The 144,179-nt window shown below is 34.0% G+C and overlaps 8 protein-coding genes across 11 annotated transcripts in view; 2 read left to right on the top strand and 6 right to left on the bottom strand.

Annotated features, from left to right (window-relative positions):
• LOC134273172 (ABC transporter G family member 20-like) overlaps positions 1 to 9,495 on the bottom strand; it is a 15,557-nt gene extending 6,062 nt beyond the window's left edge. Inside the window, exons 1-10 of one of the 2 annotated variants that reach the window (XM_062755346.1) lie at positions 9,094 to 9,495; positions 8,654 to 8,768; positions 5,650 to 5,809; positions 4,091 to 4,245; positions 3,488 to 3,595; positions 3,187 to 3,286; positions 2,725 to 2,799; positions 1,719 to 1,790; positions 1,469 to 1,568; positions 1,172 to 1,283 (exon numbers count right to left, since the gene is read on the bottom strand). In XM_062755346.1, coding sequence (XP_062611330.1) covers positions 1,172 to 1,283; positions 1,469 to 1,568; positions 1,719 to 1,790; positions 2,725 to 2,799; positions 3,187 to 3,286; positions 3,488 to 3,595; positions 4,091 to 4,245; positions 5,650 to 5,809; positions 8,654 to 8,763 — 992 coding nt within the window. In that variant the 5' untranslated portion in view covers positions 8,764 to 8,768; positions 9,094 to 9,495. The remainder of the gene's footprint in view (positions 1 to 1,171; positions 1,284 to 1,468; positions 1,569 to 1,718; positions 1,791 to 2,724; positions 2,800 to 3,186; positions 3,287 to 3,487; positions 3,596 to 4,090; positions 4,246 to 5,649; positions 5,810 to 8,653; positions 8,769 to 9,093) is intronic. The other variant, XM_062755345.1, reaches the window with a different exon arrangement.
• Positions 9,496 to 14,758: 5,263 nt separating this feature from the next.
• Positions 14,759 to 28,212, bottom strand: LOC134273170 (monocarboxylate transporter 4-like). 2 transcript variants are annotated; one of them, XM_062755343.1, is made up of 7 exons: positions 28,055 to 28,212; positions 19,576 to 19,894; positions 19,318 to 19,461; positions 18,176 to 19,225; positions 17,715 to 18,005; positions 17,427 to 17,552; positions 14,759 to 17,332 (listed from the first exon to the last, which is right to left on the bottom strand). In XM_062755343.1, the coding sequence occupies exons 2-7, from the start codon at positions 19,838 to 19,840 to the stop codon at positions 17,121 to 17,123; spliced, it is 2,088 nt and encodes a 695-aa protein (XP_062611327.1). In that variant the 5' UTR covers positions 19,841 to 19,894; positions 28,055 to 28,212; the 3' UTR covers positions 14,759 to 17,120. The 2 variants fall into 2 exon arrangements, with proteins under 2 accessions (XP_062611327.1, XP_062611328.1); XM_062755344.1 differs by lacking the exon at positions 28,055 to 28,212 and adding an exon at positions 23,420 to 23,644.
• Positions 28,213 to 62,903: 34,691 nt separating this feature from the next.
• On the bottom strand, positions 62,904 to 66,586 carry LOC134273163 (archaemetzincin-2-like). Its single transcript, XM_062755336.1, has 4 exons — positions 66,414 to 66,586; positions 65,576 to 65,660; positions 64,305 to 64,815; positions 62,904 to 64,063 (listed from the first exon to the last, which is right to left on the bottom strand). The coding sequence occupies exons 1-4, from the start codon at positions 66,477 to 66,479 to the stop codon at positions 63,754 to 63,756; spliced, it is 972 nt and encodes a 323-aa protein (XP_062611320.1). The 5' UTR covers positions 66,480 to 66,586; the 3' UTR covers positions 62,904 to 63,753.
• Positions 66,587 to 69,741: 3,155 nt separating this feature from the next.
• Positions 69,742 to 79,058, bottom strand: LOC134273168 (vang-like protein 2). The gene is made up of 5 exons (XM_062755340.1): positions 78,885 to 79,058; positions 75,036 to 75,344; positions 73,926 to 74,778; positions 73,532 to 73,641; positions 69,742 to 70,432 (listed from the first exon to the last, which is right to left on the bottom strand). Exons 2-5 carry the CDS (start codon positions 75,328 to 75,330, stop codon positions 70,002 to 70,004), a joined length of 1,689 nt encoding a protein of 562 aa, XP_062611324.1. The 5' UTR covers positions 75,331 to 75,344; positions 78,885 to 79,058; the 3' UTR covers positions 69,742 to 70,001.
• A 227-nt stretch (positions 79,059 to 79,285) lies between these two features.
• On the top strand, positions 79,286 to 94,147 carry LOC134273169 (phytanoyl-CoA dioxygenase domain-containing protein 1-like). 2 transcript variants are annotated; one of them, XM_062755341.1, is made up of 11 exons: positions 79,286 to 79,353; positions 81,808 to 81,916; positions 82,847 to 82,984; positions 83,212 to 83,358; positions 83,768 to 83,871; positions 86,637 to 86,688; positions 86,812 to 86,879; positions 87,243 to 87,309; positions 87,421 to 87,533; positions 89,071 to 89,170; positions 93,261 to 94,147. In XM_062755341.1, the coding sequence occupies exons 2-11, from the start codon at positions 81,824 to 81,826 to the stop codon at positions 93,318 to 93,320; spliced, it is 942 nt and encodes a 313-aa protein (XP_062611325.1). In that variant the 5' UTR covers positions 79,286 to 79,353; positions 81,808 to 81,823; the 3' UTR covers positions 93,321 to 94,147. The 2 variants fall into 2 exon arrangements, with proteins under 2 accessions (XP_062611325.1, XP_062611326.1); XM_062755342.1 differs by having other exon boundaries at positions 79,311 to 79,332.
• A 959-nt stretch (positions 94,148 to 95,106) lies between these two features.
• Positions 95,107 to 126,423, bottom strand: LOC134273167 (microtubule-associated protein futsch-like). Its single transcript, XM_062755339.1, is given in 22 exon segments — positions 95,107 to 101,427; positions 101,599 to 101,732; positions 102,838 to 103,042; positions 103,165 to 103,295; positions 103,492 to 103,684; positions 103,819 to 103,961; positions 104,071 to 104,178; positions 104,316 to 104,392; positions 104,616 to 104,760; positions 105,035 to 105,137; positions 105,304 to 105,453; positions 105,734 to 105,821; positions 105,983 to 106,060; positions 106,284 to 106,406; positions 106,781 to 106,873; positions 107,124 to 107,348; positions 107,541 to 107,625; positions 108,404 to 108,501; positions 109,143 to 109,239; positions 112,657 to 112,794; positions 123,836 to 123,911; positions 126,378 to 126,423. Coding segments are annotated over 20 exon segments (7,554 nt in total). The 5' UTR covers positions 112,752 to 112,794; positions 123,836 to 123,911; positions 126,378 to 126,423; the 3' UTR covers positions 95,107 to 96,244.
• A 2,715-nt stretch (positions 126,424 to 129,138) lies between these two features.
• Positions 129,139 to 130,013, top strand: LOC134273162 (uncharacterized). The gene is made up of 2 exons (XM_062755335.1): positions 129,139 to 129,194; positions 129,492 to 130,013. The coding sequence occupies exon 2, from the start codon at positions 129,503 to 129,505 to the stop codon at positions 129,908 to 129,910; it is 408 nt and encodes a 135-aa protein (XP_062611319.1). The 5' UTR covers positions 129,139 to 129,194; positions 129,492 to 129,502; the 3' UTR covers positions 129,911 to 130,013.
• A 2,231-nt stretch (positions 130,014 to 132,244) lies between these two features.
• LOC134273166 (coatomer subunit delta-like) lies at positions 132,245 to 138,760 on the bottom strand. The gene is made up of 12 exons (XM_062755338.1): positions 138,620 to 138,760; positions 137,277 to 137,316; positions 136,867 to 137,090; positions 136,556 to 136,735; positions 136,176 to 136,375; positions 135,468 to 135,559; positions 135,292 to 135,364; positions 134,567 to 134,732; positions 134,294 to 134,441; positions 133,854 to 133,962; positions 133,230 to 133,434; positions 132,245 to 132,884 (listed from the first exon to the last, which is right to left on the bottom strand). The coding sequence occupies exons 1-12, from the start codon at positions 138,620 to 138,622 to the stop codon at positions 132,795 to 132,797; spliced, it is 1,530 nt and encodes a 509-aa protein (XP_062611322.1). The 5' UTR covers positions 138,623 to 138,760; the 3' UTR covers positions 132,245 to 132,794.
• Positions 138,761 to 144,179: the final 5,419 nt, after the last annotated feature.

Here is a 144,179-nt window from a genome sequence, read left to right as displayed (position 1 = left end):
TGAAGGTGGAGTACCCAGACAAAAAGTGATGGTGTAGAACCCAGACAAAAGGTTTAGGTGGAGTAACTAGACAAAAGGTTTAGGCAAAGTAACAAGACAAAAGGTTTAATTGGAGTAACAGGACAGAATTTGAAGGTGGAGTATATGCAAACAAAAGGTGTAAGTGGAGTACCCAGACAAAAGGTGTAGGTAAAGTACCAAGACAAAAGGTGAGGGTGGAGTGCCCATACAAAAGGTGTAGGAGGAATACTAAACAAAAGGTTTAGGTGGAGTACCCACACAAAAAGTGATGGTGGAGAACCCAGACAAAAGATGTAGGTGGAGAACCCAGACAAAGATGTAGGTGGAGTACCCAGACAATAGGTGTAGGTGGAGTACCCAGACAAAAGGTTTAGGTGGAGTAACAAGACAAAAGGTTTAGTTGGAGTAACAGGACAGAAATTGAAGGTGGAGTATATGCAAACAAAAGGTGTAAGTGGAGTACCCAGACAAAAGGTATAGGTGGAGTACCCAGAAGTACCCAGACAAAAGGTATAGGTGGAGTACCCAGAAAAAGGGTGTAAGTGGAGTACCCAGACAAAAGGTATAGGTGGAGTACCCAGACAAAAGGTATAGGTGGAGCACCCAGACAAAGGGTGTAAGTGGAGTACCCAGACAAAAGGTGAAGGTGGAGTACCCAGACAAAAGGTATAGGTGGAGCACCCAGACAAAGGGTGTAAGTGGAGTACCCAGACAAAGGGTGTAAGTGGAGTACCCAGACAAAAGGTGAAGGTGGAGTACCCAGACAAAAGGTGTAGGTGGAGTACCAAGACAAAAAGTGTAGGTGGAGTACCCAGACAAAAGGTGTAGGTGGAGTACCAAGACAAAAAGTGTAGGTGGAGTACCAAGACAAAAGGTGTAGGTGGAGTACCAAGACAAAAAGTGTAGGTGGAGTACCAAGACAAAAGGTGCAGGTGGAGTACCAAGACAAAAAGTGTAGGTGGAGTACCAAGACAAAAAGTGTAGGTGGAGTACCCAGACAAAAGGTGTAGGTGGAGTACCAAGACAAAAAGTGTAGGTTGATAAGAAATTGAACTATTCAATCAATTTTTCTCAGCAGATTGATTGTGAGATGAATTATTTGATTAGAAATCATTAAAATAAAATTATCACCAAGTATATTGAATCCTACCCTATATTTCTCTTCATAAATATGATATTCTTCAGGAACTGGGTAAATATATTTCTAGGTGATGGTAACCCTACTGGGCAGTGCCATTCATCTGTAACCTGTACCAGGGCATCTGAAAAAAAGAAGAATCCATTCTACAAAACTACAAAATGTTTACACAATTTTAAATTACCCTGTAACTTTGATATGGCAAAGTTGTCTCAAAGTGACGATAAAACCTACAAATTCTTTCTAGTTTGTACAAATTAAGGCTAAAGATTATTTTTAATTAGTTATATATCAAATATTTCTAAAAACCAAAATTCTGGGTGTCATGCAGGAGTAGTGGAGTAGTTTCCCCTGCCACCTCATGTCCAGTGTTTACCATTTTCATAACTGGCTTACTTGGTTGGTAACTCTGTAAAAAAATGAATAATAAATGACATGAAAGTTAGTATCTACATTTGGGCATACATGTAAAAATCAAGCAGCTGACACTTTATTTAATTTACCAAATACAAACATGTTATTTTATCAAATAGGAAGTTTGAGAAATTTTTTGCCATACCTCCTTGACAAGATTCATACTGAGAGTGTTTTGATCTGCATGACACAATTTCAGGAATATTGTTTCCAAACTCTAAAAAAAATTAAAATTGATATTAACGCAGGAAAATAAAAATACATTTGAGAATTAACGAGTGGTTCAACACAATATGTCTGATCAGTCCAACATCTCAAAAACTCATCCAACATCATATTTTTTAATCGCTCAGCAAAAACATTGGGTCACTAATTCTAAACAGCAGCGGTAGAAAGGTATATGGATTCATAAAAGTAATATGCCTATAAAGTATTAAAGAGAAATTAAGATTTTTTTCTTTCATTAGATTTAAATAGTTTTTTAGTCCCACCCTCAAGACCCATGGTTTAGCATTATGAAGTTCAAAGTTTCTTTTCTCTTTTACACCAAGATGATTTTTACCAAATTAGGTGAAATTATGGAATCCGGATAGGGCCATGTAATTTACTATCACATCATCGCACCATCATTGTTTAGGTTGATAGTGCGATGACGCGATGACGATGATAAAGCGATGGTGCGATAACAATGATGTGATGGTGCGACAGGCGATACGATGATGTGATGGCTCGACAATGTGATGAAGATGATGCGATAGCACAATGAATAGATAGTGTGATGACGGGACAGTGCGATAGCGATGACACCATGGTGTGATGACAATGGCGCAATGGTACGATGACGATGAAGTGATATCCATTATCACTTCATCATGCTATTGCACCACCGTTATTGTATTGTCCCACCATCGCTTCATCGTTATCGTGCCATCACATTATCGAGCCATCAACCTTTAAGTGGATGCTCGATGGTGCGATAGTGAACTGCATGGCCCTATCCGGATTCCATATGAAATACTAACTGTGCACAATGCCTGTTGGGTCAAAACAGAATGCATTATGTCCCCTGAGTGACTCAGGTACCTTAAATGCAACAATGTAAGAAATTCTCTTAAGACAAACAAAACACATATCTAATTATATATACTTACATCTTCTTTGTAAAGATTGATTAAAGTATTAGGTGAATCTTCAGCAAGAAGTTTTCCATTCCTCATCAAACCAACCTAAAAGGCAAGACCAGAGTAAAATATGCAGTACAAAACATGGACTTGTTTCTCAAAATACTGTGGATTTTGTTAGTCCAAAGAGGCAAGTTACACCATTATTTAGACTGATCTAAACTGTATTCCAACAAAGAGACGTAAGTCTGGACCTAATGTCCAAAAGGGACTTGATTCTCTCTGCTGAATACTAAGCAAGCAATGTTTGTTTGGTCTTAAAATGCACTCTTAGCCACTCTAAACCACTAGTAAATACTTATTTCAATAGTAGTTGTTATATAGTGGTTGCAACAAAGCATCCACAGATCAAATTTTATTTTGCTTACAATACTATGCACTTCAAAAAATTTGGTTAACATTACCTTGAACATTACAGTCCCATTAACTGACCTTGTCTGCTTGCCTTGCCTCCTCTATGTAGTGTGTGGTTATTATGATGGCTGTCTTGGAATTGAATTGTCTTGTTATATTCAGTAAATGTCCCCATATTCTGCAATTATTTATTAAATACATACATGTATAAGCATTTTGATGCAAGAAGTATTTACTGACAGATATAATGCTTCAGTTAATAGAATACTCATACCTATTGGTCATTGTTAGTTCTCTCTCTCACACTATGTTTCTCTTGTTGATTTTTGTCTATTCCCATGTTACCCCCCCCCCCCCCTTTCTCCCTGGACTGACTTACTTTTCTCTGAGTATTGGATCCACCCCTACTGTAGGTTCGTCCAGAATCAGTAACTCTGGCTCCTGCAGTAAAGCAACAGCTAAAGACACCCGTCTCCTCTGTCCACCACTAATAATTAACAAATCTTGCAGTTACTGCCCTTGTTTTATTGTCACATGATTCTGTGGGTTACATGTAAATTTCATAAGGAGTACAAGCAAAGGAAGTGCTTCAAATTAAGCTTATAAATGACCTCAGATTATCACTGTGTGTGTGTGGAATGCAAAGCTTTAGACATCTTCCCAGATATTTAACGGAGGTGCTGATTAAATATAGAGCTATGGTACAATGATCATTCTACATATAGGAAAGATGCAAATTTTAAACACAATTTTAAGCACATAACCTGTTTTTCAACTAGCATGCATAAATAGATATTTTTATACAACAAAAGAAATAAAACATACCCTGTTCAGTCTATTGAATGAAATTAAATAGCATAATAGTAAACAAGATTAAAACTCTAATATGTATTTAATTTCCTTTTCCCTCATCATTTATTTAGAAACTGTCCCCTTACATCAAATATAGGAAGCTAAAATTGTTACTATTTATAAGCTTCACCTTAAATTTTCAATGAGTCTGTTTGCTTCTGGTAAAGTCAGGAACTGGAGGAGGAATTCCGTTCTACTGTCTCTGTCCTCTCTTGACATCCTGTGAATTCTTCCAAAGTAGGACAAGGTCTCCCCGATTGTCATTTTGTAAAATAAGGCTATTTCCTTAAAAATATAATTGTCAATAAATAGCAGGTTCAAAGTGGGGTCAAGGAGTCAAGGTCAAAAATAATCAAAGGGATGAATCCACAAAGTGCCATTCTGTTTTGTCATCATAAATATACAGCTGTAAGAGCTGTCATTAGAACATTTAAAAAAAAATTCTCAAATAGTCAATCCACTCTATTGTTCATAAGTATCTTTTCTGGTATAACATTTCAATACCTGTAAACCATAATGGTAAAAACTGACAGTCATGTATGCACTTCATTGTTTAACTCTAAAGATATTTAAAGATGTTGAACTTTAGACCTGTACTTGGACATGTGCAGGATACATTCATTCAAAGTTGGGTAACTTTAAGACATAAATACTAGATAGACAGGTACATGCACTTAACAAGGAAATTATTCAACACACCTATCTCATACTGATACAATATAGGTCACAGCAACAGCTGATTTATATATTCCTAGATAAAAACTTGTTCAATGTTGAACATATGGGGATGTTGAAATAGATCTTCAAATTAATTTTTCCTTTCCTAAACTCATACTCATCTGCAAAATTTTAATCTGATGCAATATCCGTATGTTAATATCAATGTAAAAAAACTTGTTCAATGTTCAACATATGGTTACTTTGAAATAGATTTTTGCAATTTTTCCTGTCCTAAATTGATACTTATCTGCATAATTTTAATCCGATGCTATATGTTAATATCTTATATGTATATCTATGTCTTGTTCAATGTTGAACATATGGTTACTTTGAAATAAATCTATTATTTTTCCTTTCCTGAATTTATACTCATCTGCAAAATTTTAATCTGATGCAATATGTTAAGCATCTCTTTTCTTGGCAATAAATACTGGTAATATTGATATCAATTGCTATATAAGTAGATAAAAACACCATTCACATGATGTATACCAAAAAAAACCCCATGCTAATCACAAATTTTGCTTATAATTAATTTTTGAAAAGGGATTTTTGTTGATGTAGTCTAGAAGCAGTAGATGTTACTGTCCATTCAACAGATGTCAAATACATGTATAGCAACTGAGTGATGTCATATGAAAACATTGCGATGCATGCATAAGAATACTTTGACAATTTTTATGCTTTCATTCTTCATATGAAATACTGTCAGATGAAATTACCAAGATCTAGCTATCTCTCTCTCCTCTCACAAAATGCAATGTTTGATAGAGAAAAGATCTAAAGAACATATTTTTCTGTACTGAACATAAACTTGAATCCTGATCCAAAAGAAATCAATGAACACTTAATGCAATTTTTTTCTCAAACTTTATGAAACATCTTCTTTTTTGTTTGCTTTTGGTATGTGAATATATCTATAAACAAAAGGGAAAAAAATACAGTGTTATATTAAAAAAAATTTCTCACTTGAGGCATGTACCCCACTAGATGTCCTGGGACCCCATGTCCTCTGGCACCTGGTCTGTTGCCAAGAACGATGACATTTCCAGAATCAACCTGTAGTCTTCCCACAATGCATCTCAGCAGAGTTGTCTTCCCACAACCACTTGGACCAAGAAGTCCATATCTAAATCCAAATGAACACTAATGTTACTTCTAAGGCCAAAAAAAATATATATAAATTTACATTACCATATAAAAAAAAATAGGGTAGGTAGGTGAACACATTTTATTTTATTTTTTTTATTTTATTTTTTTCCGACGGCATTTTTTGGATATGAATGTACATGATCAAATTAACATATCACAAGTGTTCAATATATAATCTTTTACAATTAAATTTCATATCTTGATGCACAACAACTCAAGTGGTATTTTAGTAATATACAACACTGTGTAAAAAATCTTTTAGTTTTCTCAGAATTTTTTTTTTTCAGTTATGGAACATGAAGGTATTTGTAAAGTAGATAATCAAACAATCATTCCTTTAAAAACTCAGCAAAGGACCATATGTGTTACAGAAACCATGAAATTTTTTTTACACTGTATTTGATTTCTGAGCAGGTTAATTTTATCGCTATATATATAAAATGTAAAAAAAAAAAAAAAAAAACAAAGAATGATGAATCTGTTACATGTACATTTGTAATTTAAGTGAAATATTTTAGTGAACAGGAACTAAATCAAAAACAAATGCTTGTTTTTGCCTTTTCCAAGACCTTCTATACTGTTGGTAAAGATTATTATTCTTTTTTTTCTTCTGTCAAAACAGCAACTTTGAGGCCTCATATCTGCTATTTCTCAGAAAATTTTCAGACGTTATAGACGTTAATAAACTCTATCAGAATAATGTCTAAAATTTCAAAAAGCCACTTCCGGTTTTGAATTTCCCTTTAAAAAAATTTATAGGCTTTCGTTTCAGAACTTTAGTAAAGCTGACAAGGAAATTCTACTGATTTTAGATAATAGAAGAATTGAAGTTGTGCACATCGGTTTTTGTTTTTCGATTTCTGTATTCAAAATGGCGCTATATAGGGGTCAAAAATTAAAACGCTTAAAAGAACCAAAAATTACATATTTTTCTTTTTATCTTTAAACTAAAAATATTTTGATAAAATATATAGAACATAATTTGTGTTCATATTAGAAGATCTTTTAAATGATATGTCAGAATAAAGGGTTGAAAATTCAAAGGGATATAACAGGGGCAAATTTTTTCCAATCTTTTATTGAGAATTTGTTAATCAAACAAAGTTGTCAAAATATCAAGGTTTATCTAATGCTCTCAAAATACGTTTTTGTGAATATGGTTACCTTAAGTAAAAAATGCATATTTTTGCCGTTTTTGACAGGTTTTTGGGTAACATGTCTCACTAGAAGCTTAAATATTAATTTTCCTTCCATTGTCGTCACTTCCGGTCAAACCGGAAGTACCAAAGAATGGCTTAATTTTGCTATACTTAACATAGATTTGGAGGATTAACATTTTTGGACTTCATTACTCTTGTTTTTTTGAAAGTTACTTCCGGTCAAAAGACACACTTTTTTTCGCAACGAGCTCGGCTCTAGAAATTTCCTAGAAAACAATATATTTTGCGAATTAATTTTTTTTGAAATTCCATGCAATGGGTATTTTACTGATATTAGTCCCACCTTTCATTTAATATATGTATGTATTTATTTCTTAAAATTAGTTTAAGTAAGTTAAAATTGCAAGTTGTAAAAGTAATTATCCAGAAGTTAGACATGTATTTATGGTGATAATTACGTTTTAAGATTAACTAGACTAATTATGTTTTCCTTTACTTGCAATATTTTTCCTGGTCTTAGTGTAACCCCATATTTAATCATGGCGGTAAAAGTATCTACAATCACGAGATCCTTCATGTTTTCAACATTCATCACAAAACTTGGATTTGGTAAAAAATTAAAGTATGACAATTTTATTTTTTGTTAGCGATGTCGGCGACATTTATATAATCGATGAGTAGCATCGAAGAAAAACTGACAATCGAAACATCTCCAAAAAAGGTTTCTATATTGCAATATTATATTTTGTATTGCAATATATAAAAAAAAATTTTTAATAAATTTTGCTTTTCATCAAAAAAAAACAAAAACTCAATTTTTTTTCTCGAGTTGATATTACAACTGCCCCGTTGTGTGTACGCTAGTGGCAAGCTTGTGGCACAACTTTAAAAAAAAATGTAATATTCAGATTCTGCTTTAACAGAGAGGGCTTTCAGAGAGAGTCGTCTTTTCGTTTCTGATAGACATGTCTCTGGTTTCCGATCAAACTTCACGTTGCTTGCCGCCATATTTTACCTTGAAAGGGGCAAATAACTATTTTTGTAACAATTTATAGGATATCGAACCCGAACCGGTATTCACAAAATAATACCGCGATACGTATTTAAGAACAAAATCGCATGATTAACCGGTTAATACAATCGATCACTAGCAAAGATATCATTTAAAGTGGTAGTACTTTGTTATTACGCTTGTTTTTGTGTCCTTGTAGCGACACCGTTCCAAAATAACAGAGAGCACATGAGGGTGGCCTCTTCCCAATGGCCGCCGCCATTTTGTTTTGTATTTCTAACAGGGGAACTGAAAATGGTGACAGAACGACAAAATCCGGAAATATTTCGATTGTTTTTCCGAATCGAAAAAAAAAACTTTAGGGTCGGCCCCCAAAAATAGGGTCGGTCGGGTAGCAGGAAACAAGACTATTTTTTTTTTTGGCCTAATACCCTGTATATATAAATTTACATTAGATATAAGAATAAGTGGGATAGAAGAACACATTTATAGATGCTTACTAAATTACATAAATGTAGTAAAACTTGTACAATTCATCTGACTGATTTCTATGGAATGTATGGTGTCTGGATAAAACAATTTTTTTTTGGTATTTGCACAGTATTTGGCTATATATATAGTATGTCATAAGAACACAGTAATGACTTGCATTGTTCCTCGTGCCACAGTCATGTCAAGATCCCGTAGGACTTCCAGCTTGTTTTTGCCTTTTCCATAGCTCTTATACAGGTGCCTTGTCAAAACAGCAATGTCCCCCATATCTGCTATAGAAAATTGACATGATTAATGACAGATTTAAGTGAGAATGTTTCCTGTATAAAACCCTAAAATTAGGTAAGACTATTTCAGAACTTTAGTACATGACAAGGAATAAAAAAGGAAAATAACGGTGCATATGTCAAAATGATTTTCCGTACATTCTTTAATTCATACTGCAGTTTTATGTTCATATTCTTTTTTACAACAGAATAGGGTGAAATTCAAAGTATGTTGGGGGTATAACAGCAAATTTTAATCTTTTTATTAACAATTTAAACAAACATAATATCATTTAAATTTGTATGCTCTTGTTTTTGTGAATATGGTTACCTTAAAAATGAGACCTTCTTTTCAGGACTGGGTTAGGTCTAGACAGTTAGATTAAAGTAGGGCCTTTACAAACGATTGTCATTATACATATTGAACATATATGGTTTATTTGTGTGCTTGTTCGAAAAGACACACTTTTTTTCTAGAAGAAATCCACTAATTTTGCGATTACATTTGTTTTGAACATTCAGAAGATTGACGAGTCGAAGTCCGAGTTGATAAACTTGCTAAAGTTGGTTGCCACACACTCCCACATCAAACCGGAAGTAAAGCAATGTCTGTAATAAGTAGAGTTAAACCGAAAGCGTAAATTTTCCGGAAGTGTACTTCAATTTGGTGACGTCACAATCAGAGCACTTGCATAAACAAACAAACAAAAATTGAAAACAAACACTTGACCTTTCTTTAAACTAACAGACATCAAAATATATGAGGAAGAAAAAAAACATCACAAACACCTCCAAAAAAGGTTTCTTTACAAAATAATATTATTAATAATAAAAAAAATAAATACGAACAGGAAAAAAATAACAAAATCAATTTTTTTTAATGATAAGGAACCCCCCCCCCCCACCAAAAAAAAAAAAGAAAAAAAGAAGAGAGAGGGAGAGAGAGCGAGTTAAAGCATTGAAGAAGAGGGAATTTGGCCAAAACACCCGAATAGGAAATTTATTACCCTTGTGTAGATAGATTCTTCCTGAGGATTAAAATTACCGGCTATTTAGTACATTGCATGATTATTAATTATCCTGTGTTATTCCGTCAGAATTTTTTTTTCTGTTTTCTCCTCTCCCTTTGGAAGGGTGGTTCAAATATTGATTATGCATTTCTAAGGGATGGTTTGAATATGATTATTATCAGTAACACCCCTCCCCCTGTTCATGAGAAGAAATATTTTAAAAGATAATTCCCTATATACATCTGTGTATAATGTATATACCCTATCCATTTATGTAATCACCCATCCCTCCTTTGTGAACATGCTATCTACACTATCCACTGGGCCTTGATTTGAAGCAATCGGCACTGGACGTAGTAAGCAGTTGGACCTTTTGGGAAGGAAGAGAGAGAGAGGGGGGGGTCATCAGGTACATGTACTATAGTAGTGAAGGGTTTTTCAGGCTTTAGTGTAATGCTTTTATTTTATAAATTAAGGTAGTCCGATCCTTAGGTTTATGAAATTAGCAGTTACCTAATCAAAACTACTCATAAAAGTATCTCTTAATCCACAAACTTACGTAAATTTATCCACAGTATTTCTTTAAAGTTAAAGATTAAAGTTAATCATCTTATATTGGGAAAATTATCAAATCTCCAACATTTTTGTAGAAAAGGCGAATTGGAATATCAGCAATGCATTTTCTAATTGCAAATTGATCAACAAATATATTTTAGGTTAAAAAACGATAGGTTCCAGGCATGAGAAATGTCATGATTTTCAAATTTTTTGCCTTATATTTCCGTCGTGTATTACATAATACGTAGTGAAGAAGGCTATTGCTATCATTGCAAGACATCACTTCTTATTTAATATCATGCTAATAAACATTGGTATCTAAGGCTGGATTCAAGAAAATCTTAGTTCTCTTAAACTGTTTTTTTATAGGGTACAAATGTCAATTTTTATAAGACCTTTTCTAAGACTTCCAAAAACCCTGAATCTTATAAAGATGAATAATATGAAAATTGTTGCATGAAAAAAAAATCATTTCAAATAAAATATTAATTTTTGGAGTTTTCCTTCCTGGCTGAGGATCGGATATCCTTAAGAGAGCTATTTGCAGAGCATATCTTCATGTTCCGAGAGAAGACTTCATTTAATGTTATAGATCTTCCTTTTTATTTTAATCAATAATCTATATCATTTTTTAGTCTGTACTTCTTCATCATCTTTGTAAATCAAGCAAAAGTAACTTTGAATTGAAGAAGAGCCTTTGGATCATGCAGACGTGTTTTTAGACATTCGTTTTCAGACGTTTGTTTGAGGAAAGATAATCTTTTCTGACAGGTATAATTATGCAGTTGTGGACTCTTTATTTTCAACTTGAACAGGAAGTAAGTGATGTTAGGAATAAGATTACTCCTTAATTTCGTAATTTGCATTAACTTCGCACTAAACAACCCTAGCACCGAGTACGCTTTAATGTGCAGCTCTATGCAGCAACGTGATTTTTGTATTGTCTCGTACTTTTGGAGGTCGTTGACTCGTATCGAGCTAGAAACTTACGTGAATAAAGACATTAATTTAATTCACATGAAAAATCGTTGTTTTTTTAAATTATCCCAATGCTCTAGGAACGGGGCATGATAGAGAGAAAGTTGGGTACATTTACTCCATCTACCACAGTAGCTTAAAATTCCTTCTGGCCTGAGTAAATATTCAGAAACAGGTACAAAAGCAATACTGACTGAATTGGTCAGGGTACTGAAAATTTCCAGTATACATATGTATAGAGTGAAAAAGTACAGATGATGTCAAACTATGAATTATATTTTGCAGTATGTTATGCTCTAAAATCATCTCTGGTAAGGGTTGGTATGAAATATTCCAAAAATTGTTTTGCCCTATTTCCTTTAATTACTAAACTAAGAAAAAATATATCTTCTTGGGGTCAAATTTTCAACGTTTGTTCGTGGTTAGAGAAGTGTTTGTTACATGTATGCACATAATATTTCGTAGTGGACATAAGATCATTGGTCTCTTCAATGTACCTCGACATGATTTTTGATAATTTACCCTCCAAACAAGAGGTTGTGGTCTCGCAACAGTTTCCTTTCATTTAAATAAACCATGCAGTTATATAAAAGACTTTTAGAAGATGTTCAAGTTTTTATTGTTTGTCATGGAATTTAGTTCATAAATGGGACAAGATTTTTTTCTTCACGTGTGCGTTCTTCCATTGTGACAATCATTAACTATCTGTATTTTGAAATTCAATCTAACAATATGAACGATAACAAAATATTTAGCTGGAAGAATGTTTGAATTATGTATTTTTTTTATGTTTTTTTTTTAAATTATGAAACAACTGATATACAGGTAACATGATAGAGAGAAAAGTAAATCTATAGTTGTAATCTGCTTTACACTTTGAAAATAACAAATGAAAATTGCACGCGCGAAAAGAATATCAAGTTACTACGCATTCAATATTTAACGGATATAACACAGTTACAATATCTCTGTGTTGATAACATTTACTCATTTGTCACAATGTGACATCCTGACCCATCTACGCTAGCCAAGGGTTTGTGATATGCTACTCTCCTCAACTTCGCTAGCCAAGGGTTTTTGATACACTACTCTCCCCATCTTCGCTAGCCAAGGATTTCTGATACGCTACTCTCCTCATCTACGCTAGCCAATGGTTTCTGATACGCTACTCTCCTCATCTACGCTAACCAAGGATTTCTGATACGCTACTCTCCTCATCTACGCTAGCCAAAAGTAGACAGACAGACTGACAGACGAATGAGAATCAGTGTCCCCTCGACTTCTATCCCTAAACAAATTAGTGATTTACGTCACTTCCGTTCCGCTCAGGACACAACAAACCCACAATCAAACACACGCATATATATGATTACGTGACTATATATTCCCCCAAACTCTGTTGAATAAGTTTTGAGTATTACAAGTATTTATATGCTCTCTTGAATTTCAATTTATCGCTATATTTGTACTTCCGACTATCCGAAAGAGTTTGATATATTCTAACCCCAGTATACGGTACATTTTACCATTGTAGATATTACTTTCTACAGAGAAAATAGTTTGATCAGGCCTTGAAATGTTTTTAACATTACAAAGAAGTGACCAGGTCACGAGGACCCGGCTTGTACGAGCTGTTTGGCATGGCATCAATGTCCACAATCTAGAAGTGTTTACGATCGCCATACTTAAACTTACAGTTCACCGATATCTGATAAACCGATTATTTGTGTAAATCTCCTATATGCTTTTTAATTGAATTGGACCTTTGGAAAAACTCTTTTCCAAAACAAAAACAGATCTTGGGACCAATGCACGGATTGCACCCCAGTGAACATGAATAGAGGAAATAGAAAGTAAATATTTTTTAAGTCGAGCATCGGATGATTTTCTAAATGATGAACTGTGAACTCACTGCACCGTGGCGACCCTCGGTATATTTATGTGTGGTTAAATATCTCAACATCGCTGGAACAAACACAGTATTGACATCGTATGATGTTAAGTGCATCAAGGGGAAACCCGTACTCTAAAATGGGATGTATAATCCTTTTAAAAATGCTTAATTTTCTAAATAGAAGTAGACAGCACACATTTCACATGTTAGATATGTTGTACTTGCAGTTTCCTTATTTTTATGAGTTTGAAGGATGGCTTTTTAAGTCTAATAAAGTGCTTTCAAACACTCGTTTAATACAGTTTCTCTTTTCAAGGACGGGGAAATATTGTTCATGTTTCATAACGTCCAGATACATCACACAGTGACTGGTTGATAATTTAGTTGCAAGTGCCTTTATAAAGTTTATCATTAATTTTACACAAGTTAAATCACTATTAAGGCGAACTGCCGGTGATAAAATGAGTTTATCAGCAACTGATACATTGTATATATTTAGTAAATGTCATAAAAGCCTAACATAACTCTACGCCAAAGACACTGTTGCTGAAGATACTAAGTTCAGAGTGAACCAGTGCCGAGAATTGTTACTAATAAAACAAAAGACAATGTGTCTGATGAAAAGATTACATGTGTATTATTTCTTTATTATTACTGACTTCTCTCTAATTTCATCTGTGTATCATTCAGCACACCTCAAGTGGCGGATTCGTACCTCATCTAAATCATCTGTGATCTGCAACAAAATCATCCGAGGTTTACCGACTCATCTTCCGAGGAAAGGAACTACTTTTTTAGATACATGTATTCTCTCTGGAGCAGTGGACAGGCTTGACCTTTACATTCTGTCAACTTCTATTACGAGAATACCACTCTCTACCATCGGCTCATACATTCGTGTCTGAGAGAGGAACGAACGACAACTCTGCTTGGGAGATTGTACTTTTCCATGTAAATATCTGTACAATGATTGGGACAAGATGTCAATATGGTGACCTTTATGTACCTTTACATGTGTTACACCGCGGATCAAGTCAGTAACAGTTTCCCTATTAATGAACAGATGCCAATTGGTCAGTGCTTAGTGGTCAGCACACAGAGGTGAAATATTATAGGAACAGCTGATATAAATCTAATATCTACTCTACTCAAAATTCTTCAAACGAATATTTATGGAAAATATTAATTCGATTGAAATTATTTTCCTCTTTCATAGTGGAAGTCTTTGGAAAGACATCGCGGAAAATCAAGCATTTGGAAACATATGTTGCCAAGTTCTGTTCGTAGTTTGTATACTTAACATTTTATTTCAATTTGAATTGTCTTGATATGTGTAGCGCACGTGTAATGAATTGCTTTGCAGTAAGACACTACAAGTTTGCTTTATAATGCAATTGTATACAGTGTAAAGAAGTAAGTCAAAAGTACATACACTGTAATGTACCCACGCACCAAGCTTTCAACACTTGGCCTGCTCTGACCTTCCACTATTCAGGATCTCTTGCCATTTTAGTACCAATTTCTGGTTAATCTTTGAAGGAAAACAAAACCCTTGATTTTCTTTGTAGAACTTTTAATATATATGGCAACGGATATGATGTACACAATAACCAAGTTCAAATTGCATCACAAAGTGACATCATATTATACAAAACACAGAAACTAAAATCGCCATATGCCTTTCATCTTCCACATTATATTTTTTTTCAAAGTGCACCAAATGTGGAATAATTCTATAAATTCATTTCTTACATATACCCTACTCAAGTATCATTTGAATTTAAGCACATATGTCTCTGTAATAGTCTACAACTTCTGAGAGATCAACAATTCCACAGTTAAAACTCTTCATTCACTTGTCAAGACAGTAATATTGATAAAAATAAGTATTTCAAACAGCAAATACGGGCGGACCGGATTAAAAATCAATATCAATTTATCATTTTTGAAAAATCTATCACTTAAAATAAATTTACAAAATCTTGGATCCGCCCCTGAATGCTTGTGAACCCTTCGTGTTGTGCGCGACACATCTGTAAAATGAAACTATGTTATCAAAGTTGATATATCGATTTTATGATTTTATTATAACACAAGTACAATAAAACAATTCATAAATGCCCTATATATTGTTTGACTTTAACGTCAGCTATATACACCTATATAACTGAGGGGACAATTTTTTTTTCTCTCTTGTATGCCATTTAAAACACCAATCTTCCACTCTAGAGAATAAAAACTATTAACAAATTTGAACCACATACTCATGATACAGGGTTATGGGAAAGGAGTTACAAAATGAAATTTATGTTCACACACACACACACAATTTAGATTCAGCACGCACAATCTGTCGTTCACAACCGTCAAGGTCACCAAAGCTCTTTTTTAAATGTGATACTGACCAGCAAATGTATGAACAAGGATAGTTCCTGAACAGGGTGACAAAGCTAAAATATGAAGCAGCTGTTAAAATCAATCCTAGCAATAACATCATTTAATACTTATGTAAAATCACCCTGACAAGCGAATCTAGTGCATAATACATAACAGTAATATCATTTTTTTTCTACAGGCTTAACAGGAGACAAAACAAATGAAGTCTCTGTGCCCTTCATTATCCAATTTTTAAGGTACATTGTACGTAATTATATATAATATGGATTATATAAAGAAAACAAGGTAGTATAATGCATTTTATACAATGATGCACCATAACGCAAAACAAAAATGAAGATAAAACATTCACAAAACATACATAAACATGTGTGATAGAAACAACTGGCGTTAAATGTCGAGTTTAGTAGAAACTCTCCAGATTTTTTTAGTATGACATATAAGCTTTTAGTTAGAGATATACTTGACTAATTATGCAAAAAAATTAAAAAATGAAAATCTTTTCCAACATGACATTGTACATTATTTGAAAAAGCCCTGAAGTATCCCCCTATAACATCGTTGATGATGAGAAGATTCATGTAAACCCTAGTTGAGATACTGATGTGTATTGCACATGATTATATGCAAAGGCACTTAAACTCGTCAAATCCAGTCTTATTTTCTTGCCCACTGCTAAACACGTCTTTGGAATATGAGACAAAAATACTAAAGTAACAAAACAAAAAGAAAATAGCACTTGGCCATGATAGCATTATGCAAATACTTAAAATGTAGCACTGCGGATAATAAGCAGATAATTTGTATATAAATAGAAATTGATATAAACATTATCATTAGCCATTCATTGTTATTAACTTCTAAAAATTATAACAAGATTTCAAAATACACAACTGGATGTAACGAATGAAAATATAACATAGATAATAATATATATCTACCAAATGATTAAAATCTGCCATTATCAGTTTTCAAGTAAGAATAACATTCAAATCCAGCATTACATAAAAACTTTGATCATAACAAAATTCATCAACGCAAAGAACTTGTTTATACAGCATTCTGCGAATTAAGTTAAAAAACAAGCACGGGGTACCTTTTAAGGTACTTTACACACTCCAAACCAGACTATAGCCCACTAACAGTCAGTCCTTCTGAGATCCTTAATAAGCAGTGACATCACACTCCTTCCGTGGCAAATCTAGTCTTCACACTTGAAAGACTGATCAACTTTGTTGATGTGGCACTTTATATAATTGTTTTATTAACGTCGGGTTCCTCTTTCACACATCAAAATTACCGCATGGACATGAACAACACAAAAACTGTACAACGTCAACGCACAACATTCAAAAATCGCTTTTTACATGAAAAAGTCAAATTTTTGACCATGGAGTCAAATTCTTTTTAAAAAGCAGACAGTCTGTCCTGCAGTCAGTCTAACGATCAACAGCACCAAAAATCCCTGCACAAGAAGTCCGTGTAAATTATAGTTTTGTTTTAAAAACTAAACTCGTCTGCTTACAATCTGGAGTCCGGAAGTTTGACCTGTTCGATCATTTCTAATTCCGAATCCATCGGATAATCCACCATTTCTTCCTCCTCGTAATGCGCATGCACATCACGTGGCTTTAGCGTCCTCAAAAAACAGCCGAAAATACCCGCCATTATTAATAAGGATCCCGACAAGTAAAATACGTTGTCAATACTACCAGTTAACTCCTTCACTTGACCTAAAATAAAGGCATAAAGTTGTGATGCATTTGCAAAACAAAACAAACGAAATGAGAAAACAGAAGTGGAAAAACTTGTGTCAAGACTTCTTACCAGCTAATGGTGAACCTGCAATTGTTGCAATTCCCTGAAACAAGAGGAGTAGTCCAAATGATGACGTCAAACGGTCTAATCCAATCAAATCTACCAAGACTATGGAGCGAAGAGAAAGGAATCCGGCTGAAAAAAGAAAGACACAATTATAAATACGACACCTTTATTCAAGCATTTAAAATTTCTTTTCATTTGAAGTTTGTTCAATGTATATGATTTGTCGAAAACTTAAAAAAAACTTGTACAGGACAATGCAATTCTAGTTTTTGAATGTTTATAAATTCTCACCAGTAAAAAAGCCGAATCCTATAGCAAATATTGTCATCTGCGCACTTCCGTCTAGGAAGGGACAGAGAACGGTGACAATTCCGGCTAGAACCAGTGAGCCGTTGTTGATTAGATAGGTGTTTGACCAGGGTCGATCAGCCACCCATCCAATCAAAACACGACCTATTGTTGTAGCAATGCCAAGGATAGAGAAAATAAACATGGTTCCATCATCGTCCGTAACCCTGGCACCCTTTCCTTTACTCATGCTCTCCATTTTCAAAGGAATGAAGAAATAAGGAATAAAAAATCCTAAAATAGAAAAATAAAAATTTGTCACACTCTCCACGATGTTCAAAAGTTTAATTAGATTCTAGATCATCAATATGTTCTATTATCCGTCACTTTTTGAACATTTTTCGGGGGGGGGGGGGATAGGAGATTTTCAAAAAAAGTGGAGGAGTAGTGAACACAAAACTTACCTAGCATGCTGAGAAAGCTGGTAAATGCGTAGAGAACAAACGCTTTTTCTTTCAGTAAACTGAGATCAAAGAGGTTGGAGATGTAGAGGCACCATCCGGGGATTTCCCGCTGAGAGGAGTATTCCTCAATTTCATCAATAGTAACCTCGCCAGCAAATCTGACACTAGAAGAGTTCAATGACGTCATCAAACTTTCCGGGGACAGATAAGTATTGGCAGAACTCCTCACACTTCCTGAGCTTCGCCCCAAATAATGAGTTTGCTTTATAGAGTTAGGGTCCAACAGGTTGCTACTTTCTTCATTCGTTCTACTGACGAAACTCGATTGTCTGGATAACCCAGCCTCGTCCTTTTCCAGCATGTCCATCAAATTCTCCGGATTATCTGGCAAGCAAGCCACGCTGCCGTTCCCGCTGTCTCTCCTTCTCTCGTAGTCACGTTTCCTACGGGTGGACCTAATAGGAGTGGGGGTCAGATCTTTCTTTTCCTGTACTGGCGTTGACGGAACACTCTCCACAATATTTATAATCATGTTGTTGTTATATCCTACTGGAGTTATTATCAGACTATTTTTACTGCGATTTAAGCTTCCAGAACTGAATCCGAGTTCCTTTTTCAGACGATTAATGTACGAAACACTTTTATTTCTCAAGTCAATTTTATCAATTTTAATAAGTCTATTGTCTTTTGTTATAATACAATTGTCCAACGACCCATTTGAAATCGTCCTTTGGCGTTCCTTTTCTGCAATGAGTGCTTTCATGATAGATCCGCGAGTGACAATACCCCTTTTCATTCTTTTCTTGGAAACTGAGGCTATTGGTCTGAAGAGAGCTCCACACACTGCGCAGTTTAGAACAAGACCCGCCACTATGACCAGACTCTGTTTCCAATCGTATTCCTCCAACAGGTTTCTGTTGATCGGAGCGAAGATCAATGCCCCAATACCAGATCCACAAACGGCAATGCCAGTGGCGAAAGCCCTCTTCCGTTCAAACCAGTAGCCGATGATGACAATTGACGGCAGGTATATCAGCCCCATACCGATTCCTTCAATAAAACAACGTGGCATGTTAAATGATGTAACAATTAAACAAAAACATGATTTAAATGTAACAAGTTTTTAATATTTCTGCACAAACCTCCGACGACTCCATATAAGAACATCAGAACCTCTATTGATGGAGCGCAAGTGCTCACAAGGAACGCAATGCATGTCAAAAGACTGCCAAAAATGCAAATCTTCCTGCAGCCGAACTTGTTTGCTAGGGCACTCACGAGAGGTCCTGAAAAAAATTGAAAGAAGTATTATACATAGATATAAATCCTAAATATCCGTCACCGTATTAACATAAAAGTCCACAATTTCCATCATCGAATGTAAACACTTAGTAACTTACCCGCCATTAGGTAACACCCCACCAATAAGGAGCCCACCAACACACTTTTAGAGTCGTCTGCTCCATAATAGTCAATAATGTCCTGCACATATATGCCGAATGTGAAGCAGATTCCATCCACGATCACATTACAGACAAATGCTCCAAACACAATGACCCAGCCCCACCCTCCGTCTGGGCATCTGGACTTGGCCCGGGGCTCGGGCTCTGGCTCAATTTCAATGTCTTTTTCGCTGACATTATCTAGAAATGTTTTACCCGTCATTTTTCCAGTCGCGTTGACACTGCCCACCAGTTGTCAAATCACATCGTCCAGATCCTAGAAAGAAAAGAGAGGGGAGATGAGTGACATTGCTGGTAAAGTGAGTTATTTCTGTATGCAGATCTTTTGGTGCACTGTCCTTGTTCCCATTTTCTGATCTAACTTCGGCTTCACAATGAAACATAAGATTTCTATGTTATGATGATGATAATGATATTGTTGGTAAATGTAAACACAGATTACAGGCACAAATACTTTAACATATGTCGGATAATCTAAAGTGTTATTAAAATTGCCAACAATTAATTGCTGTTCTTTGAAATTAAATGTTACGCGTTTTCTTTTTAAAACAATAAAGGACCAAAGAAATCTTTGAACGAAATCGTCCCATTTAACTTTTTAAAAGTATTTTAGTTTCGTTGGTTTGCTCGTTTGTCTGTGTGGGTGTACAACATAAGTACAAAACGGCTTACGACTCCGACCTTACTACAGCATATATGACTCTAACAACTCCCTTTGTTTAAAGTCTATTTGTGTACAAATATCTAGGGCGCATTATTTCTGACAGAAATGAATACTCGAGCTCATTATTAAATGTTTCAGTGTCTCGGCATTGACCTAATGCAGAGAGAGGTTCCGCATGATGAACGCGTGATCGTCTTTTGCCACATTTGTATATAATACCTGGTCGTACGGTTTTTAACATGTAGTGAACAGCCAAAACTAATTGTTCTTTAATATGCAGAAAGTCGAGTGGAAATAAACAAAAAGGATTGCATTGTTTTCCAGTCTAGGTATATTGTAAGGTATCCAAGAGACTGTCCGACAATGTATATATTTAAAACACATCATTCGTAAGCTTGTTCAGAAAAAAACAAAGGGATTTAATAAATTGCTTCCTTGAGTCATTCTTATTGTTCGACACACTGCATTTTCACAAGATTTTAAGGTTTCAAATAATTATATCTATGTCCTATGTCAGTGATGTTTTAGGCAATTTGGAGGCCTACGGGTTCATGGCGCGCTGGCCGAGGACATTTTGGTAACAATGTGCATATCCCATGAAGCAAAAGTGCACCCTACCTCATCCGCATTGATTGCAGATGGATGAGAACAATTCCCGTTACTTGTCTTCCCTAATAAACGGAGGCTAGTCGTGCCATACTGATATGGTACTCTGGGATATCTATCTTTACATGAGAAATTCCTTTCTTAATGTTTCATAGCATATTCCCACAGAAATACACATTTACTTGCATATAGTTTCAGAATTAGTTGTGTAAATGTTGAAAAATTTGTCCACAGATGTTATGTAGTCGATTAAAATTTATTTCTATCGAATTTGCAGTATTCATTAGAAAAATCTAAGCACTGCATCTGGCACTTAATACAATGTTACGTATCAATATTGATTTAAGCCGGTGGTCATTCATAGAAATGTGGTTATGGCAACCTCATCTGTGTCTTTGTCGACAATCGACGCTTTCGCCTTTTCCATCCAATCTGTCAGGAATCAAGATCCAATTCATCTTCAATGACCAACCATGATTCTAATGAACAGATTCCTTAATATTCAGAATTCGGCAGAGAGGTAAAATTCAAAGAAAAACCAATATTTTAAAGCATTTCACGAGGAAAGAAAGTCAATAAAAAAAAAATCACAAAAAATTGAAGACATAAGAATGAACAATTACACGTAGTCAATTAGTGGATTAATTTTTTTCTTTATTTTTGGTGATCAAATTATTTCAGTAACTCCGTTTGTATGTACTGGACATGGTCACTACTGGTATAGCATAAATACGAACAACTGGGTGATTTATTTCCACTTACTTACGTCATTTTCCTCGTGGCAAGTAACCGGTCAGTGGGTTTAACTAAGTAAATATAAAAGCGGTCATCGAAGGTTGCTTATCAAAAATTAAACAAATTTGTATAGATGTCTGTTAAGACTGAGCGAAGAACAGAAGGGTCAGATACCTTCTCTGTTTAATCTACAGTGAATAGCAGAGGCTTGTGTGGAGTGAACGTCCGATAATATATGTAGTTTTTTATCCTGGCAAAAAAGTCAGGACATCAACCATCGTTTTGGCGCCAGGTTGCGCGGTCTTCGTATGAGATGTGTTGACAGCAATTGGGTCGGTACACAGGTTTTGATGAAAATAATGTAGTGTGTAACGAGATGGCCGAGACTCTAGTCTCCAGTCCTGACAACGTTAGTCAATACAGTGCTCCATAGTCCGTACATCTATTTTATTTATAAATGTAGACTGTTCTTCAAGTGATGTTGAATGGCGAGAAACAACCTGTTGTTTGTATTTAAATGTGACCTAAAAAGTGACTTCGAATAAATCAAATTACGCACAAATACTGACCTAGAATTGATAACAACCGTGTCAAGGCTCATTTTGAAAACTAACACTTGAAAACGGTTTCCACATTTCATTTTAAATTTATTCTGCAAGACCACCAAGTCATGAAAAAGGAGGATCCGCCCAGCAGTAAACGTCGAGTGCTTTGATCGATAACTAATGGACTATTGACATTAACAGCTGTTCAAAACCAAAAAGTCGGTCATATCTCAGTAAATGACCAGTCATTAAACAACTTCTGACCACAAGTCACATTATAAGCGGTTTCCTGGTATTTGCTGATGTTCTAAGAGGAAAACAAATCGATTAACCTATCCCACAGAATCCGCGTCACTGGACATCATATTTACCGGCTGTATACTGTTTAGCCGTATTTCCAGTAAATAGCCAGTATCTTCATTTCAAATTACTAGTATCTATATCAGATACCACAAAAGAAAAAGAAAACTGGAAATGGGAAAAGCCATTAACGTAGATTAAAAATAATACTGATATCCCCGGCCAAAGTTCTAAAACATATCATATATACATTTAATATTTAGATAATATAACTAAAAACATACCTGGTATATAATGTAATTTTTTTTAATCATTGTTTTCATACAGTTCATTAAAAATACATTTCCTAATATGAATCGATTCTTGCGTAATACTATTCATAAATATTCTATTCATAAATGGTACTTTTGCTTTCAAACAAAGTGGATTCCTCTTTAATCTTGAATTTAATATTTATTCAAAAGTCACCTACGCAAAATTTATATCATAATTCAACTTTGAATTATGATTGATAACTTTGTTGCGAAGTCCCCGGCTCGTTATTTATGTACAGCAATGGGCGATATCCCTTCTTGGCCTCATTATCAATCTCTTGTACGATGTCACCTCATAGCTAAAGCATATTTGGGAACGAAAACGCCATCAATATACTTTACAGTCTGTGAAGAGAGATTTACTGTGAAATCTTTTTTGTCTGGCCAGTGCGAGCTGGTCATTAAAAACGGACACGTAAGAAGGTCGTACTGATCTACATTTTAAGAGGCCCCCTTAAGGGACATGCCCGACAAAATGACAAAAATCTACACCTGCTTAATTCTTACCAAAATTTACAGACAGGAGAAATAACTTATTTCCTTTCCCCTCATTAACATCAAATAAATAGTCAATTCGGAACAAAAATCCTATTTTATTTTAGAAGAAAAAAACTTACTCTAAGTACGAAGTGGCAAGCACGTTGTTATCCATTATCCAGTACTTCTGTCATAGTTTATGATTCCAGTTTACATACTTTTTTCTCAATTTTTAATCTATCACATATTGAAACAGATCTAGTTAACGTAACGATCATTTAACAGGTCCCTATCTGCCCATGTTCCCACTACACATCATAAGTCGCTGTTTCTCGTTAGGCATCCATCTTGAAAATGTTTATCGTTTCGTAAATCGGGTCACTGCTTCAACGAAGGGCAAGGTCTTATGCTAACAAAAAAGCAGATATGCTGAATTGTTCGAGTTAACGGACCAAGCAGAAAGTATTAGCATTTATACAACAGGGTTTTTGAAACTTTTTTTTTATTACATTATGCTTTTAGTTTTCAGTTACAAACTTTAAGTGTACATTATGATCAGAACTACAAGTGCTCAAAAAGGTTCTGGTTTGAGAATCTTTATAAATATGTTAGATAAGGTATCGTAATACTCATACGGGATGCCATTACAGATTTTGAACATTTAATCAACTGTCTATCCAAAATATTTAATTAAGATAATTAATTGAAAAATATGGAGAGAGAGAGAGAGAGAAGGATAAGTGTATCTGAAGTTTTTCTTTTACCATTTCTAAATTAGACCCTATAACATTTTTACTAATGTGATCTCATAATATAATTTAGGTGTCAATCAGCCAGAATAATTTAAAACATGTACATATTTTATCATTCTCTCTCTCTCGATCTCTCTCTCCATATTTTTCATTTAATTATCACGGTGAAACTGTCACATCAATCTGATATTTATGATAAAGAATTGTCTTTGCCGAAGACAATACTCCGACTATATCTTAAAATACACAGGTCATGAATATTATATCCGGAAGACCACTTAAAGCAAGTTAAAGCCGGGGGTTATTTTTAGTTGCTGATGTTAGCAAAATGAGCGAGTTGCTATTCAAACCTTTATATATTTCACGCTATGGTAAACCTGTATATACTTATTATCAGCTGTTCAATAAGTAAAACCACACTGCTTTTCAGCCAGAACAAAATGCTTTGTGTTCCCTTTAAATTTCTGTGCAATACTTTTAACACTCCGTCCCCTTAGGAGCCTCTACAGGCGCTTTGATCCGTGAGTCAGAATCAAAGACCTTGACCCTTTTTCTGCAGCGGTGCATTTATATATCAGTATGAGGCACGGCAGGGGAAAGACCATTTGATGAAAAGAGTTGTTAACAAGGCATTGTACTTCATGTGAATAAAGAAATAAAAATGTACTTAAAGAAATAAAAATGTACTTTTCATTATATTAACCACAAAACATATCAAACTATAGAATAAAAGTATATTTTTTCGATCTGGAATAAATATTTATGATTTATAAATAATATATAGGCCTGTTATAAAAACAGATGTGAATTCACCCTTTTTAATACAATATAATTTTCTAAATGATAAGAAAACATTTTTAATACGAGCATTTTTCTTTTTTACAAAACTAGCATCAACTGATAGTCATTTACAAAAGCGCGCAGAATCAATCTCGACCCTTTGCCCCAATTCAAGGCCAGCAAGTGCCCGTCTCAGAACCTGGTTATATTTAAAAGATGGCAGGTGACATGAAAACTCAACCTTTCATGACACAAGGGGTAATCCATACGATACTGAATAGTTCAAAAAATGGCCGAAATTTGAGTCAAAGCTCCGCGGATTATGTTTTTAAAATAATTCAGTCATACTAGACCGCGGTCACGAGGGTTCAAGGGATAAAAAAAAAATGCTGAATCGATGATTTCACAAAAAAGACTAAAAGTTTAACATGTCATGGCAAAACGTGTTCATAGAAAGAGCAACAAATCAAAACAGAAATAAACTGACTATAACGGAACAATAAACTATATCCTCGGCTAATTTCAGTCAATCCGGAAGAGTGATAAATATTGGCCACCAAAAAACCATTGCCAAAAAATTATAAGACAAATGTGCGAATTCTTGAAACGAGATATACCAAGAAGAGAACAACAATTCAGTTGAGAGAGTTCAGAGTCTATGGAAACACAAGGTATAATTGGAGCTACAGGGTGCAGGGGTATAGGTGGGTGGGTGGATTGGTTGTGTTGTGAATCTTCGTATTCTCTCTGTAAAAACTCAGTAAAAAGACAACAAGGAATATGGAAGTGGTGCTTTTAATTGCTTAGAATATAACTACAAAGTGAAATTTCTACAATACATATTACGAATTGAGGACAAGTTTTATGGCGTGTTTCTAGAACCGTTTACGTTCTCTCCCATATAATTTCAATGGGGTATAGAATCACGATTCAAGAACAACCATTGACACTCGCCAAAATCACCATTAAACCTATTACTGACAATTATTCTCAATTAATTTCAGGTGTAGGATAATAAATATAAATCAAACAGACAAAATTTATATTCGTTATAATCCTGTATATATAACTTTCGTCAAGACCACATCTACAGCAATTAGCATGGCGAGTACCACCTTATACATGTCAATATGGCAATGAATTGGTCAGGTAGCTATGACAAGACGAGGTTATGCTCACAGAACGAATGTATGCAGGCCGACTGGTCGTCGCAAATGCCTTCCTTGAACTATCTTCAGAATTATATCTTATAGATGACCGATGTTTATATACTTCATCTGAGTTGATTTTGTAAAGGAAAAATTCTTTCTTTTTTTTTTTCAAGACACCAACTACACGATACTTTGGCATGTTGTAAATTTAAATTTATTACGGGAGGTAAACTTTAAAAATTTTTACGTCATCATGCTATAAATTTTGCATTTACTTCCACTAGTAAATTCCAAATTTACTACATGACTGACAAAATGGTCAAGTAATTAAATTAGCTTCAAAATAAGATTCAAAAAAGCTACGGTGTCTGAATGTTTTTGGAAGCCGGATACATATGTAAATATGACAATTTGTATATTATATTATCTGACAAAATATCATAAATATGCGTAAAAATTCTTCGTAAATACATTTGATGTACATGTGATTTAGTGCATGCCATCACAAGTTTTTAATCTCGATGAAGTATAAAATTAAAGTGTGGTTGTACAAAATATAAAATTTTTATTTCTATAACATTACACTAACCGTATACTATTGATTTTGATTGCCACGCAATACGAAGTCGCATACCATGTATTTAGGTAAGGAAAATGGGATAACATGTCCCATATTAATTTTTTTTCAAATAATTTTTTAAATGGTTTCAAATATTTTAAATTCGCATATTATGAATCAGAAAGCAATAACTTTTGGCAAGCGAGTTTTTTCTATACTCATACAATTTGTGAGATTGATTCCCAAAAATCCAAGGGATCATTCACCTAAACAACAGGAATACAGAAAAACCTGTTATCCCAAATATATTGCTTTTTAAGGTTCATAAACCCTTTGCTCACTCATATGAAATTTTTCTTTTACTTTTATGATTTTCCAAAGCAAATGTATATGCTGAATAAAATACAAACAATTATAGCATGGCTTGCGGGGCAAAATTTGATTTTAAAAAAAAGGCACTTAAACTTGACAAATTTATAAAGGAATAATAGACATTTGTGTCATTAAGAGTTATCTCTCTTATCAGAGTATCAATGTACCTTTTGTATTTTGATGTAGAATTATAATAATAGCTAAATCTTAATGAAATATCTTTAATTTTTTTAAACTCTAAGTTAAAATCTTTTTGGGTGTATTATATTCTAAATAGGCCAATATATCCTATTTAGGTGATTAGTCCCATCATTTTTTTTTTAAATTCGTTTCAACAAAGTTATTTCCAATCAAAAAATAAATGAATTAATGATTTTGTGAACAAGTGAATGATGAACAGAGATTTTAACGTGATAAATAATGTTAGAATGGTTAGTAATTAACTTAAAAGTATCAACTGAAAATTGAAAATGAACAGAGTTACCAATTTTACCCCATGACACATCTGTATAAGTAATGAATTTGAATCTTAAATCATTATATAGATAAATAACGCACAGTAATATTTCTCAAATTCTTAATATAGCTTTAAAACGTACAAAAATTATAAAGGTACGATTTCAATAAATCGATAGTATTCGCTCATTCTCTTATAGCATGAATTATGATAATCAGATATCACAATCATTGATCATGGAATTTTCAGCTTTTCCTTTTACGATTTCTCCATTGAATGTCAACTCCTTTGCAATTGACAAACATTTTGCAGAGTTGAAATTATTTCAATTTACATTAAAAACTTTTCAGTTCTTCAAAGCATTAAGATATTGGAATTTAAAAAAATGCAGATCACAGCACATTTCCTATTCGGATCATTATAATATTTTAAACAGTGAATAAATTAATATGAAGACCTTTCATTTCGCGTTATTTCGCTTTCACATTTGAAACTAAGCATGACAGCTCTAAATTTCAATAAAATATCAAAGTAAGATTAATAAATTTCTTTAACGTTGAAATATTGAAGCATATTACCGGTTAAACTTCCCTTAGCATTCAATATGAAAACGTATCTGCGGTCGACTATCAGCTGAGTGGAGCGAACAAAGGCACTACCTAGAAACTACTTTCAGACACAGAACTTGACAGAAAATAACCTACCTTTTACAGAAGAATCTTTTAAGGTGTTCTGTTTTGATCATAACACATCCTTTCAGTCATTTCAGTTTTCATTTTGGTGAAATATTCCCGACCAACACTCTGAACAACCCTCACCGATCAGCTGTTAGAGCTCCGGTAAATCTGGAGGGCTTGAGTTGAAATCAGCAATCTGATTGGCTGACGCCACTACGTAATGTGGCCTATTTATTTATAGTACCTGTGAAAGTATGTTGATAGATATAAAAATTCTGCAAAAATTGAATATTTCATTTCTACTCATAAATAGCACTTGTATTGTAAAAGCACATAAAAGTTGTTGCAAAAAGCTTGCAGGTCTGACATTTTTCTGAAATGCATGCCAGATCTATGCATCTTTCTGCAAGAGCCGGTGTTCTGGTTTCATTAGCTATAAATAGCACCTGCTTATAATATATTGTAATGCGTAGTATCTGCAATGAGTGTCCGTGCTGGACAAAATTAATATGAACTATGCTCCATTTGATAAATGATAAATCTTAACCTTGTATTTATTCTTTTAATCTTTCATTAACAGTTTTAATGGTCGTTACGAAGGAGTTATAAACAAGCAAACAATAAGAGGCCCCAAAGAGGGGCTTTCATATATTTTATTTTTTACATAGCAAATTTATTCTAATGATTTTATACAAAGGAAAGAAAATTCTTATGGACAGATAATACAAACAACAAAATGGATGCAGAGATTGGAATATTTTTGGACTTATTTTGGTTGCAAATGATGCGAATAATACATTTCAAAATATTCAGACACTTTCAACTTTCCATGGTCCATATATATAGTAATCTACACAACTTCTTGTCTCTTGAAATCCCCCTATTTTAATACATTGAATAAAAAATGATAATATATCGGGGATTAAAGTTATTCATTTTTGCTTCTTTTACTAAAACTGGATAAATTTTCAAGACTTTTGACAAGTATTTTTTATCATATGTCTTTAACATGCAACCTTGCACTAAATGCTGGATGCAATTGTACTTTCACCTTATTATTAAAAACAAGAAAAGCACATTTTTTCATAACATATTCCATGTATTATTTTTACAAGGACTGAGCAAATTTGTCATAGACTGTGCTGATGTGAATAGCTTAATTGAAATTATATTGCAGGAATGCAAAGTTGCTAAGAAATCCAAATAAATGATACAATATCTTGATAATGTGTATAATATAATCTGAAAATTTTAAATTACTTATATGTATAATTGGTTGTTAAGGTCGTGTATAAAAAATGTATTAAAAATCCTTGAATCAATTCATTTTTTAAAAATAAAAAATACATTTTTCGATAAATATTTAAATAGCGAATCTGAAAGTAACTCAAAATCAGTCATACAATCACTAAATTTTGTTTAATGCAAAAAAGTGAACACTAATATTTTTTTAAGAAATACATCTTTCATTAGTTTTTTAAGTGAAAAGTACATTTAAAAATCAATTTTCATATTTATTCTGGTGTGTTCTTCGTCTTGCAAAGATTGAAAATTCTGTAACAAAGATTTTTCGAAAATATTTAGAATTCGGGATTTAGATTAACTCAAATCCTTTGAAAAATTAGGCCCATTTGCATTTGCCTATATGTGTATGGCCGTAGAAATCCGGAGGGGGTGTCCTAATATTTTTGCCGATACATGTAGAAGACATAGCAATAATATGCTTGTGCCCCCTCAATTTTAATGTCTGTCAACCCCTATTTTGTTTGCACGTTTGTTTTTGTTGTTGCTTGTCAAGGAATTTTTGGTTGGTGGTGGAGAGTGCCCCCTCCCTAACTGAAATTGCTTTCTACGGGTCTGATATTTGTTGACATTTGGGCTTAATATTTTACGTTAATTAAAAAAAAAATCATTGGGTAAAATTGCTGACTATTTCACAGTAAATACAATTCGTACAAGATAATAATTGAAAAAAGTGCTTTTGTTGTTAATACCTTGACCTTGTGACCACGTACCCTTAAAGATGGCTGAAAAATGTTTAATGGCAGAGTATGATTAGCGTTTCATGTAATACCGGTTGCAGATCCTTCATTTACAAGGAAATGCAACTTTGATTTTTTTTTAATTTTTTTTTATTTTTATTTTTATTTATTTATTTATTTATTTTTGATTTATAGGCTAAGCTAATAAATTATTTCTAAATGTTCATATTACATATTTCTATTCATTTTCTTATTTCTTAAAAAAAATTAAGAAAGCATGCATCTTCAAACACATACGAATTGCTCGACTCTATAGATTGTTTTCAATGAAGAAATATAAGAAAATAAAACACATGTAAATAAATTTAATTTGTTATAGTATTACTCACATTTCATTTTGAGACGTATGATACTATGTTTTCATAATCCTTTGTTTAGTACTTTATGACGGGGAAGATATATCGATTTTATAGATTCTGTGTGAGGACGATAGACATATCGATATCTATGTAGCAATATTACCCCAAAAATCTGGCTTTTTCTGTCTTTGCTTACTAAACATTTTGGTTAAATATACATGAATAAGAAAATATAGTTAAGATAGATACATGTATAAATATGAAAATTATTAATAAATAAAACGGCATGTGAAATTATTTTTTGGCAGCTTCTTTTAATTGTGATAGTTCATTTCAGTGCAAAAAAAAGGTTTATGACTAATTCAAAATATCGTAATCAATATATTATCACGTAGCTCAAATATAATATGATGGTAAAATATCGATATAAAAAGCTGTATCGCCACAGTTCTCTTATTTAGAACCTTTAAAAAATTAAAATACATATACCTAAAAACCCCTTAATTTGAACAAAAAAAAATACACCATTTTCTATTTCAATAATCAAAGAAAAATCTCTATATTGCCAAACAGTAGACTTTATAACATATAATATTAGTTAATCCATATACATGTATTTATATATATATTTCTAGTTTGAACGACCTACCAACATGACCAAAGGCTTGCAATCTCTAGCTCCTTTCAGTATTGGATTTGATGTAGAAAGCTAAACAGGATAAATTTCGTGCTGACTTCAGCATATAGAAGGTCATATATTCGCCCCTATGCATGATGCAATATTTCATTATGAATTTTTTTTCTTTACTCAGTTACACATATCCGCTTGTTAGTCAAAAGACTTAAGAAACCTTTGAGGTGTTCATGAATACCTGTTGTAGCATACTTAGTATAGATCTTCGTGTGCATTAAGGCATTGGTATATCGTTAAATCAGTTATGATAATTTTTCTGTCCATTATATGCCTGTAAATTTGACAGAATATAAACAAACAATGATTATATAGAAAATTTACTGTGAACTGCATAAATAGAAACTGATATTTAAATGATTAGTAATATTATACAGTTCAAGTCGGCATGCTTACAGATCACAAGTCATTCAACAAAATGACAAAAGTCATTCAATTCATCCGCCCTATTTGCGATATTGCTCTCACATATTATACATTGCGGCTCTACAATCTATTTTTAAAGAAAAATGTATCAATATTTTAATCAAAGATAGGTAATTCTATCGAGCAATATCGATATTGGCAACTATTACTGCAATAGCAGATGTACGATCCAAAAAGTGTTTTTTCCTTTTTTAGATGTCAAAAACCTACATTTATATTTGATAAACTCTAGAAAATGGTTTAAACTACAAAAAATGTGTGGTATTTTTCAAAACTTTCTGCATCTGCAATTTTGGTTTCAAATTATTTTTTTCTTGCATCTTTTGTCAGGGGACATTGAAATAAATCCGGGACCTACAAATGATCAGATACACACATTGGACATCTTTCATTTAAACATCAGAAGTTTACGACATAAGATTGAAAATGTAACAGCATTAATCACGGATTTTGATATTTTATGTTTCACGGAAACACACTTGGACTCAAGTATTTGTAATAGTGACATTATGATTGAAAATGATACAATTTTTCGCAAAGATAGAAATTCTAATGGTGGAATATCATTATTATGTTTCTTCATGTTTTCGTGCTATTCGTCGCATTGACCTTGAACCCATATCAATCGAATGCGTCTGGATAGAAATAAGTGAACCTACCTGTAATCTTTTTCTTTGTTGTATATATCGTCCACCCAGTAGCGAAAAATCCTTTTGGGACAAATTTTTATGGTCAGTTAAAAAGTATCAGATATATCCAACAAATTTATAATTGTAGGTGACTTAAACGTTGATTTCCTTGACAATACTCGCACACTTCCTATTAAAGACATCATGCTGAATTATCACTTGACAAACACAATCAGCGAAACGAACTACATACACTTCGAATACTCTTATTGACCCAGTTTTGATCAGCTCAGACCTTGTAGCACTCCACTCAGGCGTGATAAACACAGACAGTACACTAACTGATCATAAAGCAACTTATGTTTTTTTAAAATCTAGTATCATCAAAAGTCAACCTTATGTTAGGAAAATATGGGATTACAAAAATGCTAATATAGAAAAACTTAATAACCTTATAGAAAATGCTGACTGGGAAAATCTTATTTGTAATGCAGAATCAACTGACGAAGCTACCGAAAATTTTTCAACCAAATATCTAGATTTCGTTAGGGAATGTGTACCGGAAAAATCAGTATTAATAAGACCCAAAGACAAACCTTGGTTTGATTCACTTTTAAGGAAAACCCATCGGGAAAAAAATAGATTGAGACGAAAAGCACAAAAAAGTGATAAACAGAGTGATTGGGATAATCTTAAGCATATAAGAAATAAATTTAATAACATGAAAAAACATGCTATTGAAAATTATCAAAATACTCTTGAATTACAACTAATTGATTCAAGTAAAAACAACTCTAAGCTTTACTGGAAACTTCTAAGAGACACTTTTAAAAGTAAGTCAACCAAACATCCCCCCTTTACAGTACACATCTGCATCAGGTGATGTTAAGTTTGCTTTTTCTGAGGAAGATAAGATACATGTACTCAACACTTATTTTGCTTCAATTACATGTGTTGATGATGAAATGTCTGAATTACCTAAAGAAAACATTGAGTGCAATAGTGTTTTTGACAATATCTTTATTTGTGAACAAGAAATTACTGACATTTTATCTATATTACCTGTCAATAAAGCCATTGGAGAAGACTGTATTAGCCATAAAATGTTAAAATCAACAAAATTATCTGTTGTTAAACCTCTGTGCTTATTGTTTAACCGTTCATTGAAAGACTGTGTTTTTCCAAAAAAATGGAAATTAGCTAATGTAATCCCTTTGTTTAAAAAAGATGATCCTGCAGTTTTATCTAACTATAGACCTGTTTCATTGTTAAGCTGTGTCAGTAAAGTGATGGAGCGTATTGTATTTAAACACTTGTACAACTATTTTCACTCTAACAATATTTTTTATAAATACCAGGCTGGTTTCTTACCTGGTCACTCTACTGTATATCAGTTATTAGAAACATATGATAACATTGTTAGAAATATTGATGAAGGCAAATCCTGCTGTATGATTTTTTGTGACTTATCTAAGGCCTTTGACCGTGTATGGCACAAAGGACTCTTATTTAAATTAAAAATGTATGGTGTAAAGAAAGATATGTATAGTTGGTTAAAAAGCTATTTAGAGAATAGAACGCAAAGAGTGATATACAAAAACCTGGTATCAATTCTGAATCCCTTTATGCGGGTGTTCCACAAGGCTCTGTATTAGGTCCATTGTTATTTTTAATTTATGTGAACGATGTAGCTGACAAGATGTCAAGCTTTTGTAGACTTTTTGCTGATGATAACAGTTTGCAGAATGCATCTAAATGTGTCAAATCTATAGAAGGTCATCTGAATAATGATCTTTTATCTCTGGAAGAGTGGTCTAAAAAGTGGTTGCTAAAATTTAATCCCTCTAAAACTAAGGTTGTATTTTTTAACACAAGAAAAAACAAAGAATTTCCAAAACTCCTTTTCCAGGATAGCCAATTAGAATATGTTCAAACTCATAAGCATCTAGGGTTAACGTTTTCATACAACTTAAGTTGGTCATCTCACATTGAAATCTTACTGTCTAATGCATACAAAAAATTAGGTCTTTTGAAAAAATTTAAGTTTAAAATAAATCGAAAAAGCCTTTCACTTATGTATACTTCATTTATCCGTCCCCAACTTGAGTACGCTTCAGTTGTATGGGGTGGTTGTCTATCCATCGATTCTGAAAAATTAGAAAAATTGCAACTACACGCAGCTCGGATTGTTACTGGACTAACTATGATTGCCTCTAGAGACTCTTTGTATTTTGAAACAGGCTGGGAACCACTCAGCGACAGACGTAAGATCCAAAGATTAAATATCATGTACAAAATTCACAATGATTTAGTACCAGATTACCTATCTGAGATTATACCTGATATGCGATGTAATGCTTCTGCATATACAACAAGAAACCCACAAAATTATAGTATACCTGTATGTAAATTGCAAACCTACAAATCATCATTTGTACCAACTGTAATAAATGAGTGGAATTCCTTACCGCTAAATACCAGACTTTCGAGCTCTTTGTCTGTTTTCAAAAGTAAAATTAAACAAAAAATAACAGAAGCTCCGCCATATTTTAATTTTGGTAAAAGACGCAACAATATACTGCATACACGGCTTCGGCACAATTGCGTGCTAAACGTGATCTTTATAGATGTAATATAATATCTAGTCCACTATGTTCCTGCGGTAAGGTAGAAAATACGCATCATTATTTTTTCTCGTGCCCTAACTACAACGAGGCCAGGAAAGAGTTTTTCGATAAGTTTTTGAGATTTAATAAAGTCCATATTGTTGACATTCAGACTTTACTTTGGGGGATACTTCACTCAGTATTGCTGAAAATGAATATCTATTTTCTATTGTACATTCTTATATTCAGCATTCTGGTAGATTTAACTGATTGTACACATTTTTTAAAACTATTTGTATACACAATAATGTAGCAGTCTATATATGTCCACAATGAGAGTTTATTTAATTTACTTGTTATTTATTTTGTACAAACTGTTGAACACTTCTAATTCATCCTGTTATAATATCTCATGTAGGGAGAGGGCGATTTAAGTTTTTAGAACTTGTGCCCAATCCCATTGTATATATTTTGTGCAATAAAATATGTTCAAACCAAACCAGTCATTCAACACTCCATCGTTTATAAGATATCATTTAAATATGAAATTTAAAAAAAAATTCCTCACCTAGCTGGATGTGTTCTGTTTTGTCTAACAACAGTTTACACGAGAAAGTGAAGTACATGTATTTAATTAAATATAATGTGATTAAATTAAATTAAATGAAAAAAATTCTATTATACCGAGTTTGACTGGTTTTGGGTTTCTTTATTCGAGAGTTGATTTCTTGTGTCCAGTAAAACCACAAAATAAAAATCCGAATCAGCTTTCAAATATCCAGTGGTCGTGTAAAAAGAAAAAATGAGTACAAAGGACTGAGCATCTAATTGTACTAAACTTCAATAGTTAGTAACAGTTGAAGAAGCCTCAATAATTATGTTTTTTTACAAAAAGTTATTTTTTGACCCTCAACCGCTCCTAAGGTGAAAACCGAACTTTCAAAAGTAAAATGCATATAAACCCTGCAAAACCAGATTTCTTCCAAAATATGATTGGATTACTGAGACAAAATAAAAGATATTCAGGGAACTAGGGTTGTTTTTTTTAATCTAATAAAAGACAGAATTCATCATTTTTGGACCCTCACCCCCACCCCCCACCCCGGACACTCATAATTACATACTAAAATATGAATGAATTACTGTGAAAATTGTAAAAACGGGTTTGGGATGAGGATTTTTGTATAGAGGAAAACCTTTTGTTCCCATTTGGCTCCTACGGTGAAAATGCAATGTTCAAAACTTTTTGCACATGTTCAAGACATCATCTAACATATTTCAAAATATGAGTTAGCCACTGCTTAAAATGTAATCTAGTAGAGTGAAAAAAAGGAAGAAAGTGGGACAGGCGAACAGAGGGAGGGACGAAGATAAAAATATACCCGAACTTTCTTTAGAGAGTGCAAGTACACTAAATAATAAATAACTGGAAATAAAAATTCCATTTCATGTTCCATTAACAATAAAAACTATTCATTTTTTCAAATGTATTTGAAGCTGTAGAATTCGATTTCCCACACTATATATATATCTTTTCAGATTCACTTTAATATTTTATCGAATGAATATGTCAATCACTTAACTTTAGTAAAGCACATTAATAAAATATCGAGGTTAAATAAATGAAATTATAATTGTATAATTTTACCCGTGAATAATTTATGAAAAATAATGTGTTTACTTGGTTTATCAACGATTAATACATACATAATATATGATTATACACAAAAATATACTACCTACGGTCTGTAGCCCCTTTCAATATTGGATTTGGTGGAGAGAGATGAACAGTATAAAATGTGTGCTGACCTCAGCGTATTAGTATTTCAGATATTAGATCCAATGCATGATGCAATATTTCATTATGAATTTATTTTCTATAATAAAAGAACTTGTAATTGCCAAACATATATCGGCCTGTTAGTCAAACGTAAGGAACATTTGAAGTGTTCAAACCTGTTTGGAGCTTTCCATCGTCGGGTACACATAAAAGGGCATTGGTGTATGGTAATGATTAATCAATTATGATGATTTTTCTGTTCATTAAATCCCTGTGGTTATGCCGAAATGTACATATATAATGGTTATAAAGAAAATATATAATAATAAATTGTTTTAAAAAGAGACTAACTTTAAAATTGCTATGCTTACACACTACAATTAAGGTATAGGAACTAGTACTGCATATTTACAGATCACAAGTCATTCAAATAGTATCGTTAATAAAAATTAAAAGGTTAATTTGTTTCACAATGGTCATTTTGTACATGAAAGTGTAGTATATTAAAACAAAATATGTTAGATAAATGAAGAGAATTCATTATTCCGAGTTTTTGTATTTGCTTCCATATTTCAGAGACGAAACCCCTTGTGTTCATGCACTATTTAAAATACTACGAAATAAAAAATCGAAGAAGATTTCAAATAAATATATTTATATATTTGTTCAATTTCAAAAGTAAACAAATATAGATGCTGCCATAAGAAAGAAAATAGGCACTCAGGAGTTTGCCTTTCATTGTACTCTACATCAAACTTTGGAAACAATTGAAGAAGCCTCAGTTATCATATAATTTTACAAATCAACTTCCAAAACCTAAATGCATATACAGGAAGAAATCAGATCTCTCCCAAAATACATGTATGATTGAACTACTGTGAAAATGAATTAATTCAAGGGACCTTGTTTTGTAAACTTGGGAAAAAATTTTTTTATTCCTATTTTGTCCTTACGGTGAAAATCAAAGTTTCGAAACCTTCGTTAAGGGAACCAGGTTTTTGTAGATCAATATAGTTTTCTATACCCTTTCATCTCTTAGGGTGCAAATTCAAAATTCAAAAACCTTATAGCACATCTTTATTACCCCAAAATAAAATTTCATATTCTAATATGAATTGGCTAGGACATAGCTGTAAGATGAGTTCAGAGAACCAACTGTCTTTTCTCCTCCCGATTATTCAAAGGTAAAATTTTATCTGTGTTCAACAGGATTTACATATTTGGTAGTACACACATGTATTTTTTTCCCTAGTTGAAGCACTTACCAACAGGCTTGCAATTTCTAACTCATTTCAGTATTGGATTTGATGTAGAATTAGCTAAACAGAATAAATTTTGTGCTGTATTCAGCGTCTTAGAAGGTAAGATATTCGACCCAATGCATGACGCAATATTTCATTATAATATTTTTTACTAAGTAACACATATCCGCTTGATAGTCAAAAGACCTAAGGAACCTTTTAAGTGTTCATATACCTGTTTGTAGCTTATTATCGTCGTGTGATTATATAAAGGAATTTGTGTAATGATAAATCAATTATGTAATTTGTCTTTCCATGATATGCCTGTATTGACGGAATGTACAAATAACAATATATAATAAACTTTTCAATAAAGAAAGTTAGTTTAGTGGTTACGCTTACATATTACAAGATTGGAACCACTGAATGCTTACAGATCACAGTTTATACTTTACATCATTTATAAAATATGATTTTTCTGTATACATGTACATGTATTTGGAAATAAAGGTAATATGCGTTCTGTTTTGTTTTACAATAGTCACTTTTTATTAGAAAATGAAGCATTGTAACAAAATAGGATTTTAGTTAAAAGATGAGAATCCATCATTCCAAGTTTGACTGGTATTAGTTTCTTCATTTCAAAGAAAACACCTGCTGGTGTCCAGCAAAAACACTACAAAGTAAAAGCTCAAAAAGCTTCCAAATACTGTAAAATCACATATTTTCGTGGGGTCAAATTTTCGTGGTTTCAGTAAAAACTCTTGGTTCATGGGGATTTGAATTCGGGGATGAAGAATTGCTTAATAGTTTTGAATGTAACATTTTACATTTCGTGGTGGACATGAATTCGTGGGTCTATTCGTGCCTCGAAAACAACGAAAATTAAACCCCAACGAAAATGTGTGATTTCACAGTAGCCTCCTTAATTAAATTTCATCAGTTTTGTGAGTAAAAACTATGCACATTCAACTTTTTACTTTGAAAACAACTTAAGAAACTTTGGTAATATATCGTTCACCAAAAAAGTTATTTTTCGACCCTCAACTGCTCCTTACATGACACAAAGAAAATTCTTTCAAAATATGATAGGGCTACTGTGAAAGAAAAAATAAAGGAGTTAACTCAGGGAACCAGGATCTTGAAAAGAAAAGATAAAAGGATACATAGAAATTGTCATTTTTTTAAACCCCCTTTGTCCCACACAGTGAAATCAAATTCATAAAGCCTTAGTTAATGGACCCAAAATATTTTGAAAATCATACTTTTTCAACTCCTAATAATCCTCATGGATAAAAATTATAAATTCAAAACATTACAATTACTAAAAAATAAACTGCTGCAAAAAATGTAAGAGAGGTTTAGGAAAACTTTTTTTTGTGAACAAATTACGCCCACTTGCCCCATGATAAAAATTAATTCCTAAACCTTGATGTGCTTTTGGTTGGCTACTGCAAAAAATGAAAAGAGGAAATCAGAGAACCTATTTTTCAGAATAACCCCCAATTACCCAAAGATGAAATACAGAATTCTTAAACTGCCAAATAAGTTACAGAAAATCGGGGAACCTTTTTTTTTCTTTAGAATAACCCCAATTATCCAAGGCTGAAATATGAAATTCCTAAACTGCGAAAAAAGTTACAGAAAATCGGGCAACCTTTTTTTTCCCAGAATAACCCCCAATTATCCAAGGATGAAATATGAAATTCCTGAACGGCCAAAAAAGTTACAGAAAATCGGAGAACCTTTTTTCCTCCGGAAAAATATGGTCGTTGACTAAAAATTGCTTATTGTTTACCTTGGGAAAATAAAATTTCGAAGCCTCATTGCAGATCTACAAAACGCCACCAATCATATTTAAAAAAAAAAAAAAAAAAGGTTGGCTACTACAAAAAAAATGTACGACAAAAATCATGGAACTCGATTTTTAGTAGAAAATTCGTAAAAATTAAAATAACTTGACAAGATCGAATATATATTAAACAGTTTAAACCGAGGCCCCGTGTCATGGCTATCGTTGACACGATAAAGATCCCTCACTGCTCAATGGCCCTGAATGCAGAGTAATGGTCAAATTTGAAGCTAATCACCAGTATATGGTGACGTCTCTATATATGAGCGAAAAATTCTCGAATAGGACGTAAACAACATACAATCAATTATAACGGAATGTGATGAATGCTTGGAGATGGTGATCACAAGTGTTAGCCAGCGCTACTCACTTACAGTTGTAGCCAGAAGTTATTATATTATGCAAACAAAAGGGGAAGTACCAATTATTTGGTGAACTATATGCACTGGTTCTGTCCTAAATTCAGAGGTCAAGTGTTACATTGTTATACGTTGGATAATACGAGAAAAATAATGCGTTAAGTAGTACAAACTGCACTCTCTGGCCAAATAATTCGATACTTATGACCGATTATATCACATAGTTTTTACAGCTGGAATACATTTTTCTGCCTTATCCTATTTTGTATAATTAACATAAAGAAAGCAGATTAAGAAAGTACAGTATATTATTGAAAAAGTTATAGTATTTTTTTTATTTAAAATTTATTTTTTATAACGAAAATTTGGCATCTAGGAATTGACATAAACTTATTGGAAAGAAAAATTATCATTACGTACCGTAGTGTGTTCTTAAAGCTCAGACTACAAAAATACTAATCTGTCACTTGATCTAATCCGACTTCATTAATTCTGTATGGTGGCGGGGGAGGGAGGCTCATATAGTATGCACTCAATAGGAAATGTGTTTGCATTTACATATAAATTAAGGGAATGATTTGAAGATTTCTTTTCCACAGTATGTTAGGGAAGTCTCAAAAGTAGAAGAAAAAGAAATAACGAGGGGTGGGGTCAATCAATCTAGTTTCTTGGCATCCGTCTTTCATCAGACCGGCTCAATTCCTTCTTGATCAATCCATTGTACATGTGCTAGAGATAAAATATGCTGTCATTTCTACATATCTGACCTCAAGATCTCCATGTGAAAGATTGGTCGAACATTGACCAAGAGTCGGAGAATACCTTTGCTACTACTTTCCTGACAAATACCGTATAACCGCAATCTAATAATACTGATAATGTTAATAAACTTTAAAATTAGTTCTAATGAAATCGAGAAAGTTATGGTGACTATGTTCAATTTCAATTAATATTTAGGATCTATGATAATATACTGTTAAAGTATATCATTCGAATGCGTCAGCAAGACTCTAGTTTTTCAGTTTCTCAAGAGCAAGCCAATTTCCCGAGACGGAGCGAAGGTGTGTGTATATAAGTTCATTAAACTGACGCACCTTTTTGCAAAGAATCAGTTTTTAAGAGAATCAGCAAAATATCAATTTACTCTCATTTAGTGAAGAACCGATAAAGTTATAATAATATAGTCTGAAACGCTCTCGGTTGACCGACGAGCTATTTTCAGTTGTTCTTTTAATCCACATCCTTACATGTATCTGTATTCCGCGTTTGGGGGCGTCTTTTTATTAATGAAAATCTTAGTACTTGCTGTGGCCTTCAACTCAACATCAAGATATATATCGATGATGTATTATCAATTAACAATAGTTTCTTTCATATGTCGATTTAAATATAAATCCCAGTTTAATTGAAATAAAAGACACGGCAGAAACTGCAACACATGTTTCATATTTGGATGATTAACTGACAAAAGATGATAAGAGGTAAACTAACAACTAAACTCCGTGCAAACGAGATGACTTCAACTTTCCACAGTCAACTTTTCTTATCTATGTTAGTTATTTACCACTACCATATACCAATGGTGTTTACATCTCCAAATTTAGTCGATACTCAAAAGCATGTTCCGAGTGCGATCCATTTTTAAACCGAGGCAGCTTTGTCCTACTAAACAATAAAATGACGTTACAGGGATTTCGACAACCTCGTTAAAAGTTGTTTCGTTATTCAAATGGTCGTTATAATGTCTTGTTAAGAAATATCACCTATCAGTTGGTCTTATTTGGGCTAACGTGTTTCATACCAATTGTTAGGTCTTCGTTTTTATACTGACTTTGACTGTGGAAAGTTCTGTCTACCTGGTCAATACATAGGACTCACGGCGGGTGTGACTGGTCAACAGGGGATGCTTACTCCTTAATGACACCGACTCTGATCCTATTTCTGGAATTTCCATGGGTCCGTGTTTTATGCGTTCTTTATAGATTTGTATTTCAATGGATTTTTGGGATAGACCACTGTTCGTTATCTTCACCTTTTCACTATGTCATTGTGTCAAAAATAAATCTGTTCACGTCTCAAGGACAAAGGACTCCTATTATGACATCATTGCAGATATAAACACAACAAGCAAATTCAAAGAATTGTGGTCCCCCGCTTTCGGTGTCTTTGTTGGTTAGATGTTATTTCTATGACAAATTGTGTCTAATATGAACATCCTAACATATGTCATTTCTTAGAAATTATCACTGAAGTTGATTTTTTGAAGGATAAAAACCATTATTCTGACCGTTAAAAAGTTATGGCCAAAGTTATCGTTTTTTAAAAGTAGGTCAACTCCAAGGTCAAGATCAAAGGATCAAAGTTGTTGATGAAAGGTTTTCTCGCAAGGATTACATATGTGATGTATGAAAGCCCTAGCCCTTACCGTTCAAAAGTTGTGGTCAAGGTTAAAGTTTTTACATAAGTACGTAAATCTTTAAGGTCAAGGTCAAAAGGTCAAAGTCGTTGATATCCAATGAAAGGACTTGCCACAAAGAATACATATGTGAAATATAAAAGTCCTAGTATCTACCGTTCAAAAGTTGTGACCAAAGTTAAAGTTTTTGTTAAAAGCAGTTAAAACTCCAAGGTCAAGGTCAAAGGGTAAAAGTTGTTGGTATCCAATGAAAGGTCTTCTCAAAAAGATTACATATGTGAAGTACGAAAGCCCTAGCCCTCACCGTTCAAAAGTTATGGTCATGGTTAAAGTTTTTTCATAAGTATGTAAATCTCCAAGGTCAAGGTCAAAAGGTCAAGGTTATTGGTATCCAATGAAATGTCTTGCAACAAGGAATACATATGTGAAATATAAAAGTCCTAGTATCTACTGTTTAAAAGTTGTGACCAAGGTTAAAGTTTTTGAAAAGTAGTTAAAACTCCAAGGTCAAAGTCAAAGGGTAAAAGTTGTTGGTATCCAATAAAAGGTCTTCTCACAAGGATTACATATGTGAAGTACAAAAGCCTTACTCCTCACTGTTCAAAACTTATGGTGAAGGTTAAGGTTTTTTCATAAGTATGTAAATTTCCAAGGTCAAGGTCAAAAGGTCAAGGTTGTTGGTATCCAATGAAAGGTCTTGCCACAAACAATACATTCGTGAAATATGAAAGTCCTAGTACCTTCCATTCAAAAGTTATGGCCAAAATAAAAGTTTGAAATTTCTGTGTAAAAGTGGGTCAAACTCCAAGGTCAAGGTCAAAAAGTCAAATTTTGTGGTACCCAAAGAAAGGTCTTGTCACAAGGAATACACATGTGAAATATGAAAGTCATAGCTCCACTAAATCAAAAGTTATGGGCAAGGTTAAAGTTTTTGTGACGGACAGACTGACAGACTGACAGACGGACAGACTGACAGACTGACAGACTGACGGACAGACGAATGAGATTTAATGTCCCCTCGCTTTCGCGAAAGCGGGGGACAAAAATATGCAATAGGACGAAATGGTCAAGGATAAAACAGGACAGTGTAAAGCTGAGTGTATTAGCCTAAACTGTCGCTAAATATCGGGATAAGTAAACATCGGTATCTCCTTTTTGTCCCCCGCTTTCGCGAAAGCGAGGGGACATTAAATCTCATTCGTCTGTCCGTCTATCCGTCTGTCCGTCTGTCTGTCCGTCCGTCTGTCAGTCTGTCCGTCCGTCACAAAAACTATAACCTTGCCCATAACTTTTGATTTAGTGGAGCTATGACTTTCATATTTCATATGTGTATTCCTTGTGACAAGACCTTTCTTTGGGTACCACCAAATTTGACCTTTTGACCTTGACCTTGGAGTTTGACGCACTTTTACACAAAAATTCCAAACTTTTACTTTGGTCATAACTTTTGAATGGTAGGTACTAGGACTTTCATATTTCACATATGTATTCTTTGTAGCAAGACCTTTTATTGGGTACCAACAACTTTGACCTTTTGACCTTGACCTTGGAGATTTCAGTACTTATGAAAAAATTTAACCTTGACCATAAGTTTTGAATGGTAAGGGCTAGGGCTTTCATACTTCATATATATAATTCTTGTGAAAAGACCTTTCATAGAATACCATGAACTTGGACCTTGACCTTGGAGTTTGACCTACTTTGCAAAAAGTTTTACCTTGGCCACAACTTTTGAACAGTAGATACCAGGACTTTCATATTTCATATTATGTATTTTTTGTGGCAACCCCTTTCATTTGATGCCAACAACCTTGACCTTTTGACCTTGACCTTGGAGATTTTTTGTACTTATGAGAAAACTTTAATCTTGACAGTAACACTTGAATGGTAAGAGCTAGAGCGTTCATACTTCACACATGTAATTCTTTTGAGAAAACTATTCATTGGATACCAAGAACATTAACCCTTTGACCTTGACCTTGGACTTCAGTAATAATTTCTAAATAGATGACTCATGCTAGGGTGTTCATATTAGACACAAAATGTCATAAAAAATGACATCTCACCCAAAAAGGCACCGAAAGCGGGGGACCACAATTCTTTGAATTTGCTTGTTATTATTTCGTGTTCGTTCCAGTAAAGGGAACATAGCAACATCTAAGGTAATACTAGTAGAAATGGGCTGTGGGTTCGGCAGCTATTTAGATTGCTGTGTCCATTGTCACTTTTATATACTGATACCTTAAAAGTTCAAATAAATTAATAATTGCAAAGTTGCCAAATGCAACATGATGAAATGTAGAGGTATGGATTTCAAGTTGCCATGGTTCAAAACGTGTGAGTGCAAACAAGAATTTTATTTATACACTAACATAAGAAGCCACAATATTTTCATATCGATGATGAATCACACATCATTGTACATGCACTTTGCGACAGAGGTCTTAGGTTTTATCCTGCACTAAAAGTCTAACCGGAAATTAATGTATCTTTTGTGAAGTCTTTAACTGTGTTGAGACAATTTTCAGAGAAAAAAATAAGTGGTTTACAATAAAGAGGCTGGACAAACGACAGCTGGAACCACAGGCACCTGACGTTATTTATTTCTCTTTTTATAAACAAATGTATTCCCTAATTATATGAAGAACTTTATATAGTTAGGGGTTTTATTTTAATTAGAAAATAAATAAATAACGTCAGATGTCTGTGCCTGGTAGTGGTACTATTCATAAGAAAAGGTTAAATTACTAGGTTTATGATTGCTAAATTAATAAGTGGGGGTGTATCTTATGAAAGGTGTCACAAAGAATACACAGGTAAATTATGAAAGTCCTAGCACTAACCTTTTAGAGGCTATGTCCAAGGCTAAGGATTTCATTTGGTTTTCCGAAAAGTCATCTAAAAATTCAAGGTTATGAGGTAAAAAAAAAATTACCCCGCCCCTTCTCCCACCCCCTTTAAAAAGGAATACCGAAGTGTTGCTGAAGTATATGAAAGCTCTGTTCAAAAGTAATGAGTCAATATTAACCTTAAATTGTGTACAAACAGATGAACAGTTAGAGAGAGAGAGAGGGGGGGCTATACCAAAAACTAAATGTTTCCATATCATTTGTTACGGGAAAAGTACCTGCAAATGGAGGGAACGCTACTAATTTGTATAGGACACGTTGTAGCTTGCAAATCGTAAGATGAAAAAGATGATGGAACACAGTCCAAGCAATACATAAAGGACGCGAAGAAATAACAGCATATACAATGTGGGTAGTCAGTAAAAGTTATACAAGCTTACAATCATGACAACAGTACTCTCTGCACTTGTGATGGAGGATTGGACTGTAAACACAGTATACAAATATACATATGATTATTAATTTCATAACAATTTTCCGTTTTAAATGGAACTACAACTTGCATAAAGACTAAAAAAACGTTTTCAAAAATGTGGACCTTTTGTACAGAGAATAAGCATAGAAACCATCGTGATTATAAAAATAAGAAAACTTGGACAAATCTGCGCTGTCATCTCAAGCCACTGCCGTACGGAGTCCACTTAGAACAGATCCCAGAATAGAAGACCGTACATCTTGGCCGTGGTTCAGTGCGATAAGGAGTATTCCAACAGACCCTTGGCTTATGGTAATATTAAAATACAAATGAATCACCCCTCTAAACTTCCCCCAAAATGTTTCATATAAGCATTTATTTTTTAAACTTATAATTTTTTTCCTTATTTAAAGCTAATAGTTTTTGTGTGATTAAAAAAATAATTTAAATTGATTTGATCATTATTTTTGAGTAATTGGAGGTAAAGTTTTTTTTTTTTTTGGTACTTAAAAAAAAATTAAAATAAAATTATTTTTATTAAAACAACGACAACAACAACAACAACATACATTTCGGGGAAAAAATCATTAAAAATGACCTATCAATAGAGTGCAAATAGGCATCTCTAAGAGTAGGAGTTATCTTTCTTATCAGAATGTAAATGAACCTTAAAAATAAAAAATAAAATTCGGTCATCATAAATTGACTTTTTTAGAAACAAAATGTCGTTGTGAAACACTAATGCCCCCATATGGCAGCTAATGGCAAGGGTTGATGTTTCTCAAATGCAAGTCAAACTCCAAGATCAAGGTCAAAAGGTCAACATTGGTGGCATCCAAAGGAAGGTCTTGTCATAGTGAAATATGAAGCCCTGTTACTGTGCAAAGTTAGGTCAAGGTCACAGTTGTAAAGTGCGTCAAACTTCAAGGTCAAGGTCAAATATATTAATACTTAAGTAGAGGTCTTGTCACATGTTTGAAGTATGAAAGCCCCAGTCACACTGTTGAAAAGTTATGGCCAAGGTTAAAGTGTGATATTTTTGCTTGTAAAAGAGGGTCAAACTCCAAGGTCAAGATCAAGAGGTCAAATTTGGTGGTACCCAAAGAAAAGTCTTATTGTAAGGAATACTCTACACCTGTGAATTATGAATGCCAAAGCTCTACCCACTCAAAAGTTATGTAAGTTTTTGTAGACAAACAGATAGACAGACAAACGGACAGGGCAAAAGCTATATACCCCTGTATCTTTGATTAGGGGGCATAAATAGGTTTTCTACCATTGGACAGTTTAGAGAATTTCCGGGTATGTATATACGTCGTAAATCATTTTAAGAATCCTCCTACAAATAAACTTCTCTAGAGAGAATAGCAGATAAACATAAAACGTACATGTAGGTATTTGAGAAATATCGCGACCTGGCAAATGGATTTTTTTCTGCTTACGTCTTTTTCTGTTATTTCTTGGAAAATATAAAATGAGCAGGTGCAAAATGATAATTATTAACACAATATAACAGACCTATATCATTTATTTGTGAGCCCAATGCATGTATTCCGTGTGACTTTTCTGTGCTCCTGCGTAGAAGTTTAGTAAAGACAATAGAAACGAAGATATCGACTTTCGGGCTTTATGTAAGTGCACTTTTCAATTAAAACAAAAAAAAATATACTACTAACAGTACAAATAAAGACTATAGGCAGATATAATACAGTTAATTACATCTTTAAAGAAGTTCTAAAATTTTTTAGAATAAAAATAAAAGAAATTTAACATGGCTTTACTTGCTTAAAGCATATTATGGGAGTTTCACGATTTTAATACAATTCTCTGTCACCCCCGTGGTACTGTTGTTTCTGTATAATTAAGAAAAATTATATTCGGAAAAGGATTTTTCAATTTTTTTTTTGAAAGGCAATCGTCAACTTCCCTCATTTTTGCAGTAATATACCTTCTTCACCTGCAAACGGAGTTTATGTACATGTACATGTATATATCTCAGTTGATTCCGATATGCAAGAGCATGCTCTACGTATGTACAATTTCTAAAACGAGGTAAATTGTTGACAAACAAGTTGATGAAACAAGAATCTTTGGTAGATACCATGACCTTGTCAGCGAATACAATTTATCATTGAGTCAAATGGTGACTGACATGTTTCATACTAATTGTTAGTCCATTATTTATACACTGAATTGACAACGGATCTTCCCGTTATTTCCCGATCATGACAAGGAGCACACGGTGGTTGTAACCGGTCGTCAGGGATGACCACTCCTTCATGGCACCTGATCCCTCCTCTGATGTTCTGGAGGCCCGTGTTTGCTCTGCTCCTATTTTGTATTGTTTTATAGACTTTTGATCTTGAATACTGTTCGTTATTTCCATATGTTTCATACATGTATTTTGCAAATTAATCAAAGAGGAATATTTTCTATTTTCCAATTAAACCAAAAAAAAAAATAATATTGAAATTCTTCACTGAAAGGTTGGCTGTCTCTTTCCCCCTTTTCGTTGCAGCATAGTACATGTAGAACTTATAACTCCAACCACCCCGAAATAGAATTTTCGAGTTTTAGAAAAGATGCTTGCACGGTCCTATATATGTTACAAAATAAAGAGAAACCACGAGCGTAGAATTCAAAGAAAACTGAAACCGCAAATGTCTTTAATCATGCTTTATTGACTTTGAAGAAAGAATATTTGTTTCTTATACATGAATATTACGAACTTCCCAATATATCAGGGTACGAGGCAAACATGAAGCCCATTTCTATCATAATTTTAGAAAGTGCTGCGAATGAACAGCCAGACAACAAGAGTTGCATGACATATCTTCAAAAATATTTCAATGCATATAATATAGTAAAATTTGTTATTGCTTATGTACTTAAAAAAGTAAGACTTACCCTCGATTTTATTAATTAAAAAACTTAAAGTCGAAAAGTAACTATGAAAATGTGAAATTAGTTTCTCAGTTTCAAGAACATTCCTCCGACCTGCGGCCTGGCCGTCCTTTCTCTTGCACGCGGTGTATTAATTAATCTTTACATGAAGGTGCAGCAGGTGTTGATTGAGAGTAGGACAGGGAGAACTAAGACCAGGGTGATCACGACCAGACCTGGTTACGATACCTCGTACAAGTTCACTGAAGTCACGTCTCAAAGGTGAACGAGTCCGGAGGACCAGGAAGAATAATTAACAGAAAACAAGCCCGGGGAAACAGGACTGCTAGGTTAAGTGTGAAATTGTCATGCATCAAAGAATGTTCTTTAAATCATTTAATCAAATTATAAATACTTCGTTACCCCCACTGAATACTATATTATTCGTATACCTATATGTATTCAAAGCAGCACTGGCAAAAATGAAAACACACATGAAATGTTCTTAAATTCTCTTGTGGTTAATCTCACATTGGTTGACAATATCCAGCCGAAATTCCAAGTTTTCATTTCAGGGTTATTTTACGGATTATCTTTCAGAAAAAAAGAGCAAATTAAAATGAATTTAAAACAAGGGACTTGAAAACTGCGCATCCCCTCGCAAAGAGGTTATCTCTTAATCAAGGTAGCATTTGGTATCTATCACGATATGCAAATTACGTCACTTCCGTTTCGCACAAAGGACGAACTAACCCATCCACCCAAAACATAGAACTAACCCATCCATACAAAACATAGAACTAACCCATCCACACAATACATAGCTATATTCCTCCAACTCTGTAGCAAATGTATCTTGATAATATGTCTATATAATCAGTATTATCTAATTACTTTATTTTTTCTTCCTTTGTGTTGAAGGAACCCTTAAGATAATAAGTTACAAAAAATACCAACAGATAGTTGTTTAATGAAACAATTTAATGAAATGTTCACGAACTCTTTACAGATTCTAACTTGTGAACATAGATATGGCACGCCAAATTCACAAAAATGAGCTAAACCTAGTTTCATAATTGATAAACTAGGTTTATCGACTGTAAACTATAGTTTACAAACCGTAAACTATAGTTAACGATTCGTTAAGTATAGTTTTCATCTGTAAAACTATATTTATCGGTTGTTAACTACAGTTTACGAATTTATCCGTCTGTAATAAAACGTTAACAATAGATTTTGTTGATAAACATAGATTCACGTCTGTAAACTATAATTTACGATCGTTAACTATAGTTAAGAGTTGTAAACCATAGTTGACAAATCGTGAAACTGTATTTATCAGATAATCTATGTTTTGCGATCGCAAATGATTGTTTTTGGTGTTAAGTATAGTTTACGGTTGTGAAACATAGATTATCGCGTTAACTATATGGTTTACAGATGTAAAATATAGATTAACGTTGTTAACTATAGTTTACAGTCCGTAAACTATAGTTTACAACTGATAAACCTAGCTTATCGACTATGAAACTATGTTTTGCTCATTTTTGTGAATTTGGCGTGCCATACATAGAATTTTGATTTTCCACAGTGGGATGAAAGAACTTTTAAAAAAGTTAATTATGACATACATATGAATTAATGCGGGATAATAACAATTAACAAGAGCAATGAGCATGTTTCGAAAGATGCCTAACACTGGATCTCTGATAAGGTTTAGAAACCATAGAGCATTGCCTTCAGGATGGATAGAAATTGTAAATATAAAATAAACATGAAAATTGACTTGGTTTGCACTATAATTAATGGAAATAAATATAAGAAACTTCAAAACAATTGATTCCGGAAGTCAATATTTTCAGAATTCTGACTGTTTACATTTATAGAGTATTGACAATTTCCTTTCTCGTTACAAACGAAGAAAAACACATATAGTATTTATCCTGTCAAACTCTAAGTTTTTATACATACGAGGGTTGTCCCAAAATTCCGTAGACAAGCGTTATTTTGTAGGAACCCTACGTCATACATGAATGAAACTTCGTATATAGGTTAAACCAACACTATCTAATAAATTCATGGACAAATATGGAGTAACTACACAAATTATTCCAATTTAAAAGACACATTTCATTGTCTGGTTTAGGAAGGCGGCGCAAACCCAAAAGTTGCAATAAAAATTTGGTATATTATATTTAAAATCCTACGGAAAAGTAATTACTACCCCATATTTTATTTAATGGAAATGAAAATTCTTAACATTATCTTATAAACTATATTTCCTCAAATTTTGGTGTGTATGCTTTGATAAATATGAATTTTATAACGTTTTATATACATGGGGTTAAAATCCAAATTTTTAAAAAATGGCGGCTGCGTTGGCCCAGGCGGCGCACTGGACTATGATCAAGTGTTTTGATCCTGAATTCACTGTTACAGAAATGTACCAGTCATAAATGTTTGGTAGACTAGGAAACTTTTTCTCCTCCTTAGTATTTAAAATGACTAAAACGGTTTCTCTATGTATATGTCAATAACAGAAATTAAAATAAAAGACAGGGCTAAGAAATGGGCAAGAGTTCCATTGTGCAAATCCATTAGAGAAAATAGACAAAAAGCTCGTAGAAATGTAGCGTTTTTAAATTATTATCATTTCATACCTGTACATGCATATACTTTGTTTACATATTTTAATGTTCGATCATATCATAGCAATTATGATATTTTACATTTATAACTATAACCGTTTCGTTTAATTTAAGAATTTGATTCTGGTAATTGAAATATTTTCTCCAAAAATTTGAACCGTTGACATATGTATTTTTTGACGTTGCAGATTGCTCCGGGTGTTAGAGAACTATATCACTTTAAATGTTATTACTCGAAAAGTTTTCAAGTAAACATGATACAACTTCGTAATTTTTCTGCCAAGAACATGCTTTATCCACCCTGAAAATTTTATAAAGATACATTAATATCTTTAAAAGATATGAGCTCAGTCTACGAAATTTTGGGACAACCCTCGTACATAAAGGAAAATCGTCTCCGCAATGACGCACATGGAACAACGACCTTGTGTAATGCATAAATCAGTAGGGAGATTACAAAGACACCGTACAGTTATAAACAGGGGGTTAGGTAATAAAAAAATATAGATGATGTAAATCATTGTAGAAAATAAACATTTTATTTATCATTGGTAAGAGTCAAGGTATCCCACGCTAAGCTCATTAAAATATATTGACATAATTTTGTATTCCAAATTTTGCAACCAAAATGAATAATAAGTGGTTTCAGCAAAGCATAAAATACCTGCACTTTTCGTAATTTTATGCAAGTTCTTCACGATTAGAAAACCTCAAAGATATTCATCCTTAGTATGTTGACCACACATAATCTTAATTACCATAAATCTTAATTTTATTAAATAACACTTTAAAATTAAACTGGAATTAAGAAGAGAGAACTTTATTAATAATACTTGCCATAATTATAAAAATGTGATGTTTTTTATTACAACTAAATGAGTAAAAACGACAATTAAATGAGTAAAAAGGACAATTTTCTTTTTTTTTTTTTTAAATTAAACTATGGGAGGGGGCACTATACTTTCTAAGAATTGACTTTACTTCTTGTTACTTTTTATACACTTTACAAGAATTGTAAATCAAAACCTTTTATATTCTGTATGTCTGTAAGTATTGCTGCATACGAAAGCGTAAAGGCGTAAAAGGCCTTATGGGGTGGGCCGGGGGTATGGCCCTTTTAGTCTTCTATATAACGACTTTTACTTCGCCTTACACTTTTGCTTATAAAGGGTTTTCAGTTTTAACATCCTATAGTTTGATCCAAATACATGTACACATGTAGGTTTGCATAGCTTCGATCGAACAACAAAAGCGTAAGCGTTTTTAGGTCCTCAACACTAACATTATTTTAGAGATTGACAAAGAGGAAAGTAAACAAGTGTCATTTATTGAGAGTTGAACAGATGGATGTAAGAACTGGACATCGAATCTCCTTAATCTGTTTGTCGTTGTGTTTGGTCAGTTAGCTGGACAGTCCGAAATCTAGACATTACTCATGTAAATGTTTTCTTAATATAGTCATAAACAGGTCAATTCCAAAAGTAGGTCACGGATTTCAGTCCCCACAGATTTCAATTCTACCTGATCTTGCAATTTGTAGATTAAAAAATTGTTAAATGTTGTTTTAAGTGATGTCTTCTGCTTCAACTTATACTAGAACACACTACTTATACATGTATATCTTTATGTCGATATTGATATCTATTTTAAAAAAACTGTTGGTATTAATTTCAATATTTATAAAACATACAATTAAGATAGAATTCAAAAATCGTATTTTTTATCATAAATTTTAATAAGAATCCCTATTAATAATTCAAATTATCCGGTCTTATGGTCCTCTCCTCTTGTTCAAAGTTAAATTCGAAATTCAAATGACAAGACACGATAGATAAGACCAATACCTTTTACTATAACCTGCAAGCATGTGCATCATTTAATTAAGCCAAGTTACAAGCCGGATTTATACAGATATCACGGTATCGTCTTTTCAAACAGACACGAAATGCATTAATCTCATTTGTCGCAAGGTTTGTCAAAAATAATATTGTGTTGGGGAAACGGGGGCAGAGGAACCAATAATCACCCTTCCACATAATTAAGACCAAGAAAATCAATGAACTAGTTTGGAAATTGGGAACATGTTAACCTAAAAGGTCACAATGGGAAGAAATAACAGAAGAGGTTACTGAATATAAACCAAGATGGATAGACGCTCAGAGACAAAAAGTAAGAAAAAAATCTGGATACACTGTCTAGAGTCATCCGCCATGGAAAAATGTGAAATTTCTAATGATTTTAACAAAAAAAACTTTTCTCCCCAGCAAGTGTAAACTTTACAGTTTTCCACATTAACAATTTTTGAATCCCCCCCCCAGCATTTAAGGTCATCTTTAAAATATCGTTTGGTTGCTCTCTCCCGACCGACTACCTATAAACGGCCCAAATTTTTAAACCTTTGGTTGGTGCGCATGTGCATTATCAGCAGTCATATTTGTTGTTGTTAACACAGAATAATAATTATTTTTATCCTTCTAATTTCTTTTTCTCCCGAACATTTGCGAAGTGTTATTTTCGGGAAGTTAGAAACATTTACACTTTAAAGAAATTATAATGGTAAATCAAAATTTTCTGAAATTAAAAAGATCAGATCATTCATCTTTAAAGTACACATTTCGCAAACAATGACCTTGTCAGAAAACAATTTCCTCATTAAGTCGAATGTTGACAGACGTTTATCAGGCCATTATTTTCACAATGAATTGTCAACAGATTCCATTTGTGTTTGGCTGATGATGACAAGAAGCACACGACAGCTGTACCTGGTAGACAGGGGATACTTACTCCTCCATGGCACCAGATCCCACCTTTGATGTTTTAAAAGGACCGTGTTTGCTCTGCTGCCAATTGGTATTGTTTCAGTGGATGCTTGATTTTGATTGCTGTACACTATCTTCATATTTCATTCTATGCTATGTCATTGGAAACTCCATGAAAATTAGTTATCGATGATATATAGATAATTATTTGGTTTGATAAATAAAGATTATAAAAACAAAACTGATGGAGTTTCCATCGTTTTATAACAGACTTTTACTAAAATATGCAGACAGTCCCATACGATATCTGTGAACCTTGACTCCCTCTTTTGACCCTACAGATAAGTTGGTCTAGGCTGCACGTACACTACCAAGTTTTCTACGATGGCCGATAGCGGCCGCCAATTTACACTAACGCTATATGAGTAGGGCCTAACGCTTACAACATTTTCAGTGTAAACTCACTGAAACATTACACCTAAACCGAAAAGTGTACGAAGTATACAGCGTCTTTGCAGATTTCATGTACACTCTACACCAATTTTATGTGTGTAAAGTGTCAGGAAATGTTTAATGTACACTCTGCATCTAAGGGTGATATCAAGTATCAAAACAGAACCAATGTTTCTTTATCGTGTTGCTCCTGCAAAGTGCCTCTTTAAGTTAACATTAACATGAAGTATTTTCAAATATAATTTTGCTATAAGGAAATGGCTAAATGAACGTGTATGTCCAGTAGATTGATTGATGATGATGTTTAACGTCTCGAGAATTTTTCACTCATATGGAGACGCCACCACTTGCAGGTGGATGAGCAAGGAGAGATCTTTTTCGTGCCAGCATCTACTGCGACATAGGACCTCGATCGGTTTATACGATCTCATCCGAAGGACCGGGCTCCACGTCCCACAGTGGGATTCGAACCCGCGACTTGAGGATAAATAAGCATTTTCACACAATCTGAAATGAAAACGAGAGTTATTTTATGTTGTGTGAAAATCACTTTCCATTTTTTGATTGGAAAACTTGAATGCTGTTGGACCTCTGGCAGACTGACCCAATTTTCAAGATGTGTCCTAAATAGCAATTTCGATAGTAACATGTATTATGATGATCTGTTTAAAAACGTAATTTAACTGATGACCTTTTTTTAACTGTTATCAAAAGCTAAATTTGTTGTTTACTTATTATTTGCGGAATTATTTAAGAAACTTAATTTGTCAGCACTTCCCCGGATCTGTGAACTTCAAAAAGAAATCACGGGAGCAACACAAAGAAACACTCGTCTGGTTCTGTTTTAATACTTGATACCACCTCTATTGACTGATTGATTGGATATTGTTTAACGTCTCTCTCGAGAATTTTTCATTACAGGGAGACGCGCCACCACTTGCCGGTGGAGAGCTGCGAATTTTGTCCTTTATTCGGCACTTAGGGCCATTGAGCAGGGAGGGATCTTTTTCGTGCCAGCACCTACTGCGACACGGGACCTCGGTTTATACTGTCTCGTCCGAAGGACCGGCCTCCCCGTCCCACAGTGGGATTCGAATCCGCGACGTAGGGATCAACTCCTTACTTCGCGACTTTATAGCAGCTAGACGCTCTAACCACTGCGCCGCGCGGGTGACCCACCTTTAGATGTAGAGTGTACATGAAACTTTTCCTAACACTTTACACAAATTACATTGGTGTATAGTGTACATGGGCACAGATACTGTACACTTTTCCTTTTAGGTGCACTGTGTCAGTGAGCTTTCAGTGAAAATGTTGTACACGTTACGGCCGTCGTAGTTTTCCTTTAGTAGCAGGTAAATATACATCTATCTATATAGATCTACTTCTATCTCGTTTGGCAGTTGATGGACGTTTGTCAATATTTGTTTCTCATTGTCACATGTACTCCACTCCGCTTTCGAATACTCATAATGTTAATCTATATTTTATCATTCATTAGGATAAATATGAGGTGTGGGAATATTTCAGATATGTCAGGGTCATCTAAAGAGGGTCGGAGAAGGTTAACATTTATGTACAGACAGTCAGAAAGGTGAATACTGTAGAATCATTCATATAAAGACTCTACATAACAACCATGTTAAGGCCTATTTACACGGTCTGACTTGTAAGATGTGATTTCAGATGTGATTTCACATCTGACTCCAGTGTTTCATTTACACGGTATGATTTCTCAACATAGAAGTTCATTAATACCCTCCAAATTTTTTTTGTTTTCTGGGGACATTTCAGATATATAATAATTTAATAGCCATTTGTGTTTTAATAAATCTACTTCTTCTTGATATAGTACATAAAAAGCTTTCAGTTTGTTCTGTAGTTAAATAAATTTCTCTTCTGGGCATAGAAAATGTCCTCTCAGATTTCCCCCACATTTTAATTACAATAAATAAGATTAATTGATATTGAATTATCTTTGAACTTTGGGTGATTTTTTGTTGCGAAAGATGAACGACCTTTCGTGCTTTTATCTGCAGAAACAACACAGTGTGCTGCGGGGCTATATTGTTCGAGTGCAGTCTGGTTTTTGGACTATTTTTCTGCAGAAATAAATGGCCTCTGCTGATTTTCTTTAACAATACTAACTTTGTTCGCTACGGGAGGTTTTTCGTATTAAAGTAATTTTCTGTATGTACCTTTACACCACATTACAATAATTCAAAGAAGCTTCGTCAGACTGATTATTGGTGGTTAGAAAAAGTTCCATGCTGCTTTGAAATGCACAAATTAAATTGACACGGGCCTCAAAAGAGAAAGAATGAATACAGTACGTTTCTTTGCTATTCTACGGCGATTTTCATAAACATATTTATATATAAAAAGTCAACTGTAACTTAAAACCATCTTAATCACAAATTTAATTTAGTTTCATATACCGATAATGGTCCTTAGTTTCAATACTTAACACAAATAATTGAGTATGAATTAAATTACTTAAATTGATTATTCCTGTGAAATAATGGTCATTATACGTTTCTGTTAATTCAAAACTTTGTGATAGTTTGTTGCGAAAGATGACATGATCCTTTCCATTTAAGAGAAACAACACAGTGTGCTGCGGGGTTGATGTGTGTAGAACGTCTTCTTGGTAAGTATATAGGACTCTCAAAATAAATGGCCTCTGCTGACCTTCTAACAATAGCCCACTTAATGTGAAGCATGTCAATTTTATAATAAATAGAAATGGTAAACAGGCATAAATCCTACGTGTTCCGACATTGTCCCCACTGGACCCCCCCCCTCCATTTTTTTCTTTTTAAATTGGGGGTCAAACTCCACATATCAACTTCGGAGTGTCATATAGTGCATATGTAGATTTTTTACCAAAATACCCTTAAAGGTTGTAACCACACTTTTTCAATGGTCAATACTAATTGAAATACAAAACTTCTTATTCAGCACTTTCTCTCCTTTGATTGTCCCAATAAATTTGATGCATGGAGTTTCCTTTAGACTAACTTTTATCATGACTGGAACCAGGGTAACGAATATAAAATGAAGGTAACTTGCACTGCCAGGGCTCTAAATTAATGGGCAATTCAGGGGCGGAAGTAAGTGGCGAGAAGGATTTCTGACAAGACATGGCTTGAAGTTTGGAACTCGGTTGGTATTAAATTTGATTAAAAGTGTGACTTTAAACTTGGATTTATCAAACTTTAAGAAGAGCTGGTTTCCCCCAAGGAAGCAAAAAAGTACCCCCAGGAAGCACAGACCCTCTTAAGATTGAAGCAAAAGGTGTGCACTTATCTAACCACCTTATATTCTTGCGTTAAAAGGTTTTCGTGCTTCACAGTTTGGATCCACCCTTTGTCCCTGTCATTTCACTATAAATCCTGGATCCACCTCTGATTCCAAGCCCTTTGGCTGAGCTTTCTTCTGTTGAAAACTATTAGTACTTATTGACTTTTGTTCTAAAGTTCAAAATAAAGCAGTGAACTTACACAACTTGTATAAATTCTTACTTGCATAAGAAGTGTCTATCCGAATATTGACCTGAGACCACAAGTGAAAAAGCCTGTATCAATAACAATGTTGTTAAATACGGCCGGAAGCCCGTTGTGCTCGGTTTTGAAGTAGAATATTAATGAAATACATTCATAATATTGCAAAACCATGTCAAAACAAAATTATCTAGAACGGAACTGTCTATATAGGTAGTACAGAGGAAACGCAGCACAGCCACTGGCAACACATGTAAAGTACATGTAAAATAAACACCTTTGAAACTCAAAATCCAGAAATTTCAAAACCGATTTATAAAACACTTTTTTAGAGACTTCGGACCCAAAAAATTTTAACTAGCGGTAGGGTGGGTTTTAAATGTCATAATATTGCTTAATACAGACAACCCTTTTTCGTTCCAAAGCCAAGTCCTGATGGGGACCCAGAAGGTTATGTGCAGAACTGACATACATTATATATATATTTTAAAATGTGGAACTTGCATTCTGCATGTATATCTTTGGTTTACATTCGTGATTCTATATTTGGAATCGACTTCAGAACATAATCTTCGTTATAGTTCTTTACTAAATCTTCTAAGATGAACACGAACATCTCTCTTGTTGACAACTATTCAGATTTTCACTTTCAAAAAGTGAATCGAACAAGATGGCGGCGCTTCTAAAGGCGCTAAGTCCCCCTTAATTTATTTAAGAGGGCTGTGGGGTTGTGGCCATTTTCAGACTATATTGATCTTGATCCTTTAGAAGAAGAGCTCCATGTAAAGATATACAAAAATGATCAAATTTTAAACGAATTAAAATGGTAGGACGTTTTTATTACCAAATGATAATTGACAGCTTTAGATATCATATCGATATTTATTATGCTTCCTGTCAGTTTGTCTCTATATAACCCATACCCTACTATCTCTATATAACAGGATTTATATAGCGTAACATACTATGCCGAAATAATGCACAATTTATTTACTGAATAAAATTCTTCCATGCACTTGCCGGGGACAACTCACACACACACCCTCACACACACACGCAACCACACCATAGAGACGATCACTGATTGAAATTATTTTATTAAATATATAACATGTATAAAGTGACACAGAGTGCATAAAAAAAGAAAATATGATTAAAACAGTTATATATATTCATGTACATTTTTTATAATATGTGTACAACAAACTTTCAAACTAATTAAAAGAATTTTTAGATCAAAAGGTACATCAAGCTCATTAAAACGTTTTTTTAGGCTTTATTTCTTTGATTTATATGCTGTAAAATAAAAAAGTGTTTATTATCTTCTGTATGGTAATTACACTTTGGAAAATAAAGATGTGTTGCTATATAATGATTTTTTAGGTGTGCATTAAGATTACTAGCTTTGTTACGTAGTTAACAGTAAGTATATTCAATTTTAGCTTCCATATTTTGAATTATTTACAACTGCTAAAAGGTGCGTTTAATTTTGACCGAAAATTTCGATAAAAAGTCAACATTTTCACTTCCGCATAAATAATTACAACAGTCATAGTAATAATAAAACTTTCATAGTATGATACAGTTCTACATAATGGTAAAGTAAGATTATTACCATCTGATCTCAAACTATAAGAGTCGTTGCACTGGTTGGAAGGGCTGTATTAATTCGTTAAGATAATTAGGAGCAATACCATGGAACATTTTATAAATATAATATTAAAAGTTATATGGTTTGTTTTCTCTGTAATGACTCACAGCCTTCTTAAAAAAATTAAGACTCTTGTCCTATTTCTAAGACCAGTAATTTTTTTTGCAAATTACAAATGGATTTTCTGAATAATTCTGCATTTTCTTGTGAGCAATTATCCACATACTTATCCTTATTCATTAATGTGCCTGTAATCTTATCAAATTATCTACTATATATATTTTTCATTAAAGAATTTCCTATCTAATGTGTGTCTTTAAAAGTCTTAAAATATTTATCTCTTAAAGCTTTTTCGTTAGCAGAAACATGATTATTCCAGCTAGCATCAGATTGGAATAGGAGTCCTAGATGTGTATGACTATTAGATTGTTCAATAATATTTCCGTTTTCACCAAAATGAATCAGTCTGGGAAAAGGCGGTGCTTTCTTGTAAAATAAACATTTTTTTTTTATCAGCATTAAAGTGTAATGACCATTTAGTTTGACCATTTCTTTATTTTTATCAAAAATCGATCACAGTTTAAGATTTAATGATGTAGGAGTAAAGCTAATATCAGTGTCCACTATTGCAAACAATGATTAAAACCGCCATAATCTGATTTCACTATGTATGCCTTCAGTAATGTCATTAATGTATAATAAGAAATAAAAACTTCTTATTCAGCACTTTCTCTCCTTTGTAAGGCTTATAATTAAATTTATTTGTAATTAGAAATGTGACATGTAACATTTCGCTTTTGCACATTTTCATATAGGCGCTTATAAAAATGAATCACAAAATATTATTTTCGCAGCACTGCAGTTTTTAAGTTTAAAAATAAGTCACATTGTGCAATTAAAACGGACATGAAAATGATTTCTGACAAGACGTGGCTTGAAGTTTGGAACTCGGTTGGTATATAGCAGCTCAGAAATTTCTCATCCTTTCCAGCTAGCTGAGTAACCTACTGTACATAGCGGTCAATGTACTAATTACATTACACATGCTTATAAGTGTTATCTGTCAAACGGACGTCCAAAAAGAAAAGAATTCGCTGATGATGCGACTAACCAGCGTGTGAAAGTGAACGGGGAAAAAAAGAAAACGGGGAAACCTGGGATTCTGCATCTTTGCTTATCAAGGGCTTACGATCTGTCCTCGCCTATCTTACCATTCAGCTACAAAGGACTGGAGCGGATCGTATACCCCTGGCTAGAGAAAATGGGGATTTCTAGAAATAATAACATGACTTTATACAATTAAATGTAGTAAAGGTCATGGAGAAATGAACACTGTCTCCTAAATCAATGACCTGGTGCCACTGACTTGCATAATACACAACTGGCTAAGACTTTCCAACCACATATGCCGACCATATTGATAAATCTTGTATTATGTTACAGCATGTGCTTTTTTTTTGGTCTGATTGCCGGGGGGGGGGGGTTCCAGGACGGTGCCTCCAACATTCAAGCATAGAATCAATTCCGTAGCAGTGGGTTTCAAAAGGGCCAACCTCCGAACAGAGTTGACAAGCCAAAAAAAATGGCATAACTAACATTCGCTGGAATTTAATGATATCAAAGTGAAACCTTGCATGTTAATTGTGGTGGTCGGGGTCATGGATCTGATGGAACTCGGAGGAAAGGAAATAAGGAAAACTCACATATTGAGCAGAAAGGGCAGAGATCGGACTACTTATCTTATTCAAAATTTAAGACATAATATTATCTATATAATAATACAGAAAACTCTTTTTTCTCCAGGCAAAAATAAAGGGGGGTCCAACCCCCGGACCACCACCCCCTCCTGGATCCGCCCATAAACTGGAGCTACATATATGTATTAATTTTTTTTTCTTTCGTTTTTTTTTTTTGTTATTAATCATTCTAACTTTATCTACAGACTTAGGTTCGTGTATTACTTTTAATAACGGAGGCCCGGTCAATTTAAATATATAAAAATATAAAACATTTTATTGTAAGAAAAAATATATAGATAAGTTAAAATTATAAAATATTACAATACACACCCATTATTCTTCAAATGTAAATATCAATATTTTAATTCTATAAAATAAAAATAAATAACATATCATATGTACATTTTCTTTCCATATTTAACTTTGGATAAAAACTAATATCTATTGTACAGTGTTAAGAGGCTGTTTTCAACTTTTTACACATGCACAATATAAGATTTTTTTTTCAAGATAAGGATACATCCTTATTGAGAAAGGGGAAGGGGGGTAACGTAAGGATGTCACTGTAACTCAGATGGTAAAATAAATACTTTGTCCCACCACACTTCATCTTCGCTAGCCAAGAGTTTCTGATACGATACTCTTCTCATGAACTTGAGGAGAGTATCGTATCAGAAACCCTTGGCTAGCGAAAATGACCACACCCCTATCCCAAAAAAAGAGAATAAATGATTACAATTTTTTTTTTATATGTACATGTATATATTTAGCAATGAAGTAAAATTTTTATGTTATATAGGAAATCTAACTAGTTCAAATATTGCAACTGCCAAATAAACACATATTAGTGTCCATTATGTATTTTGTAAGTACAAGCAGGCATTTTACAAGTGGAACATAAATACGCTTGAATGCTAATTATTTCGACTCCAAAGGTTAAAAATGTAACAAAAGAAAGATAACTCTCAGTATTTCAGAAACAGACATTCACCGAGTGTTGTATATTTTTTATTTTTTATTTACAGGATGTTTAAGCTCGTTTTATAAAGTAATTGTAATTGTAAAAGTGTTCAGATTCAACTGTACCTATTATGGAGAAAAAATTAAAGAAGGCGGATGATCTTTTATCGTATAAGCAGAATTTTTAGCGAGGATTTAACTTTGGCATTATTAGCTAGGGTGCTGAGATTGCTACAATTAAATACATGAAAAAAAATCATTGCATTTTATTTGTAATACCTTATTAAATTAAAATTTTAAATTGCTCTGCACAAAAATGAAATACCAATTTTAAAGGACAATACTTTGTCCCACCACACTTCATCTTCGCTAGCCAAGGGTTTCTGATACGATACTCTTCTCATGAACTTGAGGAGAGTATCGTATCAGAAACCCTTGGCTAGCGAAAATGACCACACCCCTTTCCCAAAAAAGAGAATATAATAATTACATTTTTTTTATATGTACATGTATATATCATGTATATTTAGCAATGAAGTAAAATTTTTATGCTATATATAGGAAATCTAACAAGTTCAAATATTGCAACTGCCAAATAAACACATATTAGTGTCCATTATGTATTTTGTAAGTACAAGCAGGCATTTTACAAGTGGAACATAAATACGCTTGGATGCTAATTATTTCGACTCCAAAGGTTATAAATGTAACAAAAGAAAGATAACTCTCAGTATTTCAGAAACATACATTCACCGGGTGTTGTATATTTTATTTTTTATTTACAGTATGTTTAAGCTCGTTTTATAGAAGTAATTGTAATTGTCTGTTACGTTCATTACTCATTACACTTATATATGCATGTTCAGATTCAACTGTACCTATTATGGAGAAAAAGTTAAAGAAGGCGGATGATCTTTTATCTTATAAGCAGAATTTTTAGCGAGGATTTAACTTTGGCATTATTAGCTAGAGTGTTAAGATTGCTACAATTAAATACATGAATCGCTAAAAAAAATCATTGCATTTTATTTGTAATACCTTATTAAATTAAAATTTTAAATTGCTCTGCACAAAAATGAAATACCAATTTTAAAGGACAAATCGCTAAATGTGTCTCACTAAAATTTCCACTTATACGGTAACTTAAAAATTCTTATCCAAATTTTCTCCTACATGAAATAAATTTAGAAAGATCATTATAATTTAATATTCCCTCTAAATGGCATTTCTCCATGGCTGGATTCCTTAGAAGGAAATCTTAATTGTACTTGATTTCCAGACATTATTTGAGATTCCGACAAAAACTCACAACTTAAAAAAAAAAACATTATTAACATTAATACAAAGAACAACCATTGTTGAAAATACATAGAATTACACAAAAAATTGCATAATATTATTTGACAATGTTAATTTAAGTTGCTGGTTTTTGAACACTATAAAATTCTTTCCCCTTTAGCCTTATTCACAGGGCTGAGGAAACAATAGCTAGTCGCTGTTCTAACCATTCCACTTCCTCAGGTAGTCCATGGGTTTTCCAAAACTCAAGCATTTTCTTGTATCTTTCTTCTACATCAAACTTCATAATGCTGTACAGTTTGTTGAGACACAGTGGACAGAGAAATGTAGGCCTCTTATCTGCCTCCTCTAAGTGGTTAGAACCATTCATCAGACATTCAAAATGGATGCAGTGTCTTAGTCCGTACATGTGGCCTATTTCATGACACATCACTTTGCAGGCTCTTCTTAAGATGGTTGCCTCTCCCCCTTTTTCTCTATGAAAAAAAAGAATAAGAGTAATTTTCATGCACTTCTGTACCTTAAATTTTTTAAAATTTATTTTCAATTCTATTTCTAAAACTTTAGAAAGAAAAAAATAAGGGGCCATACACTATGACAATCAAACTGAATGTTCTTTACACAATCTTTTTAAATCCTTTTTTTTTCAATTAACACATATTATGTTATACTTATGTTATAACTATAGAAATAATACTGGGAAATATAGGTACTTACAAATCAGGGTTGTAAACAGTATTTCTTGAAGTGCCAAAGTTAGACAGGTATCTAGCTAGTGAATACACACCAGAAAGACCTGACAAATTTGCCAGTCCAAAGACAAAGTTCCACGACTCTCGGGGGTAAAGGTCACACATTGTTATCCCAGCCACACAGAAAGCGTCCATAGGGATCTCCATTTTCTTCAGAACAGCTGATGCATCCACTTGAAAATTGTTAGTGAATTCATTGATTCTGTTGGGTACATCCTTTACCATATATTTTTGTTTGCCAATTTTGATTGGCAAATCAAAGAAAATTTTAGCATACTCTGACAGGGGCTTTAGGATACTCTTTGGAACAGGTTCCTCTTCAAAACCTAATGGGATAAGGTAGATGGTCTTTTTACGCCCACAGGGTCTGGATATGATGTGATTTTGAAACTGCTTAAAAGTCTGCCCTCCTTCTTTTTGCTCTGCTAGCCATTCCCCTTTTCTAGCCTTCCTCTTTACCTTGAATGATTCTGGATCTAAAATACAGGCATAATTTATACTGAGGTACTTTTTCAGAACAGATATTATGATTATAATTGCAACATAATCTGTCTTTTCAAAAATAAATAAATAAAAACAAAACAAGAGACCCAAGGGCTACATAGCTATGCATTGTGACTAGAAAAATGCAGAAATAGCTCAGGATTGAAAAGCTCAGATATACATGTATATAAGTAGTCACAAGTTACAATCTTAATTCCCCCCTAATTTGGACGGGAGGGGAAGATTTGAATAAAATTGAATATACAGTTACCAAATATGCTTCCATATAGTCTAAAATGTCTTATATTTTCCAGGCTTTTTAATGATTTTGATATTTATGTGCCAGGAAATTGTCAGAACCAACACCATTAAGTAAACAATACTTCTATAGTACTCATCAATATAGATGAAGAGAAAATATCACTCCATATTTTGTTATGTACAGGACTTGCAAGATTTTAGAAAGCAAGAAATGAAGTCAAATCTTGACAGTCTGATAAAACGTTTTTATCAGTAGTATATCTTATAAATGAATCATAAGAAAGATATTGGTAAGTGCTAAAAGTGTTGTACCATGGATATAAACTTCTGAGTTTGACATTTAATTCAGTTTGCAAGTATCTAAAATCAACCCAAGAATGCCACCTCCAGTTGCACACTGGTCCCCAAAAATTTAGGGGAATTTTAGATTTAAAAAATTGAGGATGTGTCTTCCCATAGCTTTTCCTATAAATGTCTCATTTTATGAATTACCTGGAAACATGAACCTTGCTGTCTTCTCATTTGGGATTTTTTCATGTATTGTTTTGTATTTTAGCACAGTCGTTGATTCTTTATCCTTGAACATAAAGAAAATACATAGAAGTTAAACCTACAGAAAATCCATTGTCAATTATTGGTTGGAATTCAAAGTCTTGAGTATAAATTTGATAAAAATGACACAAAAGCTATAATGATCCTGAATATACTAGATAGAATGTTCTATCGTTAAAATGATATTGTCCTACGGACCCGGTTTAACGATAGAATTCGTTCCGTGTATTCGTAATGTAGCAGAAAGTGTTGTACACGGGCGATAACTCGCATAGTGCATTTACTAGGAACAATCTAGAGAGTTCCGAATGTAAACATGGCAGGTAATTTGAATCTCCCCAAAAAACGTTTAGAGAAAATTAATTGGATTTTCGTATTTATATGGATTATTTTTTGGGATAAAAGGCATAAGCAATCTCAAAAGGTTTGTTTTAATTATTTTAGTAGTTATTCCCAGTGCAAATCATTTTATACTCTTCAAAATCGTTTCGGAGCGGATCCGCTCCGATTTGCTACATTACAAGTATATGGGACGTATTCTAACTGTGGTGAGGGCCTGTACCGAGACACAGTTAGATTATTCTAACTATGAATATACCAGGAAGTAAGCCAGCAGATTAAAGCTTATACACTGAACAGAATTGTTGACACATAGGCCTACTGATTATTTTTCACAATCAAGATTCTCAAAATTATTTTGTGAAGGATATATTCTGCTCGATGCATTTGATATCGTCTTTGAAATTTTATTTTCTATTTTAAAAGATTCTACACTTACTTTCAATTGCTCAATTCCAATAATTTGCAATAATTTTGAATCAGCTTCGGATTTAGCTGTTGCCATATTCTTCTTCAAAGTATTTTGTATTATGGTGCATCTACTCAGGTTAGGTTAAGCCTCAAGAAACAAGCATGACAAATATCTTGACAACATGAAAAACAACAGATTACTTTCATTTTACATATTTAACGGAATACCGATCCCGATATTATTAGCTGATAGCAAATTCTTATCATGTATAATATATTTTTTGCTGTATATATTCTATATTCTGGAAAAAATATGATAATGATTTGGAAAAAAAATCATACAGTAGATTCTGACATATGTCATTTTTGCCTGCCTGTCTGCAAAAACTTTCAACTTTGGTAATAAATTATGTTTGTTGGAACTTTGGATTTCACATGTGATTTGCTGTGAAAGGGCCTTTCTTTGGGCAACAATATATTTGATCTCTTGACCTTGACGTTTGACCCACTTTTGCAAAAAATTACCAAACTTGCACCTAGGCCAAAACTTGATTAGTTGGTGCTAAGAATTTCATATCATCATGACACCACCTTTCCACTGATTTAAATATTTTTTGACCTTGACCTACTTTTAAAAACTAATATGGGCCAGCAAAATTTTGACTAGTTAGACCAAGCGCAATCATATTTCACAGATGTATTCCTTCCGACAAGGTTCACCCCCCCCCCCCTTGACACTATAACAGAAAGTGAGAAAATGTATGGCTGGACCGGGAATCGAACCCAGGACCCCTGTATCTCCAGTCAGGTGCTCTACCAACTGAGCTATCCAGGCCGATATCCACGGCCCAAACCATTACATTCCTCCCTCCTTAAATGGTCTTCGCCCTCAAAGACTCAACCGAAATTCTTATTGCCCCTGGCAGGACTTTCACCTGGAAGTCCAGGGGTGGTCAACGGCACCAAATCTGTAACCGGAAAGGAGAAAATGTATGGCTGGACCGGGAATCAAACCTAGGACCCCTGTATCTCCAGTCAGAACCTTGACCATAACTTGAATATTCTGTGCTAGGGCTTTACTATTTCACATGTGTTCTTCTTATTATAAGGCCTTCCCCAAATACAAACAATTTTTACCTTTTGACCTTGATCTTGACCAACAATTAAAAAAACCTCAACCTTGGCCATAACTTTTGGATGGCTGGTGCTTGGGTTTTCATATTTCACAGTATATTCATTGAGACAAGTCCTTTGTTTTGGAAATATATCTGATCTATTGACTTTGTCCACAGAGTTTGACTTGCAACATTCGTCAAAAGCTGCCATACATTGGCATCAGTGTTTCACAAATACATCTTGTTTCTTAATGAAAGGGTCCATGCTCATTATAAGAGAAAGCTTATTTTCTCTCTATTAGAGGTGAACAAATTAAATCAAATTTTAATTTACAACACCCACAAAGAGCAATGACTTTGGTAACCAAACATTTAGATTTTTCATGAAAATTACTAAAATGGCTTAGGGGGTCATTTCACAAATTTAATTCGAGTATGCCACTGATCTGCTCATGGCCTAGTGGTTCAATAATCAGCTTCACTGACAATATTGACAACGGAGATTCTTCATGATTGTTTTAAAAAGGAGCACAAACTGCTAACATTTTTAATACATGTAATTCCTTTTCACCACAAAATTTTCCTTTCTTTCATTTTGTTTTCATTTTGCTGTAAAGTATTTCAAATCTTTCAAAAATGTTGTTTTTTTTTAACTAAGGGGGGGGGGGGGGGGGGTTGTCGTCAATTAATATTAGCAGTGACAATATGCCGAATTCAAGGATTAGAAACTTGAACTAGATGTCTTCCTTTTTACTATTTTGATGCAGAATTTTTTCTCCCACATTGATCCATTTCTCTTACCTTAGGAAATTTAAAACCAAATACAATTTTTTTTTCAACTCAAGGTTTTATTACAAACTATTATTTTTGTACAATTTCATTTATCTAACTATTTTCACAACATATAGCAATTTTATTAAAAGTTCAGATCAATGAACTGTAAAGAGAAAAATTGTGAATAATAGAAAACATTTATTAGCTCCCGCAAAAGGAATCTTCCAATGGCATGTTTGGAAAACTAAATTTTCTTGAAAACTAGGAGAAAAAAAGAAATGATATATTTTCATTATTGAAAAAATAAAAAAATGAGAGAGAGAGAATATTTTTGACAACTGGAAGAACATGTTTATGCATAAAAGAGAATAAAAACATTAAAACATGTTTATAAAATCTGTGCATCCATCTTCTGCTGCAAAAATTAATTCTGTGTTTTCTGTTGAATAATCAATAGCGATAAACATGGAAATGTTACAATCATTGTGTCTCAAGGAAGAAATAAATAAACATGTACACAGAGGAGAGGTAAGGAATATAACATTGTAACAGATCTAAGAGATCAGGCTCAAAAAATATTTCTTTAAGAATTATGCACCATCGTGAAAAAAATAAAAAAATAATGTATTTACAAGCTCAGAACTAATTTAATGTACATTTTCTATCAAAACTAAACAATAAAGTACTGTTGAAGTTCATAAAAATACAAATTTTCCAAGAGTTTCTTCCCTCCCAGAAAATATTAAGTAAAGTCTTCTCAATACATTTCGATGCAAGAAATTGCTAAATAGTAAATAAGATATAAAAGATAATCTTGTATTGCACATTTAGAAAAGTTATACAAAACAGACTTAACTTGCTTAAAGAGAAACATTTTGTAAAGCTTTTGATTAATTCAGAGACAAATATGTTAAAGCTTAAAAATATTGTGCAACTCTTAAGATAGCTGTGGAAAGGAATGTAAAAATTCTGTATTGTAATTCAAGGGAATTGATGAGAAACAACCATGCTTTATTCTGAGTATACTAGTGAGAGGACCAATTCTACAAGTACAAGAGTGAAGTTTTGTTTGGTCTAGGTAACTTACTACATGCAAACTAATGCCAAAAGTAACAAAAAAAGAACATCACAAACTCTTGATTATTTATAGAACAAGTAAATGTACAATGTATAGGTATGGCACCTCTGAGGAACAATTAAACATTGTCTGGGGCCACATTTGTTACCGACTGATGAGGATTTTTGAGATGAAAATAACACACAAACATTCATATTCATACAAAAGAGGTCCCTTAGAGAAACCATTTCAAAATGAAATACTGCCATCAGAATGCTAGCAAAAGATGAGGGGAAAAATAAAACTGGTGGTCAACTGGGCAATACTGAACATTGGTCTGTTCATTATAATAACGAGACATGTACTATTCCTCAAGACTTTACATTCTTCACTGTCAATACCATTTACAGCATGTATATGTAAAATGAACCATAGAAATGATTTGTCTAGCCACATTTGCATCTGTTTTCACTCTTAAGTACACAGAACATTCATTAATGATCATTTGGCCCCCGTTTCTCTTTCAAGCAATCATTCCTTCTCTATAGAACAAAATTATTCACAGAGCAAGTTTTGCACACCACCGTTTTCACAGGGATACACGAAACAGCATGGAACAAAAGTGAAAGGTATGATACAACGACACTCAAAAGAATATGCCTCCTCATGGTTATACAGAGGTTTCTGAGTTCAGTCGCAACACAAACTTGTTGGTCTTTGGATTTATGACTTCTTCGGTAAGATTAAAATGGGGCAGTCTTTTAGCTGTACACAATAATGAAATGTCATTCTGACGCAGCTGAAACACAGAATTGTGCTCAAGTTCTCGCGTCAGCAGCTGATCTGAGATGAGAATCCACTTCTCTACTTCTTTGTACTCTTTTTCATTCATGATGACCACCCCCTGATTTAGATAACGCTCCACGAAGGACTTGGGTGTCATGTCATGACTGATACAGCTGGCTAGGTGGTTCAGCACGGACTCCATGGTGTACCTGGGCTGCTGGCGAGTGACACGGAGATACTTCTGGAGAGCCCGGGCCATGGAAGGAAACACCGCTTGGGCTGCCTCGTTAGGATCCATAGGAATGGCTGCTCCCCCTGTAACAATATCAGAACAAGTTAAACTATGTATGAGGATGTAAAGGACATGTTATGAGCTGAATATTTACACACAGTCAGACTTTGTTATGTTGGAGTAAATGGGGTAAAAAATATATTTGAGACATTGCAAGGGTTTTTTTTAAGGGAAATGTGGTTGAAACAATCCACTGACATATTTATGATATCATTGTTCAAGAAACTGAAATAACAGTTTCATCTATATTCTGTATAAAGATATCCACAATACAAAAAATTAATAACCATTGGAGATTCACTTTAGTTTTGGGACTTTTTTCAAGTCAAGGAGAATCAATACCAACAATATTGTGTATAAACTGTCTAAATTTATCCAAAAAATATAATGTAATTCAAAACTGTTAGTTGTATAGTATTTACTGTTTACAAAAAAAGTACACTTAATACAGATAATAAGAATGCCACACTTGTCAATATCAGTCACAAGTTAGATTGAGAGATTATTTATATTACCAACACTCTTCTAACTTGTGACCTACACTTTACACATATTGTATTGCATTCAGACTGAAATTTAATTCCGCTCTATTTGTACTTTAAAAGTCTGTCTAAATAAAAGCAAGTGCTGGATGGAATTTCTTTATATCAACACGATCAATATTAAACAGAGGAAAAGAAGATAAACTTTTAAGTGGCCATTAAGCAATCCTACCATTTAACTTTAGGGGTTATTTTAAATTTTAACTTGTGCTGTCTCCTATATTTTAAACATTAAATCCTTTGGAATTTACCTACAAACAAGAAACAACTTATTCTGCAATGAAGGTGTTCTCATAATCAAGAATGTCCTAACATGTAAAAACATCCTTAATAAACCCCCTGCTTTTCTCTGTGTGCCCTTGATTTTCTTATATTCTTGGGAAGAGGAGTGTTTTCAGTCTATCCACATTATCCTGCTATTCTTCACCATCAAACATTAATTTAACAGACAAAGTGAGTCCATGCAGAGAGGAGCATTGCCGAGCCCCAGGTATTCCCAGAAAATCCCGGCAGCGCTGGCATTATACCTGTACCAGGTCTCCTTTGAATGTCAGAAGAATCTAATTAAACACTCACCCTCATGTCTTGTGTTTTACATCTAACTTCATAAAGCTCTACTGCTTTAGATGTGTGAGTATAAAGACGATGCAGTTAATGAAGTTGAACCTTTGTGGGAGACAACTTATTTCTCAAACTGTCAGGCATCAGGACCAGAATCAAACAGAGGGGAGGGGGAAAACTAATTATATCAGAGGATATTAAACACTTTCCAAGCTTTGTTCTGATTCTTTCTAAAGTTCAACTTTCATCAAAACAGAAAATAGTTCATACAAAGTTCATAATTAAAGATTTCTGACTTTTCTCTCTATAGTGACTAATATATCTAAGATGATTTTTCCAAACAAGTAATCTGTGTTGCAAAACTTTATATTTTTCTCAATTATTGTCTATCAAAAACCATTTCATAAATTACATGTAATACAAAACTTGTGTTTCAAATTAGACTTAACCAATAAAGCCATTAAAGGCCAATAAGCATCTCCTAGAAATCTTTTACATAAAGTAAAATCCCTTCTTCTGAAGCTGACAAAACACCGTTAGTCTGATCAGTCTATCAATAAAATGACTCATGAACATATTTTTTTTCTCCCGTAAGTCCAACAAAACTATTGGGAATTCAGTTTCCAGTCTAAAGTCCTATCACAGAATCTTGTTGTCAAGGAGTCTTTAAGGAATGATGCCTAGATCATGTAGATTGCATGACATTTTTTTTTTCTAAAATACCACAGCAACAGATACAATATTGGATGCTAATGACACGGGCCCCACTTTCCCCCCTTTCTGGCTCAATTTAGCAGGTCTACAGCAAAGATTTTAATTTTTTATTCTAGTGCAGCACAAATACATGCTGTGAACAGATAATGCTTCTCTTGTCTGTTTTCTCTCATTACTACTGCAGCCATAATGCTACACTTTTTGTTTTATTGCTGCATATGTGTTTAAAAAAGAACCATAAAATTTTACTGCTCTTAATTTGATAACGAGGATGCAAAACTAAAATCAGGATTTTCTTGTTCTTATATTTTATTGAATACTGGTACTATTAACATGATTAAGCTTAAGCTATCCTCCGTGGCTTATAAGTGATAAGGATGACTTGTTAACATTCTAGGCCTGTTTTAGCTACTTCTCTTTACCAAGTACCCTCCTTTCCTGCTGGACAATAATGGTCACTTAACTGGACAGAGATTATTAGGAGTACAAGGTACACCAACCTGTTTTACACTGTTCATGACTCAGCACTAAATCTCAAAATCTTTTCGTAATTCCTTAGTATCTGACCATACCACATCCTGTCCTTATGCTAAATGCCCTACATATTGTAACTTTCACACTTAAAACTAATCTACACTTGGAACGCACATCAGGAAACATGACCACCATTTAGTTTATATCTCAAAATATTACTTTAGAATCAAAATTGTGTAAAATTGTTCTATATTTTCACTAACAAACTTTTGTAATGTCTTCAATTGTATTCTGTGCAAAATCCACATGGACAAGTTAATAAATGAATATTTCCCACAATCCACATTCTAATCATGAATTTGTTATCTGTTCTTTTAAAACCTAATAGTCATACGGTAATCACAAAACTAATGTAGATGGGTTGAAATAATTGCATTCCATAAAGCATTGTGAAAACTCAGGTGTACATTTAAACAAATGAAAAAAAAACAGCAATGCTTAGAATTTATGTGTATATGCATTCATTAAATGTTTGTAACTGGGGTATCTATAAAATTATTCATGTCTTTCGTGTAGAGAAATAAATAAAACATTTAGGTAGCCAAGAATTTGATTACATTGGCTTTACCTGCATGAAATTATTTTTGCCAAAATAAATAGCAATCACTTAATTTTCCTTTCTCCACTGGTAGTTAGTGTAACAAACAAAAACGCTTTTCAGTACAGCTGAATGTGTCTATTTCACATCTACCAGTCTGTTAGTAATTGTGTTGAATTTCAAAATATTGCAACAACATTGTCTGCTTTAACAACAGGGTTTAGTGTTAATACCTGCTTCCTCCTGCATTCTCTTTATGTGGGTAAACGCCTCCTCTGCAGCTACGATCAGACGAGCTCTTCTCTTCCTTACGCGCCTGTTATACTCTTCTTCTTCATGAAATCTACAGGATCAATATCGTTACATTAAGTGCTGTAGATTGTACATAGAAATTCCTATGTTTACAGTCATATTTAATTACAAGTAGTAAGTGGGCAAGTGGCAGCAAATTATCTATTAAATTAAAGTGGGAACCAAATATTTCAGAACTTTGCAAAAATTTATCATACAAGTTGCATTTAACACAATTTGCATTTGAGTTTCATATTTAATTAGTATAACTAAAAATGTGATATTGATCATGTTGATCTAGAATTTTTAAAATCAAATCCTATAGTTATAACACACCTGTCATTGTGACTTGCATCTCTCCTGCGAGCTGCAGCAGCAAATATGGCTCTGGACCGACTCTGCACATTCTGGGAATTATTTCCATCGATATCATAGAATTTAATTCCTGACATTTTCATTGGCTTCTTGTAAGCATTTTCTAAGTACGGGTTATAGACCGGGAAGTCCCTATAGTACTGCTCCAGTATAAAGGACGCCGCCCTCTGAATACTTAGTGCACCAATATTATAACACTTTGACTCCCCATCGGGGGAGCGAACCACCTTAATGACAAACATGGGCTGCAACTGACGAATCTCCAGCAGAATGACGGCAATGTAATGGATGAATAAGAGAGCATCAACAAAAGACACAGAAAACTGGACTATCTCCTTGTACTCTATCCCCAGCACCTTCGCAAGGTCCGAGGGATCTATAGGGGTCTGGGAAGTCTTTGGCGAAGTTTGTTCTTTAATGATTCTTACACCATAAAAAAGCCAAAAGGCAAAAGTCAGTACAAAAACCAGGAATAGTACTACGGCTCGGAATAGAAACACTCGAGGCATGGTCGCTTTAGGTTGCCTGAAAAACAAGGCAAATGTTCCCATAGCTAAAATTAAAAGTTTGAAGGCAAAGCTAATGAGAAGTCCTTCACAGTCTGGTTTACACGGACCAGCATCCCAGCCATTTATTCCAAGTTTAGGTAAAATCACCATGGCTATAGGTGAGAGAAAGGCTATCACAGACAAGATACTGGCCAGAGTGGTGCCCACATATCGAGCACATCCAATCCCAATGGTCTCCTCAAAACTCTCCTTGCCAAACTTCCCTCTCATGTCCTCCATAGAAAACCCTGTCTCACTTGTATTACCTACAAACAAAATCAAGAAGATGCAAGTTTCAAAGAAAACAATTCTCCATAACTATATACTTCTTCAGTGTTATTGGTGGACTTCATAATTAATTTCATCAAAGTCAAATTCTCTGCAAAAGAGATTTATTAATAAACTACAAAATAATTACTGAATTGCCTGTATTTTAATTCCACATGGTCACCTTCAAGACCTGCTGAACTATAAAGTATAAATTCAACTTTTGCTGAAATAATTCCTTATCATGCTTAAGTACCTGTAATAGCCGTTGTGTTGTCCCCCCAGTTATCATCTTGAGGAATGACCTGAACCTCAATTCTCTCTTCCCCCATCATCCTGTCCTCGGTGTCTGACATATTGCCCGGAGTTTTGATTGTTACGGAGCGCTCGTCCATGCTGCGCTCCCCTGGACGATGGTGACCACCGTGGTCTGAGCTGGGACCACGACTGCGGCTGCCGTGGTGATGACGGTGGTGGTGGCTGCCATGACTACGCCTTGACCTTTCTGACCTATCACTTCTCCCTGAACGAACTGACTCGGCACCATCCATTATTTCTCAAGTTCCTGAAAAATGGAAAGTATCTTTATAGTTTATGTTTACAGAAGAAAAGAAAACAAAATAGCTAATTCTTAATTCAGTATGCCATATTTAATAAATCATTTACAAAAACATTACGTTTTCATCATCAAAAATGATCAACAAGCAAGTAATTATTTATATGAATTATGAAAGTATCTTTATAGTTCATGTTTATCAGAAGAAAAAAAAAGAAAACAAAATAGCTAATTCTTAATTCAGTATGCCATATTTAATAAATCATTTACAAAAACATTATGTTTTCATCATCAAAAATGATCAACAAGCAAGTAATTATTTATATGAATTATGTATACAATATATAGATGTGTATATTAACATTTTTCTCCTTGGAGCACTATTTTACCCCCAGAACTTTCTAAAAAAACTTTACTGATCATAAATCTTTTAAAGCTGTTCAAATTTTTCTTCATCATATTTGCAATGAATGCAGAGCAAAATCACATTTACCCTTGTTTCTTCGCAGCAGGCCTGATACCTTAATAGCTTTTTTAACATCTAAAGAACATGCTGACTTTTTGTACTCTACTAAACTTAAACACATTTGTGCTGTGGTGTGTATGACGGCTACATCAAAATGTCAGTCAATCTTATCAATGGCTGTTTGAAGTACACTTGGGACAATTAATTTGCCACTGAAAGTCAGTAATCTCATAACAAAAATCATCAGATTAGTCCAATCCTCATTGTTAGATTGTGTTACCTTCCTATAATGCCATAATTTTACAGGTGTGAAGGGGATTAATGGGATCTCAAGAAATCTCCACACAGAAAGGCAAAATCCAAACTTTACTGGAATTTGGACTTAAACACTGAAACATAAGACTATGGAGTTTTGCATGTATTGGCAAGCTTCATATATTAGTCTATCAACATCCCTTCAAACATGTCAAAGACAATCATTAATATATGTTATAAGAGCTATATTGTCTAAAAATTGGTAAAATGACACTAATGTTGATCTTAATGTAAAGATGTTTTGGTATATACCTCAGCTCTTAATTAACGCTGAATTAAAATTGTATAATTAATGAGAAATATAATATACATAAATCCATTAAAAATCCCACTGATAAATTGCCTTGTTTCTGAATAGAACAAAACCATTAGCACATTGTAACTGCTCATCTTACATCCATTAGACTAATTTAGTGGGCTTTAAAAATAGCAAAGTCATGTATCGCAATTCAAATGTATATTCATATGTTTAAAATGAAAAAAATATCAAATGGCTTAATGCATGGAACCAGTAAAAAAAAAAGGCATAAACTGTGTATTAGTATCGAAAAGAATTATCCATCATTACTATGATTACAGTCACAAAAAGTTCATTTTAATTTTGCACATATCATCATGCTTGATATATATGCTAGTCTCTCTATTAGTATACATATTGTATACTAATTTCTATGGACATATCATAATGTTTATACAACTTATATTTGAAATGAAGAATACATTGAAATATTATTATGGTAAAATCAAGACCCTGTCAGGCCTGTGAACTATTCTTTAGGAATAAATCAGAAATTAGTCTCTAGCAACTAGTAAGAGTTAATCAGAGAAGTTTGTGAAACACTTAATTCCCCTCCCCCTGGAATACATCATTACATGGAAGAAAATGGACAGAAACTGCAAAAATTGAAATATTCTCAAGTCTAAGGAGCATTACTGTCAAAAATTGCTTGACTGTACCCAAAACAAAACTTGACTTACTAACCTACTGACAGCAGCAAAGCAAATAGAATAATCTAAAGGTGTCTAAGGACAAGAATATGTCCCATATACTTGCAATATATTGCAGCAAATCAGAGTGGATCAGCTCCAAAATAATTTTAAAGAATACAGGATTTGAGCTAAAAAATAACTAACAAATTAAACAAACCTCTTTGAGATTTTATATGCCTTTTATCTCAAAAAATCCATACAAAGATGAAAATTCAACTAATTTTCTTAACATTTTTTTCTCACTACAAATTCACCTGCCATGTTTACATCTCTGGATGGATCGTATGATAAATGCACTAAGTTTGTCAATTGAGTTATCATCCGTGGTTATTTTGTTACATTGCAAATACACAAGCAAATTCTATCATTCAACCGAATTTTTAAGACAATATCATTTTAAAAATAGAATGTACGTTTTATCTAAAAAGCAAAATACCTTCCCTTCTTCAAGGGGGGGGGGGGGGGGGATAACATATGCTTTAAAATAACTATATGCTTTAAAATGAGCTGGCATTTTGCTAGTCATGTAACTATATAAAATAATATAGATTTCTTATTTTATGTTAGTACTTCATACTGCAAAATGAGTTGTAGACCTAAACATGCTAAAATTACAATAATGTGTAGTATGCATGAACAAGAGTTTCAGCGCGTATACCTGTATACTCATAACTGTTGTCTAACAACAGACATAAACTGAAAATTTTATTTGGCAAGTTGTTCTTGTCAAAGAACTATATGCGGTATATTGCATATGTTTGCCCCCACAAAAGTCAAATTTTGAAAACTTCCTGAAATGTGCTGAATTCAATAAATTGTACGAGAAATATAAGTTAACAGAAAATATTATAGTTCCAGAGCAGTGTATTCACAATTTCTGTTTTTATGACGTCACAAACTAGTCCGATTTTATATCCTTTTTCAGAAAGAGGACAAAATGGACAAAATTTCAACAATTTAAGCTTTAGAATTTATAGAGCGCATGTGTGTTCAGGAACAATATTGACATATTTCATTGATATTATCATTCTACACATTATATCAAAATATTAATCCTGAACACACATGCGCTCGGTGACTTTTATTTAAAATATCGACGAAATATGTACATTTTTCTGCAAAATTCATAAAAAACTGAAATTTACGTCATATTTGTGACGTCATTACGTACATATGACGTCATTACTTATGAAATTATTCAGTGCTTTGAAGTCAGCATATACTCCCCTGTTTAAGGACTTAATTAAATATTACTCCATCAAAGTTTGATTTTGGGGGGCAAATGTTGGTTAATACCGCATATAGTTCTTTTATGATTAATCATTAATAAAATCATAGTGTTTGTTTTGGAATCTACAGTCAATAATGCTTTGTATTGTTAATATCAATACTTCTTAATATATTTTTCATTCAAACTTAACCCCCATTAATATGCATATTATTCAACTGCTCATTGAAAGAGTTACGTATAATATATCTTTTGGAATACATAAAAATTAAAAGAAGATCATAAATCAATAGTGGTCTCAACTTTATAAGTTACAAGCTTCTTTGTTTACAAAATTTGAAAAAAAAATGTTTCATTGTACAAAAGACATCCCTATGTAACGCATTTAAAAGAAATCAACAATGCTTCGGTAAACAAATTCGAAAAGAACTCATCACAGACTTAATGAGAAAATTGACATGGATCACGATTGTTCAAATCATTTAAATTCATCACAAAGCAATCACTTGTTTGAAGGAGTATTCAAATTTTTGAAAATATTTTCCCTTACCTTTAGTTTCTAATCACGTTATCTACAAAATTTGGAAAGATTCTCTTCGCATACGGCTTTACACACGGTGGAATATCCCATCATTGTCTAACAAACCATCTACCACCATTTTAATTTTTCTTCGACAAGCTTGATCTTCGGTAAGTTTCGGGCGCGTTTATTGGAACTTCAAAGAAGAATTCCGAGTGATTATATTTCACTCCCTCTGAAAATTTTCAAATTATTTCCAAACAAAATAACGTTTTTCGTCGTAGAATTTTTCTGAAAATTTACTCTTTCTTGTGTAAAATAGCACTAACATAAGTCACAATCTGAAAAACAGATTTCTCGCTGCAATTACATGGGAAAAAGTGATATAAATGCCGAGGGCGGTAATCTGAACAGCGATTAAATCAAAGCGGGATAACTCTATTGTAAACAATCGCACCTAGCGAGTTGCCTCAAGAGGGTAAAGTACTAGCCCTCAAAGGTGTTTTTATAATTTTATTAAAATAGGCGTTAATTGCATGTTTCTTTTTATAATTTAGCTAAAGATTTTTTAATTGAAATGCAACAATGCATGTTTGGTTAGTGACACGTAAATCAATTTTACACTGTGTGATTTCAAGGACCTATACATGCTATATTACTAAGGCCAAAAAAAAAAATAATAGTCTCGTTTCCTGCTACCAGCCAGAAAAAAATAGGGTAGGTAGGTAGGAAAATTATTTTATTTTTTAATTTTATTTTATTTTTTCCAACGGTATTTTTTTGGATATGAACCAAATTGAACATGTCATAGCTTAGATAGCTAAGGTCAATATCATCTTTCCAAATGAAATTCCATGTCTTTGGATGCACAACTCAAGTGGAATTTTACGAAAGTCCATATTTTAAACATATAATTTTCATGAAACACAACTGAGAATATATATATTTTTTCACTTTTAAAGCATGAAATTTCTAAAAATTTGAATTTTTTCCCCAAAAGCTAAAAAAAACTTTAGGGTTGGGTGCAAAATAATAGGGTAGGTCGGGTAGCAGGAAACAAGACTATTTTTGTCTCGCCTGCGACGAATGTCGCGAAGCGAGACATAGCGACCATAGATTCCGTCGTCGTCGTCGTCGTCGTCGGCGTCCAACTTTTGGTTAACCCAAATGTCAAAGTTTTATAAACTGCAATAACTTTCTCAAATTTTATTCAGTCTTCTTGAAATTTGGACACAATATTCAGTATGGATAAAAATTTATATCCCAAGTATGATTTTGAAAAAAAAAATTCAAATTTTTCCGTATTTTTTCCTTAAGTTGGACTTAGTTTTTTCATGATAATTTATGGTGAAGACCTATATTCCAGCAACTATAAGTTATAGGGATATGATAATTAGTCAGTGGATACATCATGGGTAACCACAAACGTCAGTACCAGAATTAGGTCATCTTGACCTACATTTTTCTGCATGAGTGACTTTGGTTAAATTTTTGGTGGAGGTCCATATCTCAGCATCTATAACTTATAATGGCATGATGATTTGTCATTGTACAGGTTATAAGTAACCAACAACATCAGTACCAGAATTAGGTCATTTTGACCTACATTTTTCTGCATGAATGACTTTGGTTAAATTGATAATGGAGGTTCATATTTCAGCAACTATAACTTATAGTGGCATGATAGTTAGTCAGTGGATACATCATGGGTAACCACAAACGCCTGTACCAGAATTAGGTCATCTTGACCTACATTTTTCCGCATGAGTGACTTTCCATAAATTTATGGTGGAGGTCCATATCTCAGCAACTATAACTTATAGTGGCATGATAATTTGTCAGTGGATACATCATGGGTAACCACAAACGCCTGTACCAGAATTAGGTCATCTTGACCTACATTTTTCCGCATGAGTGACTTTGCATAAATTTATGGTGGAGGTCCATATCTCAGCAACTATAACTTATAGTGGCATGATAATTTGTCAGTCTACACATCATGGGTAACCAACAATATCAGTACCATAATTAGGTAATCTTCACCTACATTTTCTGCATGAATGACTTGATACATATACAGTGGATTTGATTTCAAAATGCAAGTTCAAATTATTGCGACTCATAACACGTTGCAATATTCGCAATAATAAAAACATCACAATAATTTGTGAATTTACAGGGTATATGTATATATATATAAATGCCAATATAATCGCCAAGGGATTAGATATTAAGTCAGCTGTTCCATTTCTTTATTATTGTATTTCAGGATTGTTTCCATTCTTTTACAGATATTTTTGTTACACAGTAGGTAAACATCAGTGTTTTCATTTTAAATGATTTAATACCTGGTGGCAAGATGTTCTTAATATTCTCATAATAAATAATTAACATTTCAAGCAAATATTTCACAAGAGAAATTTCACCCTGATAAATGCTTCAGTTTATCAGACAATCATTTCTTACTAACCACAGCGACAGCAGGCGAGACACAGGGTTGCGGGCAACCCTTATTTATTTTGGCCTAACCCTGACAATTTATTTATTTATTTTGCTAGACCAAAATCTAAATTATAATATGATCTTGTCTCTCTTTCGAGTGTTTGCCTATCTGGAGCAGATTTTTTTTAATGTAAAAAATTAAATGTTTCTCTATGCAAAACTTTGATTATGAGACTTTGGCCATGCTAGCAGGAGGGGTAATTAATGATTTGAACAATTTAAAATCTTCATTATTTAAGGATACTTCCACATATCTATTATAAGATAATAAAACAAGTGTAGATTGAAACTACATCATACATATATTTTAACAATGAACATGATAAACAATTCTTGCTTTTCTCTTGGCAGAGTGCGTGGATGAGCAATGTGGCTCATTGACCACTTCATTGTCTTAATAATAACTATTACCTATAAGTAAACAGGTGACATCAATAACTTTTTTTTACAGGTTGTGATTCAGAGCCATGTCACCTCCTGCACCAGTTGAGATCAGACCTGGGGTTCCAGATTACAGTACTGTACATGAACCTCTGGGAGAATTGTTTGAACCTATTACAGTAAGTGTTCATATATACTTACGGTACAGTACATAAACCTCAGGGAGAATTGTTTGAGCCTATTACAGTAAGTGTTCATATACACTTACAGTACGTACATGAACCTCTTGGAGAATTGTTTGAACCTATTACAGTCAAACAAGTGTTCATATTACAATACGGTACATGAACCTCTTGGAGAATTGTTTGAGCCTATTACAGTAAGTGTTCATATTACAGTACAGTACATGAACCTCTTGGAGAATTGTTTGAACCTATTACAGTAAGTGTTCGTTTGATAATACAGATTATTTTCCACAAGGAATGTGCAGTATTATTTATACTTGGGGTAGGGATGGGTTAAATAAAAATAAATAAAGCATTAAACAGTCTTCGACAAATCCCGGGAGTCCAATGCCCGGGACCTGGTAAAATTGGAAGCGGGCTTGTGGAAGTTGCACACTTACAAGCCCGAAGGGCATGTAAATTCTAAGGCATAAGCCTTGGTATAATCAAATGAAATAAGACCAATAACATTAAATGTACTTTTAAGTCTTTGATTTTCCATTTAAAGTGAAGTTTAAAATAAAATTTTACTGACAGTTTATTTTACCGCGATTTCCAAGGAACTCTTCTGCAAAGGAGACACAAAAAGTGTACAGGTTGAAAACAAATGTCGAGACAATGAATTGACAGAATGGATTTCAGATCATTTCCTTGGCATGAAAAGGCAAATAAGAATAATATAACTTGATTAAATTCTGGGCATGTAAATATTTGTTCGGGCTAGCGTAATTGGTGATAACACCTGCCCGAAGGGCATGTGCTGAAAAAAAAAATTTGACGAAGACTGATTAAATTGACTGTTGTCACTGAACAATATGCCATGCATAGGTATTTTTTTAAAATAAACAAAAAGTGACATGAAACTTACACATTTCTTTGCTTCAGAATCCAGAGGGATGGAAAAAGCACCTGCTACCAGGGGACAAGGTAGACCAGTTCTGGAGAGATGGATTTCTACTTAATGTCCCCCTGCTGTCTCCAGAGCAGTGTGACAGGATACTAGAGGACTACAAGATCTTCACCGTGAGTCTATCATCATTATACAATGTATAAGTTTGCTACTGGTAAATCATATACATAAACCGCAGAGATCAATCAAACTTCTGGATCTAATTTATGTTTTACAGTTTTTGTGCATATAGTCTGAAAGGGGAATTACTAGTTTAATGAATATCTGCATAAAAGAAAGGTAATATGGATTATTTTTTCATGCCCTTTGACATGATATAAATGGGCCTTTATTCTTGTAGGGTGAAACAACACATCCTGGCATGGACATGATGTATGAATACCATAGTAACCAGAGTGGTGACCCCAATAATGTCCTGATTCATGCGTTAGGACACTGGAGACTGACCAAGCTGTTCCATGACCTTGCCTTCCTCCCTCAAGCTGTGGTTTGTACATGTATTTCATTATAAAACATGTTTTTGCAAAACCAGAATTCTAGTTACTATAAATCTAACATTATTGTCCAGATAAAATTTTCACCTTTTTATGTTTCAATTGTATTATTATTTTTTCTTAATTCATATAAAATAATGCTTATGGTTTTCTAAAAAGAGTCTTATTCATTTGAAATGGAAAAAATTTAGCACATGTGGCAAAATTTGGCATAAAAGCTCTTCTATAAATAATCCTAGAGTTATCTCTCTTATCAGAGGGGCAAAGAACCTTAACATCCATTTTAAATTTACATAAATAGCTAATATATACTTTTTACATACCAGAAAAAACATCACATAAATATGGTTTGTAGATAGATCTCTGTTAAGAGATATGATAATTAATGTTTTGTATAACCAGGTTCCTACTTCACAATTACTTGTGAAGGACAAAACACTACCTGTGAGGTTTTGGCATGATCAGTTGTTTGCCAAGCCTGCTCAACATGGTGGCTGTGTGGCATGGTAAGCCAGCTAGCAATCCCCCAACTAGCAACCAAGTGTAGCTTAAAATGGTGCTGTCGCAGAAATTGCATTGTTGCTAACAACTTTTTTCCTCGTTTTGTGCTCCAAAGAAGAATTTGCTATTTTTAAAATTATTTTTCCACTAAAATTGGATATATTTATATAAATATCCCACTTTGACTAAGTACATCAAAGTAATTAAGAAAATGAAAATAAGTGGTTCGTGGCAATTAATATTCACAAGTTCAAGTAAGTCGTTGAAACTTCATTTAAAAAATATTTCTCACACATAATAAAAGTTGGTACAGTATCCTTTTAGATATTGTTGTACTCAGTGGATCTGTTAGGAAAAAAGGTTGGGATACTTACTTGTATATTTTCCATTTGCTTCCTTCCTTACAGAAGCCTTTAGCTACATGTGTTTTCCCATGTATTGTTCAAGTGAAAAATCTGAAAGTGCTGTACACAACTTTATCTTTAGTACAGTTGTGTTTTTAGCTCACCTGAGCCGAAGGCTCAAGTGAGCTTTTCTGATCACATTTTGTCCGTCGTCTGTCTAGCTGTCTGTCTGTCCGTCCGTCTGTCTGTCCGTCTGTAAACTTTTCACATTTTCGACTTCTTCTCAAGAACCACTGGGCCAATTTTGACCAAACTTGGTACAAAGCATCCTTGGGTGAAGGGGAATTTAAATTGTTAAAATAAAGGGCCAAGTCCCCTCACAAGGGGAGATAATCAAGAAAAGACAAAAATAGGGTGGGGTCATTAAAAAAATCTTCTTCTCAAGAACCACTGGGCCAGAAAAGCTGAAACTTATGTGGAAGCATCCTGGTATAGTGTAGATTTTAAATTATTCAAATCATGACCCCCAGGGGAAGGGCGGGGCCACAATGGGGAATCAAAGTTTTACATAGAAATATATAGGAAAAATCTTTGAAAATCTTCTTCTCAAGAACCACTGGGCCAGAAAAGCTGAAACTTATGTGGAAGCATCCTTGGGTAGTTTAGATTCTAAATTGTTCAAATAATGACCCCCGGTGGAAGGACGGGGCCACAATGGGGAATCAAAGTTCTACATAGAAATATATAGGAAAAATCTTTGAAAATCTTCTTCTCAAGAACCACTGGGCTAGAAAAGCTGAAACTTATGTGGAAGCATCCTGGGGTACTGTAGATTCTAAATTGTTCAAATAATGACCCCCAGGGGAAGGGCGGGGCCACAATGGGGAATCAAAGTTTTACATAGAAATATATAGGAAAATCTTTAAAAATCTTCCTCTCAAGAACCACTTGGCCAGAAAAGCTGAAACTTATGTGGAAGCATCCTCAGGTAGTGTAGATTCTAAATTGTTCAAATCATGACCCCCGGGGGAAGGGTGGGGCCACATTGGGGAATCAAAGTTTTACATAGAAATATATAGGAAAAATCTTTGAAAATCTTCTTCTCAAGAACCACTGGGCCAGAAAAGCTGAAACTTATGTTGAAGCATCCTGGGGTAGTTCATCGTCGCAAACCACGGCCAAAATGTACGATCCTCTCCCAATCTGGCCGTGGTTGAACGAGGAGAGAATTCTTCGTAGCTCATTAAAATATTGACCAATGCGAGTAAAGCATAGTCGGAAGATGAACTTTATCGCGACCTTTCCATATCCAATCACAGTAAAGGAAATTTTTCTTGTGTACTGTTGACGTCAGTTGTTGATTTCAATTGCGATGGAAACAAAACATGCCACTGACTGAATATGACGTCACAATAGAGAGGCGTAAATATTCATGATTACGACACTTTTTGTGATCAAGCAGCCACGGGTAGGAGAGAGCTATATGCGGACTCCGGACCGTGGCTTGAGACGGTGGGGGTAGTTTAGATTCTAAATTGTTCAAATCATGACCCCCAGGGGAAGGGTGGGGCCACAATGGGGAATCAAAGTTTTACATAGAAATATATAGGGAAAATCTTTGAAAATCTTCTTCTCAAGAACCACTGGGCCAGAAAAGCTGAAACTTATGTTGAAGCATCCTGGGGTAGTGTAAATTCTAAATTGTTCAAAGCATGACCCCCGGGGTAAGGCTGGGGCCACAATGGGGAATCAAAGTTTTACATAGAAATATATAGGAAAATCTTTGAAAATCTTCTTCTCAAGAACCACTGGGCCAGAAAAGCTGAAACTTATATGGAAGCATCCTGGTATAGTGTAGATTCTAAATTGTTCAAATCATGACCCCCAGGGGAAGGGTGGGGCCACAATGGGGAATCAAAGTTTTACATAGAAATATATAGGAAAATCTTTGAAAATCTTCTTCTCAAGAACCACTGGGCCAGAAAAGCTGAAACTTATGTGGAATTATCCTCAGGTAGTGTAGATTCTAAATTGTTCAAATCATGACCCCCGGGGGAAGGGCGGGGCCACAATGGGGAATCAAAGTTTTACATAGAAATATATAGGAAAAATCTTTGAAAATCTTCTTCTCAAGAACCACTGGGCCAGAAAAGCTGAAACTTATGTAGAAGGATCCTGGGGTAGTGTAGATTTTAAAATGTTTTAATTATGATCAGTGGGGTAGGGTGGGGATGCATTATGTATTACAAGGAGGAAATCTGGTAAAGAACAAAATGGTCAAAGCTTCTCAGGTGAGCGATGTGGCCCATGGGCCTCTTGTTTTATATGAAACTAAAGCTTTATACTGTCACGCATATCACTGCAACACACAATTATATCCGTATGTTTTAGTCATCTGAACTAATCATCTTGTATCTCAATTTCAGGCATCAGGATTACTCCTATTGGACTAGGACACAGCCAATGCAGCATCTTACTGTAAGTTTTCATTGAGAAATAGTAAACACTTTCTGCAGTGAATACAGTACTGCCTTTATTGTTCTGAAAAACTTTGTCATGTACAGAGATTTCTTTTAATTTGTTTAATGTATTGATTCCTAGATACACATTGCCCTGGAAGATCAAACCAAAGAAAATGGCACATTGTACTACATACCAGGCTCACACAGGTAGTTCAATCTTTTTTTAGCTCGGTTTCATTATTTAGGGAAAAAGTATGTGATCAACACTTTACATGAATAACAACCTGCATGAAAGTCTGAAAGTTTGGAATATTTACTATCCTTTTTTCCCCATAATTTTCTGTCTGTCTATTTCTCATCTGTGCATTTTCCTGAAGCAATGTTTTAAAATGCCTCTCACTGTCAAATTAAGAAACAGGCTTCATGACATCAACTTTTTCTTAAAAGAGTTCTATTTCCATAACTTACCATTATGTTTTTATTGAAAACAACCCTTAAATATTTGAAAGTTAGTATTAGTCCTGTGCATCTCGTAACTGTTATGTTATTGTTAGTATTTGTTCTCTGCAGATGGACAAGAGATGGAAATCCTTTACCAGTCACTGATTTCGATTTTAAAGACATGGAATCCATTATGGTTTGTACATGTACACATTTTATACTGGTAGTTTTACTTTGTTTTACATGCATTGAAAATCCATCTCTGGAAACAGTGTGTTTTTGATTCTCAGTCTTTTTTTCTTTGAAGACTGTGTTAACAGAGGAAGAAAAAAAAGAATTCCAGCCCATACCATCCATGCTAAAGAAAGGAGAAGCCAGTTTCCATCATGCGATGGCTGTTCATGGTTCCTATGGTAACAGGTAGTTAACCAGGCCTTTTGTCACATTGTTTGGTGGTGAATATGATTTTTATTTAGATAAAGTCTTTGTTCCACAGGTATTTGTAGGACTCCACTTAAATTATAATAACAGGCAAAGAAAATGTTGGCCGGACAGGGACTTGAACCAAGGACCTCCGGCAAACCATGTGGGTGCCCTTCCATTGAGCTTTGGGCCGACATAGCCAATTCCTAGTCCACTCTTTCCCCCTTTTCTTTTGCAGTTTTCCATCCTGAAGATCTCACTGAGACTTTTCTAAACCCTCCATTTTTTTTTTTCATTGGGAGCTAAGTATTAAAATTGGAGAAAAATGTTGGCCTGACAAGGGTTTAATCTTGCACTTCCAGCTATCTGCATTACAAAATCGTGTAGTTATTCCAATATTTTTGTGCATAGTATATCCTTGCCCAAGACACTCGCATTAAAGATCTAACAGATTCATAAAATTTTAACCCTATCTAAAATTCTCTCCTTCCTTCCAAAACTGCCTTTTAGGTAACTATTATATCTAGGGATGTCAAAATTGTCAATAATTGATATTCGAATATTCGATAAGAGTATTCGAATATATTCGAATATTCGATAAAATCAGTACATTCTGCATTATTAAATATATATCTTCACTCTCCTGTCAAGCAGTATAGGTTTTATGCCATTATTTTAGAATAAAAACTCGTGTAGAGTTCGAAAAATGCTCTACAATTATATATAGTTAATAAAATTATTGAATTGTATACATTTAAAATGAAATGGTTGGTTTTAGAAAATTAAAAACATTCTTTAATATATTCTAGATTAATTGATCTTCTTACTAAAGTCTACACTGATAATTCCTACAAATCTATACCAAACAGAACAATTAGCTAACGGTGAAATATTAAAAGCAATGACGTTTTGCTAATTATAATTTCCTGATAATGATTTTTAATGATATTTACATAAACAAGAAGTCCGTGTGTTTACTGTAAAACTTGGTCCTTACAACAATACAAGCTGATTGTTAGTACTAGTAACTTTTATACCACTAATTAAGTGAACAAATAAATAAAATAAATAAATTACTCTTATGGATACACCCTTCACGCCTTTAAGGTAATCCAAGAGGAGTGTTTTTTTTATTTTGTAAAAATTTGATTCAATTTCTAATAAAATTTGCCAGGTTTTTCTCCCTTTTTAATGCTTGTATACTTAAAAACGAATATTCGAATCACAAATTTATATTCGAATATCAACTCATCGAATGAATATTCGAATATTCGAATATTCGTTGACATCCCTAATTATATCAAGTTAATTTAGATTATGAACATTGTTCAGCAGCCCAGAATGAAAAAAAGGGGATGGGGACTGCATGTCATTGTGCTTTGTTTTCAACTGTGTACTAGATGTGTGAGAATAAGTTGGAAATGTTTTGAAATTTCATATAAAATTGTCAATGTATTTTTAACCAAAGTCTCATAATTATCTTGTTAAAGCTATTTGTACATTGTTGAGGAAAGAGAAGACTTTAACCTTACAGGTCAGATGGTCCAAGAAGAGCCAGTGTCCTGAACTACTTTGCTGATGGCACAATATCTAACACAGACGATGAACTTCTCAAAGGCATCACAATTCCTACGGTAGGTCAGTCGGAATATTGATGTAATGCTGTCTAGGAGTACCATGGTGTATCTCTCTTGACAGCTATGACAATGCCTGAGGTTTTCAGGCCCCCTTTTGCTATCTTTGTTAGCTCTACTGGTCAGAGACCAGAAGAGCTTATGCGATAGTAATGCGTCCGGCGTCCGTCCGTCTGTCTGTCTGTCTGTCTGTCTGTCCGTCTGTCTGTAAACAATTTTTCAAAACGCTACTCCTCCTACAGTTTTGGTCTGATTTCAATATAACTTGGCACACAAGTAGACTACACTAAGATACATAGAATAGTGCATCGGTTTTTAATTTCGATGAACGGTGTTGCCATGGTTACTTAAAATAGAATTTTCTGTGAAATTCCTTCAAAACGCTACTCCTTCTACATTTTTCGTCTGATTTCAATATAACTTGGCACACAAGTAGACTACACTAAGATACATAGAATAGTGCATCGGTTTTTAATTTCGATGAACGGTGTTGCCATGGTTACTAAAAATAGAATTTTCTGTGAAATTCCTTCAAAACGCTACTCCTTCTACAGTTTTGATCTGATTTTAATATAACTTGGCACACAAGTAGACTACACTAAGATACATAGAATAGTGCATCGGTTTTTAATTTCGATGAACGGTGTTGCCATGGTTACTAAAAATAGAATTTTCTGTGAAATTCCTTCAAAACGCTACTCTTCCTACAGTTTTGGTCTGATTTCAATATAACTTGGCACACAAGTAGACTACACTAAGATACATAGAATAGTGCATCGGTTTTTAATTTCGATGAACGGTGTTGCCATGGTTACTAAAAATAGAATTTTCTGTGAAATTCCTTCAAAACGCTACTCCTCCTACAGTGTTGGTCTGATTTTAATATAACTTGGCACACAAGTAGACAACACAAAGATACATAGAATAGTGCATCGGTTTTTAATTTCGATGAACGGTGTTGCCATGGTTACTAAAAATAGAATTTTCTGTGAAATTCCTTCAAAACGCTACTCCTCCTACAGTTTTGGTCTGATTTCAATATAACTTGGCACACAAGTAGACTACACTAAGATACATAGAATAGTGCATCGGTTTTTAATTTCGATGAACGATGTTGCCATGGTTACTAAAAATAGCATTTTCTGTGAATTCCTTCAAAACGCTACTCCTTCTACAGTTTTGGTCTGATTTCAATATAACTTGGCACACAGGTAGACTACACTAAGATACATAGAATAGTGCATCGGTTTTTAATTTCGATGAACGGTGTTGCCATGGTTACTAAAAATAGAATTTTCTGTGAAATTCCTTCAAAACGCTACTCCTCCTACAGTGTTGGTCTGATTTTAATATAACTTGGCACACAAGTAGACTACACTAAGATACATAGAATAGTGCATCGGTTTTTAATTTCGATGAACGGTGTTGCCATGGTTACTAAAAATAGAATTTTCTGTGAAATTCCTTCAAAACGCTACTCCTCCTACAGTTTTGGTCTGATTTCAATATAACTTGGCACACAAGTAGACTACACTAAGATACATAGAATAGTGCATCGGTTTTTAATTTCGATGAACGATGTTGCCATGGTTACTAAAAATAGCATTTTCTGTGAATTCCTTCAAAACGCTACTCCTTCTACAGTTTTGGTCTGATTTCAATATAACTTGGCACACAGGTAGACTACACTAAGAAACATAGAATAGTGCATCGGTTTTTAATTTCGATGAACGGTATTGCCATTGTTACTAAAAATAGAATTTTCTGTGAAATTCCTTCAAAACGCTACTCCTCCTACAGTTTTGGTCTGATTTCTATATAACTTGGCACACAAGTAGACTACACTAAGATACATAGAATAGTGCATTGGTTTTTAATTTCGATGAACGGTGTTGCCATGGTTACTTAAAATAGAATTTTCTGTGAAATTCCTTCAAAACGCTACTCTTCCTACAGTTTTGGTCTGATTTCAATATAACTTGGCACACAAGTAGACTACACTAAGATACATAGAATAGTGCATCGGTTTTTAATTTCGATGAACGGTGTTGCCATGGTTACTAAAAATAGAATTTTCTGTGAAATTCCTTCAAAACGCTACTCCTTCTACAGTTTTGGTCTGATTTCAATATAACTTGGCACACAAGTAGTCTACACTAAGATACATAGAATAGTGCATCGGTTTTTAATTTCGATGAACGGTGTTGCCATGGTTACTAAAAATATATTTTCTGTGAAATTCCTTCAAAACGCTACTCCTCCTACAGTTTTGGTCTGATTTCAATATAACTTGGCACACAAGTTGACTACACTAAGATACATAGAATAGTGCATCGGTTTTTAATTTCGATGAACGGTGTTGCCATGGTTACTAAAAATAGAATTTTCTGTGAAATTCCTTCAAAACGCTACTCTTCCTACAGTTTTGGTCTGATTTCAATATAACTTGACACACCAGTAGACTACACTAAGATACATAGAATAGTACATCAGTTTTTAATTTCGATGAACGGTGTTGCCATGGTTACTAAAAATAGAATTTTCTGTGAAATTCCTTCAAAACGCTACTCCTCCTACAGTTTTGGTCTGATTTCAATATAACTTGGCACACAAGTAGACTACACTAAGATACATAGAATAGTGCATCGGTTTTTAATTTCGATGAACGGTGTTGCCATGGTTACTAAAAATAGAATTTTCTGTGAAATTCCTTCAAAACGCTACTCCTTTTACAGTTTTGGTCTGATTTCAATATAACTTGGCACACAAGTAGACTACACTAAGATACATAGAATAGTGCATCGGTTTTTAATTTCGATGAACGGTGTTGCCATGGTTACTAAAAATAGAATTTTCTGTGAAATTCCTTCAAAACGCTACTCCTTTTACAGTTTTGGTCTGATTTCAATATAACTTGGCACACAAGTAGACTACACTAAGATACATAGAATAGTGAAATGGTTCTTGATAAGTACAAACCAGTAGAGCTACAGTCTCGACAGAGACTTCTGGTTTTTCTTCATGCAAGAGTGCATGAACATTTGAACACTTTCAGCTTCTCTGGCATTGCAGAACCAATGTCAACCAATTTTGGCTTTATAGCATCTATGGGCAAAGGGGAACAAAATCATTGAATTTTATCATATCTGAACGTAGGGACTGAAACAATTTAATGCAATCTATAAAACCTTCCTTTATTCCTGGATATCAAATACAATTTTAATTAGTCAAACTGTTGGCTTGGTTGTAAAAGGCAACAAGAAGTCCTCTCAAAATTTTGATATTCATGGCCCCCGTATCATTGGTTCTGGTTTTAGGGTTGGTTTTACTCGATCATAATGAAAATGGATAAAACCTTTAATAAAAATGTTCCTCCTTCCCCCAGTATATTTAGCAGACTAACTTGTTGCATTACAATAAAAAAGTGCCCCCATTGGTTTGATTCTGGAGCTAGAGTGGGGCTTTATTTGTAATTGAGTGAAAATGCATTAGGTTTTTTAAAAATCTTTTTCTCCACTCCTAGATATTTAGAACATACACTGAGTACATGGGTTTGATGAGCAAGTGTACTTCTTCCAAAATTGTGAATTTCATGGCCTCTAGATCAGGGTTTTGGATTAAGGATGGGGGCTCTATTGATCAAATAGTAAAAATGCATGAATTCTTTGAATACCTTCTCTTTTTTTAAGTATTCAGCAGAGAAATAAAATACATGGTCATGATAAGCCAGAGTGCCTCATCCAAAATTGTGAAATTAGTAGCATTTGTTCTAGAGTTAGGGGTGGCTCTATTGATATTGTGTGGAAATATTTACTCTGCTTTATCAGAAGTTGTTCCCCTTTATTCACTAGTGATAAATCAATGTAGGGGTATAATTCAGTTTCAGCTGATTTTTGTATTACATGTATAATTTATTTACTAGTCACAGATATTGTATAGGGTTTTATTATACTCAGATGACCATTAAGGCCCTTGGGCCTCTTGTTTACCGATGTATGGAGGCCTATCATATTTTGCTTTTCTTTCATTCAGTAAAGAGTGCTCTACTCACCAAACTCATACTCAGGATTTTTCTTTAATATTTTTTCAGGGTAGAAAAATGGAAGGACAATTTTTTCCACTTGTGTTTGATCCAAAGTGGATGGAATGATTCCAATAAGTGAGCTAACAAAGGAAGAAACTGACAATTTATAGCTTTGACTGTAGACATTTGATTACTGTAAATTAAGAAATTTCAAATATGTAAAGAAAACAATCTTGTTGGAAAAAAAATAAGAAAATAATTAAGGCATGTACACAGAAATGCAGGATTCCTCTAGGAATCATATTGTCCATCCTGTCAATCACTCTTTTGGTTTGATATTACATGTATTTCAATATACCCGGTGGTGTTTCGATTCTTGCATGGAGGTACTTTACTATAGGAATAAAACAAGTAGAGAGTGTAGTGTCATATCACTTTGTCTGTGTTTGAATAATAATTAGCTCAAAGCATTTTCAGTATAATATTCTCATGTTTAACACAGAACTTTATTATCAGAGAAAAGCTAAAATAAATAAATTTAAGGGTTGATAGAATGTATAGATGTTCATCTTTTGTTTACTTTGTGAAAAAAAAAATCTTTTAATTTTTTACATACACTTTTATATCTTCTTTCTGTGCAGTATATGGCTTTGTACTTTGGATACCCAAAACATGTATATCTTATTGATATAACATCTTTAAAATCAAGAAGCAATGAAACAATGAAAACTAGTATTATTATATTATATTAATATTATAGCTGGTTATGAAGTTATATGTTACCCCAAGTATGAGAGCCTGAGAGATGTTCAATCAAAATGTTCTCTAATACATGTATTTTATTGCTGGCTTTTTGTTTTGTTTTTCTGTTTTATACAGAATATCTTTATAAGTTACTTATGATTTCATATTGATTATGAACAAAATAAAACTTATAAATATGCCCAAGCCTTCCAGATTGTGTTATGTAATCAATGAAATGTGTTTGTTCATTAACATGGAATAAGTTGTTTTCATACACAGGTTTAAATTTTTTCTGCTGTGGTTGTATCCATTATTTCCTATAAATTACAAAATGTGTGTGGAAGCATCCTGGGGTAAAGTAGATTTTAAATTGTTAAAATCATGACCAGGAAGGGGGATAAGGTGGGGTTACAAAAGGTATTACAAGGGGGAAATCTGGTAAAGAACGGCATCACCAGTTAATCTGGTGAGCAATGGGGCCCATGGGCCTCTTCTTTTTTGACGGGATTTTTTTAAAAAGGCAAATCATACAGAGAGGTTTATCGAGATAAAAACTATTCCCCAACTATTTAGAATTTCAAAATAGATATACTGGTCGTAAAAATGTTTGATCTTTATATGGCCTTGAATTTCCCTATGATACTGACCATATTTCTGTAGAGTTTGCTGTCCAAGAAGCCAGTTCTACAACTTGACACAGACACGCATCATCATGAAAGCATTCTTCCTGTTTAGCCGTGCCAGGACTTTGAGTTATTGTTAACTTGTGCATAATTATTTAAATTTTGGAAACCAGGAATCGAATAGTAAAGCACATCTAGTGCATATATGCTTGTAATGAATAAATGCTTAAATAGCAAAGTGGTTTTCATTCCTTGTACTCTTGAAACATATCTCGATTGTAATGAACTTCATGGTTATAACGAATTATGCTTGTGACATTTTACAGTCAAATGGTACTTGTTAAATTGCAGTCATAACTAAGTTCACTGCTGTAACTGTCTGTGATCAGATCTTTAGACCCTATAATCAATACATGTACATGTACTCTTCTTTCTGTAACAAGACGTGTGTGGGTCAGTAGACATAACTCTAGCTACTCTAAAGACAAACTGCCCTAATCTAATTTTGTAAGAGCCCAATCTCACTGTAGTAAAATAAAATAAACTTCTGCTTTGTACTGTTTTATTAATCACCATTTTATTGCCTGTAAATGAGGTTTTATAGATGAAGTATGGAAGAGAAAATAAATATTATGCTATAAATCCCTTTCTCCACATTGGGATCCTGCCTGAAGCACTTATTAGAGTACTTGTACTTAAACAATACACCAAAGTGCAAATAATTATTAACACCCTGTTTCTGCAAATAAAAATCACACCAGCAAGCTCTCCCATTCTAGACATGAACAAATGCACACTTGAACAGATTCCTAATAATTCGATGATAATGAACAACTTACATGAGCAGTAATTTGTTCATACTTGAAACAAGCCATGAACAAGAAGAGATTTCACTGCTCCTAAGTTAGCCACTACATGATTTTTCAAACTTCATACACTAACAACAAATTATACAACCACACAAATACAACCAAAAATTAAAAATAAAAACTGCTGGTGAATTGAGGATTCATTGCCATTATATACAGATACAGGGATTTACAATGACACAATATAATATGCAACCGTGTCTCTAACAAAATACATTAGATAAACAAAAATAAATAAATACTGACTAGATATATATATATCTTCATTACTAACCATATTGTATGTATACTTGTATTATTGTAAATCATGACAAATAGTTAGCTGTCATGTTACACTGTCAGATCTAATGATGCTTGCACTGCCTCGACATTACATGGTACAAAGCTGCATTATTAATTGAATTCCAATAGATGACCAAGATGGAGTGATTTTAAAACGTTTGATCTACTGCTTAAAGCAATAGGGCAGTGAGTAGCCTACTGGCAAATATAAACTAGTCATAGCATGGCAAAAATACTGAATAAAACAATGCATCAATTACCCACAATACATGTACATTAATCAAAATGCAATGAAATTTTACATGGGAATGGGAATACAGCATTTCACTATAAAAATTTATTGTTATTGCACATTGCCACTAAGTTTTGTATTGAAACAGTAAACAAATAAAAATGATCGTGTTTGATGAAATAGTTTCTTAAAGGCTGAATACTGAATTAGAAACTTTAACTTTAATTGTTCAATCAGCCTGGTCCCTACTACATTAAATATTAGCATCTAAGCATTGTGGATTAAACGTTAGTAACTCTCTTAATTGTTTTTGACACTGTAAAATGGTTTGGGACCCATCCTGACAGGCTGTGGTGTGCTGATTCCTTCCAATGTAGATAGGACACTTGTTGAGGGCAACTCCAGACTGTGACGGACGTTGACAAGAGTGAGTGATTCCGAGGATCGGGAATTGGAACGACCGAGTCCTAATGTTGGCGACTCACTGTGAACTCTCTGTCTGACATTACTCCTGGGTTCCTCCTCATTACCTTCCCGCTTACTTTCGAAAAATTGCATCAATTCTTTAATGCTCCCCCTTCTTTTGAGATGAGAGGCAGTTTCTTCTAGGGATTGAGAATGTTCCAGAGTTAGAGACCGGCTCATCATATCCTCAGAAGCATTCCCTCTGGATGCCCCAGGAGAAGTTGTGTTTAACACGGAACAAGATTTGGTCATCCTTTCACTTTTCTCTGAGCTCACCACAACCTTATTTTTTCCAGACGAGTCTTGGGTAGATGTAAAAGATTGATTGTGACTTTGAAAAGAGACGTGCCTTGTTCCTCTTGGAGAGCCATCAGATTTCACCCTCAGGATTACTGGTGAATTTTCTCCTGAGGACTGATGATGTCGAATGCTTCTCGGTGAACTTTCTTCAGAACAACGTCGGATTCCCCTAGGTGAATCATCAGATGAAATTTGGCTGAAAGGTGAGGAGTCTCTCTGAGATTTTGGTGAGCTCTTAGAACTGAGAGATCCTTCCCTAGCAAATTTGGGAGATCCATCAACAGATCTGGGTGAGGACCTTGTTCTCTGGTCTGACTCACACATAGAAGATTCACTTCCAGTCCGTGTTCTTGAAACACTTCTATGTTTAGGTGGTTTACCAATTCCTACAGATCTATCAATTTTTTCACTTTTTATTCCCATGCTTTTTGAAAATTGGAATTCATATCCCACATCAGTAGAAATGCTTCTCCTATTCCCAGGAACATTAAAACTGTCTGACACAGCACTACATGCACCAAAATGTTGTTCATGACACGACTGTTCAATCTGTGATAAGGATTTTTGCTTTCCAAATGAGGCTCTGGCATTCACAACCCTATATGAGTCACAAGGATTCTGCTGATTAGGCAAACAAACTAAACTCTCTTGGGAAGAGGGATGTGGTTTTTTGTGTTTTTCACTTTCTTGACATGATTTTTCAAACAGTTCCTTCAGACTTTGCAGTTTTGCTGACTTGTGAGCTTTGGTGAATCTGACATCTTCTGTTTGATCAGTGTCGTCTGCTGTAAAATTATCATGTCGAGAGGATGCCAACTGTAGAACAGATTCATCAAGAGAACTACGATTTGGAGGGTCTTCTAAGGAAGAGAAGTTTCCGCCTCTCTCTGCCACAGATTTATGTTGAACTCTACTTACTAATTTACTTCTAGTAATATTGGATTTAATGTCATCAACGAAAACATCATCATTCAAGTCAGAAACATCAACCAACTCCAGTGCTTGCTTGCGTTCTGTTCGTTTAGGCAAAGGAACAGGTGCCTTCTTCTTGAAGCTGGCTCTGTGCTCCACAATCACTTCATTCTCTCCCCTCTCTGAGCTGCCTTCACTTGACAGTGTTTCTTTCTTGGATTTCATAACAAATGGCCGACGGACCTCCAGAAATTCCTGTTCAGGAGGCGGAAGTTGTGGAAGTGGTCCCTCGGCACCACCGCAGACATCAGTTTCCATGGCAGTCTCTGTTTCACGAGAGGGAATGAAGCAGGCATTTTGGTTTAATGAAGATTGAAGAGTCATATTTAATTCTTTGTCTGCATTGATTGCATTCTGAGCCTCTTCTTCAGAGTTATCAATGTGTTTCACCATTTGACTGTAAGGTTCAATCTGCTCCACAACAAATGGCTCAGCAGTTATCAATGGCCCTTGTGATAACATTTGTATGTCTTCTGCTGGCCTTGTTATTGAGGTATACCCTGATGCAATCACTGAAGCTTCAACCTCCATCCCATGTGGATGATCATATCTTTCGTCAATTCCTAGATGATCTGGGAATTCATGGTGTCCAGATGGTACATCATCATTTAATGAAGAACAGGTATCCTGACCCTTCATTGCTTTAAATCTGTCTTGCATTCTCTCTCTCATTTCGTTGCTCAGATTCTGGTGTGTAGGGATTCCAAAACAACTCTCATTTATATCTATTTCATTCATCATACTGCTATGCCCTCCAAATGGAGTCACATCAGTGTTATGCATACTTTCCATTTCAGTGTTATCCATTCCATATGACATGGGTTCAGAATTGTCATAATAACTATCGGACAAATTTACAGGAAAGCTTGCTTCACCTCCCAGTAAATCATTCCTATTACTGGCATTATCACTTTTATCACAGGTAAGCTTGGAAGCACCTGTTATTGGAACTTCATCAGTGTTTTCAAACTTCGGAAATCCAGAGAGTTCCAGAGGAGGCAAGACTGGCATGTTTAACACAACTTCTTTTCCATCTATTTTGTGAACTTTGTTCATTTTTTGCCCACTTTCAGATTTGTCCATTTTATGTTGAATCTCAATTCCACTCCTTTCTGCCAAGTGCCCCACAGCCCTATTGTAGCTATCAGTCCTACATATACTGATCTGATTGTCAATACTTTCTTCATGCACCACCAGACTTGCCCCTGATTCACTCAAATGCATCTCTGAACTTGAAGAAGTGTCACAACTACCCTGTGTTACAATACTACAATGCTTAATTTGAGGGAGGTCACAGTCAGTCAAACATTTCTTTATCATGGGTTTTTCCTCCACTACTGTTCGTTCGTCTGTACTGCACTCCGGAGTTCGTTCTCTGTGATGCGTTGATTGTGGAACATCCATGACAGCAGGCATTGTTGCAGACCTCTTTAACAAATGCTTATCATCAGAATGAACGCTGTCTTTATTATCATTTAATCTACACACATCTCCAGTTGGTGCTAGCTGGTTTTTCCAAAGTTCATTAAAATTTGATAGATCATGCAGCTTTCTATCAAAGGAGTCTTGGCTTTCCTGGTTTGAGGGAACTTGTGTGGGTGGAGTTGATTTGACTTTTATTTTGCCCTGAGGTTTGTTTGGAGACTTGTCCAAGCCAGCCATAGCTCGAAAATCTTGATTTAGACCTGCTAAATCTTCCCACCTTGGCTGGTTTCTTGGAGAACGTGGACTAGACGTAGATTTAGAGTCTGTGCTTGCTGAGGAGAGAAGTAAATGAGGAAAGTCTCTTTTAGCAGATTGTTTTGGAACAGCAGACTGAGAATTTTCAGGTCTAGATGACTGTTTAAGTCTGGCTTCAGGACTTGAAAGACTAGACACAGTAGAAGAGGAAGAATTAGAGTCAGTTCTTGTCAATGTCTCCCTCTTCATTCCTTGCTGTGCAAGAAAATACAGATCATCATCAGACAAATCAAAAGTAACTTTTCCTCTCCTGGATAATTTTCTTTGTTGTGAATCATATTCAAACGGCTGATCAGGACTAGTTGGGCTCATCATTGGTGAAATGAAGCCCCCGCGAGCAGCGCCAGGGCTAGACATTGGGCTGTCCTGTGGGCAAGGCTGTGTGGGGGTGTTTGGTTGTGAACGCTTTAGGCGTCTCTGAACTGGACTTGTGAGTGGTGAACTTCCTGTCCTCCCCATGGTTGGACTTGACACAGGGGACATGGTGGGCAGTGAAGAAGCATATCCTTTCTGGTTATGTCTGGGAGATTCTTGAGGTGAGAATATTCTTGACTCTGATGTTGCACTATGAACTTGCTGTACAGAGGAGAATGCGACAAGATGTTCTTCAGGCGTTTGTGTTTTTGAGTGTTGTGATGAGGATGAAAAGTTTGTAGATTCAGCAGATTGCCCAACATTCAGTGAGAAATTATTGTCTTTGGCACTACGTAATGGAGCACGAATTAATCTAGGGGTTTCTACTACTTGCACCTCAGCAGCAGGCCTGTCTACAAATGTATTCGAGTCTTGACTGGCAGATTCATTAATACTGGTTGCAATCTCTTCCTTGAAATCACCTGAATCAATAGACAGACTTTTCTCCTCTTTTAGTTTTTTGGCTTTTTGGACTTCCTTCTTGAAAGCCTGGTCAATTTGAGCATTTATCTCTATTAATGTTCTAGTGAGTGGAGATTCAGTCAGACTGTCTAGTGAGGCACTTCTTCGCTTTCGATCCATCCCACTACTGTTCTCCTCACTGAAACTGTCAATAGAAGTGGACACTTCACTCAGTGTTATGGAGGATAACAAATCTGTCTGACTCCCAGAAGTCAAATTCTCCAGCGATTTCTGAATATCCGAGGGAACACTTAAACACTTTGACATCTTAGATTGTTCCTCAGTTCTCGATTGATGAAATTCCACAGAAGAAAATTTTGTTTCACTTTCACTATACGAATACGATGTTACACTGTTATTAGCAGCTTGGTTGATAGATTTGAGATTTGTAGCCTGATCAATGGATTGGAGCAGATCTGAGTCATCCGAGGGAAGATAAAACATTCCACTGTCAACATTGTCATAACTGTCAGATAAACGGTTCACACTTTCCTCCGCCCTCAAGCTAGAGGATAACTGAGTATTGTTCACTTCGTTTTCGCTACTGTCGGTGATTTCTGCGTAGTCGTGATGCCTGGAGAAGTAGTGCTGTTGTGGAGGTTCATCTGGAGTTGTAGAGGGGGTGGAAGATGAACTGCTCAACCAATTCTTCCTTCGAGCTCCTGGACTCTCTGGTAAGTCTATCACTTCCTCTTTCTTTGTAGATTTACAACTTTTGTCTATGATTCGTTTATGCTCCTTAGGAGATGCGGACATTTCTTTTGAATCTCTTTGAGGTGATTTAGAGTGCCTCCCTTTATGGCTGTCAGGACTCTTGCCCTTTTGATCAATGGGTCTTAACAAGTCTTTGTCATCCATATGTAACACAAACTTTTCTGCGTCAATGGAAGATGACATGAGATTCTCCCTCAGTCCCTCTGTCCCCCGATGCTCAATTTCTACGACACTTTGTGAGATGCCTTTATGTTTTGACATTTTTGGACTTCGGCTTTTTTCTCGAGATTCATCCATTTTTGGACTTAGTGGTGCTGAGGGTGTCCTTCGATGAGATACCACTCTCCGCTTTGGCTCAGAGCGAACAAAATTCTGCTTCTGTTTTCTTTTATCTGGATTTTCATTTTCAATACCATCTGCAAAAATATACAAATACATTACAAAATCTGTTTGTTTTAGATTTCAAAATCTGTTTGTTTTAGAGCACAATCATTCTGCATCTTCTGTTTAAAAGTATTTGAAAATTGACATGTACCAGACGATGAAAATAATTATTTGTCAATTTATATTGAGATAATATTTCATACCTTTTGAGTTATCCACATCAATAGCCATCTCTCTAGATCCAGCCACAATATAGCTAGGGTACTTAATCTCCTCGGTATGGATAAGATTCCTTGGAGACTCAGAAGAAAGAGATCTCTTGTGTCCCAAAGGACGTCTCTAAACACTAAATTTTAACAAAAGAAAAAAAAAAGTTATGATATAAACTAGGGATGTCAACGAATTGTGTCCTTTGACTGGGAATAAGATTTGATCTTACCAAAAAAAAAAAAAATTAAAGGACGTAGTTTTATTGTGTGAAAATTACAATAGCGAAACTCTTCATTTTTATACCATATATAACTTACATTAACTTCAGTGTTTAATAGATAAAATGTTTTCAATTTTTAAAATTCCTACAATAAACACTAAATTTTAACAAAACAATATATGAAAAAAAAATTCTACCGTCTTCTTACCAGAGGGGGCATCTCAAAATGCAAAAAAATTAGCAAATTTTACTTTTTTTTTTACAGAGTACTACAAAATATGACGGACACAATGGATTCACATGAAAACATTATAAAAATATCGGAGATATTCTAAAATTTCTATGTTTTAAATTTCAAGAGCATATATTTATTTCTTTTTCTTTAATAATATTTTTATCACCCCTTTCTTTAAGAGCTAAAGATTATCATAACGTCAAAAACACACTGCAACGATCAAAATCGGTTAAAAAATCAGTTGTATTACATTTTTATACCTATAATTTCTTAATTTTGATTAATTTTAATAATCAAGCGAAAAAATTTGCATTAAAACAGTAAATACGCTTCATTTTACTATGATGCACAAAATATTGCGCAATGAAAACTATAGTCGGCCCCCTTAAATATGTGAAGGTTGTAACTATTAGAATAAATTATTCTTTGATCATTTAATTAGTGGTATAATAGTGCCGAGTACTTACAATCAGTTTATCAGGAAATTAATTAGCTAAAATTAATTGATTTTAATTTTTTCTTCAGTAGATGATTGTTTAGCGTGGTAAAGATTTGTAGGAATGATTAGTTTAGACTTTGGTAAAACGATCAATTAATCTAGAACATACTAAAGAATCTTTTGAATTTTCAAAAACAAATTTTCATTACATTTTGGATCTTTACTCTTCATATATTCTGTATAATTTTAAAAATATAATTACTTTGCATTTACAATCCTCTTTTTGGTGCTGTCGGTGGAGGAGGATAATGCAAAATATTTTCAGTTTATCGGAGGACAATTATTGACAATTTTGCAGGGACATTTTCATCAGCATGTTCTCGTCGACTAGCCTGGACATCCTCTTGGTGCTGTCAGTGGAGGAGGATTGCTGGAGGACCAGCAGGGACTCAGCACTCTTAGCCCCCCTCAGTCGCCGCCTCTTCCACGTCTGTACGTCTTCCTCTGTTATAGCCTTCCTCTCCATCCCAGTACCCAGAGATTCTATAAAATGATAATTTTTAATTTAAGATAGTCTTTATAGTAAACCTGCAAGCTTCTATTTTGCATTTGTTAATTATCTTTTGATTTGTTATCAGGCTCTATGTATTAATTAGTTCTCTTACGTGACAATCCACTTTTGTGGTTTTTGTGCTTCATACTGCTTTGTCGATTTCCCTTTGAGAATATGGACCTCCATCCACTAGGAGACTTTTTTGTTTTTAAATTCCCAACTTCCTTCAAAGGAACTTTTTTTCTGTGAAAAAAAAGACACAAAAGTTAAATTGGCAACCAAAGTTTCATCTGCATTTTCAGCAAGTTTGATGTTTATTAAAAGGTTCATCTTTAAAACCTACTGATATATTATCAAGCATATGGAAGGAAATATTTCCTCAGTAATTACATGTTCACACAGAATTATTTGGTCATTAAGAAATAACATCTTAATATACCTGTAGCCTGGTAGATCCAGGACTGTGTGGTATTTCTCAGGTAAGCCTTTCGGCCCACTGCCCACGTCTATGTACTTCTGGTGTGGGGGACGTAGGCTTGCTGATAAAGCCCTCTCTCTGGCTTCTTCTAAGGTTATCAGCTTTGTTGGAGTGGAGATTGCCAGGGATTTGGGTCTAGGCTTTTTCCTCAAAGCTAAAAAAAATAATTCATAGATAATTTAAAAAACATTTTTCTAATTCACAAAATGTATGCTTACACAAATTATCATAGATGGTTACTAATGTACAGGTTTGTGTCATTTAGAATAAAATATCATTTTTCTTTACGTTTCAGATCTGGTGAGGAATATGAGGGTAGTTTGTCACTAAAGATGAGGTCAGCATACACAATCAGACACTCAGTGACCACTGCCTGGATCCCCACACCCTGTAAAGCTGCTGCCCCTCCCCCACACTCCAGCTCCTTAGACCTGTGTAAAAAATAGACAGTTAACTTCACTGTATATCAGCATGTGTATTTAATCATGTTTGAAGATTCTGAAATCTCTCAGAAAATTAGAATTAAAATATATGGTGTACCTGAGAAGATTAGGGGCCCACACTATGGCCAGATTCTTGGAATGCATACCAGTTTCTTTGCCAAATGCTGCAACTTTAGCTAGGTGGCGCATTAGGAACTCAGTTGTCCTGTTTTACATAAAATCATTCTCAATTGTTACCAAAAATGATATACAGTGTTCATTTTCAAGTAAACAGGAAAGATAAAAGCTTTGTTCTCTCTCACTTTTATAATCTAATTCAATTTTTTTCCAGTTAAGACCAACCTGTAGTGAGGGGGTGGAAGTTGTTGGACAACATCATGGATCTTCCACAATTTATTGTCTTCATCTCTGACAGCTTCCTATGAAAATGTAGATTAATATGCATAATTTTCAAGTGGAAATGTGACAACTTTAAGGAACTTTCAAACAATTCTTTATTTTCATGGTCAATATAATGTCTGCTTTTACATAGTATATTCTTGTTCCGCTTAGTATCAAAAACAAAACTGCACTCAAAAATGAAACTTCTCAAGATTAAGAATTTGTGACTATGAAAAAGTTGTCGCAACCAAGCAAACTTACAGCGAACTTATCATACAGTTGATAGGTCAGGAGGGGGTTGGGCAGCTCCCTGAAGTACATTTTGAGTAGGGAGCTGATACAGTGTATATCTTGCAGGTAAATCTCTTCTGTTAGGTCAGGAACTCTGTCCTCATCAAAGGCCAACCTTTATATGACAAAAACAAATGTGAATATTCATGTCTGAATATTTTATCTCGAATTTATCAAGCTGTAAGATTTGCACTCAAAATTAAGTGCAGTAAAAGTCATTAAGTCCATTAACCAGATTATCTGTATTCTGAATCCTGGTCTATTACAATGTAAACTTTAAATCCCTTTAATAAATTCAATTTTTTAAAATGTTGTGTAATCTGGTCAATTTCTCTATAACCAGTAGTTTCCATATTGGACAATTTATGCTGTAAATGCATGTGATTTACCTTAATTTTTGAATGTTGGATGTGATTCCAGAGAGTCTGTAGATGCCATCTACAATTCCCATCTCCTCAATAAAGTCAGAACAACACTTAAGTACCAAGGGAACTGTAATAGAAGTGAAAAATTACTTCAGTATTATTTTTTGAGCAGTTGTAGTAATGCACTGTCTGAAGTTTATTGAGTAAACTAACTTCATATCTTCATTTTAGTAGACTTGACCATTGAGTCTCAAATTACATTCATGTGTAAGTTTAATTTTGAGTACACTCACCATCATGTCCTGAGTTGAGCAGGTGCTCACCAAGATCACAACCGAACACTCGCTCCTTGACAATACCAGACTGTTTTAACTGGTTACGAGGGGGACGTGTGGAGAAAAACATCCGCAGAAAAGTTAAAAATTTTCCATGCTTACGCACTACTGTAAAATATAAAAAGATATGCATTATCAAGAAATTTAATCGAGTACTATGACTTCACAATAATTTCTGCGCATGGTCAATATGACAGGTAGAGATGCCTGGAAATTATAAAATGACCATAAATGTACATGGAAGAAAACTGCCTTTAATTTTATGCCCTTAAGGTCCAAATTGGAATTAAAGTTAATGTGCTCAAACTTTCTTTAGAGAGCATTAGGGTTATCAGTGCAATATAAGACAGCATAGTAGATAAAGTTTAATGTTGTCCTGGATACTTACTATTGCTGTTAACTGGCACCATAGATTGGACGGAGGCTGGGATCTTGTCACCTATCACCTCCACACACTCGGCAGGGAAAAAACCCACCTGTAAAATACGACAATAATAACAACAAAGCTTCTGGGACAGGATCAACAAAAATATCCCAAACCAAGGACTGACAGACTTGATACAAAATAATTTTGTAAATATAGGGAACCTTATGAATTTTTTTTTTTATTATGACCATTTTAATAATCCTGGCTTACCTCAAAGCCTCGTTTTCCTCTCCACCACATCGTGTCCTCAATAGAAGGCATGTCAATCACAGACACAATGTCTCCCACCTGTTATTATCATAAAAAAGCTTATATTACCGGTAATCATAATAAACATTTATAAAGAGGTCATAATTAAAAATATTGATTATGCCTCAAATACATTGTTACCACTAAGTTTGTTCTATAATGATACAGAATATTGATGTTGCTTTGATAAATCATTCTCCAATACTTTTTACAACCATGTAATTGATACATCAAACTGAAACAAACACTGACAAAGATATACCTCTAATGATATTTCATCTATGGCCTGTGAAGTGTATCGTTTGACTGCGTGAGCTGCGGCAATGGCTGGGGTATTGATTCCCGAATCGTCCACGACAAGTAAGCGGTTCCCTCGATTGTCAATCTGAGAAAACAGAGATCACACACCTCATAAATCACTCTAATCTCTAATTACTTTTATGTAAAAAGGAATCTCACTCACTACTTATTCCTGAGGTTGGATAAGTATTTAAAGATATCTTGCCATACATCACATACTTAACATTACACTAAACAGAGTTAATTCATCTTTGTTCATTTAACAGCAGTTTTTCTCGTTATAAAAAAATATTAGAACGCACTTTGAAATTATATAATTTTTAAGTAAATGTGTCAAAAAAATTAGCTTTTTAAAGCAAATATGTAGAAAACCCATGCTAAAGAATGTTTAATAGAGTCAATTTAACCTAAGTCTATGTTAAAGTCAATCTAAATTGTTTAAAAAAAATAAGTTCTTACCTCAAACCAGTTGAGCACTGAGCCACAGTTGATCATACTACCAGCAATGTCTGAAAACCTCTTCAAGTAAGACTGCAGAAAAAGTTCCATTTCCTAAAAAAGAAAACAAAAAAAAATTCAGAGCAATGACCTCAAATTTAATCAACTAAGGCACCTCCTTGCATAAGTAATCCATAATTGTAAAACAAATTAGTTTGTACACAAAGTGTCAAACTGATATTAACCACAAATCAATAAAAAGCGCAGGTATAAACAATCCAGTGTTAGCAGACAGATACATGTACATAAAAACATTACCTAACAACTTTACAGAAATGCATTAGTTTTGCCAACACATCTATACCTTGGAAACTCTTCCTTCGTCCGACTTCTGAAGATCTGGTAGTCTACTGAACTTGCGGTCAAAGATACACTTGTGTAACTGCCTGTCCAGCATGCAGAAGTTCTTGAGTGTCCTCTTGACCATCCATGTCTTGTTACCACAGGTGATCTTGATGAGGTAGGCTGTTCCTTCCTCCTCCCCATTGATATGGTGGAAATTCTCCTGCTCTTCATCACACAGACACACCTGTTGGAAGAGCCATAACTCATGTGCTCAAGTTTGGAGCAAAAAAAGAATAAACATTCGATATTATGCCTTTTATCCCTGCATATACAATAGTTTCATGTCCATTTTTACACGAATTTTGAAAAGAAAAAATAAGATGATTTCAAACTGACTTCAAAGACAAATTTGCATGAAAAATGTGCACAAAATTACCTGAAACCCAGGAAGTTCTACCACATCATAGTGAAAATGGGCGCACTCCAAAAGTTTGGGGAATCTAGTGGATCCATCTACAGAACTGTAACAAACAAAATCCAGTCATCATAAGTTCTATATAGTAATCTCAGTTCTTTGGCTTTCATAACTTTGTTTGAAAATTCAAAGTTACAATGATCAACAATTGTGAGGATCGATCAAGTTTTAATTTTAACCAAATCACACAACAGTCACTGTAAAATAAAACCAGTAATTGAAATAACCATGCGCCCATCCGCCCAAGACACACAAATTTTGTCATGGGCGAACAGATTTGCAAGTATAAACGCCCGGCTGGACGTGTAAAATCTTCCATAAATTAAAATTCAGATATTTGATAAAACTCTTTCAAATCAACTATATTACTGGTTGCAAAGTGTAACAAGTGAATGAGTAGAATTCATCAGCCTTTAGGTCCAGGATCAAATATATAGTGAGCTGGCCCCATTCACATTACTGCTAAAATGAACTTATTATAAAAGACAATTTGTGGGGGGGGGGGGCTAATACATATTTAGTGGGGCTGACAACTTTCACTAGCAATCAGCCCTGCTTGTCTAGCTATTTTACAGTGAGTTTCAAACACTGAAAAAACTGAAATGTACAAGATAAAAAGTTTTATAAGATTTTTGAAATGCTTCCTTTAGATTAACATAAAATGTTTACAGAAGTAATATCAGATAATCCCAGAAACAAAATTTTGTAGAAGTAATGCAGGATGTTTTATATAGTACACTGGACATACATTTATTAAAAGCAATCCTGTACATACATTTTATTCAACAAAATCCTGGACACCTTTTATGGAAGTAATGACATACCTGGAGACCCTCCTGATCCTCATGTAAGAGGAGGTACTCTTAAAGGAATCCAGGCTGCCTGTGTCCGAACTGTCATACATGTGCTGGATCCCACCATGCTGAAGGCAAAACAAGGACATTAATATCTTATACCATGCTTCCTTAACCAATAAGCAATGTCTGAGGTTCATTCATACTACACCTGTATATCAAATATGCTCAATCAATAACATTTGTCAGTAAACAAATAAATGATCAGTTAATAAAGTATCTGATATGAAATGACGCAAGATTGAGAGCCTTATTATCTCTAATGTGCATTCTTTTTGTGTCATGGAGGTCTTTTTCTGTCTGAAGTACCTATATCCTGTATTAATCAATTAGAGACATTTACCACGACAAGTTAAAGAGGACTCACTTGGAAGTTAAAAGTAATGAATCTGTCTTCCTTGAAATGATCCACTTTGAAAATACTAAGATGCTGCATGCTTTGAGTTCACTTTAAACTGTACTTGTGTCTTGTGACAGAATGATAGTAAACACCTAATACATTTGCCAGTTTGGCTCTAGGATAATGGATTTCCATAAAATTATAACCCTCTTTACCATTACCACATATCAGTAATGAATTATGGACAGTTTGGAATAACCTTGATCTATAAAGAGCTTCAAAGTGATTTTTATGATGATCAACTTTTAAGTGTTTGGGTCACCATAACATCAATAGTTAATAATTTTTTCATTATTTGCCATAAAGTACCTTGGAATAATACTGTGTGCCGGTCCCTTCCGAGCGAATTGTGGCCGTGCTGCATTTCCTGTAGGGCTGGTTGTCATCTTCATCTACCCGTACATTTCTGTAACACGTAAAGTCATGCATTATACACACACCTTAAGTACGTCTTAGAACTGCCCTACCTCCAGCTATCCCCTGTAATGTTACAGACTTTTACCTAATATACCTCTCCACTCTGTGGCAGATGACCTGTGTGACTGACATTCCTGAAGGTACCCTGGCTATTCTACATGTCTGCATTTCTATAATTCTGGCATGCTTGAAATAGCTGTACAATTATACTTTTGAACTTCAAAGAGTTAATTAAGATAATTTATCATTACATGTATTCAAATCAATATTCATAATTTTAAGGACACATGCATAGACCAAAAAATAAACCTGGATGCATGGATCAGTATATATATATTTGGACTAAATGATGCACAAACCAACCTCTAAATTATTAAGAAATTGCAGACTTTCAATGCTATATTTGCTTCCTATTTGCCATCACCAAGGCCTTACAAATCTAATCAATAACTTTTTATCAATTTAAATGACATTACTGAGAAATTTTGAATAAAAATTGAAATTTTATATCATAAAACATATTCAATTTACTTATATTAACCTTAATATATAAATTTTTATAAAATAATATAATATTTACTTATTATTTTCATATATTTAGCTGTTATCAAGTGATTTTGGGGAAAAAGATTGTATCATTCTGTCCTACAACAAGAAATACTTTTGTTACCATGATTGTTTCAATGATCAATATTTTTTTTACATTCAACAGCTGTCTTTCTATTTAAACCAGTATAAAACTAAAAGCAGATTCTATATATTTTTTCCTGTGACAACATTTATCAAGAAAGATAATCGTTTCTGGAGTCTATAAAAGACTCCATAAGATACATTTTTGGCAGCAGTCATGAGAACATCTGGGCTAATCTAGATAATTTTCCCCCAACCTTCCTATCGAAATATCAGCTTCCACTGTTGTGATAAAAAAAAAACTACTATCCTTCTGATGGTAGACACACAATGTTACACAAAACTCGCGTTAATGAGATCACACCCAGTCATATCAAGATGTACCAAGACATTCACAAACACAACTTTTTTCCCCAATTCAGATCCTTCTGCCCCGTAGAACCAGGTTGAAAAATCCCAGATGTTGCGAGGAATAAAGAGATAGAATCCAAGGTTAAAACCCCTACATTGTAAACATTTCTAAAAATTTCTCTTATTGGGGGGAATAGTAAATGTTCCTGACAACTTGATGGAAGAACACATCACTTTCATGCAGCAATGCTTATCAATAGTCATGTTTGGAATACAATCCAAGACGACTTCAATTCCCCGCCTGTCACTCATTTGAAATATTTCCCTGAATTCCATGAATGAAATCTGAAGTTAATGTTGCTTTAATCCATGAAGAATGAGGCCTCATGCATCAGAAATAACTGATCTGGCATGGAAACTGCCTAGCACTTCTCTCTCTCTTTCTCTCTCTCTCTCTCTCTCTCCAAACTAACTCCTGTGTCTATAGTAAATGCTGGTGAGTAGTAGATTTTCTAGTCTAGGAGTTCAATTGTGGGGTTTAACTTTCATTGTTTATGTAGTAAGAAAACATTCAGAAATTCTTCTCCCCAAAATGTTTTAAAATATTTCAGACTACAACATGATGCCAACAACCCCCATGAACAAATCTTTTTTTCTCATATCATAAGAATTTGATCCATCGAAAATAAGATGTTTTATATTGAATTTGCTTTAATATTTTTCCATGTGCATTTATGGCAATCATTAAAAATTGCCTATGAAAAATTGTTTAATCCTAGATGATCTCTAACAAATTAACTAATTTACATCTAAGCCACTCAAAATTGTAATACATGTATTCAATTTTGAGTGGCTTAGATGTAAATTAGTTAATTTGTAAAACTTTGGTCAGCCATTTTGATGTTAGAAGAAGATTTTTAAAGAATTTTCCTATATATTTCTATGTAAAACTCCATTTTGGCCCCGCCCTATTTTGAACAAACTTGAATCTACACTACCTGAGGATGTTTCCCCATAAGTTTCAAACAATGCATAAACTTAACATGTTCCATTTATTTCTGCAAATAAAAAAGATAAAACAGTTAAATACATGCAGCATTCTTCAACTTAAGGCATGCAGCAAGCAACTTAAGGAGAGATGACCTAGAGACTCATATCCATAAAGTCATATAATTATCATGCAGCAACCCTCAAGGAAACTTTTTCTATCTTACATAACTTCGTTTGTACATTTTTTAAATACTTTTGTATCATGACAGACATCAAAACTGAAGAAATTTTGTCCAACAGATACATGTAAACTGCATGATTTTGAAGCCTTGGGTAGTGCTAAAAAGTCAGAAATTTTTGCTCACATTATTGACTCGATTATTATTCATATAATTATGTGTTCTTAAGAGCTCATAATTAATTTCCAAGTTTTAAGCTCTTACTTGAGGATTAAACAATTACTCTATTGAAAACTTCTTTAGTGTACTGAAGTAGTAATTTGCATTTTTTTTTCATGAGAATTACACAAGGAATATGCTTTGCCCATGCAATTGTTTTAATATAGGTACATGAATAATGCCATTCATTGATGACAGCCGTTAAAGATTGAAATCAATTCCCTTTCTACTATCAGCTCTAAGTGTCATAATCCTCCAATTTATTTTCAGCACTGAAACTCCAAAAAATTATACTAAATCAATATTCTGGTCATTTCTGAATTAGAATATCTGTATGGGAAAAATGCCAGTGCTGTACCATATAAATAAATGGGATGAGGCTAAGTGATATAGCTCTAAATATCAGAAGTTAAAATTACCATAACCTGTGCCCTTTCTCATCCATCATATTTTGGATGACCAAAATGATGAAGGGAGTTTAGTGGGTTCTATAGTGATGTAGACCTGAAATCTATAGGAAAACATGTAGAAAATAAGTCAGCCAAAAACTAACACTATCCTGAGGATTCCCCATAATCTGAGTGAAACAGTATGATCCTATCATTCCCTGTGTGTTTCCTTTTACCTATCACTATCAGTTTCATAAAAATATAATTAAAAAAAAAAAAACATTTCTGCATTACATCTAAGAATCTAAATATACAAGAGTTATATTTATAGGTTTTATGTAAGAAGTTAATATACTTCACTGTATGGCTACAGTGTGTACCTGATATCATAATGAACAGCTGAAGTTAGTAGTCCCAATATAGAGTCGATTTTTGCCAGCATATTTATGTATTCTGATGCAATTATAAAATAGTTAACTACCACAGTACATGCTTGTGCCACCTAATACAAGTATGAAAAGAGGAAAGAGAGAATTTGGAGAAAAGCATTCACATGACCACGATCAACGGGCAAAAAGAAAGTCTATAGAGTGTGCATCTCCTCGCAGGCATCAGGAGAGAATCTGGGACTAAGACACGCAGGTGTACCTGAGATCGATCAGCGTCATTCGGCGGGGACGTAAACACGGCCGCTTGCGCGGAATCTGTGGCGTGCTGTATATGTTCTGAACCTCAAAGGCCATGACAACTTATAAAAGTCGACATCCTAATGTGATCAAATCTTGTCTGTGGACATAAATGTGAAAACACAAAACATATATAAAACAAAGCAAATAAAGTTAAATCACACGCAAAACACAGCTGTGAAAAGTAAAAATACTTGAAAAAGCATTGATATAAGCATTGAAATATTTAAAGCAAAGAACATCAAATGAACATAAATTTGGTATGAAATGTTACATTCATTATTGAAAACATAATTTATATTTATCATGGTATAAATTCTCCACACCAAAAAATGTGTGGTTTGTTTAAAATTTTGAGGTAGGAAAGGAACTCTAACTTTCCTTCCTCTTTTAAGAATTCAAGCATAAAGGATTTCCTCTTCAAATTACAGACTCACACAAGTAAATCTAACTGCTGGTAAATTGTTTCCAGAGGGCAACTTAGCCAGCAAAGCATTCCTCCTTCTTTTACACTTGATTTAGTTTGTCCAATTCCATTACGAACAGCTTAGCATCAGCCCAAGTTCTGTCTGCAGATTCCCTAACAATCAGCATAAAAAACTGCAAACCTCAAAGTGATCAAAGTTCACCTTTGAGGGAGCCCCCTTGATTGTACAGAAGTGCTTGAAAGTGATTAGATAACTCTAATGATAAAAATTTCATTTTAGGTGCTTACAGAATCACTTTCCTATTGTAACAACACATCTAGATAACCCTTTAACATTAAATTACTTAAAAAGTTTGCAAATCTTTTGATGAAATCTTACCATGAGCAGTAAACACCATTATAAAAAAATCCTTATAATATTTCCCTGTAGCAAAAAAATTGGGTCCTTCCACTCACATTGATACAAAAACATGCATGATAATTTGAGAACAAAATCCTCGGAGTTATTTTAGACCAGTTCAAACCAGGAAAACCTCTTTATCCTGTGCCCAATATCCATCTCTCAATTATTTCCCTCATCAACACCTAAAGTGTGTCATATGATGTTATTTGTTTACATGGAGCTCTCTAATGATGAGGGTAATTTAGTTACTAGTGCAATCTCAGATGTTAGTCACCAATCAAATGTACTGTTCAGCATTAGATTCTGGGGTCAATGAGAGCAGTGGGTCTGTAATGCAGTAGTTGATGCTGGAGACCTGTACTGATAGGTGTACTCTTAGTGCACTGATACAAATGTCTATGCCATTAGACCTACACATATTGCTCAATGATACTAATCATGACATAGAAATCTTCCATAATAAATACTTGCATGTATGTTTGATTGAAATGTCACACAAAAAATAGAAACTAGAAATTGTGTATCTAATATTGCCATATCCTTTCCTTTAAATAAATACTGATAATCCATCATCATTGTCTATGCAATACCTAAAAAAAATTATGAATAATATAAAGAACAAAAGAATATCAATCTCCTGGTAACCAAAATCAAACTTGAAAACAAAAGCATATCCTACATTTATAAATCTGCCTCCAATGACTAAGGCTTTATTAATCAATATCACACATGGTACAATACTAGAAACATTCCTCCCCCTCCCCTCTGCCATCACAGGTGTAAAGCCAGCATGTGGGCTGCATGTCAGTCAGGCACACAGTAAACAACCAGCATCCTCTCTCAGGTGTTAATCTGGCACCCTAAGCCTCCCCAGCCAGCTCGGATTAGCCAGATTACATACACAACTAAGTGCTGAAAGCCCCCACAGCCAATTTTTTTTGTGCCACGTTTCCTGTAACCTGTTTGCCCTGCTGCTACTTTTTGGATACTTAGCTCCTGTATGAAGTTCACGACCTTTCCATGACCTTTGTGCCATTTAGAGATCAGTCTAGTCTTTTCTAAGTAATTTCATGTGAGAACACTCAAAAAAATATCTGTAGATTAAAATTATTCACATACATGTAAAATGATGGTTTGGATAATAGTGAAAATTGTAAGAAGTTATTTATTAAAACTGCCAGCTCTGATTTGTGCAAGATTGATAAACATTATAATTTCTTTTTTTCAATTTCTTAGCTGTAAAGCTAGCCGATAATGCATATGAATCTTCTGTAACATGTGGTATAAACAATGACAAATGACAAGCTTTTTTGCCCTTCCTGCAGGCCTCTCTGTTCTAATGTCTGCTGTTTCTGAGATCACACTTAATGTCAACATCTCCCTATGTAAAATGCTGCCAAAATCTCCATTGTACTCTAGAAAATGATTGATAGCAGCAGTTAAACGCTCTACAAATCTGTGTCTTGTTTACAAATAAAAGATGATGAAAATTAATGCAATCCAGGGCAGTCGTGTGCCACTCTCAAGAATCTTTATTATAACCAAGCTGTCTTTCAACTTGTAATGCCAGACCATTTTGTTTAAAAGTTGAAGATATATATAGTTTTTGGCACAGTCTCCTTCTTTACTTCTTGTTTATTTTACAGTGACAGATATTTCCTATAGAACTGATCTCTTTCTTTCTCTCTTTCTTTCTCTCTTTCTCTCTCTCCAAACTGTGACTTATCTACATTCTGAATCAATTTATTGGTACAGCATACACAAAATATGAAAGACTGCCAAATGTGTTTAGTAAAAACCATTGAACAATTGCCACGGCTCCATAGCACCCATTAACTGCTCTAGATTACAACTCTGAAAAATTGCTGCTACATATTTTTTTTTTTCGATCTCACTGAGTGCATAATTAATACAGAATGAAAACTAATTCCCCATAGCAGAAAACAAGAGAAAAAGGTGTATTGTTTTTGATGCAATATCTATGTGGGTGTTCAAGTCTGCTCTACAGTGTGCTGTACCATCAAAGGAGACCCCAGAAGCAGTAAGACTGAGACAAGGAATTTCACAGCTTATACCAGACACAGGAATCAGATGTGGACTCAATCAATGAACAATAGCAATGTAACACATAAAGCTTCCTCGGTAAACATTCACCATGTGTATTCAGTATGCAGCAGAACTGTTATATATACCAACAGTTTGATCTAACTCCTGTCAAACTCGTACAAAATTCTTATCTTTATCCTCAGGATAAAAAAAAACAAAACAATGAGTCAAAAAAACTTCTGGTAGTGTGCTAGTATTATCTGTACCTACTTCAGACAGTAGCTAATTAATGGTCACACATTGTGGAACAATCTACCTATGTATGTGTCAATACACATCTAGACTTATTAGATTGACAGCTAGACCACTTCATAGATCTCTGTTTCCATGTCCATTAAGAGCTCTCCACAATGTAGAAATCAAATCAAAAATGTTTTGTCAAAAAATAGGACAATTTTACACATTTACATGCAAACCAATTAAAAGATAATATTGTGCTAAACAGGAAGAGCTTGATTAAAATTTAATCATCTTGTCTTTCTGAAAACTATATCAAAGGTTTTTTTTACACCCCCCGCTTGAAAAGCGGGAGGGTATATAGTAATCAGTATGTTCGTCCGTCTAGCTGTCTGTCCGTCTGTCTGTTATGCTTTGGAGTACCCATCTATTATCCGCAACTCCTCTAATACCACTGCCATTGCCATACCTTTTTCATTGTGCACCTCCTATTTTACTTTTTGATCCGACACATATTTTGGGTTTCCCATAGCAAAACATAGACACTGTCATTATACTCATATGGGCGGCAAGGGGTATCATTGCTTACAGTATCTCTAGTTTTAAATACAAAATGAAATATACCCTTGTAAAAGACAACAAACAGCATTCATTTTAAAAGGTCCACCTAAACAATACAAATTATGAACAAAGACATTATTATGGACTTCTGTACACAGACAAGTGATCAGGTGCCATGGAGAAGTAAGCATTCTCTGCCAACCAAGTGAACCAGCTTTGTACTCCTTGTGTTGATTGGTCAACAGAAAAAATCCATAGATATTTCAGTGTGAAAATAATGGTCTAAAAACTATAGTTAAGAAATATGTGATATGGTGGTTTAAAATGAGCATTGTTGATATCCTTGTATCATCAACTTATTTGTTAATAACCTACTTTATTTTTAGAAAATGATTTTTAACAGAATATACTCTAGCATATTGAATCAACTGAGAGATAAATTTCATATACATTTGATAATAGTATATTGATGCATAAATAAAGGAAGTTAATATTACAGAAGTTGATTACAACATATAACCTTGTATTATAAATATTAGTTGTCAGTTTGACATCAATGTCTTTCTCTAGTAAACCAAATACGAAAAGAAATTACTGATGTCAGACTCTGTGGTGTCATTATTTTGAGTTCAAAGGGATTCATATACTTATAACTATTGGCATCAACATTAGAATGAAACTAAATGTCTTTGTGTTTTGATAAAAAGGGATATATCTAAATGTTGAATTGAACACCAAACCAAATAATTTCAAGTAGAAGTATCCAAACTTTCCTTAGAATGAGAACACATACATAACCTTAATCTAGACTAATTAACACAATATTTACACCCAAAATCTCTATATGCACTCGAAAACTTGCACTCAGTATTCACATTCTTATCTTTATCATTTCATTAATATCTAAATACTTTGCTGAAAATCTGCACTGAAATGATCCTTATCAAAGCTCTAATTCATCAGCTGACACAGCTCAAACATTCATTTTTTACCTGCGTTTTCTATAATACTTTGACACTGATACAAATCAAGAAGCAATACACATACACACCTGCCCAGAAGACACACCTGGGGTCCTGTAGCCTCCATGTCATTTCTGACTGGGGTATAAGTCTAATGCATTGACAATGCAATCAAGATCATTTATCATCACAAGAAAGAAATCCTCCTTCAATAACATATTCCCAAAACAATGGCTGCTTTGTGATTTCTCCATCAGAATCAGTAACTTAATACCCTTAATTATGACACACACCAAGCACTTAATCACAGATACATCAATTCTTAAGATAGATCCCCCCAAAAGTCTCTTCATAAAGAGCTACACGGAAAATAGAGGTGTTTTTCTTGAAAAACTAGATTTGACCTTCCACATTGATCATCCCAATGAAAACAACACTTACTTCTGCACAGGCATAGCTTCTCATTAGAGACAATTACTCCAACTGCTGGGAATTCTGACTGGATGCAACACAAATGTAAACTCATTCTTTGAGGCAAAAAGGCTGGCTACAGCAGCTCAGCAGTGCTAACTGTTGGACATTGCCCCATGTTTCTAACTTGCACACATGTTGTAATTGTGGAATTGTTTGGATGAAGAGCACAGGAAACCATTAAATATCACAAACACTCATTTTTCTGTGTAACATAAAAGTCTGACTGATTGGTTGAGGCCCTCACTTGGGGAAACACCTTGCAAAACATAGATTTGTGGCTTAAAATTTGCATCAGCTGTTTCAACTGATTTGTGTCAAACATTCAACTGACTCATGAAAATACTGCTGAACACAACTTGTGCTCTTTTTTGAAATGAGATGAAATTTTCTTTCCTTTTCAGTGACAGTCAAAAAAGCAATTTAAAAGATAACATCAGAATCAAACAAGAAGTAAACAAGATGGGTTAATTACATTGAACTTCAACATCTTGTAATCCTTTGCCAAATTGCTACATTTTTGGTTTTTAACTGCATGTTCTCATGTACAACAAACATTGTTCACAAAGAAGATCAAATAAATGCCAACCTGTCAATAGTTCACCATTTTGCCAATTCTGGCAGGTGTTCAGACACTTACCTGTGGACACTGTTTTTGACAGGTGTACCATTTTTGTCTGATTTGCACCATAACAAAACCAAGAGCTGGTCCAGGACCATAGCAGCACACATTCTTTGTCAGCTGTCAATCAGTCTGTCATCTTAGACACAGGCTACAGAGAATGGACACCTACAACTTCACCATCACATTAATATCTAGAAGTACTCCAACAGTCTTCTTTAAAGTGCCCAAGTACAATCCATTTTACACAAATATTTCAATGTTTCTTCCTATGACCACAGCATCTTGTGAAATACATCACTACAGAAGTAAAACAAAGAACCATATGGAATGTTAAATCCTAAATTCAAATGGCAACAAAATGTTTTCCATTTTGTCCCCTCTCCTCTCTAAGGACAAAGTGGAACATTGCAATAAAACAAGGCTAGTGAATGACAAAGGAATGTCTTAATGAAAATCTGTCAATAAGATCTGAGTCACTTTATGCAGTCTCTGGTTACTCAGCCAGCAGCAATCAGAGAAAGAAGTTGGTTCTCCCACAAAATCAATATACACTGCCCTCTTGTTGCTCGCCCAGAAAAAGGCAAAAGTAGATTTGAATAATAAACATGTAATAAGTGCCAAATGAATCTGTCAGCAATTGTCCCCGGGAATCTTGAACCGAGTCGACATGAAGTATGATAAGGCAGTACCGGTGTCCCCGGAATCCCTGTCACCATTGTTTTTCTCTATTCACAGGACTCTGTGACACGATGTGAAAATTCAGGTAGTTTTACATCTAGAAGACACAAAACTGAGTTTCTTTCATTGTGCTGGGAGATTAATTGAATATAAATGACGCAGCTACAGACAAATCTGGTTATAAAATACCTACTGTGCTAAATCAATCTGTAAATTGTTCCAATGGCATTAACTAACAACCAGCAACAAAGTAAGAACATGAATAATTAATGCACCAATATCCTAACGAGTCAAGATGTTAACTTCATAGTCAAACCTTCCATACTTCCTACATTAAAACATGCCGCTAATAGAATGCGCATAGTGCATTACGTTGACAATTCTTTTTTCCCCCATTTTTTTGATCAGATGACTCACTGATCAATACTATAGAACTCAGATTAAGCCTGGTCTAATCATTGTATTTTTAGAATTAATCCATAGAATTTTTAAGGATAATCTTGATTGATTTATGCAAGATGCAGATATTGAGAGTTTAATTAAAATATTGAAACATTGTCTAAAATGGGATATTGATTACAAAAATCAATGCTTTTCAAACATTTTCTGATAAACATCAATACATTCATGTAATTTATTTCAGTTTTCATAAAAAATAATTTGACAAATCTTAAATTGGATTGGTAATTAAATGCATTTGTGGGTACAAAAGTTGAATGCTTATATATTCATAAGTACCTATTGATAGTAATTCATACACACAAGTACCAGATTATAAATAACAGTTTACAAATACATATATAGAGAGACTATCATGTATCAAACATTATGCCATATAGGGTCAAATTACACAACTACAAATCAATTTTCTGTCAAAAGATGAAAAGATCATGGAGAGTTTCTGAATTACACACACACTGGCCAAACCATTAGGTAGGGGAAAGAACTCCATCTAGAGATCAGCAGCTTTGAGGTCAGTGACCTCAGACAAACAAGAAACTCTGCAAATATCATAACACAGATTTGACAGCCACATGACATTCATCTTCTTTTATTATCTGTCATATTCTGGCAGCCCTGGGGCTCCCTAACCCTTCCTAGATACAGAGTACTAGTCTAATCCTCATCTTCTGATCTGAAAAACCAGCCATTTTTATCACTCGGTTTCAAGAAGCATGGGGTTTCTTCCTTCATGAAAATGGATTCCTTATCTAATCATTCTCTTACAGGGGTATACAATATAAGAGTTATATAAGACGGGAGGTAATATAATCTGGAGAAAGAATCTAGACAACTTCTAATATTCTAGAGGGAAAAAGTTACACCCTTAATTTTTGAAAATAATTAATATGAACCTTGGTAGGCCCATTCTGGTATAAACAAGTTCCTCACCAAAACCTGAAGGAAATAAATAAATATTTATACTTAGATTATATGGCACAACTACAAGAGATTTTTTTATGAAAGTTTCCTTTGATGAGTATACACATCAATGGGGCTAGCATATCAAACAGCATCTCCAGATTTTGACTTTTCAGAAGCACAAAGAAATCTAAAAGTAGGTCATTCAAAAGCTAATGAGTTTTGAATGATTTGGATAAGCTGCTGAGAGCAAGGTCATTAAAAGAAGCACTTAAAATCTACTGACCTGATACACTGGGCATTATCTTACACTAGATCTTATTCCAAACCCTTCCTGATTTTTAAAATCCCTAAAAGAAGCCAGCTTTAGGATGTTCCAACCTTTACAAACATTCTAAACACAATACTACATCTGCAGAACCTTATCGTGTTTTTTTTTACCCCCCTCTGCAGCTACTTATGAATGGATCAGATTTTAAATGTAGTAAGGCACAGAGAGGGAGCAGCTCAGCTCCCAAGGAAATGGACCTGTTAGATGCAGTGATTTTATCTGATTTATACTAAATTACAGGAAACCAGAAGTCTCTGTCGAGACTGTAGCTCTACTGGTTTGTACTTATCAAAAACCATTGCACTATTTTATGTATCTTTGTGTAGTCTACTTGTGTGCCAACTTATTTTGAAATCAAACTAAAACTGTAGAAGGAGTAGCGTTTTAAAGGAATTTCAGAGAAAATTCTATTTTTAGTAACCATGGCAACACCGTTCATCGAAAATAAAAACTGATGCACTATTCTATGTATCTTAGTGTAGTCTACTTGTGTGCCAAGTTATATTGAAATCAGACCAAAACTGTAGGAGTAGCGTTTTAAAGGAATTTCACAGAAAATTCTATTTTAAGTATCCATGGCAACACCGTTCATCGAAATCAAAAACCGATGCATTATTCTATGTATCTTAGTGTAGTCTACTTGTGTGCCAAGTTATATTGAAATCAGACCAAAACTGTAGAAGGAGTAGCGTTTTAAAGGAATTTCACAGAAAATTCTATTTTTAGTAACCAAGGCAACACCGTTCATCGAAATCAAAAACCAATGCACTATTCTATGTATCTTAGTGTAGTCTACTTGTGTGCCAAGTTATATTGAAATCAGACCAAAACTGTAGAAGGAGTAGCGTTTTAAAGGAATTTCACAGAAAATTCTATTTTTAGTAACCATGGCAACACCGTTCATCGAAAATAAAAACTGATGCACTATTCTATGTATCTTAGTGTAGTCTACTTGTGTACCAAGTTATATTGAAATCAGACCAAAACTGTAGGAGAAGTAGCGTTTTGAAAAATTGTTTACAGACAGACGGACGGACAGACAGACAGACAGACAGATGGACGGACGCCAGACACATTACTATCGCATAAGCTCTTCTGGTCTCTGACCAGTAGAGCTAAAAATTATACTGGGGTCAAAATGAAAAACCTTTATTCTTTTAGTATCAATTCATGTACTGTGAGAATCTGACACACAAAACAAACACACATATATGGCAGACATTTCTCTTACACATGTGATGTTAATGCATTTTATAAACTGATCAAACATACCACCTACTTTTCTTTGAGTAAATGAATGGTATAAAAAAAGCTTAATATTTTAGTTTCCCTTTTCTAACAAAAAATGTTCATTAGTTCAAAACATTTGATAAAATACAGAACCCATTTGTTATAATTCTCCAATTATAATTAATAACTATGAAAAATCAAATACTACAAAAAGTGTAGTCAACTCTTAACCAGTCAGAAGTGTAAACAAATGATGATCAATTTTAATTGACCACCATTAAGTTCATGGCATATCTGCAATAATTCAATCCATCATGGCATGGGCATTCTTCATAAATAATCACTGGCAGATTTAGGGGGTGGGAATAGGGGGCGGACCCCCTCCCCCTCCCCCTTTGAGTCCAAAAAAATACATAATATTTGGTAAATCAATGGTGTGTTTTTTTTGTGTGGCTGTGGGCCCCTACCCCGACCTCAAACTGGTCGGAACCCCCCCCTTTTTTCAAAATTTCTGGATCCGCCACTGATAATTATATTTTATGGAAGAAAGGTTCATTCATCCAACTACAACAGTTAGCTTCTAAGACATGAAGAGCAGACCTATCAATTTCAGAACTGAAGAACATATAAACTGTACAGATGTAAAGGGATTCTTGACTTTTTCCCTCTGAATAAGTCAATCTTACTGATGCATAAAAGACACTGCATCTTTTTACCTGTTACCAACCAGTAACAGTTACACATCTTGTGCCCTTTGAGGCTTGATCTTGTGCCTCTTCTTTTTTAGGAACTATTCTTTCATTACTTTAAATAGATTTTTTATAATTCATCCAAATACAGTGCAACAGCAATGCTAAAAAATCAAATTATTTTTTCCTCAGTCCTTATTCTGTTCCCAATCCAGGCCAAGCTGTTGTATATGTAATCTTCATCTATGTTCAACTTCATTCAGTAAAAAAAATATACATACACATGTATATGCAATAGGGCTGGGCAATAATATCGATATTTCAATATATTGCAATACAATGACAAAAAATATCGTATCGCAATACGATTTTGTAATATCGATATATTCACAATATGCTAAGATTAAGGAATTTTGTCATTTATTATAAAAATGGACTTATGAAAGTTTGTTATTAAGCCAAACAGTGAGTCAGAATTTGTTTTGTGGTAGCATTTCAGAGCATAACTTCAATGAAATCAAGAAGATTTTTTTTCCATGTTGGTAACTTATTATAGTTATGTACATTCTGCATGTGAATTAACTTTAATATAGTAAGAAAATGCCATTTTTATTACATTGAAAATATTGCAATACATATCGCAATACAGTTAAAAATAACGCAATATATTGCAATACGAAATCTCGGGCCAATACCCAGCCCTAATATGCAAAGAATTGTCTAAAATAATTCTAGGATACATCAAATACAAATTAATCTACCAGTACCGGCTCTTTTTAAACTACCAATAAAAAAGTCAACACTTGATCCTTAATACTGTACATTGGCAAATAATCATGATGGTTTTAATTTCACTATGTTCGCGATTTATTATATTTTTCTGCAAAATTAAACCCATCTTGAATGTTATTATTTGTTTTAGAAATGCATAAATGCTTGTACAAGATTTAAATTAATTTCTTGCTGCAGCGTGAAATTAAAATCATCCTGATTGGTACTTTCTGAGAAATCAGGAAATTTTAACACCGTGGAATTAAAAAGCCTTACAGTATACAACAGATTGACTGCTATGACACAATGCCAAATCCTAACAGCAAAACAACCGTTCTGATACCCTACCTTGTGCATGTTGCCATATCATATATATCTTCAACAGGACTCCATCATAGTTTTTCACATCCTTCCTGCATACCCTCTAAAAAGTAATCAAAATCAAATTGAGGAAATTATTAATTCAATCTGATATATTTTAAAAATTACTTATATCATCATAGATACATATTTATAAATATATATATTAAAATAAGCAATAGAAAAGCAAAAGATTTCAATAAAATATGAATAGGACTTTTTAGAAAACTTAGATTGACCTGTAAACATCTGATTGAAAAAAAGTGTGTATGTAAAGCACTGATGCTCCCATGTGGCAGCTCAAAGTCATGTTTCAGGTGGGTTTTTTTTTCAAATTTAGGTCAAAATTCAAGGTCAAGAGTTAAAAACACAGGTAACCAAAGAGAGGTCTATTTACAATGCACATAAAATGCAAGCATAACACCAACCATTCAGAAAATATGGTCAAAGTTAAAGCTGTTACAAAAAGTCTGTAATACTCAAAGGTCAAGAGGTAAAGGAAAGGTCTTGTTACAGGAAATATTTAATTGAAATATAAAACTAACAACACCAAACCTTCCAAAAATGTACATGTTTATGTCAAGGTTTCATTTTTTTCCCAGATCAAAGTTTTCCCTTTTTTCAAAGCAAAGGGTTAGAAATTAGTTGTAACAGAATAGGGGCTGCGGTTTTATGAACAAAATATCTGTGGACCGAACTGTTACAATTCAAGTTTTTTTTTTCATTTTGACAAATGATGCAGTCAATTTGGCCAGTGACTATTCTTTAGGAAAAACACACACTGCAAATGTAGATAAAATTCAAAAGTTCAAGGTTATGGTCAACGTTAAAGTTTGGTAAAATTTTGCAGAGGATGGTCATTAGGTCAAACTCTGAGATCAAATATGTTGACACCCAAAGAAAACTTTATCTAACTAGTATAGAAATTGATTATTTTTAAATGATTGATTTATAGCAATGGATTCATAAAAAAACAACAAAAGTATTCAGTGATACAATTATTATTCTTCTTTTAATATTATAAAATGTGCACAGACTTCTTGTCTCAGTCTGTGATGATTTTGTCCACATATACATTATACCCTGCTTTTCAGTATAAATGGCACAACACATTTTGCTTTTGCCTTCATCTTTTGCACACTAGAGTTTGTTCAGAATCTATCCCTTCTTCTACATTGAGATTCCATTTTAACATTAATCAAAAGCCAAGAATGAGACTGTCACATCAGTACAAAGTAAGCATGTACATGCTGGGAATTCAAGTACTGAAACACATTTAGATTTTATCAGTCAGCATCTTAAAGATTACATTTCCTTTCTATATGAACTCTGTTGGGCTATAATTAATTCCCCACGGCTCAGAAATAGAAACAATTATATATATCTGACCATACATTTACAAAGCCCACCCCTACTTCTAAATAATCTGAATTCATTTAAGTTTTTTTAGTTTTTATTTCATATACCGGGGTACTTTCTTAAAGAATACTATTATAACTCTAAGTAAACACGCTAATTCAGAGGAATTTGTTTCCCCACTTAAGGAAACAAGAAGAGCATGTGTGGATTGGAAGGGGGGGGGTTCGGAGGACTGAGGGTGGTGGACAGAACATTTTAAGAGGGGCTGTTGTTAGGGCCACAGGGAGTAACTGTATATAATTTAATTGCAAAAGCTTCCTCATATATTGCTCACTCAGAAATAAAACTTTTCCACACAAAAATAATGTATAAAGTTATCAGTGTGGTTATAGCCTTGACCTTTGGTCTTTTTGACATCAAAATCATTTAGGATCTTTTTTGGCCAAGGGGAGATGTGGTATAAAATTTCATTGCAAATGCTTTGTAAATTCATGTAAGAAAAAAAAAGGAATAGCTTTTCGCAAGCAAGTTTTTCTGCAACCCTAAAGTTTGTTATCTAGATCGATCCCCAAGTAGTTAGAGAATTTTCTAAGGATCAATCTCTTAATCAATGGACATACAGAAAAACTTGTAAACCAAAAGTTATTCCTTTATAAGTATCTTGATCGAGTGGTCCCAACCTGTTAATGTTAATTTACAAAATCATGTTACTTACAGAAAGACCAATTCTTCATGAATATGCCCATTATACATATTGCCTTATTGTGGATAATTTTAATACTATAACATAAAATAACACTAATGTTCCGGAACTGGAGATGGCCCGTATTGGCAACTTAACTGAATATGATTTGATTAGCCCATCCCATCAACTTCAAGATCAGATGGGTGTAGCTCTTCATGCCATATTTGCATTCTTTCTGTTGGAAGTATTTCATTAATTTTTTTTTACAAATTAAGGAACAAAACCGAAAAACCAATTCAAAGAACATAAACATTAAGAAATACTTCAATTAAACTACCTTGCAGTGGTTGATCGGTGTGAAATTATCCGAGAAAATTCGCATGCGTATTAAACTTCATTTTTTTACTTAAAGAAATGGACTTTAAAACCTCCAAACATTTTAAACAAAATGAAATAACATTACTCAGATGATCAAAGTACAAATACCTATATTGGTCGACCTATTTCAGTTGCATTTACGTCTTCTTTGTCCGAAATAATCTGTCAATTTCCAATCCTTTCCTCCATCTTGAAAAAATTGGAAAAGTAATGTTTAAAACCGGAAACCACAAATGAAGGCGATATTCCGGTTTGCACTGTCTGGATAATTGCTTGAACCCCCCCCCCCCTTTTTTTTTAATTCAACTATATTGTGGTGTTCTTATAGAAGAATCTAAATGGTAGATTAGGATTGTAACTTTTTTGTATTGAAAATATTAACAAGAAAACATTCTGCTCACCACACTGCTTTTAGATTTCTTGCATATACCTATACATATCTTAAGTGTTTAAGCTTTGATAATAGTGCAGATCCAAGTAAGGTAGAACTTCATGCCGGAGTGTATAGGTCACTTATATGACTTGAAATGGCTGATGCTGATGAAAAAAAATTAAGATGTATAATTTCGTCAGAAAGCTTCATATATTTCATCTTTTTCTCATTTGAAATAAAGCCACCATATTTTCTCTATGTCTAAATAATTTCTCCATAAAGATGGAACTGAAAAATCTCCTCTTGAATCTCCTTTCACGAAGAATGCCTTATGTCACGGTCAAGTTTGGTTTAAATTGGCGCGTACAGTGATTCTGGGAAAGTTTTAGGGTGAAGTGATCGTGAGTTGGACACCTTTAATTTGTATTCCTTCTTGTATGCAGGTCACATTCGGTTGTATTATACCCTCTGCTATTGGATACTGTCCGAAAGAACTCGCAAAGATCTAATATTTTTTGCTTGGATTACCTCGGTATTTTACCTTATAATGCATTCAGATGTGATAAACCACCAACATCGAAATTCGATCGCAAGTCGGACACATTTGATATTGAGTCGGACACTTAAAAATATAGGAACTAATTAACTTACAAGACCCTATATGCACCCGCTGAGGTACACTTCATCATTGAACAAGCATGAAATCAAATAATCATGAAAACTGAAATTAAAAAAAGGACAAGCAAAAAAAAATTCAATATAAAACCCCCCTCCGCATCTGTGTCCCTAACCCCTTTTTGTAATAAATTTATGTACAATCTTCAAAGTACCCCTTTTCGATTGTGAGGTGGATTATGTCAATAAATAATTCGTCTTTCACTAGGAAAAAAAGAAAAGAGTCTGACCTTGACATGTGACACCCCCCCCCCCGACTCTTTATTATTTTTTTAATCTCGTATTAATTTGTGTATATTTTGGGTCTTTTTAAACACTTCAAAAATTGCAATCTTTATCAATCATTCTACGAAGTTTCGCATTAATCCGATATTAAGATAAAATTTAGGGAAAACTATAGTTACGAAAGTTAATTTCCAGTTATGAATTAAAATTCTCGGCAATAGATAAAATTTACATTTATTAAAATAATTTAATTAATCAAAAATGCACAGTATTTATCTCCAAAAATAATTAATAAAATTTATACCTTTAACGCAATAACAATCCGTTATGGAAGTTTGATTTTTAAGAGAGAAAACTAATATTTTTGAGATTGAACTTTACATGAAAGACAGATATAGACGGATACAGGACACGATTCCATTATAAGAGAGTCATTTGTAAGCATAGGCGTCGGAACCGGGGGGGCTAGGGGGGGCTTAGCCCCCCCCACTTTTTTTCCAAATATATACTTAGTTTAGACATTGAACGTATCTTCGTAGGTTTAGCCCCCCACTTTCCACAGATACGTCTTAGTATGGGTTAAAAATTGGGAAAGTGGTGGTGTTTGGACCAAAAATTTTTTGGTACTGAAGCTCGAACCTACCACTACCCCCCTCCCCCCCCCCCCCCCCCCCCCACGAAATAGGATTTTCGTGATTTGGGAAATGGAAATTTTCCCTTTTTTTTTTTTTTTTTTTTTGCTTGTCAGGTTTTCTGTGAAGGTACAAAAATTTTTTTTTACACTAAGCCCCCCCACTTTCAATTTGCTTCCGACGCCAATGGTAAGTGAATTAAAAGCAGAAGGAGGTTAGACTCGTAGAAGCAAGAGTTCATGAGAAAAGTCCAATAACTCTTTAAATTCTTATGTCATTCCATACCTTGATCGATCTCCTGTTTGTCAATGTTCTACTGCAATATTGTTCTTAAGAGTTGAAATAGAAAAGAGAAAAGAGAAATACATGGATGAAATTCGCCCAATTAAGAAGAGGATGAAAAGGGCGAAAATAAAACGGAGGCGAAAATTTCCCTGTATACAGTATTTGGCCTCCACGTACGAATTGTAAAGCAATCCCGAATTTAGATTTTCAATGAAAGACCATTTGACCTTGGCTAATTCGTCTTGAAAATCAGTTATTAAAAATGTTATCTCATCAGTGAAAATAGGACCCTTTTTCATGTATTTATTTAAAATATAAGTGGGTATACTTGCATAGAACGACATATGGATGTGATCGAGGCCTGGGAAATATAATACATCGGAAAAATTATAAGTTCCTACTATCTGTCTATTAAATTACTAGGGGACTTCTATCCACTCTTCAGATGCCAGTGATTCCAGGCATCTGTCATCGTTTTTAAAAAAATCGTTGATGACAAGCTATTAAAAAATAAGAAATAGGGCATATATTCAAACTCAAAAATCCTATTTCTTCAGGAGGGGGGGGGGGGGCAAACTTCTTGTGTTTCTGCATAGTTTTTTTAAGCTAATCTATATTATGACGTTGTCCGTACACATATCCATGATATTATGACGTAAACAATGAAATGACGATTTCGCTGCGTAACAATCAACGGTCACGTGACGTAGTAACCCATTCGAGGAAGAGAATAAAGTGAGTATTTATAACTTCGTTAAGACTACAAAGGTTAAATTTAGACTAGAGAGATCCCATATGTCCATAAGTAAAACAAATTATCCAACGAAAAAAAGGTAATTTCAAGTGTAAATGTAACCACCTTATTCCATTGTCATGCAAACTCTACAACTGTTAGGTAACTATAAATTCTGAGACAGAAAACCTTGTTTCTGATAAATTGTATGAATCTGAGGAAGTTTTCATGTGGTCTGTGTACAATTTAAGATCTTAAAAATAATACTGATGGATATTCATAAATGAATTTTGCTTCAGAATTTCTCACAATGCCAGAAAAACCAGGAAAACGAGAAAGTAAGAACGAAGCCAAAGGCGAGCCAAAGTTTCTAACTGGCAAGATGTACGATGTTCTGCCGGAGATTCCAGGGGATCGGAAGTCGAGACCAATAAAGGCGGCTAAAAGGCCATCACTCGGAAAAATGTATGATATTCTACCAAGCATTGGTCCAAACGTGTTCTCATACGAAGATTTCCAAAAAATGTATGAAGATTCTGACAAGTCGGAGGATGCTCCAATGAGGAAATCCTTACACGCACCATCCAGTGATGCAGTACTTAATCACGTGACAAATGGTCAGGAACTGTCTGAAGCTTCCAATAAAAGGTCATCATCTCCATTCAGGGATGTGAAGAAGCGTCGCATGCCTAAAAGGGCCCGACTCCCAGATACATAAACTTTGTTTTTTAATCTCTCGTGTGAGGGTTCAACAAAACACATATGCTTATTTTAAAATTAATTAATGTAACAATAACGTTTGAAGTCTGTCTCTTTCAAAATATTTTCTTTCATTAATTTATGGCATTAATCCAGCTTTTGGTGAAAAATTTACACAAGTGATATGAATATCAAATATTTTGTGACGGATGGGGATTTCAGTTAACAATGATGCATTTTTCTCTTAAATCTTATAATGAGACCAATCTGAAGTAATTTTTTTTTTTGCTGTTGTCAGACTCACACTACGAATTTTAAAGAGGGAAAAAAAAGGTAATACTGGGGGGAAAAACCAAAAGTCTCTGACGAGACGAGGCTGTAGCTCTACCGGTTTAAACTTATTAAAACGAAGGAAGAAAAAAAGCATTTAAACTTGAAACTTTGCAACACGAAGGAAGGAAAAAAGCATTTGAACTTGAAACTTTGCAACAGCAATAAATTAAAATTTGATCATTGGTTTAGTCATTTTCTTGGTAAGATTTATTGAAATCAGACCAAAACATTTGGAGGAGTAGCATTTTGAAAATATCATTCATCAAAATCAACAAAAACCGCTATATAGAATTACGTATCTTGTGAAATCTACTTTTGCGCCTTATTATACTGAAATCAGACAAAAACATTAGGAGGAGTAGTATTTCGAAAATGTTTCAAAAAATCTATATTTTTAGTAACCATGGCAATTTAACACTGTTCATAGAAAAAAGATACACAGATTTATGTGTCTTTGTGTAGTCTACTTCTGTGTCAAATTATATAGAAATCAGACCAAAACTGCAGGAGAAGTAGCATTTTGAAAATAATTAAAAGTTTTCTATTAATTTTTAGTAACCATGGCAAGAACATTCTCGAAATCAAAAACTAATATGTAGTCTACATGTGTGCCAAGTTACTAGTCGTCAGACCAAATCTGTAGGAGTAGCATTTTGAAAAAATGTACAAGGACGGATGACCTTGCTTATCACATATTAAAGCTCTTTTGATCTTCGACCAGTAGAGCTAAAAATTTGTTTTCTGGTGTTTCTTCTTGCTGCAAGAGACTTCAAGTAAGACTTTTAAAGGGTTGTTGAAAAAACTTTTAAATGTTTTAATGCATCAGTTAGGTCCAAATAAAATTTTGTTTGCTACTGCATATAGACTCAAAATGCAAAACCTAATTTTGTTTTTCAGCATGTATATATTTCTCATAAATTATACATTGCATATTAAGAAACTTAAGGAGATGGATGAACATGACGAGAGATAAGCCCATAGTGTAATAAACATAAAGGTGAAAAATTAATCTCAATTTTATCAAAATTTTCCTTAATATTTCATCTAACATTAAAGTATACTTTATGTAAAATCTCTACAACTTGCACAAATCTCATGAAAGTTGAAGTTATTTCCCTATGAAATATTATAGACACACGAAAGAGGACAAAACGAGTCATTTTTTCACACTATAACACTATTTTTCGCTATGAGTGGGTCTTCTCTCCATTTTTTTGAAAGGTAATCCTCAAAGTTTACATAAAAACATACATATTTTGGTTTCCAAAATTATGGAGCAATGACCCACTATACCTAAAAAATATAAGTTTATGACATAACTTTCGTATCTTTTCGAGAAATACTTAAGTCCCTTAAGTCAATGGTCATATCACAAACAAGATTTAAATGCCGCACTTCATCAGGACTTGTGTAGCGTAGCGGTTAGCGTGCTAGTCTCAAAAGAGAATACAACTCAGGATTTTTATTGCCAGGGTTCGAACGCAATGGATACCACAATATTTTTCTTAATAAAAGAATAAATTTTAACGAAAAATTTTCCACCAAACTTTTTTGTTTACCATGATTTTACAAAAATCAATGATGAGAACTTTACTCTAAATACCAAAATCACAATTTGAATATGATTTTTATATATCTGAAGCTTACAGGTTTTTTGCGTGCTAAGTACACACATCTCCTTTCTTTTTTAATGTATTACATGTAATAAATCACTTATATTGAAAATGACATGGAGGTTCATTCACTACATTTATCATTTGTTCAAACCAATACTATTTTTAAAAAGACTTGAATTGTATTTGTCAGCTGGGATTCATGTTTTTTTTTCAGTATCTGGAATATTAAAAAATGTTGGCAAAGATATACATTATAAATTGAGCCATAAAATGTTACTCTCAACAGCAGCCTATATCAAACAACCACAAAAGAGATGTCTAACTGGCATATAAACTAATACTTGTTCTCATGATGCATGTACTGATCATCTCCCTTGTATCTGATATAGACAATGACCAAAGACTTTTTCATATTTTATAAATATTTATTCTTGTTATGTACATGTGTAATCTTTGACACATAGAAGTAAAAGTCTGCTTCAACAATCAATATACAGTTCCTATTGACAACAAAAGACAAATTGTTTGTATTTTTGGTGGATATTCCTGGACTCAGAATGTTCATCAGTGAAGAATATCCCAACCCAATAATTATGAAAAGAATAGCATGAGTAGCATTTATGTTGTAATTATAAGATCAGCACTTTATTACCATAATAAGAAATATGATTTACCTTTCAAAATTTTAAAATGACTAAAAGTTCCCAATGAAACTTTCCAGGAAACCTGTTAGTATCACAGCTCCTTTTTGACAGTACCAGTATTACTAGTTTCACTAGATATTTCTCTTCAAACCTTCAGGATGTTTTAAATAAAACATTCATTGCAGGGGGGTACTTATGTCATTAAAGGGCCTAGAACCCTTACTCTGTACCCCTTCCCCTCCAAAAAACCTATTTAGTTTCATGTGGTCCAAAACAGAATACAGTCACAATAAATAGAGTGGAGATAATATTACACTATCTCATATCTGTCCACATAAAAAACCACCTCTGAGGAAAACTTCACAGGACTGTCATCACTGCAATTTTGAACTTCTGTAATCTGAAAAGTTAAACAGTCCCGTTTATTTACAAGTTTAACATAAATCATATTTACATACATTAATACTTATAATAAATGCGTAGGTGCTTCTGTTAAAAAAATATCTATGGTGATAAATGCACTTGCGGATTTAGAGGGGGGCCTAAGGGGCTTGCCCCCCTCCCTCCTTTGAGTCCAAAAAAAAAACAAAACACCACAATATTTGATATATCAATGTTTCTTTGGTGTGGCTGTGGGCCCCTACCCTGACCTTAAACTGGTTGAGCCTCCCCTTTTCAAAATTTCTGGATCTGCCACTGGAATGTGCATAAAAGATGAGACTAAATGATGTAGTCAACAAGTTACCTGTAAATCACAGTATGACTTTTTGGATATAAAGTTAACAGTGACTGGGAAGAAGTCGTCGGGGTGTCCGGCGATACTGAACTCCATGCTCCCCGACTCGTTACTGGCGTCAATGACTGGTAACGTCCACTGGAGTACGGCCTTCCTGCTGTCAAAATTATACTCCCCATCACACTCCCCTACCACAGGGGCCCCAACACCAGATCTACAACACAAGGATTAAGTCCAGTATTTTCTGACTGAGGAATTTTGTTTTTACATATTTCCAGAAGGATAGTCTTTGAACTGCAAAATTTAATGCATTAACATCAATTTAAAAAACCCAAATCCTACATCTTTAACAATAGCCTAGGATGACATTTACACTTTTTAGCTCCTTCGATCTTTCTGCAATGTCGAGCTTAAAACTATAAGTTTATTTTATTCGTTTCATTAACAGTCCTAAACAATTTGAACTGAATATTGTACTGTCAAGGTTTTCTCAGTAGAACTGACTTACGGTATAAGAATTAGAATTGACTTACGGTACAAGAATTAGAATTGACTTACGGTACAGGACTTAGAATTGACTTAAGGTACAGGAATTAGAATTGACTTATGTTACAGTAATTAGAATTGACTTACGGTACAGGAATTAGAATGGTGACATCATTGAGCTCTAGGTCTGTCTGCTTCAGTTCATACTCAATGTTAACATCACACCCACTTCCCGTGTCATTAGGCCAACAGTTAACTACAATACAGAGTGATATTTATAAGAGACATTGAATTAGTCCTCTTACAGTCAAAGAAGTAATTGTCAATCTCCAAAAACTCATTTGGTAATACTGTATTTCAATTCCAAATGATCAGGAAAAGGTAAAATTATTCAAGTTTTTTATATGTTAGGATTAATGTATTTCAAGAAAAAATGCTTTAAAAACTATTAAGAAAATATAAATTTATAATTCCAGCATGCACATTATACACTCATTCGAAATATATTTGTGCCTGTTTTCAGTGTCAATTAGAGATCCTTGGTTCACATTTTTATACACTACTACAGTGTACAGATAATGCCTTACTCTGGAGGGGCATCATGTCTTCATCCTGGGTTTGAAACCTCCACTTCAGGACTCCGACATCTGTGTTCAGGGGGAATGACTTCTCTTGGTTTTTCAGAGCAATACAAGATGAAGAGTTGAACAGTTTCTTGTCAACATTGGGATGTGTCTGTTAAATAATATAATAATGCCATGAATTTGTGATTAAATCTTTCTTAATTCCTTTGGAAGTCAGATGAGACTGCTTCAATGAATAAACAGAGGGCTCCTAGTCATGTCTATATTCCGACTCACCTGTAACTGAATGCCCTTCTTGTCATTGTTGAGAACATTGACCTTGATTTTTCCGTACGTTTCATCATTGACCTTCACTTTGACTAAGCCATGAACTTCCATGTTTTGTAGGCCACCATCTCTACCAGCTGTAAGACTGATTTTCTCTTCTACTGCGATGTGAACACTACAAAGAATTCAATACATTAAGTATCTCTAAAATTATACCCTAGTACATCCATGCTCTTCTTCATTCATGTATTTATTGATTTTATAGGAATGACAAATGACCCAGAGTGACTTCAATGGTCCTCAGAGTCCCATTTCTCTCTCCTTTGCCAAAAAATTATAAATATCTAAACCCATGTTTCCAAAAATTCTGCATTACAGACAGTGAGACTACTTCCAAAGTCTTATCATCAAGGTTACAAACATAAGCTTTGTTCCTTTTGAAGAAATCTAATTCTTTATTATTGTAAATTAGATTTCTACTTTAGCCTTGACATAATTGGCTTTGATTTGTATAAATTTGAATTGGCATGCCATAAGGACACTAGAAATTCTTTTTTTATCAGCTTTGTTAAATTTTCAAATATGGAAAGTATACAAATTGGAACACAATGAAGATGGACACTCACACAGACAGATGCCAGAAACTCTTTAATAAAAGCTCATTTAAACCATGTGCTCTGGTGATCCAGCAAAACTGATTTATGCAAATTCACTAAGATTTTAAATGCTCTTACCCTTCTTGGTCTTTGACAGGAGTGGTCTGTTTGGCCACAGCTGATGATAATGATGATTTTGTTCCTCCCACCTCTTTAATAACATTAAAACAAAATCAACAAATTGAAAATATATCTCCAACATGCTTTCTGCATAGATATATAATAAAATCAACTGATTCATTCCAGTGACTTACTTTCACCCTCTGACTCCAGCTGTCCAACAAATGTATCAACATCTTTCTTCTTGCTTCCAAGACGAAGAGCATTTCTTGATGATGAAGGTTTGCTATCAACAGATTAGAAAAAGGTTATAAAATGACTATTTTCCTATACTCTGGCAAACAATTTCTTCTAATAATACATAGTAGCCTGTGAGTAAATTTACATATACTAGTAATATCCCCACACCCAATCATTTCTATTCCAATACTAGTATATTTTATTTACTCACTCTCTCTATATACTTGCAGATACAGTGCAAATTTAAGACTTTCTAATTGGTTTTTTTTTTTTTCAAGATTCCAACATTTCACTAAGGTAGCCATGATAAAATTATTATGCAGAGGAATATTTATGCAATGGCTTTCTATTTAAACATAAATTATCCTCAAACAAGAATTGTTATGTTCACTGTATTTTGAATTACTACAGAATACTTTTTCTCATAATAAATTTCTGCTATGTATAAGGTAACTAATTTTCTGCGAAAATCTGTCCAATCATACTTAGTATACATATAAGGCATATAGTGAAAGCCTAAGAAATCTGCATAATTTTCTAACCAAGGATGAAACAGAAATGGAGATTCAATGGAACTATGACCCCATGAAAAAATAGGTTTACAGAATCTATTTATCATCTCTATGTTTGAATAATCTAGTTCTGTGTTGTTCAGTCCATACCTAGCAGGTGCTGTGTATGATGGTTTGGGTGTATCCATGGGAACACTGTCAATAATAGGGTTATCTCTCTGTGTAAAGGAACCACTTCCAAAGCCACCACCAAATCCTCCACTTCGTCCAGATTTCTGATTCTCACGGCGGGCCGCCTGCAGTTCCTTGGCCTTCTTCTGCATCTGAATCTTAGCTTCTTTTTCTTGTGTCTAAATATCGTAGAAACATAAACAACAATTTACAATGCTCTTGGAAAAAAAAACTATAAGTCAAAGGAGAGATTCCTTTAAAACCACCAAAGAATTTTGAAAAAATGTAAGTTATAAGAAATATATTTATTTGATTCTTCCTGGCCAGTGAAAAGTAAGACATTCTGAACATTTTCTTACCTCTCTCACAGATTTGAAAACAGCTTCTTCATGTGATTCCATTTCTGTAAATGTTCTGATCTGTGCAAGATTGACACTTTCTCTATAACCCAGAGCAACAATTTCATCAAAGGCAAATATCAGAGGAAAGGCTTGATCCACAATATCTTGCTCATCAAAGTTTTTACAATACTCTGGTATCTGTAATTTTAAAAAAAACTGATTTACTGGCCAGTAAAATACACAAAAGGAAGTCAGGCTTTAGAAAAGTAAATTTTTGAAACTGTTAAGTTTTAAACACCCTTTCAGAAAAACTCAAAGATAATACTTACGACTCTTGCAAAAAGCCTGAGAGTTTCTAAATCCTCTAAAATGTTGCTAGCTTTAGTTGTGATTAGTAACATATAGAGCTTCTCTAATGGCTGGTAGACATATCGTACACTCTCAGTTTCTACAAATGTATGTTGTTTCCCAGAACTCATTAACTTTGGAAAAGCTGCCAGCAGTCCCTCAATTCGAGATCTTGTCATCTCAACAAATTGCCGAGATATTATTGCTGGAAAGAGGAATTACAATGTTTTTTTGAAAAATACTCTTTAAATGTTTAACAATTAGACAATCAAACTAACTTTTAAGATTGGTGTTGAACTGTTACACAAAGGACTAAGGATTTCAAATTCTCAAATTCACTTCATCTTCAGAAGTCTTGATTTTTTTTTTGGAAATTTTAGAGATAACATACCTTTGCCTGACTTGTTGCAAACTGCTGCAGCAAGCAGTACCTACAAAGTAAATAAATAAAAATTATTTATGCCACTATCTGTCACACCTGGTTTAGCAATATAATTCGTTACTATGCATTAGCTGTGTATCAAAACAAACAAAGCCAGACTTGTCGAAATCCGTCGGTCCTGTCGGCAAGGCTGGTAAAAATTTGTCTGGACCGATAACATTTAAGAAAACGTCAGTCCAGATGACCGATTGAAAAAAATTGAGCATAGTGCAAATTTAATGAAGGTCGGGATCAGGATGCGTAGTTAATGGTCACAAACACGAAAAAAATGGCCGCGTACACAGCATGTTGACGATAGCTAAGTAAATTTGTTATAGCAAAGTTGTAAAACTTGTCATTTATGTCTATGTTAAAGACTCTCTATCCCAAGAAAGGAAACTTGTTAGATTGAAAGCTATTGAAAGTAACAAAGGACATGTTGGCGCTGTTATTCATATAACTTTTTCCGCATCAAAATAAGGTACTAGTATCTGGTCTGACAAAAGTTTGACTCGTCCGACAGAACATTCGATTTCAGACCAAATGTCTGACAGTGATTAAAAAATTTCGACAAGTCTGCAAAGCATTTCACTCTTAATTGTGAACAATTCAAAAAACTATGAATTTAGGCTGAAAAGGTGAATTTAAGGACATAAGACACAAACAAGCTCAAAAAAGGTTTTCATAACTGAACTGATCATAGATGGTCATTTGATTATTATTTCATATTCATTGCCTATTCTTAACATTAATTGCAGATTGATATTGCTTAATTTTACTACACTGAAACTTAATGGGACATATGCTAACTGTATGGACATGTCTAAAGAAACATGCAATAATTCAGGTATGCAGTCAAGTAAAAGGGCATATACAGTATTTGTTATTCTATAAGTATAAATGTAATCAAATACAATTGCAAATTCTTTCACTTAATTCATAATTGATTCGCTTATTTACTTAAAGAACATGTAGATGATGATCCATTCTTTTGTATAGTGTCTTGCATGCTCTCAATTTCTAATTAATGCAAACCGGTATCCGAAACAGAGAAAATTCGAACTTTTTGATAATCGGATATTTACATAGTGTATTAAGTTATGTTAAATAATGTTACACTATTTTTCTTAAAGTAACGTCAAATCTTATTCTTTCCATAGTCTTATCTTCGAGAAACTATTCTCACATTTAGTTCTATATGAATTTTTACATATTTAACAAATTGTAGAACATCATTATCTTTGGGTTACAGAAAAACAATAAGTGTATAAAGATTCGTTTTCCCCCATAATCAAATCAGGAAAAATACGTACCATTTTGAAATTTGAAGATAAACAACTCTATCAATATGAAAAGGGCAAATAAACCTCGAAATATTGTTATTGTCGAGCTGGAAGTTCCAGCAAGTCGGCCACGTCAATCTGATATGTATTCCTCCGCTGCAAACAGAGTGTACTATTTTATTATTAAAAGGTTTTTATGGTATATTTGTAACCGTCTTTGCTATTTGATATTCAAGATTACTTATTTTAAATATTTGAAAAGAATCAAGATGGAAAATTCCTGTAAAATATTTTAAATAATTTTTTTATTGAAGGTTATTTGCCGGAAATAATTTTATTCAAAATAAATTCCAAATCTGAACAGTTATGACTGTACATATATTTTATCCGGATTGCTTCTTATAATCGACCAAAATGTGAAATGTTTCTTTCAGATATAGTTGGAACTTACCAAGAAACAGCCAGATGCTGGCTATCTATGTCTCTGATACAATATAAAAAAATCAGGACCGTCTCTATTTTTAAAGAAAGGGGGTAGGCCTACTCCTATAAAAGAGGATGCTGCGTGCCAACACATTTTTTTAAATTTCCCTAAACGTGTAGCAGATTAAAAGAAGAACTTTAAGTTACAAAAAAATTATGCTATTCTTTTTAGATACAAAGGTACACATAGCACAACGTAGAATAATATATTTGGAATATAATTTGCCAATAAATTAAGTTAATTTTGTTCTCAACTTGAATATGGCCACGAATTTATGCTGTGCAATGCTGATGCCATATTGTTTGTTGATGATAGACTTCCGATAAATTATATGATTTCTAAACTACGAATATCAGCAGTCATCAAGTTCTATGGTCGATACAATTACCTTGTTGAAAAATACTGTATTTATCATTATGTCAAAAGTAGACTTCCTTTTTTCATACTGATTGTTATGCCATTATTTACACACTGACTTGTCTGCGATTTTTTCTTTTTTCCCCCGAACATGAAAAGGCGCACACGGAGAGTGTGACCGGTCGGCATTAGATGCTCGATCATCAATGGCACCTGATCCCATCTCTGATGTTTTGGAGGTCCGACTGTTTGCTCCGCTTCTATTTTGTATTGTTTAATGGACTTTTGAACTCGAATTTACTGTTCGTTATCTTTACATATTTTTTTTCACGCTTCATTGTGTTTTCCAATACGAATAAAATATTATGGCAGTAAATATTATTATTATGCCCCTGGAGCGAAAGATCCCGGGGTGTACTGTTTTTGTCCTAGCTGTCTGTTTGTCTCTATGTTGTCAACTAAAATTTAACATACTCCTTAACTATTGAGTACTTTTACCAAAATAAAAAAAAACAAAAAAAAAAATGCACACACCACATTTTAACCTTGGCCATAACAGTTGGAGCTAGGGCTTTCATCCTTCACATGTGTATTTATTGTGACAAGACTTTTCAGTTGGTCTAAATATTTTTGACCTTGACCTAACAATTTGATCCACTTTTTAAAACTTAAACCTTGGTCATATTTTTGAAGAGTTAGAAATAGGGCTTTCATATTTCACAGGTGTATTCCTTGTAACAAGACCTTCGATCCTTTGGGTACCAAAACGTTTGACCTTGACCTTTGGAATTTGATATGCATTTGAGAGAATTCAACCCTCGCCATAAGCTACCACACGGGGGCATCAGTGTTTCACAAACACTTCTTGTTTTCATATTTTTTATGAGAAGAAAATAAATTATTGATATTTCTATTTACTGTCCCTTTTCTTCATATCAGGATACATTTTGTGAGACGTAATAGTCATTTCTGAAAAAGAAACGCTTCATGCTTCAATTTCATCTCCATTTGAACCGTTGACGAAAATCTATTTAAACCTACTGTTCATGATGAAAATAAGTATTGGGAATTTTGAAAAAATGTAAATAGGTTTTAAAATGTCTCAAAATGAAGTTCGTAATTGAAATCTCTTCGTGTACATGTACATGTAATACCGGTATTTTTCATAAATGTAACTCAGCTTGATTTAAAGTAAATGCCTATAAAATCGACTTTTATTAGCATTTTCTGAAAATATTTTAAAGTTTTGATATTTTTTCTGACATAATATAATGAAATTAAAAAAAGAAAATTTAAGAAAATACCATGGGTAAGTTGGTAACTACACATTACTTTGCATTTTTTGTGGAGAAATACAACCCTCTTTCTTCCAGATTTATGGTGAATTCAGTTTTACTCTTATGGGACAATTGATGCAGTATCCTTAACTGACACTGCTAAAGTCTTGAACTATATACGTGAGTAAGTATTCTTAATTTGGAATGAAGATGAAGATAAAGTTAGCATACAGTAACCAAGCTCAAGAAGCGGAGTTATGTGGAGAGATGTGTGATCCTCGTTATGACTGGATAAACGAGGAAATCAATTCAGCACTAAAATAACGATCTAACAATTAGAATGAATGACGATCAATTCAGCATTAAAATAACGGTCTAACAATCTGAATGAATGACGATCAATTCAACATTAAAATAACAGATTAACAATTTGAATGAATGTAAATATTCGTCGATCTTATGTGAGATTGTATCTTCAATCAAAGTCATTATACATGTATTGACCATAACAGTTGTGAAATAGTGACTTTAAAGAGGATGCAGGTACTTAATTTGTGTTATCCGTTTGTTTGTGCATAACCTGCCTCTTTTCAAAGAATAGATTTGAACGACGAACATGATTTAGTAACAGGCACTTATGGCACGCCAAATTCACAAAAATGAGCAAAACATAGATTCACAGTCGATAAACTAGGTTTATCGGTTGTAAACTATAGTTTACGGACTGTACCGAACTATAGTTAACAACGTTAATCTATATTTTACTTCTGTAAACCACAGTTATAAACCTAGTTTATCAATTGTGAAACTAGGTTTAGCACGCCAAATTCACAAAAATGTGCTAATCATAGTTTCACAGTCGATAAACTATGTTTATCGGTTGTAAACTATAGTTTGCGGACTGTAAACTATAGTTAACAATGTTAATCTATATTTTACTTCTGTAAACCACAGTTAACGCGATAATCTATGTTTCACAATCGTAAACTATACTTAACACCAAAAATGATCATTTGCGATCGCAAAACATAGATTATCTGATAAATACAGTTTCACGATTTGTAAACTATGGTTTACAACTCTTAACTATAGTTAACGATCGTAAATTATAGTTTACAGACGTGAATCTATGTTTAACAACAAAATCTATTACAGACAGATAAATATGGCACGCCAAATTCACAAAAAATGAGCAAAACATAGTTTCACAGTCGATAAACTAGGTTTATCGGTTGTAAACTATAGTTTACGGACTGTAAACTATAGTTAACAACGTTAATCTATATTTTACATCTGTAAACTATAGTTAACGCGATAATCTATGTTTCACAACCGTAAACCATACTTAACACCGGAAACAATCATTTGCGATTGCAAAACATAGATTATCTGATAAATACAGTTTCACAATTTGTAAACTATAGTTTACAAACCGTTAACTATATTTAACGATCTGATAAATATAAATTCACGATTTGTGAAACTATGATTAACAACTCTTAACTATAGTTTACGATCGTAAACTATAGTTTACAAACGTGAATCTATGTTTATCAACAAAATCTATTGTTAATGCTTATTACAGACAGATAAACTTAGATTATCATTCGTAAACTATTGTTAACAACCGTTAAATATAGTTTTACAGATGAAAACTATACTTAACGAATCGTTAACTATAGTTTACGGTTTGTAAACTATAGTTTACAGTCGATAAACCTAGTTTATCAAATGTGAAACTAGGTTTATCTCATTTTTGTGAATTTGGCGTGCCATAGATAAACTTAGATTAGCATTCGTAAACTATAGTTAACAACCGTTAAATATAGTTTTACAGATGAAAACTATAGTTAACGAATTATAAACTATAGTTCACGGTTTGTAAACTATAGTTTACAGTCGATAAACCTAGTTTATCAATTGTGAAACTAGGTTTAGCTCATTTTTGTGAATTTGGCGTGCCGTAGGCACTTGACGCGTTACATATTTTTCGTATCATATGTACAACCCATATATACATATTAATTCAATTACAATGTATTCGGAATGGGGTTACATTTTTCTAATAAGAACATTATATTTAGTCAAGTGTCCGTGGCTTTCGCTCATCTGTTAGACATACCCCCGGTAAACTCAACATGCAGGTGATAATTATGTTGTTATATAGACAACGGAAGTTCAAGACATCACATTTATCAGAAATTAAATTGCTATTACAGTCTTTGAGTCTTTTATTATGAGTTCATCGGGGAATATCAACCAACATAGGAATAGGAACATGACGCAATTGGAAACCTCGGCAATTCGCAGTATTTTTTTTGGAATTCCTCTATACTATTTTTGTTATAAATCCTGCAAATGATGGGGGATTTCAAAAGATTGTTAGGAAAACTGGTCTACAAACTACATACATGTATACAGATATTGTTATAAAAACAACTTCAGAGAGAGAGAGAGATATATATAGAGAGAGAGTACGTACATGTGTGTAGAATCAGAAAAAAATTATTCTGCAGATGATTAATAACAAGATAGGAATATATATATAGTTGTTAGTTCTTTAATCATTGAAACATACCATAAAGCAATTATTGTTGTTTAAAGTCAAAATATACGATGATTTTCAAGACTCTGCTTGAAAGAAAGTACTAGTTGTCCCCCGCTTTCGCGAAAGCGAGGGGACATTAAATCTCATTCGTCTGTCTGTCTGTCCGTCAGTCTGTCCGTCAGTCTGTCCGTCACTGTCCGTCACAAAAACTTTAACCTTGCCCATAACTTTTGATTTATTGGAGCTATGACTTTCATATTTTACATGTGTATTCCTTGTGACAAGACCTTTCTTTGGGTACCACCAAATTTGACCTTGAACTTGGAGTTTGACCCACTTTTACACAAAAATTCTTAACTTTTACTTTGGCCATAACTTTTGAATAGTGAGAACTAGGACTTTCATATTTCACATATGTATTGTTTGTGACAAGACCTTTCATTGGATAACAACAACCTTGACCTTTTGACCTTGACCTTGGAGATTTACGAACTTATAAAAAACTTTAACCTTGACCATAACTTTTGAACGGTGAGGACTAAGGCTTTCTTTCTTCACATATGCAATCCTTGTGAGAAGGCCTTTCATTGGATATCAGTAGTATAAGCCTCCCCGCTAGCGCGGAAGATTCTGATTGGCTGAGAGAAAATCACGTGATTTGATTGGTTGAGGGGAAAGGGGGGTCAACTGAGTGCAGTCCTAACCCTAACTAACCCTAGCCCCCTAACCCTAACCCTAGCCCCTTAACCCTAACTAACCCTAACCCTAACCCCCTAACCCTAACCCTAACCCTAACCCCTAACTAACCCTAGCCCTAACCCTAACCCTAACCCTAAGTAACCCTAACCCCCTAGCCCTAACTAACCCTATCCCCCTTAGCCCCTTCTAACCCTAATCCCTTTTTTAACCCTAACCTATCCTATC

Source organism: Saccostrea cucullata, unplaced genomic scaffold, assembly GCF_032062105.1.
Source record: "Saccostrea cucullata isolate Sc308-1 unplaced genomic scaffold, CSIRO_AGI_Scuc_v1 ctg137, whole genome shotgun sequence".
Lineage (NCBI taxonomy): Eukaryota > Metazoa > Mollusca > Bivalvia > Ostreida > Ostreidae > Saccostrea > Saccostrea cuccullata.
This window is presented reverse-complemented; position numbering and strand designations above follow the sequence as displayed.

Coding starts and splice junctions, on each gene's coding strand:
- LOC134273170 (XM_062755343.1), bottom strand. CDS start 19,840: ATGACGGGTAAAACATTTCTAGATAATGTCAGCGAAAAAGACATTGAA. Junction 18,006..18,175: donor CAGCTTTCTCAGCATGCTAG/GTAAGTTTTGTG, acceptor TTTCTATTTTAG/GATTTTTTATTCCTTATTTC. Junction 17,333..17,426: donor TGCAGGTTCACCATTAGCTG/GTAAGAAGTCTT, acceptor CCTTTATTTTAG/GTCAAGTGAAGGAGTTAACT.
- LOC134273163 (XM_062755336.1), bottom strand. CDS start 66,479: ATGGCAACAGCTAAATCCGAAGCTGATTCAAAATTATTGCAAATTATT. Junction 64,816..65,575: donor AGCAAGGTTCATGTTTCCAG/GTAATTCATAAA, acceptor CCTGTATTTTAG/ATCCAGAATCATTCAAGGTA. Junction 64,064..64,304: donor ACTGTTTACAACCCTGATTT/GTAAGTACCTAT, acceptor TTTTTTTCATAG/AGAAAAAGGGGGAGAGGCAA.
- LOC134273168 (XM_062755340.1), bottom strand. CDS start 75,330: ATGGATGGTGCCGAGTCAGTTCGTTCAGGGAGAAGTGATAGGTCAGAA. Junction 74,779..75,035: donor CAACACAACGGCTATTACAG/GTACTTAAGCAT, acceptor TTTTGTTTGTAG/GTAATACAAGTGAGACAGGG. Junction 70,433..73,531: donor GAGAATGCAGGAGGAAGCAG/GTATTAACACTA, acceptor ATATTGTTACAG/GGGGAGCAGCCATTCCTATG.
- LOC134273169 (XM_062755341.1), top strand. CDS start 81,824: ATGTCACCTCCTGCACCAGTTGAGATCAGACCTGGGGTTCCAGATTAC. Junction 83,872..86,636: donor CATGGTGGCTGTGTGGCATG/GTAAGCCAGCTA, acceptor TCTCAATTTCAG/GCATCAGGATTACTCCTATT. Junction 87,310..87,420: donor AAGACATGGAATCCATTATG/GTTTGTACATGT, acceptor TTTTCTTTGAAG/ACTGTGTTAACAGAGGAAGA.
- LOC134273162 (XM_062755335.1), top strand. CDS start 129,503: ATGCCAGAAAAACCAGGAAAACGAGAAAGTAAGAACGAAGCCAAAGGC.
- LOC134273166 (XM_062755338.1), bottom strand. Junction 136,736..136,866: donor TCAGGCTTTTTGCAAGAGTC/GTAAGTATTATC, acceptor TTAAAATTACAG/ATACCAGAGTATTGTAAAAA. Junction 133,963..134,293: donor AGACATGATGCCCCTCCAGA/GTAAGGCATTAT, acceptor TCTGTATTGTAG/TTAACTGTTGGCCTAATGAC.